The following is a 124,035-nucleotide window of genomic DNA, read 5'->3' on the forward strand; positions in this document are numbered from 1 at the left end:
CTAAGGTGGAAACTCCTGTTGATCTAGTTGATGAATCCGTACCTATGAGGCGCTCTAGTAGAGTTAGTGTTCCACTTGTGTTGTGCGGTTTCCATATAACATCTGAGGGTAATACATTTATCAGTGATAGCACACTGGTAAATTTGGATGAACCTAACAATTACAAGGAAGCCATGGCAGGCCCCGAGTCTGCAAAATGGAAAGAGGCTATGGACAGCGAGATTCAGTCCATGTATGACAATCAAGTTCGGAACTTGGTTGACAATGTACTGGGTCGTAAGACATTCGGGTGAAAATAGATCTTCAAGAAGAAGATCGACATGGATGAGAAGGTACACACTTATAAGGCGTTACTGGTTGCGAAGGGATTTACTCAAACTCACAGAGTTGACTATGATGAGACCTTCTCAACAGTAGCGAAGATCATGGCAGATCCAGGCACATCGACAAGGAATATCACTTCATAAGAAATCGGGTGGAAGAAGGAATCCTCTTGGTAAAGAGGGTATCATCAGATGAGAACCAGCAGATCCCCTCACGAAGGGAATGAGTAGGGTTAAGCATTTACAGCATGTGAGGCGCATTGGGCTGAAGGATAATATTAGTTTTAATGATTAGATAGCTATCTTGAAACATGTAATAGATAAAATGTAATTGGAATTTGATGATTAAATAAAAGGTGTTTTTTATTTATGAGTAAAGTTACTATCTTGTGTCAATTGTTTACTATTGTTTCATTTTGCATGTTTTGACTTCCAGAATAATTATATTATTCAAACTATCCATAGTCGATCATACTTTGGAAGTAGGTATTGAGACAAGACTGTCATGAATTTGGCTTGTAGATTGTATGAAGTGTATTAGACATAGCAAAGTTTGCTGCAACATTCATGAGTGCTCATAAGGTCTGAGTATTGGATTAAACCTGCGCTCACTTGAATCACTTCATGGAATTTATCTTGAATGATTGTGAGACGATAATATCATATAAGTCTTCAAACCAAGATATATGATTTGTTGACTGTGAGTTGGTTGTACATTGATAGTGCGAAAACGCATCGGTAATTTGATGTTATAAAATGCAATGTTATGTATGATTTGATGAATAGTTAGTACAAGCATATAATGTCAAAGTTTATCTGTTCCTTTTAATTCTTGGAGGATTAAAAGCGATATCTTGGGCCCCTCGATGATTTTGTTTTGACTTATGTGTCGGACCCGGTCGAGACTAAATTGATGTGTTCAATTATGTTCTCTGTCAAACAAATCGGAAATCGAGAAACAAACTATTGGACAATAAGTATGACGTTGTTCCATGTATTTGTCTGGCTGATATCTTGAAGAACAGAGGATTATATGATCCCTTATCTAAAGGACGCGTCGCTGACTAGGTTAGAGTTCGACAGCGGCTTTTAAGAGCTATGATTGTTAGTCGGTGTTTTAAGTCGTACTTGTAGTTATAGTTATTAGACTTATCCAAGTGGCAGACTGTTGGATTTAGTGTCTAAGCCCATAACTATAATTTGTATGTACTTGACCCGAGAGTAGCATGGTCCTTTTGGGTTGCCTTCATCAATACAAATTGATAGGATGGACTTTTGAGAATAAGGTTATTTGTGATTTGTTAATATATTATAAGTATAATATATTAATATGAAATCGTATTATTTAATTAGTATTGATCAAGAATTAATTTGGAATTAATTTAGTGATCAAAAGAAACTAATTAAATATACGGGGACTGATTTGGTAAATCAATAATTCTTATAGTGTGGGCCAATGATCCATGGTTATTTGGGTCGGCTAAGCCAACACGGATAGTCCATGGAGGTTAACCCATGGAGCCTAATTAAGTTGAAGAGTCATGTTGCATTAGGGTTTGCATGGATGAAACCCTAGCACTTACCACACTATAAATAGACTCCCCTAGAGCCAAAATTGGTTGCCACAACATTCTTGGAGAGTGTGTATTGATTTTGAGCTAAGTAACTTATTCTCTCAAGCCTCCTTTTGCACTTGGTGTTTGTGACACATTAGAGTCATCACATTTGAGGTGCTAAAGCCTTTGAAGGCCAAGAACTACAAGTCCTATTAAGAGGTAAGTTATCTAACTAGTATTTTTGTTCAATTGTATGCTAGTTAGGATGAATGCTTTGGAAAATCAAATTGCATGTATAATTAGAGAAAACATAGATCCAAAGCATCTAGGGTTGCATGTGCACCAAAAGTTTGTTAGAGTGATCAAAGCGCATCAACTTTATTTGGCGGAGTTTCCCGTAATATTCAGACATTTCGTGACCAATATGTGTGTCTTGTGGAGAAAGTTTCTAAGCTGGAGAAAGTTTCCCCTACTGTTGGTATGGTTTCTAAGGCTAAGGTGGAGAAGATGAGGAATAAGTTGGTCGTGTTGTAGAATGAAAGGGATACCCTTGATAGTAAGTTGGTGGGTTACTGAGATGTGGAGGAAGAGGTTGCTATGTTAAAGGCTACAACAACATCTCTTGAATTGGAGAAAATTAGATTCTTGGATAAAATAGCAATGTTCGGGCATGATCTTCAAAAGTCAAAGAGTGATTTTAATGAATCTAATTTGAAAAACACATATTTATAGGTGAGTATGGTTGGGTTGGAGAATCGCTTACGTAAGGAGAATGAGGATATATCATGGGTTTTATCTAATGGGATGAAAAAGGTGGTGGATAAGCTTATTTCCGACTCTTCCTTTTATGATGCTAATTGGGATCAACAAACTATTTGTTTCGATTATGGTCGAAGACAAGGTTGTGAAATGATGAACGCATAGCATAACTTGGGATTATCTGTTACCGACATACCACTTTATGATCCTACTCGTTTTTATAAGATGGAGGAGGCATTTTCTACTTTGTTTTGTGGTTAATATATATCTGAGCTAGGTTTTCCCTTTAGTGATGTAAAGCAGTTACGGGATTTGGTTGGTGGTTCTGTTGATGACAAGACGTCGACAGGTGCTGGAGGTGGTGGTGGAGCTTGAGTGTTGGTATGCATTCCCTCTCATAGTGGTTTTGTGCACCACTTGACATGTTATTGTAGTATGGTTTGATACAGCTTGTGGTTGTCTCTTGGTACTAAATTTCCTTTCTATTTTCTCCTATTGTTAGTGTAATTTGAGTTGTATGACAACTTGCTATTCCTATATTTCCTTTATGGTTTATCCGAGGTTTTTTGTAAGGATTTCGAGCTTTGTGGTAATTTGTGATGTTGTTTGTCTGAATATTGTGTGTTTGATCCTCGAGTCTGTTTGTATACTTGTCATGACTTTTGAGGAAGTAATGTCCTTTTAATCAGAGTAATTAACCTAGGTCTGAATTTTTTGCTCTATTTCTAGGCAGTCGAATCGCTTGGTTGCACCAATTTATATACTCCTTATCAAGTATACTGGTTAGGACATTGTTGTTGTCACATGCATGATTATTTGTAGCTAACCAAGTGACTTTGTGCAAAAAAAAATGCATTTTTGGGTTAAAAGAATAAAGATGTTCTTAGGCTAAACAGGTAGCCTTGGTCGTAGTGCGATATTCAACCTTTATGAATGTAGTCGGTTGATTTAGCTACAATGTTTTAAAAGAATAAAGATATTCTTAGGCTAAGAAGGTAGCCTTGGTCAGAGTGTAGCACTCGACCTTTATGAATGTAGTCGACTAACTGAGCTACAATGTTTTAAAAGAATAAAGATATTCTTAGGCTAAGAAGGTAGCCTTGGTCGGAGTATGGTACTTGGCCTTTATAAATGTAGTCGGTTGACCGAGCTACAATGCTTTAAAAGAATAAAGATATTCTTAGGCTCAGGTAGCCTTAGTCAGAGTGTGGTACTCGACCTTTATGAATGTAGTCGGATGACCGAGCTATAATGTTTTAAAAGAATAAAGATATTCTTAGGCTAAGCATGTAGCCTTGGTCGGAGTATGGTACTCGACCTTTATGAATGTAGTCGGTTGACCGAGCTACAATGTTTTAAAAGAATAGAAATATTCTTAGGCTAAGCAGGTAGCCTTGGTCGGAGTGTGGTACTTGACTTTTATGAATGTAGTCGGCTGACCGAGCTACAATGTTTTAAAAGAATAAAGATTTTCTTAGGCTAAGAAGGTAGCCTTGGTTGGAGTATGGTACACGACCTTTATGAATGTAGTCGAATGATCGAGCTATAATGGTTTAAAAGAATACAAATATTTATTAGGCTAAGCAAGTATCCTTGGTCGGAGTGTGGTACTCGACCTTTATGAATGTATTCGGCTGACTGAGCTATAATGTTTTAAAAGAATAAAGATATTCTTTGGCTTAGCAGGTAGCCTTGGTCGGAGTATGGTACTCGAACTTTACGAATGTAATCGGCTGACCGAGCTACAATGTTTTAAAAGAATAAAGATATTCTAAAATTTGTTAACTGCCTCTTCTTTGATTTAGTCATGGATAAAGGTGGCGGTAATAACCATTTTCCCTACAACATGCTCTTCGTAGGTTGTTACCTTTGCCTATCCTTCGTTGTGCCTAATAATGTCGAATAAGACTTTCTCCTCTTCCTTCCACGTCTACCCTTATAGGTTCGTCTTGGGTCGTGTTGTTTTCAACCTTTCCATTTGAGCCTTTTTGGTTCCCCATTATGGTAACTCAATTGGTGTCCTCTTCTTCACTCTAGTTTCCTTGTATGTTTTGGATTTTTGTGTCTTACTAGTACCATATATCTCACTCAAGCTTTTCATTTTTACACGACATCATCGCGATCCTTTGTACCCTTTTTCGCTGCCTTTTGCGGGTGAAGTTTCTTCTTCTGTTGGTATCTGGTTTTTCTCTGTCGTTCTTGGGTTTATAGGATGGAATATTGCCTTCTCTCTTATTCCTGCCACCTCGCCTCGCTCTTTGTCTCCTCCCATCTTTAGTTCCTGGGTAATGGTCAGTATAATGCATATTATCCATATGAATTTTTTTAACGACAAAAACCGCACTATCTTTAGTGACATGCCACAAAACTCTATCCATTAATAGTTGTATTGCTTGCTTCAAGCACATGTTTCTGCAGAGCTATCATCACTAGATGCTTGCTCTTCGGGTGATGTGTTTCAGTTTGAATTTTTTCCCTTTATCTTCATTGTCGATCTGTTTTCTTTGAGTGCTTCAAGGTTGCTAAGGTCGTTGTTGGCATTGTGTTCATTTTGAGTTTGTTCCATTTGCCCCAATCTCCTCTTAGTTTGTATTGTACCTATGCCCGACACTGTGTGAAACTTGACTACCACATGAATTGTCGATGCTATTGCTTTGAATTTATGCATTGTCGTTCTTCCAAAGATGATGTCATATGGTGAGGATGCATTTATGAATTATGGCCCGTGAAACTTATTAGGTGATTTTCATGTGGATCTACTTTGTTCTACACATATACTGGTAATTTCTTGAAGAAATGCTTGTACATAACGTCTGTGGAGCTCCCACTGTCAACATAGATTTTGTTCACATAATTCTTCCCATCAATCATTCAATTATGATTGGCTCATCCCCTCTATGGTTATCGTGACTGTAATCCCATTCAGCGAATGTGAACATAAGTTCTCTTATTCACCAATTATTTCATCATGGTCAGCGTTTTGCAGCTTGAATATTTCGTTTTTCCTTGCATTAATTACCTTTGGTTCAGTGGGTGCTATGTTCTCCAAGTGCTTAGATCGAAGACTTTTGATCGGGTCAGTCAATTGTCCTGATTGCATTTTGTTTTCTATTTCCCATTGTCACATAGTACATTTAATGGTGTCATGCCCTGTAGACTCATGAAACTCACAATATCTTCTGTGATCCTTGTTTCCTATCTTCTCTCCATTTCCCCCCCCCCCCTGTGTTCTTTTTTGTTTTAATTTACGGGTTATCTCGTTTCGAGCGTCATGCCTAGCTATTGATGGATTCCAATGCGGGTGTGGGAAACAACCCATATATAAAGACGACGATCACCATGTTATTTTTTTTCTCCTGTGTGTTGAGTGTGGCTTTGTTGAACCTTCGATCGATCACAATATAGCTTGTGCATCTGCCGTGTATCTTCTTTGTTGGACGAAATGTCCCATAAATTCTTACATGGGCTGATTGAAGTCGTGTATGCTTTCCGTTGGTAAACTTTTGTACCATAATCGTGTTGTGTCTGATAAAGTAATTGGGAAGAATATACACCAATATTTTTCATCTAGATAGTAAGCGTCCATTGTTCATCTATAGTTCTCAATATGATCATCTGGATCTCTTGTCTTGTCGTACTTCGTAATTTATGGTATATTCGTTCCGACTAGTAGTTGGTACTCGCATATGATTCTTATCAGAGGTGAGTTATCTGACCTCAAAACCTGTCTAGTGCTTGCATCTCTATTTGTGTTATTTTGGTTATCTCTTTTCGAGCGTGCCTAGCTATTGATGGATTCTAATGCGGGTGTGGGAAACGATTTGAGCGGGTTTGCTTTATACTTTGGTGCCTTGTATTTTCCAATATGTGGCCTCTAGCATAGGGTGTTCGATCAACTTTTCTCCTTGGTTGGTTTTGTATTTCTTGGATGCTGCTTCTTCTTGTTTCATGTACTGATGAACTCTCTCCATAATTTCTTTTCTTGACGACGACTGTTTACCAATTAATTTCTTAAATAGGGTTCCTGGGCGCAACCCATATACAAAGACGACGATCACCATGTTATCTGGTTTCTCCGGTGTGTTGAGTGTGGTTTTGTTGAACCTTTGAACGATCACAATATAGCTTGTGCTTCTGTCGTGTATCTTCTTTGTTGGACGAAATGTCCCACAAATTCTTACCTGGACTGATTGAAGTCGTGTATGCTTTCCGTTGGTAAACATTGTACCATAATTGTGTTGTGCCTAATAAAGTAATTGGGAAGAATATACACCAATATTTTTCATCCAGATAGTAAACATCCATTTTTCATCTATTGTTCTCAATATGGTCATCTGGATCACCCGTCCTGTCATATTTCGTAATTTTTGGTATATTCGTTTCGACTGGTAGTTGGTACTCGCATGTGCTTCTTATCAGAGGTAAGTTGTCTGACCTCAAGACCCGTCTAGTGCTTGCATCTCCATATGTGTTATTTTGTCTATTGTTGTTTGCCAATTGTGTGGTTTGTTGCAGATGAGACATTGATTGTCCTCTTGGTGTGGGTTGTAAAACATATATTGGCTGATGTTGGGGAGGCCAGGATGATTAGTAATGTGTGTATGGGAATGGTAGCGGTAATGGCATGTATGACGGTGTGTTTTGTTGGGTAATTGTGGTATTTGCGAGGTATTGTTGTAGCAAAGGTGGTAATGTCTGCATTGTCGTGTCATTGTTTCTAGGGGTTGGCCTTGTAGGTCTTCCAGACATATTTCTCTCGGACGTGCTCAAACTACTGGTCGTTTCCATTGTCACTGAGATTGCCTGCCTAGCCTTCTTAGTTTTTTTTTGTCGTTTGGTCGTTTGCCTATGTCTTAGGTTGCACGTTTGGCTGAGTGGTAGGTGGTATTTATTGTTGGGATGAGGATGCCATAAGGGGTTCCGGTGGTCAAAGTTGTTGTGATGGTTGGTGTAAAGGCATGGATTATGTTGATTGGGCTAAAAGGTGTATCAGGAAGAGGGCACAAAGTGTTTTACTTGTCTTGCATGTTTGTATATGGATGGCGCCAATGTTGCTACGTGATATCCTGAGTGCGTATATGGCTACCCTTATGTAGGTTTCCTCCACTAAGCATTTCAGATGTCACGTTGCACAGAATTGACAAAGTTAGGTTAGAAAGCCATACCGAGGATGAGACCCTGGTATTGCTCTCTGATGCCTAAGTTAAATGTCATGCTTTGGATTAGGATTTGAGTAAAGTTGCTATAGATTGCTTCGAGGTTCGTTTTATAATTTGGGTTTTACCCGGTTCATAGTCTTTTCTTTCAAACCTTGCTTTGGTCCTAAGGTTGTAATGGTAAGACCCTTATTATAAAATAAGGTTGTCTTTTCTGTGTTTCCTCATATATTGCTTTATATGTTATGTACATGAGATAGGACAATTCTTGGTGTATGTGGTCCGTACATCTTGGCGGGTTGACTACCCGCTCATGTTTATTTGTTGTTTATGGCTTTTCATCGGGTTTCTCAGTTAGCCTGGTTTTACGTGTGCTAGCGTCCATACCCCATTAAGTAACAAACATAAATAAAATATGGACAAAACTGAAAATCTATAATATTACATGATATAACTTGAAACATGTTGTAATACACATGAATTTTATGATTTAAACTTTAAACCAAAACATGCCCAAAACATTATCTGTATTGCATCATGTGGGGTTTTGAGATGGGTTAATCTAAAGCTGGTTAGATGATTTGGTTTATAATTTTTTATTTCTTAAATGATAAAAAGAGATTTAAGAGAATAAAATTGTGATAGGGAAGGATGTGGAGAGGCAATGAGAGAGGAGTAAATGTTCCACACGCTTTTTTCATCTCCAAATCACAACCTTACAAAACGGGATCAATTTTTCCCACTCCTTACCATACACCATCAACCGATTGTGAGGTCACCATTTTCCATGGGTCTTTTCACTTTTTCTATTCATTTTTTTATTATTATTATTTTCTAAATTCCATTACCTGCACATATTTTTCTTTTATTTTGTTCAACTTCAAAATGTATGTTTGCTCCATATTTATATAATACAGCCATTATATGTCAGAAACTATTTGATTGCTAGTTGAATATTTTAAGAACATTATATGCCAAATTAAATTATGTGTTTGTTAATGATTTCTATCAACAAAGATAGAACGACGTATGCAAAATACTATACGAAACCAATAATTTTCTTTAGAATAATAACAGAATAAATATCTAAGAAATCAAATTCGAAGAAAACTATTATTGCACATTAACCCCTCACACTTATACTGGTTTTCATAACGAGTCCAAACTTAACGAAACAATCTCATGTCCTTTAATCAACTAAAATACTCAAATTTGAGATCAATCTCAACGAAAAAACTATGTAATGTCATTTCAAACAAAAAGGTATAAGATGCTAAATTAAAAACGTAACCTTCTGAATTACTGGTCTCGTTTTCAACCGAATACGAATGACAAAATGTGACATCCAAAATTTAGAGTTAAACGGAAGTAGAGGGTGGTAAAGTGCAAAGTAACATCCTTCAAATACTAGTTGTGTTTGTAAGCACAATAGGAGTAGACTCTATTGTTATACTTGTCGGATGGACAAAGAAAACGCAAGACATTCATAGTTTCATATCCAAACTTGTATTCGATTATATTGGAGGGGAGGGAATATATATATATATATATATATATATATATATATATATATATATATATATACAAGTATAAGTAAGATCAAAGAGTGTGCTTCAATGGTACCCGATATAAAAGGTGAGGGAGAACATACATACGTATATATTTGCAATTTGGATTGTTTGTTTTTATGTTGTTTAATTAGTTAATAATGAAATGTTGATGTAGGATCCGTAATGAATGGGGAGATCGAGGGAGAGAAAAGAGGTGAAATGGAAGATGCGAAGAAAAATGATGGTGATGGTGTGGAGGAGGGTGGTTCAGGGAGGCTGCAGCCATGGACAAAGCAGATTACGGTTCGTGGGATTGTGGCGAGTTGTATTATAGGGAGTATTTACAGTATCATAGCAATGAAATTGAATCTGACAACTGGAATGACACCTAATATGAATGTTTCGGCTGCACTTCTTGCTTTTGTGTTCATGAGGACTTGGACAAAGATGCTTCAGAAATCAGGGATTTCATCTGTTCCCTTTACTAGACATGAGAACACCATGATTCAGACATGTTCCGTTGCCTGTTACAGCATTGCTATTGGAGGTGAAATTCAATTCAATTCAATTAAATATCATCCATCATCATCAACATCTTTCTTTTTTTTTTAATGGGTTTTTGATGATTGTGTAGGTGGATATGGATCTTATTTACTGGGATTAAACAAGAAAACATATGAGATGGCTGGAGGTGTGAATTCTCCAGGGACTTATAAAGAGCCTGGTGTTGGTTGGATGATGGGCTACTCTTTCTTGGTCTGTTTTATTGGTCTTTTTGTATTGATCCCACTACGCAAGGTACATCTATCTATCTATCCATCTCTTTTCCTTTCTTCTGATTTTATATATAAATAAATATATATTTCATGACTGCTTAATGGTGTTGCAGGTTTTAATCGTGGACTATAAGTTGGTGTTTCCAAGTGGGATGGCGACTGCGGTTCTTATTAATGGATTTCATACTCAAGGAGATGATATGGCAAAGTATTTTTTTTATTTTTTAAATTAACCCATTTCTTTTCAAACTAGACATATATCATAATAATATGTCAAAAAAACTCATGATTTCATTCTTTGGATTGTAGGAAGCAAGTGAAGGGATTTGCAAAGTACTTTTCTGCAAGCTTTCTATGGGGTTTTTTTCAGTGGTTCTTCACAGGAAAAGAAGAAGATTGCGGATTTGTTCAGTTTCCTACATTCGGTTTAAAAGCTTGGAAGAACACGTATGTCTGTTCTTATTTACTTCAACTTTTTTTTTCCATCGATTCTGATTAATGGGGTGGGTTTGTTTGAATTTGGTTGTAGGTTTTACTTTGACTTTAGTATGACTTATGTGGGAACCGGGATGATTTGTCCTCACATTGTGAACTTGTCATTGCTAATTGGAGCTGTGGTTTCATGGGGTATAATGTGGCCCTTAATTGGAAAAAACAAAGGAGACTGGTATCCTGATGGTTTGCCTGAAAGCAGCATGAAAAGTCTCAATGGCTACAAAGCCTTTATCTCCATTGCTCTGATCCTAGGAGATGGTCTATACAACTTCGTCAAGATACTATACATCACATCCATGAGCGTACACGGAAGATTCAAGAACAAAACCCTCAATCCAGTTAGCGAGAAGAAGGTGAGTGAAATTGAGCTAAAACAAAACGAGGTTTTCTTAAGAGAAAACATACCCATGTCAATAGGAGCAATCGGATACATAACTTTAGCTATAATTGCTGTGATTGCAATCCCATACATGTTTCCCGAAGTTAAATGGTATTATGTCATCATCTCCTACATATTTGCTCCATCTTTAGCCTTTTGTAACGCGTATGGAGCCGGGTTGACCGACATCAACATGGCTTACAATTACGGGAAAATCGGGCTTTTCATGATGGCGGCAATGGCGGGAAAAGAGGACGGGGTGGTGGCGGGAATGGCGGGATGTGGGCTGGTGAAATCGGTGGTTTCGGTTTCTTGCATACTGATGCACGACTTGAAAACCGGTCAACTCACGTTGACTTCTCCAAGAACGATGCTTGTGAGTCAAGCAATCGGGACAGCAATAGGGTGCATGGTGTCACCATTGAGCTTCTTTTTGTTCTACAAAGCGTTTGATATTGGAAACCCTGATGGAGAATACAAAGCACCATACGCGATAATCTACAGAAATTTGGCGATTCTTGGGGTGCAAGGTTTTTCGGCTTTACCTAAACACTGTTTGGACCTTTGTTATGGTTTTTTCGCGTTTGCTGTGTTGATTAATATGATTAAAGATATGTTGCCAAAAAAGATAGGGAAATGGATGCCATTGCCAATATGTATGGCTGTTCCTTTTTTGGTAGGTGGGTATTTTGCTATTGATATGTGTATTGGGAGTTTGATTGTGTTTATGTGGCACAAGGTGAATGCTAAAAAGGCGGATTCAATGGTGCCTGCGGTTGCTTCTGGTTTGATCTGTGGTGAAGGTATGTGGTCCCTACCAGCTTCGGTTCTTGCATTGGCTAAAATTAGGCCTCCTATTTGTATGAAGTTTTTTTCTTCTTAGATTTATAAATTTTGTGATTAGTTTTGGGAAAGATTAGAGGCGGTAGTAGTAAACTAGTAATGTTTGTTGTTAACCATAGTTGATGTGTTGAATAATGCTGAGTTGGAGTTTATTCTATAATGATTGAATTTTTATACAAAGAAAAAAAAAGGCGAAAGAATTAAAGAATATCAAGTGAAATAGGATGATAGGAATAGGATTCTATCCTGTTATTATCCCAGCTAGAACATCGGTTTTACCCCGGGCGAATATTGTGTAGACTAGGCGAATAGCATCGAGCCATGTGTCCATGTATTCGCGTGAGTCTGCAATCTGATGAGAAAAGAAAGAACATATGATTGATTAATTAAACATTTTAAATTGTTGATTAAATTTTGGAAAGAGAGAAGATGGGAAGTACCAAGAAGAATGGTCCATGAATTGTATCAATGGAGAAGGAAGGACCAAGTGGTAAAGTCAAATCTGAGCATTCTTTTACTGAAACAATATTCAGAATTTCAACTCGGATACTTGTTCGATCTCCAGATATTTGTTTTTGTTGATCATCATGAATCTACAATAATTGATTGAAAAGTAAGAATCATTAACACTTAATTAACATCAACAGAAAAAAAAAAAAAAGAATAGAATCATATACCTGTTGAAGTGCTTCATGGTTCAAAACAAACTTAGATCTTTTCCAATCACAATGTGGTGCAACTGGATTCCCCACTGGTGGGGATGTAAGATAACCCACCTTTAAATAAGGTAAAGGAAGCTGCAAAAACAAAATCCAAAAAATGAATTATCATTTTTTTTATGTAAATGTTAATGAATAACATTTACCATAGTCCTGACAAGCTTCAAGGCACTGGAGTAAACCTGAATGCATACAAAAGGACGAAAAGGTCATTTAAACAATTTTGAAATTTCTGCATGAAACAATAGAAGAAGGTATACGGTATACTAACTGAGTAATTTGGTTTCAATGCATGAGCAGCAGCTATATAGATAGCAGATTGACTGTATAATTCATTGAAAGGAATCTCATTTCCAACAACTGGTACTCCAGTTCTTGATGTGTCTTCTGCTAATCCATACTGCAACAAAACAAAGATTATTCATGACAAAAATTTCATAAATAGTATATACGATGATATTATTATATTGGGAAAAAAATTACATAAACTAACTGACCAGAACAGTGCCAAGGTTGTAAATTGCTCTGTGGAAGTCAAATTGCAACTGTATTGCTGCACGAAACTTCATAGGTGGTTATAAATGTGGTTAATAACAATCCATTCATGGTGAAAAATTATATGAAAAAGGTGAAGTTTTTACTTTTTATAATATTTGTTTACCTTACTGATTGCACTTCTTACTATAGTCTGTTTTTCACGTGCAGGAACAATTGCACTTAATTCCTGTGACACACCATTATAGATGTGATGTTAATCAATATACATAAATAAAACATATAAGATGTTTAGGAGTATATTAGAAAGTTTCAAATGAAGCACCTGTAAAGCAAGTCCCCAGTTGTTCAGAGCCTGAATGTAATTTCATCAAAAAGTCATAAACAAGAAGCAGAGAATTTAGAAATGAAATAGAGCTACATTTTTTTTTAAAAAGTTACCTGTGGACTGTTCCAGTTTAGTTTGACAGCTATTTCATAATTCTTTGTTGCTTGTTTCCATAGTTCTTCAGCTTCTTTTGTACGTCCATGGAGTTTGGCTCTATCGGATATGGCAATAGCCCAGTTATAATAAGCCTGTAGTTGGACAACAGGTAGAAATTAGCATATGTTAAGAGGAAAAAATTGTAATCAAAATCAGATTAAGTTTTTTCTCACATCATGAAGGGCAGGGTTTAAATTGGTAGCTTCAGCATACTTTTTGCAGGCTTCTTCAAGTAAAGCATCTTTGGAAGGTGAATTAGTATCTGCATTAACATTATCTGCACTTTCCTGTAATCACATGAAGAACCAGTGCCCAATTACAAACAGCAATATGAACGTTATTTAGCCACACAAGTACACAGAAACAGACCTGAAGAACCAATGCCCAATTATATAGTGCATCATAATCATCTGGATTGCTCTCTATTGCACTTGCGTACCTGAAAATATGACAATCTTTATATGAAAAACGCACATATTCATATAAAGAGGAAGTGGTGAAGTATGGATAACATGGCTACACCTCTTTGCAGCAAACTTAAGCATTCGTTGCCTTGTCCTTCCTTCTTCATCAGAACTCGAGATACTATTGATCAAGGCCATGGCAGCACTATTTCGTCCTTTAGGTTGTTTGTTATCTTGACTGAAGTGAAGCAGGTTGAGTGCATGCAAAAGGGAAAGTAATGAAGAATTAGGTTTTTACATGAGTTGATTTGTTATTATACAGGAATTTCACTGAAATTACATGTAAAAACCAAATTGGGAGAAGCCTGACCTACGAGAAGGCGTGGCAACTGCTGCCGATGGAGAATCTTCATTGACATCGACATTCTTCAGTTCACCCAACAATTCTCTCATAGCGACAGACGGTTTCGCTTCGTCTTTCGGTAGCACAGTAAGCGTTGGTTCTTTTGGGGGTTCCGGTTCCGGATCAACATTGGTGGAATCCATATCAGTATCATTGGACGGAATGATTTGGTCTTTCGGCAGCACAGTAGGTGTTGGTTCTTTTGGGGGTTCCGGTTCCAGTTCCGGTTCGGGATCAACATTGGTCGAATCGATATCAGTATCATTGGACGTAATGATTTGGTCGAGCTTCGAAGGGTGATCCACATCGTTGCCAGGTGATGGTCCGTCCGTCGATTGGATCGCAGGGTCTTCGTGTGGAGGAGATTTGGGATCTGGATTGTGTTCCGAGTCGCCGTTTTGTGATTCCGACCGGTCATGGTTCGTAGACATTGTTGAATCAATGAATCAGCCCTCACACATGACACATCCAATCTCAGAAATCCGTTCGTTTACGATGGTACACCCCCTCTTCTAGGTTTACTGTAGTGTAGCATCTTCCAAAACAAAATCCTGATATACGTTATGGTTTATGAACAATTAGTCATGGACTGGTACCACTAAACCGATGATCAAATGTGTAACGTAGCATGGATTCTCAAGCTTCCAGAACTGCGAATTGCCAAATGCCAATTCCTCTGCATGAATAGTATAGTAGGTTGGTTTGTCATAATTCATAAATATAATATTCCTTTGTCTCTTTTCTGAAAATTGAAGCTAACGTTTATCAAAGTGTTACATTTTTTTAAAACATAGTTATATTTTCTTCTACAAAATGTTACATTTTCTAATAAAATTTTGAGATCTAAATTTTTTGTTTGCATGGTTTTTTTACTTTTACCAATACAGATTTATAGTTTCATTTTTTTTAAAATCATTAGGTTTATTATCTTCTGGCCTTTTGAAGTGGAGATCATTGACTTTTAAGACATGTAAATGATTGTTTTACTATTTATCTAATTATTATTATTATTAAACTCTAAACAGACCACCGTCTCTTGGTCGGGTTTGATTTCATCAACCATGTGTGATAAAGAAAAATCGAGAGATCAAAAGATGATAGGTATGTTAGTTTTTTATTAGCGGATTAACCATATATACAAGAGAGTCAGTGTAGAGGTGATGGTGCATATTGCATAACGGAGACCCGATAGGAGGAGGCGTAATGTGTTGGTGTTAGGCCATACGGAATGGTCACGCGTGTTTGGGATGCCACATAGATATTTCACAATTCCACACCCAACCCACCAGGGTATGGAAATGGTGTTCACCGGTGGTCTGGTGGTGAAGGGGGCAAAAAGAAAGAGAGAGAGAGAGAGAGAGAGAGAGAGAGAGAGAGAGAGAGAGGGAAATTGTGAGGGACCAGGTTCACCACCAATCAGATGCAGCATATTCTTCCGTCTTTCCATTCACGTCACATGCAGCCCACCGGCTTTGGGGGTGGTGTTCACGCGTGGGAGAGGCTGTCACCTCAGCCCAAGACGTGTGAAATGCCTCCCATACCGGGTAGCCTTAGAGGGTCTACAAAATGAGGGAGTGTGCACAAAAAATAAATAAATAAGGGAGGGGAGGGGGGGCATAATTTTCACAAGTTTAATTTTTGACAACCTTAAAGATGAATCCAAATTTTTTTTTTTGAAAGGGAACTTCTTTAACGAGGTTCCGAGCCAATTTTCGTGTGTCAACTAATCTTTTGTTGCAAACATGAGACTATGTCTCATGCTTTGGAGTCACTATAAATGAACCTCCATAGCCACACGAACTGAATAGTATAAGAATTTGAACATGAATCAATAAAACAAAACTTAACTATGGTCATCGTGTAAAAACTTAAAGGAACTCAATTTTCGGCTTATCTACAAAGAAATTATGCTTCTATTTCTAAGATAAGGTCTTCAATGGTTTATTAGTTTTGGAAAAATACGATCCATAAAACAAAAGTTTGTACAACGAGATCCAAGTTACAACAATTGCAATTATATTGTTATCATTTGGAAAATGACCCGTAAATACAAAAATGATGGAAGCAACATTCATCTCTGAATTAAATTTTAAATCTATAAATCTAGTTGATTCTTCCATCAAAATTGAATATATTTTTCAACAGAGTCTTGTCCTTTTGGACAACAATTTACTTTCCGTTGGTATTACTGAATTTGGTTTGGTACTTTACTAGAACCATTATGTCGACTATTTTCGTCAAGCATTACTTTCGTGAACCTGATGATGAAAAATAATATTAACGGAGATTCGATCTAGTTTTACTAGCATTAAAAATGAAACTATTTGACCATATCTATAAAAAAAAACAAATCATGAAATCATCACGATCTAGATCAATTTTGTAGCAAGATCGTAGCTAAAATAGATCGTACAATGATCCAATCCCATATTTTTTTAATTAGGTCTTTAGTGTGTAAAAGTATAAATTCTATAGTTTTGCTAACACTAAAAATTAATCTCTGTTTAATAATCCAACACAGCCTTAAAATTTTGTCCTTTTATTTAGTTTTTCCGGTTTCACTCACCTGGTAAAAGAGCTTTACAATAAAAAGATAACAGTACTATAAAACGGGAAAATAATATCAATAAATCATTTAACATTTATCGTTCTTTTCCCAAACCTTATATAACTTGTCAACAAGTAGATAGCAATATACTTTGATTTGGGGGGATAATTCGATCCCAATCCACTCTTGCAATCACGATCTTACAAAGTAAAACAAATGATCTATACACAACAGATTGATATGTATCTTGGAAAAAACGAAAATTTAGAAGTAATACCTCAATCCAGAAAATAAATGATATGGTATCATATGTTCCTGTCATTGATCCAACTCCAAGACATATTAGTAAAACGAAAAAGCATATAGTTTTCCAAATGCAGAAACAAGGACAACAATACAATAACTTCTCCATGACCATAGTTCTGAATAAAATATCTCAGAATTTTTTTGACAAATACTAATCATTCTCTGAGAACAACAAACATTTTTGAGAATTAGTTTTTAGAAAAAAGCCACCATCACTCGGTTGGGATGAGAGTGCGGGCACAAAAGTTGAGGAATATCCGTAACTTATTCAAAACCAGATACAGACAGACAGACAAGAGACATTTTTTTTTTGTAAATAAAAAGAAGAAGCAAGTTGCTCTAAATCTTGTCATGAAGGGTTACCACCAAATCATGTGCATCATCCAGAAGCTTCCAAACATCCAAATGTCCAGCCATGCTATTACACTCCCTCAATATATCATCCATACTGCTATACTTCTCTATTATCATCTTCCTCTTCTGCAACACACAAGCAGCAATCGCATACAGCAACAAATCATCCGTGGGTGGGGCCCGCAGCCTCATCCTCCCCCACCCGGATTTCGTTATCCCCGCCCGGATCGCCGTCTGATCCGCCCACATCACCTCCCACAGACACAACGTCTGTTCAAAATTCAACTCCCGTCTGAACAAAACCACCACCATCCTATACACAAAGAAACAATCCTCCGCCTGCAGCTCCTCCAAGTGTCTGTACAGATGCGAATCCTTCCCTTTAATAATCTTGGAAACAATATTCAACTGCCGCCGGATCCCCACCTCGTCTAACCGGAAGTTATGGCGCGCTTTTTTCATGAACCCAACAAAGCACCAGAACGCCTCGCTGTCGTCCTCCACCACTGAGATGATCGGAGAAAGAAGGTCGCTCATTCCTTGACAGTAGCCGATTTCTGAGTCGTATAAAGCGTATGCTTCCAGAATTGAAACTAAACGTGCAGCATGGAAGACTCTGCATGTTTCAAGATGAGTGTAGTCTTTTAGGACTACACTTTTTGCTAATTCTTGTGCTTTTGTTACGGACACCGATGCCTGTGATGGAGAGTACACGATCCATTCATCGTTCGCCCGGATGGCATCCAGCCGGATGATTCTTTGCCACGTGGCGAAACTTTCCGATCTGTATGGAAGTGAGGTTTTGCTTTTAACTTCTTCTGTGGTTTTGGGTTTTTGTGGTGTGGCAGGAGAGGGTTCCATGTTGTCGGTTTCTTCAGATGAGTCAGAATCAGATGAACATGTGTCAGTTTTGGTAGTCACTTCGCTTACATCATCACCATCTTTGTTGTCGTTATTGTTGTTGTTGTTGGTGGTGGTGGTGGTGGTGGTGTCACTGATTTCTTCTTTTACTTGGTGGGAATCTGTGTCCACAACTTCACCACTATCATTGTGGTTGCTGACATCATCACTATCATGGTTGCTGTCACTTATGTCGTTAGTGCTGTTATCTCTTCGTATGTAAGTTTGTTGGCACTGTTTTCTAAGATTTTCGTATTCTTTCTTGTTCTTAGTTTTAACAGCATCTCGTTCTTCTTTTGAACTTTTAAGATCATAACTGCAAGAAGGGTTTCATATAACAGAATGAGTTTCCTTTTCAAATGCATTATAAATGGGTTTCAAGAATTCCATGAGTGTAAGGAGATAGGTTTTAGGTGCTTACACTCCAAGAAGGAAGGGCCAAACTTCTGCTCTTAAGCTAGGATGAATACCCTGCGTAAAGATGTATTGCAGAAATGATCAGATAACAGAAGCAAATGCCAAAATGGATATGATAACAGAAAGTTAACTAAAAATTAAAGATCAAACATACTCCACTTCTAACTTTCTTCAAGAACTTCACCCCGCCATCACATAGTCTTCCATCTTCATCAAATAAAGCTTTCCATTGTTTTGGCTGAAGAGCATGTTTTCTTCTCCTTTTTGACCATGGGGATTGAAGGTGACCCCTACATCACAATACATGAGAGTGTACACAGTTATTGTAGGATCAAGAATCAAACAGAATAACAAGGAACTGTAGATGACATAGTAGACTTCAGAAACAACTAGTGTGCAGTTTCTTTAGTTTTCAGAATTAAAAAGTTCACGGTTTACTTTAAAGTTGGGGATATATTTTGTATAAGATTAAATTAACAGAAGATTAATACATCTTTTAACAGTCTATATTAACATGTCTTACACAGAGTGATAGAATTTGAAAAGAGGCATAAAGTATTTCGGAACAAAAACATTGGCATCATCCCCTCCCCTTCATTCTACAAGGCTACAATTATACTGAAGCATTTGATCAACGAAATCTCTATATGCAACAATATGATAAGACATTTGAGGGGGCAGAACTATCGCAACTCCATGGTGGAAGATGACTGTTCCTCTCTAAATTATTTTTTAAGAAAGTCAATAGCACCGAAGCTACAGTGTCGATTAATTCGTTATACATGAGGACAAATGGCAGCCATCTTTATCGTTGGGAGAAAAGAAAAAGGAAATAATTATAGCAGTTTGAACGTTTCTTCCCTTAGAAACTTGAGAAAAAAAGGAGGAATACAATATCTGGTGAAAGGTAGGTGCCTTGAATACAGAAGTAAAAAAACGTAGAACAGATCGAAAGAGCAAGTTGAGAAACAAGAGATCAGTGCATTTTTTTGGAGTAAAAGATAGTAGTTGGAGATCGAGATCTGAAAAGGAGAGGAAAGAGGAATGAGGGAACTGACCTAGTAGTAGAAATTGGTGAGGATGATGATGAAGAAGCAACGACTAATAGGACTGATCGCAAATGAATCCACGATGACGAAGAGGACGACGATGTCGGAGAGGACGAATTCGAAGATGATGGTGACGAAGTGTGATTCCGCCGGAGTGCTCTCAATACATGATGTTTCTGTTGTGAGGCCAACATCTTTCCTTTTTTCTAGTAAATCTATATGTGAAGTAACTATATCTATAATCTATACGAGCCTAGGGAATGAAATTAGGAATTTAGGGTTCCGATTGATCTATTTCGATTAGGACGACTAATTGAAGTAATTGTAAATGTTCTCTTCTTCTTTTACCTATTAGAGTAAACGAGGGTGGCGGCCACGGCGAGGCCAGCCATGACCGTCATGGCGATAGCTATTCCGACATTAGATTGGGAGCCAGAGGCACCACTAGCACCAACACCGCCACCGGTAATCCAGAAAATCGCACCAGAACCTCCATCGCTTTTTCCAACGGCGCCTTCAACAAAACCGTAACCTGTCCGACGACCATCACCACCGGAGAAGACGTCGAACATCAATGAGAAAAGCAACACCAACAGGAATGAAATCAGATTATTAACCTTGTTCCTCCTCCTCGTCGTTGTTTTCCCCAAATTCCTCCACACCATAACCTCTTTGACACCACCCCGGCCCCCCTTACAATGCCTAAGTGCTTTGATTTTTGCCTCGGAGTGTTGTTTCTGTTGTATCCACTGCACAATACTCGAATCTAATTATGTTTGATGATAAACGACGATGATGATGACGACGACGATTGCATCTCTATTTTCTCTCTCTCTCACACACACACACTCCCATCAGCCATCTTTGTGTGTCCTATCGAAGGGCAGTTATCAAAGCTTTTCCTTTTAGCAGGCCCAACCCCACGGCCCAAACTTTTTCTAAACTCCTCTTTTTATAAAGAACAAATCGCATCAAATATTGTTCTTTTTATAGACTTACTTTTATTTTATATTTTTATAATATAGCTGATGATCGTAATTTGATAAAATCACACATTTATTAATTGGCCACATTAAAGAAAATATTAATAGATAAACCTAGTCTATTCATTAATAATTTAATATTGCTCATATTAACAAGTTACATGTGTTGACCGATTAAATGAATTTTGATCAATTATCTTCCCATCTAATTTTGACATTATGGTGAAGTTTTGATAATTTTTATTATTGGAACTTCATTGAATCTATTTTGAGTTCTATATTTAAATATGTAGATGGATTATATTGAATATGTAACTTTATTGTATTTATTTGAGTACTATGAAGGACCATAAATTGCTACAAAGTAAATAAGATTCGCATTCTTGCTTTACCAAAGGAAAATATCGGGTGGATAACTTTTAATAACTCACTTTTGAAACGAGCTGGTTTTTTTTCTTTTTTGAAATTATATATTTAAATTTATACGTAAGATTATTTCCAAAGTTATAGAGATAAGAACATATGTAAGGGCACAAAGATAAATGTAATTCTATTGTTATTATTCAAAAAATAAATTAATTGTTTTTATTTATAAATAAATGTAAATATATTGGTTTATGTGGTTAAATAAAATGTATACGTCGCATTAGAGTTATCTCAAAGCGATTTAGAACCAAATTGTTGTGTTTCCACATAAATAACTATTTAATTTTATCAAATTAAAGAAAAATCATTATGAGCACATTGAATGTCATGATTCTCACAAACTGACTCCACTATTAAAGCTTTCATTATTGATTAACATGAAAAAACCATTATACGTCAGAATATTCACCAAACACCATAACTGAACTTCCCACAATCAAATGAAAAAAAACCAGTACTTTCAATGAACTAATATGTATCAAAAACAAATAAACAATCAACAATGTAAACAGGTATTGTGAATTACGTATATCCCATTCATATTTGTTATTATAAAATAAAATATTGCAAAGGATTCATATTTGTCTATATAAATAAAAACTATATCAAGAATTGAATGGAAACTGTGTTTTTGGATTTTTTTTTTTTCAAAATAATGTATTATTAATTTGATTATTGATTTGGTAAAAGTGGCAAGGAAACTTAGGGAAGAGGGAATTTTTGAATAAAAGGAAAAGGCAAGTTGGATTATAATGTAGGAGAATATAATGAGACTTTGCACATGCGAAAGTTAAGAATGTAATGAGAGGGAGACAAGCACCCATCCACATGTATTTTCAAATATAAATCACATTAAACTTTTAGATTTACGAATATTAAAATATGAAACATATGGATTAATCAACCAAAAGCACGAACATAACCACACGTGCAAGTTTTATTACCATATGAGTTGTCGATCATAATTATAACTTCAATGCTTACACATGCAAGTTTTCCGTATGGTTTGTACTTTGTTTGCGTATTAAAACATTCATGATCCTATGATTTAGGATACAAGCTTCGATTTAATATGATTTCGATGTATGAAGGACTTTACTTAAATGCTATTGATATGATTTTTATTGAGTATTGTAAAGGGTTGTGTCTAACTCGATCAGATTCAAATTGTTTTATATTTACTCGGTACTAACTCCTCTAAAATGTCTCTTACTCAGTCAGATTCACACTTGACTCAATCAGATCTGACTCACGAGTTGTTTGATAATTGATGATTGAGTCAGATCTAACTGAATCGGAGTCTAACTGGGTATGAATTCTCATCGAATCTACATCTGACTAAAACCATGATTTTTAATTATATGTCTGATTGGCTATGTTGAATGATGAAAATGATCATTTTATCATTTTGCTGTGTTTGCAACTCAACATATATTTGTTAAACCGAATGTGGGTCAAACTATATGTTTTATTATCATATGAGTTGCCGATCATAACTATAACTTCAATGCTTACACATGCAAGTTTTCTGTATGGTTTTTACTTTGTTTGTTATTTGTTGTATTTGAACATTTATGATCCTATGATTTAGGATACAACCTTCATTTTAATATGATTTCGTTGTATGAAAGACTTTGCTTAGAGGTTTTTTATATGATTTTTATTAGGCAGGATTTCGTATATATACATTTCCTAAACATCTAAATATCGTATTTGCCCGACTTAAACTTAATTTAAATATCGTACTTGCCCTTCTTAATGATTATTAATATCATATATACTCACATCTATTTTTTAAACAATTTTTATTGATTTGTAATCTTTTTTATCATTTTAAAGTCATTAAAACTAAAAAACATTTGAAATGGACAATTTTACCCTTGCTTCTAAATTCCAATATCAAATCACGTGAATACTTAAATCGCAACATATTTCATGATTGTAATCATTCGCTTCTTCAATCGCAACTGGTGGTTTCTTCCCTATCGCACACGAGCAGGAATACTTTATGAGGAAGAGGCTTATGGGTCGTCTTCCTCACGATCATCGGTAACCGTCGTCGTCTTGCCGGTTTTTTTCATGGCGTCTCTTTCTTTCTGCAATCACCAATACCCATAAGTATTTATACCTTATACCCTATATCCCCTTCCTTATCTGAGACAAAAGGTGGATATTCCATTTAAAGACTTCAAGCTCAACATTGCTTCCCAATTATCAGTCATTTGGTCAAGGGTTTTTCGTTTTCCCATGTATTCCTTCATTAGTCACCAAGTCAAATCAATAATAAGGCAGAGAGATCCAAGAAATAGAAAATCAACAGATTTAGCTTTCCTAATAACAATACTTGAAGTGAAATATGTATATGATTCTCTATTGCCAATGTAAAAGTATTCTCCCAAAGGATTAACAAGGGTGAATAAATCTCTTGTCAACATGTTGTTGACAGGAAAAGATACATAGAACGATTAGAATAGCATGTGACTTTATCCATGTTTGACTTTGGTTTTCTGGTTTAATGAAAGTGGTTATCTTTTTAATACTCTGTAAGTAATACTTCAGTATGAGTCTCGATTATAATCCCTTTAGAGGTAAACAAATTGATCTACAACTCATTTATTTTCTGCTCTTAAGTCTACTAAGTCTGCTGAGGTTGTTTATGGTTTGATTCACTTACATTGTTTTTATACCCAAGTTGGTGGTGGTAGCAGTAGGGGACAAATTGGTCTACAATTCATTTGTGTTTAATTACCTGATGCATGATGCGCATGTGAAACAACTGGATGGAATAGGAGGCTGCTCGTGTGCGATAGGGAAGAAGCAACTAAGTTGCGATCGAAGAAGCAAGGGATTACAATTGATGAAGCAGGATTAAAATAGTCAAATTAATTACAATTGATGAAGCAGGATGTGAGTTAATTATTCACGTCACCTGATGTTGTATTGGAATTTAGAAGCATGGGTAAAATTGTCCATTTCCAATGTTTTCTAGTTTTAATGAATTTAAAATGATAAAAAGATTATAAATCAATAAAAATTGTTTAAAAAATATATTTGGGTATATATGATATTAAAAAACATTAAGAAGGGCAAATACAGTATTTTAAGTTTAGGTCGGGCAAATACGATATTTAGATGTTTAGGAATGGTATATATGAAATTCTGCATTTTTATTAAGTATTGTAAAAGGTTTGGTCTTACTCGATCAAATTCAAACTGTTTGATACTTAGTGTGACATCCTCAAACTTTCAGAACCAATTAAAACTTTTCTTTACGCTTGCATTATCCCTCATGCAGAATTTCCCAGTATATTTGAAACTTTTTAAGTACAAGTGATTGTCTCGATTTAATAAAACCCTAAGGATGTCATAATTAATACAAAAACATAAGTTATAGTGTAAAGACCTAATGGTCTTAAACTCTATTGCATGATGTCTCTTACTCACTCAGCTTCCTAATCAAGTTCCAGTAGCTTAATTCTTGATACCTGTGATGCATATAAATTGAGTGGGTCGGGTTTGGAAACCTGGTGAGATGCATAAGGATTTCAATCCCATAATATTATTATGATAATATTCCTTAATTACCATACCTGCAAAATCAACCATTACCATACAACATCCATATATGCTTATCTATTACTATCGATCCTCAAAGATTATCATGGAGAAATTATCTCTCCTGATGAACGGTTAAAAGCTTGACTACTCAGCTAGGGGCTTCCTTAGTTGGTGCAGTCATAAAAGGCATATGGGTCATCAGAGTATTTGACGAATATGGTATCCCATTTCATCTACGTATGTGAGAAATGAGCTCACACCACCAACGTAATTCAAAAGACTATCTAGAATGATCAAGTGTTGTCACCTACTCTTGGAGTTCACCAAACATACCGTTACAGTTAACTGATTTGTACCCACCATTTTTGGTCATATAAGGGGAATATTATAACCTACTTTCATACAAAGCAACTATACATCGACACCTGAGAGTGTCACAGAACATAACTTTACTCTTTGTGCCTAGCTTGCACACATTCTCCTAACAATACTACCCAATATCAAACTTAATTGAACTATGTATCTTCCATAAGTCTAAGCTTATCCCTAGACTAGATTACAATGTCTGTAACTAACCTCTAATACCAACTCTATTATTAGGTGACATTAACCTATCTTTAGTGTATATATATATATATATATATATATATATATATATTCCATACAGAGTATTATGTATTATTATTCGTTTGTCTTCTCAACAACGTTACTTCTAATACTATTATATAGTATTATCTATTTATCCTAACATAAAATAGAATCATATCTGGTTCCTATATATATATATATATATATATCATTATTATATATAAAAACACTGTTTTTTCCTGCCTCCTATATCAATTTCACGCACTTTATTGAACGCCACGTCAATCGCTTTCCAAACGACGCCATGGCATCAACGTCGATTCACAACGTCTCATGTTCCTATGTGTCGCATGTGTTTGACCTTTCAGTATGTGTGCGACTAGCGCTTCCCTTCCAATCGATATGATGATGTCCCCCAAGAGTTGCCAGAAAATTTTCCGATTCCCCTCCAGAAGACCTCTCCCCTTTTCATCTCATATCGACGCAAAATCAATTTCACTTTGGTGGCTTCAGATATCCTAGCACGTATTCATTCTTGCTTCTCTTGTATGTCATATTGCGATGTTTGTAATTTGCACAAATGTCTCTTAATAGGTGATGAACAGCCTCCATCGAGTCGCTGGAAATTGTTCGCACAATCACTTCAATAAAGGTCTACCAGTGCTCATAATTGATTATACGCTCCTCATTTTCCTTTCATTTAGGTTCCGTTCTAAATCATTTGAGGGTATGTTTCTTCAATTTTGTTTGTTAACCAATATACCACTGATTCTCTTCTCTTATTCTCTAAAGTTCTGTTTTTTTGTTTGGTTGTTTCTCTCCGTGATGAATAATTTATGTCTAATCCATTTCTCTTTCTACTCTCTAACCCTAACTTTGGGCACCAGTTATCCCGCCACCATCCACTGTCGTAGGTTTGATTTCAACTTTTTTTTATTTATTTCATTTTATTGCTTTGAAATGATTCATCGGACATCTTCAATCTTATTATTTTTCTCAATTATGGTATTTATGATATGATGTAGGTTTGTTTTACGTTAGACAATGATGCTAAATTGAAGAAAATGGGTTCCAAAAATTAAGGTTAGTAGCTTTGATTTTAAATAAATTGATTATGTTATTGAATGGATTTGGAGGAAATTAGAAATCTCGTTGGATGTTTGATGTTCTATACGTTCATAAAAGTACATCTATAAAAAAAATCATTGACTAAACAAAACTGAAGCATTTAATGAGATGCAATTACTAACTTTTGTTGGAGATGCAAATGCTAAACAAAGAAAACTAAAGCATTAAATGAGAACCTTTATAATTCGATTTCATTCAGATCTTCAGTAGATATTTAGGGCTAACAAACCTTTCATTATTTGCATTTAATATACACATTTCATATGCAACTATTAACTTTCATTTTGTTCATTGAAAGTGAATGAAAAACTATGAAGATTGCATGATTTATTATGTTTCTGTTTCATTTAGTCTTCATTATGCCCATACCTATGTGATAAAATTTGTCATAATTGCCTGTTCCACTAGAATACAATATTATCATGATGTTCATTTACAAGAATCACCACAAGGAAATCATGTTTATACAAAAAATTGATACAATATGTTTCCATATACATTCTTTGATGTGGGTTTTGTGATGGTTATGCTTATAGCAAAAGGTTTAGTGTATGCTAATCTGCTTATGTAAAGAAGTTGCAAAGCTTTGCCAATGATGGTTTCATATTGGTTTGCAGGTTATTTTCACACATGAATCGTTGGATGAACAGGTGGCAAGTGGCTATAGGTTCTAAAATCGAAGACTCTTAAGAGTTTTTTCATGCTCAGTTATGTCCCAATTCGACTAGGGTAAAATACAAAAAAGGACTCTGCGCTTTCATCATGTAATCCAATAAGGAACTAAACTATTATTAATATAATAATACAAGTTTTTATTGCATTTGGTGCACGTAAAGGTCTAGAACTTATTTTCAATTTACTTCTGGAATTCCCATATATATATATATATATATATATATATATATATATATATATATATATATATATATATAGGTAAAGGTTCAAATGAGAACCATAAAAACCACTATTTTTACCTTATAACTTAAATCATATGATATATTTGATCAATATAATCTCACAAGAAAAATTTTCTCTCACCTCTCTCTCATCTCTCTCTTTCTCTCTCTTACCTTCTACCGCTGTCGACCACCACCACCAACGTCGGCACTGTCGTCGTCGCCGGAATACAACAATCTTCAGATTCGGAGCCGCCTCCTTCAGATCTGAAGCATTTACCTTCAGATCTGGTGCATTCGCCTTCATATCTACAACCCCCGACTTTAGATCTGCCATCACCACCAAGCGCTGCCTCCAGATGTCCAACCACCTCTAGATAAATTCAGATCTGATGTAGATCTGAGAATTTGGTGTTATTATACAAATGTTTTGTTCCAGAACTCTTGAACTTATTTTTTTTCTCTGAAATGTTCCATCACCGGCAAAATGTTTGTCAAATTTGTACCAAATCTGTTATGTGTCACCTCTTTCCCATGTATAACTCATTTACATCTTTGTTTCTCTTATTTTTGGTCAAAACACCAACAAATCGACATATGATCTGATGTTTTTGTCCATTTTCAGGTTAGATCTGGTGTGTGTATGGTATTTACATTGATGGTGTTTACGAAAGGAAGTTCTGAAAAAAAAGATGCACATAAGGTGTTTGATGAAATACCTCAATGAAATTTGGTAAGTTATTAAGCTGTGAATTAAGTTGTGAATGCATATTTTTTTTATATTAAAGTATGAAGTTTGTGTATTTAGCTGTGATATTTGTGTTTAAAATTGCGAATTGAATGCATTAACCTGTGAATTTGTTGTTTAAACTGTAAATTGACTATATTAAGCTGTGAGTTTTGTATATTTAACTATGAATTAATTGTATTAAACTGTGAATTGATTGTATTAAATTTTTTAGTTAAAAATATGCTTTTGAATGCATATATTTTTTGGGTATTAAACAGTGAATTTTCTGTATTTAACTATGAATTAAAAGTTTTAAGTTGATATTATGTTTTTCTACTTGCATTTGTTGTAGATCTCTATTATATTTTAGTTTAGTTTTTTTTTTCTGTTAATGTGTGAATTTGATATTTTAATCTCTCATTTGTCATATAATTTTGTTAATCTTAGTTTTAACTACTATAAACTTGTGAATATATAATTTTTTTTGAATTAAACTTTAAATTTATTATACTGGTTTGTGAATTTTATATATTAAATTGTGTATTAATTGTAATAAGTGTTTTAAGTTGATAATATGGATGTGAATACTACTTTTTGTGTATTAAAATGTGAATTTAGTCTACTAAGCTGTCATTTTTTTATTTTAAAATGTGAATTGATTACACTAAACCTTGAATATTCTTTTTAAACTACGAATTGACTGTATTAAGCTGTGAATTTTTCTGTTTGAATTGTAAATTGACTAGATTAAGTTGCGAATTATGTATATGAAATTATGAAGTTACTTATATTAAGCTATGAATTTTGTGTATAAACTTTGTATTGACTATATACACTACAAGAAAAAGGTGCTTCTGTGACTAAAACGTCAGAGACTAATTAATCAGTCTTGGATACCTTGTATCTGGGACTGATGAATTAGTCTCATACTATATAGGACTGATTTTATTTTGTGAATCATTAAAGACTGATGATACTTATTTGAGACTAAAATCTAGTCCCAAATCTGTTTGCTTTAGTTTATGTTTGGTTGGAACACATTGGGGGTTGAATTTCAGTCTCGAATAGTCTAGTGCCAACTTTTACTTTGGATGGAAAGTTATATGGGACTGAATTTCAGTCCCTGAAATACATGTGTCAGTTTTGATTGTGCATTGAACTTATTAGGGACTAAATTTCAGTTATTGATACAACTGCACCAATTTGTCCTCTAGATGGGAAACTTTCCAAATATTGGATTTCAGTCCCTAATAAATAGGCACCATTTGAAATTTGATTGAACACTTATAACTAAACGAATTTTAGCATCTAAGATTGATTATTTAGTCATAGATGTCATATATAAGAGACTAATAAATCAATCACAAATAATATTCAAAGGAAACTTATTAGGGACTGAAGTTTAGTCTTGGATAGGCTAGCCACTTTTGAATCTGAAGGGAAATATATATATATATATATATATATATATATATATATATTGGAGACTAATGAATCGGTCACAAATACTATTTTGATAAAACATATCACAGACTAAATATATGTCTCAAATAATTTTGCTTACTCACATAATTATTTTAGTTCCTAAATCATATTAAAGATCAAAATATTATATTTTCCCAAACCTAAAATATCCATATTTAACTTTTATAAACTTACAAAATATGATAGTTGCCTAAATATTTTTTTTAAACATTTTGTTATCACTTTAAATCATTATTTTTCTCAAGTGTCTATTATACCCTCCAATAAATATGAGATCATATTATCATCTACCTCTTTTATAAACATTCAAAATATCATATTTACTTGAATTATTATTTTAACTAATTATAATAAATTAAAATATTTAAAAAACCTTATTTCATAGAAAAAAAATTAATCAAAATATTTAAAAACCTCAAAATGTAAAACTTGAAAAGATTTTTGAGAACCGCCTCTTTTTCTTACCTAGCGGGAAAATGAAAAAGCATATCATAAAATCCCGCTTCCGAAATTCATCAATTAAGAAGTTGGAACGAGTCTTCGTGGTTCCCTGTTCCCTGCAAACATGCTCCGCTGCTCAACGGATCTAACCTAGATCGTCCGCCTTGCTTCGCAGCTCCATCTCTCCGCCCTAGTCGTCTCTCTCCAGTCGGCCCTCTTCCCCTGCTTCACTCTCTTCCTCCCTGCATAGCCCTAGATCGTATGCCCTCCTCGTATAACTGTATGTTTCTCTTCGTCTATGTCATTTTGTATTATATTGATTTTTGCTTGTAGTAGTCATATGAATAATTTTATGTTTTGGGGACTATTTGTTTAGAACGATTTGATTTCTTAATTCACAATAGTTTAGCATCTACTATCAGACAATCTTCGTTCGTTACTTGTCTTGTTTGTTTAGTGGTTTGACTGGTTCTTTAGAATGATTTGATTTCTTACTTCATAATAGTTTAGCATCTACCATTAGATACTCTCCTTTAGTCGCTTCTCTTCACTGATTAATTTTAGAATTTATAAAATAGTTTTAAAGTCGGATATATTGATGCTTCAACAACAACTTAAATACTGAAATATGTTTTACTCAAACCCGCTTGTGGTATTTATTTGTTATCATATGATAGATGGAAGGTAAAAATGATAACCAACATTTGTTATCCCATATTTTTGTCTTTCAGCCATAAGCCCATAAATGAGATGTATATATGTCCTAATAATTCTCAGGATGCTGCAATCAACTATTTAAGGGATCATTCAAGTCATTCATTAGCCTTGACTATGGCTAGCGATCTCATTGTCTATCAAATTAATCTTTGTGCCCCTAGCATATCCAATGTTACTACAAAGGTCTGTTTCTATTTTTTTCAACTCTCAATCATGGAATTTCTTTTTGATTTTCATATGTAATTTAATCTATTCATTTAATAACAAGAATGAATAATTAGGGATGAAATGGTGATATGGGGTGAAGCTTTTTGACCAAGCCCCTTAACACCAATGTTGCATGACAACTTGATTGTGTGTAGGAATTTGTCCAATTTATTTTACTATGAACTCTCAAATGAACACTTCCATTTCCTTAACTATGACCAAAAGCATTCTCATTTTGTTTCATACATAGTATCTTGAAGAGTATTTTCATTCCAAGGTTTCACAAATAGGGATGAGCATATGGACTGGGGAACCGGCCGAAACCGGTACCGGAACCCGATGGAATCGGCCGGGCCGGGACCGATACTATAATGTTGTCAATTTTTGGAACCGGAACCGGTAAGAACTGGTCATTGGAACCAGCCCAAAACCCGAAACCGGACCGGACAATCTTAAAAAAAAACCCACGGCTTTTGGACTTTCAAGGGTATATGGGTTGTGATAGTGCTTCCAGTAAAGGTTCATGGTTTTTGCTTGGATCCATGTTTAAACCACGAAATAATCTCCTGAGGGATACGTAATCAGGCTCACATAAACTCAGGTATACGGTGGTCATTTAAGCGATGCTTTATGCGATTATCAACTTAAGTAACCATACATATTAACACAATCGATGTACGATATGTTTACTTATGTGTGTGGTATGTGTTGAGGCTCTTAATTAATTATGTTAAGTAAAAAGCTATTAATGATAAATGGATGAGGCAGGAGGATCACCATGCATGCGATGGGAATGTACATGATGACTTGTGGTGGAATAATGCATCATGCATGGTTACTGCCATGTGTTTGTGGGTTATAATCACTTCCACTTGTGCGTCGAGATACACAAGGTAACCCATTAATATCAATTAGGATTCATAATTGGTTTAAGATTTGTGGAGAATAATAAAACGAAAGTTGCAATACATAACTTTAAAGCAAAAGATGTAGTCACGATTATTCATTTAACTTATATTGCAATATATAGACTAATAATTTTAGATTAAAATGAACAGATTACACGTTAAAAATAATTTAAAAACTAAGTTTAGTAAAATAAGAAACTCATATGTTTGGTCGTATAGGATATGGTTTTGATCCATGAGGATCTCTAGGATCATAATTTTTTCTTCAAAATACGTTGCTATTCCTCGAAGGCCGGTTCTGACATCGAAGACCCGGCAAAAACCGAAACCGGAACCGGAACCGGAACCGATACAACTGGAACTGGTACAACCGGCGGTCTGGTTCGGTTCTTGATTCTGGTCGAAGTCGGTTCCCGGGTCGGGCCGGTTCGGTTCCTTTGCTCATCACTATTCACAAGTTGTTTCTTTTACCATTGTGCTTCTTTTATTTTTAAATGCACATATATTATAGATGGATTCATTTGGAAATGATACACTACTAGCTCGTTTATCATGAGTTTATTGGTAATTTTGATTGTTGCTTTTATGTTGGTTTGTTTTGTGTTATTACACATGTTTATCAACTATTGTAGGTTTGAAAGAGGTACTATAAGTTTGAGCAAACATGGAGATCTTGTTATCATTTTGGAAGGTAATATATCTATCTACTTCAATATTTTATATATTTTATATTAATTTTTGCCTAATTAGTTTGAAAGTTGTGTGGTTATTTTTTTCATTGTTCTTTAATGTGGTTTGATTATTAGTGATATTCTTACATATTTTTATGTGATTTGTTATGGTTATTTTATAGGAAACTGTTCATAAGTTGGATAAAGAAGAGGAGCAATTATGCAAATCAAATCTTCACTTCAACTTTTGTGTTTCTTCTTGAACTAGTATTTAGTTTGATAGTTTAGTGTTTTGTGTAATTACTAGCATAATGTTTAGACTTATTATGTCTTTTGAAAGATATTTTTGTTATTAATATTGAGAATATTATTGTAAGATCATTTAAGTTTTAATTTAAGTAAAACTGATTATTTTAATTGCTTTTTATTCTTTTATAATTCATTTAAGTTTATAAAAAAAATTGGAGCTAATTTTGTAATTTAAGAATGAACTTGAGAATATCAAAGACTAATATTTATTCCTTGAAAGATAGTATAAGAGACTGATATGACACAAGATAGAGATTCCAATGAAAAATATTAGGGTTGACTAATAAATTATAGAAGACTGATATTTAGTACCTAAAAGATAGTATCAGGGACTGATATATAATCAAATTGGGGATTTGTAGAAAATAAATTAGAGACTGAATGAAATATTATCAAAGACTGATTTTAAGTCTTTGATACTTCGATGAATTAAGGACTGATTTTTAGTCCCAAATACATAAAAAATCGACTATCTAAGACTAGGTCTCGGGGACTAGCTGGGGACTAGCTAAATCAGTCCCTGATTATTAGCAAAGACTGATTATTGACCATCGGTCAGTCTTTGATTCCCTTTTTTTCTTGTAGTGATAAAGAGTGTTAAGCTGAAAATATGGTTATGGATGCATACTTTTTGTGTATTAAACTTTGAATTTTATGTATTAAACTATGACTTTTGTGTTTTAACTGTGAATTGACTGCATTAAACTGTATATTTTCTTCCTAGACTATGAATTGACTATATTAAGCTATAAATTTTGTGTATTAAATTATGAGTTGATTGTATAAAGCTGTGAATGAATTATCATTAAGCTGTGATTATTTTATAATTTTTTTGTTTGCTTTTGAAATAATGTAAATTTTATTCACGACTTAATATATTAAATTCACAATTTAAAATATGAATGATTTATGTATAAATTTTTTGTTAATTTTTTTATGAATATATTTATTTGTTGTGTTGTATAAGTATATAAGAATACATTAGTTTTAATAATAATTTTGCATTAAATTCAAAATGAGTGAAATAAATAGTTTTATTAGACTGTGAATGCAGTATTTATGTTATTAATGCATGACTTTGTTTACAGATCTAATTTAGAAGAAAATAATGGTTGCGATGTTGGTATAGGTGGTTGGTGGCAGCGTGTGGTGGTGGTAGTAGTAGAGTTTGAATTTTTGATTTCTTTAAGTTTGTGAATTAGTATAAAATGGTTTGTATTAAATTATGAATTTTGTGAATTAAATTATGAATGGACTGTATAAACTTGTAATTTATGTAAGTTTTGTGTTCAAATATGAGAGCATATAGGAATGAAAATATTATACTGCAAAAATTACAATTTTGCCCTTTTTGTATCGAAAAGAGAGAAAAAAAAGGATTTTCACATGTTTAACAAGAATATCATGTAAATATTTATTAACTAATGGGGTTCTTAGGTTCTTAATCTTTTATGGTTCTCATTTGAACCACTCTCTCTCTCTCTCTCTCTCTCTATATATATATATATATATATATATATATATATATATATATATATATATATATATATATATATAATTATTTTCAAAAAATTATAACTAGGTGATTACACTGTTATATTTATTATATGTCATTTTATGCAAATTACATTACGTTCGTTCAAAGTAACCCCTGCTATGAATACATGTAAGAATTTATTTTTGCTAACCACTTGCTATCAATGTGTTGCTCTCTTATAAAGACGGTTGATATCTAACAACAAAGACCTGATCAGTTTTAAAAGGTTGTAGGTTGAAATTTGTTATTAATATCAATCACATGCGTGGAGTTCGTTTTTGTTGTCCTGCTAACATCTTTTTGTCTAATTTTCTAAAGTTATTTAATTCTTAACATATAATACGTGATTGCTAAGTTATACAACATAACACAAAACCTTATTATAGCTTATTTGGTACATGAAGTTCAAAGAAAACCCAAAAAACAATCGATTCACTATTAACTTTTAATTAAAGTCTCTCTTTCAAAAAAAAAAACTATTAATTAAAGTCTTTAATGTCATTAAGTGGTGATTTCTCCATTAATATTATTACTGCTTGTTAGAATTTATTTATATATAACTAGGCGAATGCCCGCGCGTTGCTCAGAAGCATCTATATAGCTGAAATATTTACCAAAATATGTTTTTTTAAATATAACAATAATGTGGTTATTAAATTTGATATAATAACTCATATACTAAGTTGATATAATATATTGATTAATTTGAATTATATGATAATATATACATCTATGAAAACCGCATAATCTCAATCTTTTGAATGACTTCTACCAGTGGGTTATTCATGAATAAAATTAAATATAATATATGGTTTAATGTTATTTATAGTTGTTGTTATTGTTAATTATTTTTTTAAAAAAATTTATTTGCTTAAAGTTTTAATTTCGATCATTATAATTATTTAAAACATCAAACAAATTTTATTTTATTTTAAAGGTAACAATATAATCATTTATACAAAGTTATTTTTAACTATTATTATTGTAAGTTATTTTAAGCTACTTATTTGAAAACGTTTAACGATTATAAGAATATCTTTAGGAAATATTTTAGTTAAATTGATACTACAATTTAGTTTTTGCATTTAGCACTACACCTTTTCATTTTTAACTATTCACAAAAAATTCTTTGAGTTTTTAAGTGGAACTGAAAATTATATTGAAGTTGACTTTGTAATGTTATATTTAAATTAACAATTTAAGTATTTTGTCCAAACTGTTCAAAAGTTGTAGCTTTAAATTGAGAATGGTTTACATACAACAACATATTAAAACTAATAAATTAATTATAATATGTTAAAAGTTAAAGAAAAAACTTTCTAAGTAAAAGTAAAAATATTATTTTAATATTGAAATTTAGTTTATTTATGATTACACTTTAGGTTTGATACTTATTTAACCTTATTAACCAACTTATAATCATTATTAGAAAGACACTACAATTTATCATTTTTAACTATTTACAAAATATTCTTTAGGTTGTTTAGGTTGAAATAAAATTTATATTTAAGTTGATATTGTAAGGTTATATTTAAAATAACAATTTAAGTATTTTATACAAATTGTTCAAAAGTTGTAGCTTTATAATGATAATAGTTTACATACAACAACATATTAGACCTAATAAATTAAGTATAATATGTTAATTGTTAAAAACATAACTTTATAAGTAGAAAAAAATATATATTCTTTTAATATTGAAATTTAGTTTATATATGATTACACTTTAGGTTTTATATTTATTTAAGCTTATTAACTAACTTATAAATTAGAAAAAAATTGAAAAGTCATGAGAGTTTCAAATGAATGTGGTTAAAGGAAAAATGAATGGGAGTTTCAAATGCATAAGATTCAAGAAAAAATGTTAGCTTTATACGTATACTAGGTGAATCCCCGCGCGTTGCGCGAGAATAGAATTATATAGTTAAAATAATAAGTTTTACCAAATTATTATTTAATATTTCTACTTTGAAACAAAATGTTAGTATTAAAGCAAACATATAGTTACCATATTAGTTTTATTAAACATTATAGTTTAATTTTTAAGTCATTGTGATATATACAACTATTTGATAATTTTATAAAGCGTTTAAAATTGTGTAAATTATATATCAAATGAATGATGATATAACGGGTAACAAAACGTATGAACAAAAATATGAACTGCAACTTTTAAAAACAAAAAAATAGAAAAACATCTATTATAACATTTGTATTAAAAAAGATATATATACAACGAATAATAAAAAATATGAAAAATAAACAGTATAACTTTTAATAACATAAAAACATTAAAACATCTATTATAACATTTATATTAACTCTTCATATTTAAATCATGAATCTCTTCAAATACATTAATGTTTTAATGAGCAAAACTTTACAACCTTATAAAAGAAAGAAAAATAAAAAGTTATTAGTGATTACTAATTAATAATCATAAGTTAAAAACTCTTGAGTTGTAACTAATAAATATATATAAATTAGAAAACTCTTGAGTTGTAGTGTGAGTTTCAAATGAATGCGTTACTTGGAAATATGTATTTATTATTATTATTATTATTATTATTATTATTATTATTATTATTATTGTTATTGTTATATTCGTCTAAATAATTAATTTTGATGCATCATTTTAATCCCTTCAATTATTAAACATAAAGATATTTAATTATAAATTTATAACATACATAGGTGCATATACATGTTAAATAAATCACATATAATATATATATTTTCGTAAATGTCATATGTAATTTTTGTCGTAGTAATATGGATAAATTACTTTCATATGAAGAACATATCATGATAAGTCTATCATAATTACGTATCAAATGTTAAAAATTATGTTATCTTTTAAATATTGTCTTTTAAATATGTTGTGTAGGATAACCCAACAAAAAAATAATAGAAAATAAACACAATAAGAATAGAAAAACTACAATCAAATAAATAAGAGCATTGGGTGGTTGAATATATAAATAAAGATGTTACATAAACATACATTTAAATCAAAAAAAAAAAACCTAATATTCATCAACTTTGCTCAAACAAAAAAAACTATATCCGTTTTCTGAATCTTCTTTCTTCATTTAACACCATTCAACCATAGAAACTTGATGACAATTCTTCACTAACCTGCAATCAAAATATTTTTCTTGAAAAAGAAGAATCAGAAAGATATTCCAAGCAAAACATTGATGTTTGGAGAGTCACATTCAAGATTGAGTAATACATAGAAATCACATATAACAATTAAATGAGAAATTGAATATAAAGAAAGAATATAAAAGCTTCATTTGTTTTGGTTGAAAGATATTCCAAGCAAAACATTGTGTTATGACATCCTTCTTACATGTAAGATTTTATATAACACAAAAGACACAAAAGATTGACCTTTTTATAGTAAACTTTTCACTAAATGCTAAGTAAACATAATATAAGTTATAAAACTTTTGAGTGTTAAATCATAATTAAGAAAACTTTTGAGTTGCATTAGTTAAAAAAGGGGGGTTTCAAATGAATATGGTTTGAGAAAGTTAAAAAATGGGGGTTTCAAATGTATGAGATTCAAGAAAAAAATGCTAGCTTTATAAGTATGTATGATAATGATAACAACATATTTCATTTGTTTACTAATAATAACAACCTACTTATATTTCTTTATCGATAATAAAAATGTATTTTTTTTTCCATATAATAGCCTTTACATTTATGATAAAATCTACCCATTTATAACATTGTATGTCATTTTTTAGAATAGCCAATAACCCCTCCAAAACCCGTGCTAAGCACGGGCCTCAAACTGCCGTGTGTGTGTGTGTGTGTGTATATATATATATATATATATATATATATATAGGGTTAGGTTATTTTGTTTTTACTAACTATTGTGTGCCAGAATGCACTGATCTGGACCACCGGATGGAATAGAATCAAAGGTCATGATCCGAAAGTCTATGATATTACAATAGGCTAACATGCACCATATAATCACATAATTTTCAGCATAAGGGTATTTTGAACAATTTACCTATATTAATAAACGAAATTTTCGGATTTTAAGGGATAATTTATTCCTTTATTTTTAAAAATCTGATTATTTTGAATTAATTCAAATTTAAAAATCCGATTTTCTTTTGTCAGAATGACAGAATGCAAACCATAAACTAGTAAATATATTTTCGATTTTATTCTTGTAGAATACATTTTCAATGCATTAATATTTGATAATTGACTTGATTTAAGAATAAGATATTATTTATATACATCCAACTTGGGTCTATGATTTTATTTTTAATATACATTCGAAATTAAATACAAAATCATACATATTTTTACAGACTAATATCCTTATTCATTTTAATATAGTTATACATATTCTAACAAAATATCATAAAAAATGAATACAATTCTTAGAAAATAACATTCATGAATATACAATTGTTGAATAAAATACACTTAATCATCTTCAATGGTCCATATAATCAACTTGATCTTCACATATATACTTGTTGTTGAACTCGATTCCAAATATTTCTCTTGTATAATCAATATTGAATTCATTCTTCATGCAATTCTGAAAGAACAAGATACATTACTCGTTAGTAGCTTTTACCAGTTAAACAAATATATTTGTTGTTAACAAAAATTCTCAAAGACATTCTAACATAATGCATTTATAAAAATACACTCTAATAGAATACATTACAAAATGCACTAAAATCATAGTCTTTTCTTCTATATGCATAAACATTCTAAAGCATGTATAAATGTATCATGTCAGAATTACTAGTAACGCATGTTTTATGTAATATTTATATTCTAATAAAATGAAATTCGTGAATTACACCAAAACTCATATGTAAAAATTGAAGAAAATGAACAAACTAATAAGTAAGTGCAGAAAAAATTACAAGTTTTAGACATGATAGCTCATACAAAATTCAATGCTTATGTTGAATTAGAACATAAGCATTGGAATCCAAGATTTCATTCTAACAGAATTGGAATTCGAGATTCCATTCTGGCAGAATTTGTGACATCCCCAAAATCTCGGCCAGAAAAGACCGATTTCATTTATGTTTTTTAAAATAATTTCAAAGTAAATCCTTTTGATTTAAAAGTGTTGCGGAATTTGTTCCCAAAACAAAACATGATAAAATAATATTTATCAAAGCATTTCATCAAGAGATGCATTTTCATTATATAATCAAAACTCGGGATGTCATGTTCCGATACAAACCATAAAGCATAAACGATAACATTACAAGTCATTCAACAAATATATATATATATATATATATATATATATATATATATATATATATATATATATATACATACATACTTGTAAACAAAACAACTCGATGATTCATCCATCTTACGCCCTTGCGCCACTTCCTGTAATACAAATAAAACTGAGTGGGTCAGGCTTGGGAGCCTGGTGAGCATATAGGGTTTTCAACCCACAATAAATAAATTATATTTAATTTCACCAACCAATCACTATCCCGATTACCCATTCCCGTTATCCTCACTTTACGTCCCTAAAATAACATCTATCTCCAGGGACCTAATCTAGGATTTTCATCGGGACGGACATTACTGCTAAGGGGTTTCCTCAACAATAGATATCCTAAAGGCAACCATGAGGGGGATAGAGTACACCGGTGAACACATCGTTCACAACACCTACAGGTTATGAACCTGCTAACGTTCCACAAGACTGTCTAGAAAGAGTCTGTGGTCGTTATCCATACTCCGCTGAATAACTAGATCAACAACAACAACAACATCGAGGCCTCTCATCTGTTTATTACACACCAACTATCTACCCATGTTTTACCCAACATATTAGTAGATAAAAATATATATTTTCATACATAGTTTAAAACCTGTATATCATTTTCATTCAATACATATTCCACATAACAGACGAGGCACACCCACATAACACGTATTTCATAGAAAATAAATCAGATCTATGAGATAGAAGAGAGTGAATATACATTCACGCACATAACAACAAAATTATACACATAACACGTATTTCGTATAAAATACTTCATAATTATGCGTTAGAAGAAAGTAAATACACACTCACGCATATAAACAACAATATACTTAATACACTCAAACCATACTTGTATTATTATCGTGTTTATGAAAGGTAGTATACACTCACTTGATCAGAAGACGATCAGACAACACTACGGCTTATAGAAGTAGTATCTCTCCGCAGATCTGGAAGATCTTCACAAAAATCGAACTTCTCGCGGGTAGAGCTTCGGCTCGGGAATCTTACTTCTCGGGATCTTCAGGACCTAGGGACTTGCTTCGGGGATCGGGAATGATACCGGGGCTTCGGGGTACTTCTGGCACGCAAATCGATGCAAAAAGGGAGAGAGAAGAGAGAAAAAGAGCAATTGAGTCGGCTGCCCTCGCATCCTATTTATAGGAGGCTGGAGCCTCGGAGTACGCGGGGCGTACGGCGTTACGCGGGGCGTACTGGTCCGAAATCGTCATTGCTTACGTATCTGAAGAACTCGAGTGCGAGGTGCATCATGCTTCGCGGTACGCGGGGCGTACGCCAGTACGCTGGGTGTACTTTGGATCAGATCGATGACTCATTCGGATATACATCCGAATTAAAGATTAAATTTAAATACAAATTATTTAATAAACTTCGGAAATTCATATCTTCTTCATACGAACTCTGTTTTCGACGTTCTTTATATCCACGCATAGGTGAGACTACTCTCTACAACTTTCGTTTAGACTCCGTCGGCTAATTTTGACTTTATTTTTATTAATTATTTTTAGTAGGCCGGGACAGAAAAACTTCGTTATAAATTCATAACTTCTTCGTTTGATGTCCGTTCTCGCCTAACTTTTCATCGTTTCGATACCAAAAACGAGATCTTCGATTCTCGTTTAGATCGATTCGACTAAAAACCGCTCGATCTCAAATCGAGTATTTCGGGCTACCGCTAAGTCGAAACTTCAATAAATCATAACTTCCTCATACGAAGTCAGATTTGGGCGTTCTTTATATATTCGGAAACCTCGTTTCAACTACTACAACATTATCCAAAGATATCAAGTTTATTTTACACTTAAATTTTGACGCTTATTTTTATTCTTAATTAATCGAACCACATAATTAAGCAATTAAGCACAAAACACATAATACTCAAATAATATACTTCTATTATTTCAAAACGGGTTACAAAGGTTAACCTAGACTATTACATCAAAGATAATGCCTAGCCTGGAAACGCGGGTGTTACAGAATTACCCTCATCATATTAGATACCAAGGTGATTTTTCTACTGCTACTAATTAAAGATTATTCCTTTGGTGCTTGATATGCATGAGGATACACCCATAATAAAAAAAAAATTGTGGTAATTATCCAATCAAAAGAATCAAAATTGCAAAAGGAGAGAGAGGTATAAAGGACTTACAGAACGCATACTACAAGGTTAAATTCTTTAGATTCTCTTTCAGGCATTTCAACAAACACATGTTAGGCATTATCATCAAACAAGCCAAAATCATGTGAAAGGCTTAATGTGATCGGAAGCAAAATAAAAAAAAAAAACGAAAAAACATAGATGGAATGAATATGATAAATGAGGTGATGGAAAAGTTTAAGTAACAAAGTACTTAATTAATTACCTGTAATTACAAGCAATTAAGTTTTTATGTTCCTTGAGAATTTCATAAGAGTTCATGCCAAAAACCCATAAAAGTCTTGCAAACTCAGCTTCTAGTGAATACATTGATGTCACTATGTTATCAGATTCAACCTGTTACATTGTAATCATTATTTATCACCATTTGAAACAATCAAGAAATCATTATTTATCATTATCACCATGTCTGAATTTAGAGAGAAATTAAATGAGTAACAGTACCTTTAATAGAATTATCACCAAGTTCTAATGATACAATGTTTGTGACTACATCTAAGCTACTTCCACGTCGATCTAACAAGAAGCCATATAAAAAAATCAGTGATAAGATAAATTGTTGAAGAAAAGTATGTAAAGAGCCAACAATGTGCCGAGACTTGGAAAAAAATACTTACATGAAGGAAATATCTCCAAAAAGCCGATACTTGGAAATCGAGAATGGTAGGCAAGAACGGAAAGCAAATCATCATCTTCAACCCACTAATAACAGTATTTTGATAATCAGGGACAAGAGAAAATGTGGAGGCGGTAATGGTATTGATTGATGGTGATGCAACCTATGATGTGAATAGAATCGACTGCCGACAAATAATTCCAACTCCGACGTCCTCTCTTTTTCAATCGCAGGAGGGTTATGAATGAGGTCTGACCCTCCTCTCTTCTTCGATCGTCCGAGGGTTAATAAGGGGGAAGAACATTTCTGAAGGACGAACGAATGGAAGAAATCTGAAGGTTTGATTATTAGGTCAACATATTTATTTTGGTGATTTTAAACCAAATCCCCCATTTATCTCAATTACCATAATTTTAGAGTCAATATTTACTAATTTACCCTTATTAATTTATTTAATTAATAAATTATTTGCTAAATTGTGATTGGTGCATTCATGCATACAATACTTGCTGGAAATATTTGAACCTAACTATATATATATATATATATATATATATATATATATATATATATATATATATATATATATATATATGGTTAGGATCAAATGTGAACTATAAATATTGTGTGAATGTATGAGCGAATCTCCTCCATTAGATTAAAAACTTAAAAGGTTGAGATATGAGGGTACATGTTATTAACATGAGGTAGCTAGGGATGTCAAAAACACCAGCGAGACTCCGATTCCGTAGGGGATAAAATTTTTAAAAAAATCGTGGGCGGGGCGGTGCAGGAGTGGGATTTATCCCCGTTTTATTTTCGGGATCGGATTCGGAAGTAGGTATTGTCGTCTCGTAGTCCCGCGGGGGCCCCGTTTTGTATATATAAATATATTATATATTTAATATATAAATATATATACCGTTAATATGACTTTTAGGGTTTTGCTTCCACATTTGCGCAATCACAACTACTCACGCCTCCAACTCCATTCTTGCGACTCACGGCTTCTCCAGTCTCCATTCTTCACTCTTTGTCTTCACTCAATCGAACCATGAGTCGATGCAGCCAGACAAGTTCACAAGACGACGAGATCCACGAACGACTTCTGTCTGCCACCTGACGCTGTCACTTCTCTGAATCGACGACCTGACTTCATCTCCACAAACGATGACCTGTTGCTACTCTCTTTCGATTTTTGGTTTCTGGTTTCTACTTTCTTACTTCTGATTTATGATTCCAATCCCCAAAGGTTGATGTAGTTATCCACTTTTGAGTTTTGATTTCTAATTTCATGGCTATTGTATAAACCGGAGTTGTATAAACATTGTTATTGTTCAACTTCTTAATACTTTATTGTTTTGGTAATATGTTATCTTGTTTTTCGGATAACACATAGTTATCAGATGATATCATTGATATGAGAACGAGGCATGAAATAGTTATGTTATTCTATTTTTTATTTTCAATACTTTGTTGTTTTTGTAATATGTTATCTGGTTTATGAATGAACTAATATTGTAAGTTGTTAAGTTTTCACATTTCCTGTGATTTTGGTATTATGTTATTTCTAGTTGCATCTTAATAATCTAATTTTCGGTTGGTATTTCTCATTTGCGATTTTTTATTTTTTATTTCTTGTTTCTACTTTCTTATTTCTAATTGTTGTTATTATAGCCCAAAATATACCAGTTCTTTTAGCAAAAATAATCAATTTTAAGTCTATAAAACGGGGAAACGGGGGTGGGATCGGAGGCAACGGAGGTATTCGGGGGCGGGATCAGAGGCTTTTGTAAACAGGGGATTCGGGGGCGGGGGAAACAACTGATTTCGGGGGCAGGACCCAATCGTAAATATGACCTTCATTTAATCACATAACCAATGCACCATTGATGTAGTTTACTCAAAACAAAATTAACTCCCATTCAAAGAGGTGTTAATATATATAAGCAAAGCTAATTCTCATACAACAAACAAAAATTAAACTCACCAAACATGCAAGAATTCAATTCCAAGATCTTTGAATCTTTCTTGATACATATCCTCAACTTGCGTCATAACTTCATCAATACTTGGAAAACATAAACCCTCGGGAGGTTTACATATGAAGAAAAACAATTTCAATTCTCCATTACAAGATGAAGCTATGTCAATCTCATTCCCATCCAAATTTTCATCCTTTAAATCCATAGATTGCTAGCTATTTAACAAAGACTCATCATGGCAATGGTTTCCATTATAAAACTCTTATTAGCTAAAGTTTTTGCAATTATTTCAATCTTGGCTGCAACCTCAATTGTTGATCTTGATCGTGAGGCCTCTATAGTCTTCAATTAAGAAAGATTATTGTCACTTGGATGAACACTCAATAAGTTATTGACACAGGTGGGGGCAAACTCATATTAGAATCCAAGTGATTAGCTTCCATTTTCTCTACAACATAATCTCTTTACACATTTTTTTACAATATTTTATCTGTAGATAAAAACACAAGAAATGAAAGCTTTACACATCTTTAAAATTCTATAATTACTCATTTCTATCAATTTTCATCCAATTCAATCATGTTTACTACCTCATTTCAATTCAAGTTTAAATAAACCATATTCAATTCCACACAAACAGAGCAACATTGTATTGATTCAAAGTTGTACATAACAATTGGTTTGATAAGAATCTTACGGTGAATTCGATTAGTAGATAGAATCAACGCTTGTAAGGAGTCTTATTAAAACCAAGAAATATAGGCCCGCTTGCCATCCACACCAAAATAAATAGAGTTTTCCGAAAAAAACTACTAGTTGAGGAAGACCTCCTAGGGATAAGAGAGATAGAGCTAAAGAGTGTAACACCCAAAGTTTTGAAGGCCAAGAAAGGAAAGAAAACCTTAATGTTAAGGGGCGACTCGGCGAGTCCAAGGAGGAACTCGGCGAGTCAGAGCGGGATCTGGGTCGAGGAGTAAGTGACCGACTCGGCGAGTCGGCCAAGGTGACTCAGCGAGTCTGGTCTGTGCGTGGAAAACCCTAAATTCGGGACTTGGAGCCTATATAAACGTCTTAATCTCCTTCCTAGGATTCCTTACTGCCTCTTTAGCCCTGGATACCAAACCCTAGCCGCCATATCCCCTATTTGAGCCTTGGAAGGTGCAAGCTTGGAAAAGGAAGAAGGAACTTGGAGGAGCAAGAAGGGGCTATAGATCTGGGATTGTGAGTTCATTCTGAGCACTTGGAGGTAATAAACTAGTTCCTGGACCCTTTTTGCACCTAGATCTATGTGTGGTTGTTGGGGCTCTTTAGCCATAATGATATTATTTTGAGTTAGAAGTCGGATCTGGAGTTGCTACTTCAGATCCAAGTGTGTTATAGACTGGGGAAGCATAAAGTATCAGCCCTTGAGTCGATTTTGAAGCCCCTTGGCCTTAAACCCTAGTTTATGGTGCTTTTTGCCTAGATCTCCATCTCTACACGTAAAGTTTGCAACTTTACGTGGGGAATATGCTTGGGAAGGGTAGATCTACAGTTTGGAGTCCATGCATGACTCGAAAGTCCTCTGCATGTATGTAGATCTGAATGAACTCGGCGAGTCCTTCGAGTGGACTCGGCGAGTAGCATGAAGATGAGGAGGAAATCGACGAGTGGGATGAACGGCTCGTCGAGTCGGTTGATGATGGGCATGAACTCGACGAGTTGGATGAAGATTGCCTAGCACTCGGCGAGTCTGTTCTTGGACTCGGCGAGTCAGGTCGCGAAGCCCCAAACCCTTCGAGTTGAGACTCGAATCAGTGAGTCGGGTGGAGACTCAGCGAGTTGGTCAGGTCAGGACTCGGTGATCATTGGGCTCGGCGAGTCATGGACTGACTCGGCGAGTCATGTCGCGAATAGAAGGACCCTGAGTATGTGAACTCGGCGAGTCAGTAAGTGGACTCGGCGAGTAGGGTTGACCTGGAAAGTTGAATTTGACCAGGACTTTGTCTTAGACCAGAATTGTCTTGGTTAACTGTCGAGGGTCGATTATACTAAGTGTTGCATTGATATTGATAGCTCGGGAAGCTAGTAGAGCAGGAGTTCAGTGAGTGGTCGGGCAGCAGCTAGTGGGTTCATCAGCCAGTTCATCCAGTGCAGGTGAGTTTCCCTTTGTATGAATGGGTCTACGGCCACAATGCCGGCCCATGTAGTTATGAATAGAAGACTCGGGGGTTAGCCCTAGGCACAATATGCTAGTATGATATTCGGGACGAGGTCCAATGATAAAGGGCGGGTGCCCAAGGAATGGTTTATGTGGTAGTTTATACTTGTTGTCTGTGTGATACTTGTGTGTGCCTGGTAGGGAGGTGAGTGTGGGCAAGGTCCCGTATCTCACCAATAGCAGAGTGTGGATGGTGTTCCACATCTCAGTAGCAGCAGAGCAGGGGCGAGGCCCAAGTTAGGGAAAGAGTGAGGGTGGGCTAGGCCCGTACCTCACTATCATCAGGAGTATGGACGGGGTTCCATGACTCATCAGTAGCAGGACAAGGGCGGGTCCCAGAGATAGGCGAGGCCTTAGAATAAGAGTCGTTAGTATATGTTTAGCTTATGTGATGTTATGTGATATGTGTATGTGCTATTATATGTTAGTGGGCGGGGCCCTGTGACAGGCGAGGCCTAAGTGAAATAGATCTGTATCCGAGCGGGGCTCGAAGCCAGGCGGGGCCTGGGGCGGCGGGGCCGTTGTAGCGGGCGAGGCCCGAGGTAGGGGAGTGGCCCGGTATGTGCAGTATGTGGTTATGCATGGTATGTGGTAGGGTGGAGAACTCACTAAGCTTCGTGCTTACAGTTTTCAGTTTTGTTTTCAGGTACTTCCAGTAGCGGAGGGAAGAGCTCGGGGTGATCGCATGGCACACACCATAGTTTAGACAGCCTGAGAATGTTTACTATGATAACGAATGTGTATTTTGGAAACTAATACTTTGTTTATGTTTTGAAATGATGAATTTGCTTAACGTAATGTTTCAATTAAAAGAAATTTTTAGTCTTGAATTTTGGGACATTACAAAGAGAGAGCCAAAAAAGGATCTTTCGTGTATGATCCTGCATAATCTTGAATGTTCTCAGTTCCGATACATAGACCAAATAAGACAATGCAAGCAAAAGTTCCTAGATTCATGGAGATATATAACAACATATAAGTTATCATGCTTACATATCCATCATTCGAGTCTCCAACAATTATTCCAATAATTACATATCCGATTTGACCTATGGACGTGTTAGTCTATATATTATTAGCCCGCTTGTTTATGGGCCCTTTAGTCTTTAGCCCATTAGGGTTTCTGTCTAGCTTGTATTTATATCCGCTTTATTCTTTGTAGTCTTTATGCTTTTCTTTGAAGACTCTTGTAATCCCTCTTTATCATAATCATATGACAATATTAACATGGTATCAGAGTGGAGGTTCGATACGTTGTTAGAAGTCTTTATGGTTTGATAAGAATCTAGGGTTACTGTAGCATGTTGTCCTCGTTTTCTGCCACTGGTATTCGTTGTTGCTGTTGATTTGTTGCTGATGTTGATTCGTTGCTACTGTTGATTCGTTTGTGCTGTTGATTCGTCATTGTTGTTCATTCGTTATCCGATTGATTGCTTTCGCTGGTTTGTTACTCCTTATTCTCATATTCTTATACTGTCATTGTGGTTATTTATTCATTGTCAACATGGCCGGAAAGGATGATTCCCTTCAGTCAGTCAGTACTCGTTTGGATGGAAAGAATTATACGTATTGGAGTTACGTTATGAAGAACTTCCTTCGTGGAAAGAATATGTGGGGCTATGTCACTGGAAAAAAAGCAAAACCCACAGTGCCTCAAACTGAGAATTATGATTTGTTGCTTGATTCATGGGAGACTGATAACTCCAAGGTCATTACTTGGATCAATAACTCTCTTACTCAGTCCATTGGTATGCAGTTGGCTAAATATGACACAGCAAAAGAAGTTTGGAATCACTTGGAGAGACTGTATACTCAGTCCAACTTTGCTAAACAATATCAGTTGGAACATGATATTCGTTCCCTTCAACAGAATGACCAGAGTATTCAAGATTTCTATGCTGCTATGTCTGATCTGTGGGATCAATTGGCTCTTACTGAATCTAAAGAGTTAAAAGATTTCCAACCTTACATTGCTAGGAGGGAAGAACAACGCTTGGTACAGTTCTTGAAGGCCTTGCGTTCTGATTTTGAAGGGCTACGTGGAACCATTCTTCATAGCTCTCCTCTTCCCTCAGTGGATTCTGTTGTCCATGAGTTAATTGCAGAAGAGACCCGTATCAAGTCTCATGCGGATAAAGGGTTTAAAACAACCTCTATTCCTACTCCCACTCCTGTTGTGCTTGCTGTTTCCTCCAACCAATATCGACAAAGTTCAAGAGTTGCTCATGATGAGTGTGCATTCTGCAAACAGAAAAATCATTGGAAAGCTCAGTGTCCATTGTTAGTCAACAAGGGTAAATCTGGTCAACCTCAGTCAGGGCAACAAAATAGGTCTGGTCAACAGAAGTTTCAGCCACGTTCCTCTGGTACTCCTCTATGGACCTCTCGTCCTCCGCAGTTTGCTGTTGCTGCTGCTGTGCCACCGGTTGACACAGAATCTGTTGGAAACATGCCATCATCTGCATTGGATCCCAAAGTGTTTGAGAGTTTCAGACAATATTTGGCCTCTGATCCCACTGCCATATCTGCATCTATGGCTTATTCTGGACATTCTTCATCTGATACATCAGGTATTCCCTCATCTTTGTGGATTTTAGATTCTGGTGCAACTCATCATATGACTCCTCATTTGTCATCATTTGCTTTTTTGTCGCAAGTGTCATCTATTTCTGTTAAGTCTGCTAGTTATACATCTATGCTAGTTGAGGGTGTTGGGTCTGTCTCTATTTCTCATATCACTCTTCCTAATGTTTATTACATTCCCAAACTTACTTTGAATCTTGCCTCAGTCAGTCAGTTATGTAAGTCTGGTAACTGGGTGTTCTTTTCTGATTATGTCTGTGTTATACAGGATCAACACACCCAGAAGCTGATTGGGATCGGCCGTAGGGTGGGAGAACTATATGTCTTGGAGGTCCTCAAAGTATCTGTTGTTGCTGCTTCCAGCATTGATTTATCTTTTTTTCGTTTGAGTCCTTTGTCGTCTGAGTTTTATCTTTGGCATTCTCGTTTGGGACATGTGTCTGTATCACGTTTGAATTTTTTAGCATCTAGTGGTGTTTTGGGTCATTTAAACTCTTGTGATATTTCTGATTGTAGTGGCTGTAAATTGGCAAAATTCTCTGCTTTACCCTTCAATAAAAGTATGTCTTGTTCTACTGCTCCTTTTGACATTATTCATTCTGATGTGTAGGTTCCTGCACCAGTATCCACAAAGGGTGGGTCAACCTATTATGTATCTTTTATAGATGATTATACTCGATATACATGGGTTTATCTTATGAAACGCAGATCTGATTTCTTTGATATTTACAACAATTTTAGAGGTCTTGTTAAAACTCAACATTCGGCTGTGATTAAGTGCTTCAGGTGTGACTTAGGGGGTGAATACACCTCTAATGATTTCACTCAGTTACTTGCTTCTGATGGTACCATACACCAGTCTTCGTGTACTGACACACCTCAGCAAAATGGTGTTGCAGAACGAAAACACCGTCATATTGTTGAGACTGCCCGCTCATTGCTTCTGTCTGCACAGGTCCCTAGTGCCTTTTGGGGAGAAGCAATCCTAACTGCTGTGTATGTGATTAATCGTATCCCTACTTCATTGAACTCATGAATGTCTCCTTTTGAGAAGTTGTATGGTCATCTACCAGACTACTATTCCTTACGATTTTTTGGATGTACTTGTTTTGTTCTTCGTCCTCATGTTGAAAGGAACAAGTTGGGGCCGAAATCTGCTATTTGTGTATTTTTGGGGTATGGTATTGGATAGAAGGGATACCTTTGCTATGATCCCGTGAGTCCGAAGTTATATGTTTCCCGACATGTTACTTTTTTGGAACATATTCCTTTCTACTCAATCCCTACTACAACCCACAATGTAACACAGTCCGATCTTTTGCATATTGATCCTTTTGATGAAGATATAGAGGCTCGAGATTCATCTATGTCACATGATTCCTCAGCTCATGATACACCCACCTCTTCAGAGGGTGCCTCGTCTCCACCTGTTCCTGAGCCTGATCCTCCGATTATTGAAACCGAGGATCCACCTCCACCACCACCCCTCAGGAGATCTTCTCGTCCTGTCAAATCCACCAAGCTACTAGATTTTTCTTACTCTACATATTCAGGACCGTTTGCTTCATTTATAGCAAGCATTCATCATCTGTCTGAACCTGAATCATATAAAGAAGTTGTTTTAGATCCTCTTTGGCAGAATACTATGGCTGAAGAACTCACTGATCTCCATCAGACTCATACATCGGATTTGGTTTCTCTTCCTCCTAGGAAACATACGATAGGCTGTCGTTAGGTGTACAAGATAAAGACTAAAGCTGATGGTTCTGTTGAACGGTACAAGGCTAGACTTGTAGCAAAAGTGTATTCCCAACAGTATGGTTTTGACTACGAGGAGACATTTGCCCTTATTGCAAAGATGACAACAGTTCGTATTATGATTGCAGTTGCATCCGTCCGACAGTGGAAGATCTTTCAAATGGATGTCAAGAATGCCTTTTTGAATGGTGACCTCCATGAAGAGGTTTATATGACTCCTCCCCCTGGTATTCAACACCGGCCGAGTGAAGTTTGTCGGCTTCGCAAAGCTTTGTATGGGCTCAAGCAAGCCCCTCGTGCTTGGTTTGAGAAATTCTCTACTATGATTACCTCTCTTGGATTTGTCCAGAGTAATCATGATTCTGCTCTGTTTGTTAGATGCTCGAGTGCGGGACGAATTCTTCTGTCCTTATATGTGGATGATATGATTATTATAGGTGATGACCATGGTGGTATTGAGTCTTTGAAGCATGATATCGCTCATCGATTTGCTATGAAGGATTTGGGCTTGTTGCGTTATTTCTTGGGTATTGAGGTTGCTCAGTCTAAGAAAGGGTACCTTCTTTCTCAGACTAAATATATATCTAACTTGTTTACACGGGCGAGCCTCTCTGACAATCGGAATGTTGATACTCCTCTTGAAACCAATGCACGATATTCTCCTACTGATGGTATTCCTTTGTCCGATCCGAATCTTTATCGCACTATTGTGGGAAGTTTGATTTATCTCACAGTTACTCGTCCAGATATTGCTCATGTTGTTCATGTTGTCAGTCAGTTTGTTACTGCTCCTACCTCTGTTCATTGGGGATCTGTTCTTCATATTCTGAGATATCTTCGTGGCACTCAGTGTCAGACTCTCTTGTTTCCCTCGACATCTTCTCTTGAGTTACGTGCCTATAGTGATGCTGATTGGGATGGTGATCGTCATGATCGTAAGTCCACCACTGGATTTTGTGTATTTCTTGGAGAGTCTCTCATTTCATGGAAGAGCAAGAAACAGGATGTTGTCTCTAGATCTTCTACACAAGTTGAATATCATGCTATGGCTGTAACTACATGTGAGATTATCTGGTTACGGTGGCTGCTTGCGGATACGGGAGTTTACATTTCCTCATCTACTCCCTTGCATTGTGATAACAAAAGTGCAATACAAATTGCAAAGAATTTTGTTTTTCATGAGCGGACAAAGCACATTGAGATTAATTGTCACTTTACCCATCATCACTTGCAGCCCGGGACCATTTCCCTTCCATTTGTTTCATCAACATTGCAACTTGCGGATATTTTTACGAAGGCTTTATCGGCTTCTCGATTTCGGTTCTTATGTGACAAACTCTCAATGCTAATTGCTGCGGCACTGTGAGTTTGAGGGGGGATGTTCGTCTATATATTATTAGCCCGCTTGTTTATGGGCCCTTTAGTCTTTAGCCCATTAGGGTTTCTGTCTAGCTTGTATTTATATCCGCTTTATTCTTTGTAGTCTTTATGCTTTTCTTTGAAGACTCTTGTAATCCCTCTTTATCATAATCATATGACAATATTAACAGGACGAATATGCAAATATACGTTTCATGCTTGTTTGAGTAATAGCAATGAGATTCCCCAATATCATGCTAAGAATAGCTAGGATTTCCAGAAGAAGACGTCATTTGTTTGATGAGAAATAAAAAGGAATATAAAAAATTCAAGTGGATGAAGCTGAAGCAGCTACTTTCGAAGTAACAGAAAGAAAAGCAACGACTGGAGTGGGAGAGTTAGAGTCGAAAAGAGGATTCCTCACTTCTTTCTCTCATTCAAAATTGTACATGAGACTCTCATCTCACGCGACTCCTAAGTGATAAAAGAAAGAAGAACTCATCTTCTTTCTTTTTTGATTACCTTCCTCGCGTATGTATAAGACCGGATCCATTCGATTTCTAAAAAATATTACTAATCCTTAACTTTCGAGGAATCCTTCATCAGTGGTTGTGAATGACTGATTTTTTTCAATCTTTTCGATCTTGGTTCCGTAGGAGCAAGTTAGAAAGTAGAACCATCTGATTTGATTTGTTCTCAATAGCCATGAGATGATCATCTTAGGGTGATCCTTTTGTCAACGGATGCTCCTATTACACTCGTAGTCTCTGAAGGATGAGAACCAACTACGTAGCATCTACACCGATAATTCAAGTATTGTATACGTCATTAGTCTGATACTTTGTAGGAACTACCCGTAATAACGAACTTGCAAAACGGATCTATTTATCATAAAGAGATTCGTGATAATGGCATAAATTTATTATATGTAGATGTTTGTTCGCCAAATCCTTAATTTAGTTGAAGAAGAGGATGTAAATCTAAGAAAAGTTGATAAGAAATAAAGAGAAACAACATACGTAATCATGTGTTGTAAACTCTTTGTGTAGTAATAGTTATATGAAGATAATAATATACAATAAGGTATATGAATATACATAATCAAATTGGATTGAAATCAATTAACTTACCATCTAAAGAGATTTAAGGGTATCGACCATGGCAATGTTAGCAAGGATTCCATTGAGCTTGTAGAGAGCTTGACGTTCTATTCTCTTAAGGGCTTGAAATTCCATCACTACTATATTAACGAACTAAGATAAATATAGGGATTGAATTTGATGAAGTTCAATTGGATATGGGCAAGGAACTCAAAATGCAAGGATGAGGCGAAGCAAGCCGATCAAAAGGAAAATGTGTTAAGGGGCACAAATGGGCAAATGAGGAAAATGACTCGGTCAACTACCTTTTCTCCATGGACCGAATCAAAGCTAAACAGACCGAGTGAGAGAGCGCAATGTTGTTATCAAACACTCTGACTATGGACTGATTGAGTCAGCCAAATCCTTTAACCGGACCCAGTGAGAACAAGTCAAACATACCTCAATCAGAATTCAAATCCGACTTAATCAACAATTATCAAACAACTTCTTAGTTATGGACTTACGGTAAAAGTGTCAAAATATTTATATATTAAAAATAAAAATATTGTCAATCCCAAAAATCAAAGGTCGTAATTGTTAGTAATTCCTCACAAATCATGTCATTTGACAATTAATAGATTTTTAAGAGTAAACGTCTGGACAAAACAAAACCTCATAATCTTGTAGCAGAAGTCTGAACCCAATACTAAAAAAATGTTACAAAAATACGTAAGCTAAAATCTTTTAAGGTTGGAGAGAGTGGTATCACACTCCCTCATGAAACTGCAATGTCATGTAGGCGTCACCTCACCATTTACCACAAAAGTGTGGTTTCATACCACACACAAGGAGCGGTGTCACGCTATGTTTTTTTGTTTAATAAATAAAAACCATATTGTTAATTAAAAACATAATACTTCATTAAATAAAAATAACCTACTACATTACATTTAATTGAAAAAAAAAGACATTACATTGACGTTTGTAAAAGATGAGAGAAATTAGAGAGAAATTTGTTAAAAAAATTGATGGTATATAAAGTGGGAAAATGTAAAAAAAGAAAATAAAAAAAAAATAATTTTGAATTTGTGACAGTTTGGAACTGTCAAAAAATCTATCCAATCACAATCAAGGAAGAAACGCTCCCTCCTACTATCGATCTGCAGCCCTAGCCGCACCTTAACCGCACTCAAGGGGCGATGTTCCAGCTGATGTTGCAAGGAGACTACGGTCTTTACCGTAGCCACTCCCTTGGGCCTAATGGTCTTTCACACTTTCTTTTATACTCCTGACATTAGTGCATGTACCGAGATACATTATATGTCAGCTTTATGCTAATGAATTTATGTTTTAATAAAAAAAACATGCATTTCAAGATCATAAAATCTAATGTGAAAATTCTAAATATATAACTTTCACAAAATGACATATCAAAATTTTTTAAATCTAGTACTATGTAAAATAAACATACTTAGGGTTGTTTAATATTTAGATAAAACTGAATTGTCCAATTGGAAAATTTGGATTTGACTATTTGGTTCGGATATTCGAATTTTTAGATTGGTTTTCGACAAAACCAAATTATTATTTTGGATTTCAGATTGGTTGTGGTTATAAAATAAAAACCGAATTGTCAAGAAAAACCGAATAACAATTTATTATTTATTTATTTTTAATATATATATATATAATTTATTTTTTGAAATAGGTCAAAAAGTTTCACCTAATAAAAAATATTAATATGTTTTTTTCTCAAAAGTTTTTTATATATAAAATATTAAAATATAATATACCTTCTTAATAGATGTTTATAAATTTCAAACCGTAACTAAATAATTTGTTTTTTTTCTTGTGTAAAATTCGGTAATAGTATAATTATATGTCTTTTTAAAATGTTTTAGTTTTTAAAAACCAAATTATAAAAATCGATTCAACCGAATTGTAATTGAATCGGATCAGATTGGATTTGAATTTAGTTTGGACTAATCGGATACATGTTTTGAAAACCGAAATCAATTTGGATTCACTTGATTGGAATGTATCAAACCGATCCATCCAAACGAACATCCTCTAAACATACTACATACTACAAACAATTAATAATATTTTATAACTGGATACTACGTTGGATCATTATCTATCATATTGCAACTTGACTAAGGGATGTTATTCGGGCCGAAAATTTGTAACGTCCCAAAATTCAAGACTAAAAATTTCATTTAATAAAACATTACGTTAAGCAAATTCATCGTTTTCAAGTATAAACAAAGTATTAGTTTCCAAAATACATATTCGTTATCAGAGTAAACATTCCCAGGCTGTCTAAGCTATGGTGTGTGCCATGCGATCATCCCGAGCTCCATCATCCGCTACCGGAAGTACCTGAAACCAAAACTGAAAACCGTAAGCACGAAGCTTAGTGAGTTCCCCACCATACCACATACCATGCATAACCACATACTGCACATACTGGGCCGCGCCTGCTATCTTGGGCCTCGCCCCCTACCTCGGGCCTCGCCCGCTACAACGGCCCCGCCGCTCCAAGCCCCGCCTGGCTTCGAGCCCCGCTCGGATACAGATATGTTTCACGTAGGCCTCACCTATCACAGGGCCTCGCCCACTAACATATAATAGCACATAAACATCTCACATAAGCTAAACACATACTAACGGATCTTGTCCTAAGGCCTCGCCTATCTCTGGGCCCCGCCCCTGACCTGCTACTGATGAGTCACGGAACCCCGTCCATGCTCCTACTGGTAGTGAGATACGGGCCCAGCCCACACTCACTCCTTTCCTGACTTGGGCCTCTCCCCTGCTCTGCTGCTACTGAGATGTGGAACACCATCCACACTCTGCTATTGGTGAGATACGGGACCTCGCCCACACTCACCTCCCTACCAGACACATACAAGTATCAAACAGACAACAATTATAAACTATCACATAAACCATTCCTTGGGCACCTGCCCTCTATCATTGGACCTCGTCTCGAATATCATACTAGCATACTGGGCCTAGGGCTAACCCCTGGGTCTTCTATTCATAACTACATGGGCCGGCATTGTGGCCGTAGATCCATTCATACAAAGGGAAACTCACCTGATACTGCTGAACTGCTGCTGCTAATTCCTTTGACCGCTACCTGACCACTATCTCCGGACTGCTGCTCCACTAGCTCCCCGAGCTACCAATATCAACATAACACTTAGTCTAACTGACCTTCAAAGGTCAACTAAGTCAACTCTTATCAAAGTCAAAGTCCTGGTCAAAGTCAACCTTCCAGGTCAACCCTACTCGCCGAGTCCACTTACTGACTCGCCGAGTTCTTATGCTCAAAGTCCTTCCAATCGCGACTTGACTCGCCGAGTCAGCCCCTAACTCGCCGAGTCTACAGATTCCCGAATCCTGTCCTGACCAACTCACTGAGTCCTTGCTCGACTCGCTGACTCGAGTCTTAACTCGAAGGGTTTGGGACTACGCGACCTGACTCGCCGAGTCTAAGAACTGACTCGCCGAGCACACGACAATCTTCATCCAACTCGCCGAGTTCATGCTTATCTTCATCCGACTCGACGAGCTGTTCATCCCACTCGTCGAGTTCCTCCTCATCTTCAAGCTACTCACCGAGTCCACTCGAAGGACTCGCCGAGTCCATTCAGATCTACATACATGCAGAGGACTTTCGAGTCATGCATGGACTCCAAACTGTAGATCTACCCTTCCCAAGCCTATCCCCCACGTAAAGTTCCAAACTTTACGTGTAGAGAGGGAGATCTAGGCAAAAAGCACCATAAACTAGGGTTTAAGGCCAAGGGGCTTCAAAATCGACTCAAGGGCTGATACTTTATGCTTCCCCAGCTCATAACACACTTGGATCTGAAGTAGCAACTCCAGATTCGGCTCCTAACTCAACATAATATCATTATGGCTAAAGAGCCCCAACAACCACACATAAATCTAGATGCAAAAAAGGGTCCAGGAACTAGTTTATACCTCCAAAAGCTCAGAAATGTCTTCCCAATCCCGGATCTACAGCCCCCTTCTTGCACTCTCAAGATTCTTCTTCTTCCTCCAAGCTAAATGCACTCTTGAAGGCAATAAATGGTTCAAATAGAGGATATGGCGGCTAGGGTTTGATATCCAGGGCTTAAGAGGCAGTAAGGAGCCCTAGGAAGAAGATTAAGACGTTTATATTGGCTCCAAGTCCCGAATTTAGGGTTTTCCACGCACAGACCAGACTCGCCGAGTCCACTTGGCCGACTCGCCGAGTCGGTCACTTACTCCTCGACTCGGATCCCGCTCGGACTCGCCGAGTCCCTCCTTGGACTCGCCGAGTCGACCCCTAAACTTAGGGTTTTCTTTCCTTTCTTGGCCTTCAAAACTTTGGGTGTTACAAAATTGCCAGGATCCGAATAAACGAAAACCGAATAAAATTAATTGGAGGAACCGAAACCAGACTGATTAAACCAATATGGGTCTGATTAGGTCCAAATATTAATTAGTCTGGTTCGGTTATTACCCGTATAAACCAAATAACATTTCAATATGACTACAGACCAAACATAACCAAATAAAACCATAAAGACCCGAATAAAACTAAAAAGAAATGAATAAAGCATACTGTATACTACCTTTTTTAAAAAAACTTAGGGAACTGTTTTTCTGATTATTTAAGGTATTAAAAATGCAATAAAATATATTTTCGGATGTATTAAACTATTTCTATCGTTGGGTTTCACAAGTTTAAAATAACAATTTTATTTTATCTTTTTAACATGCCATGATGTCACGGTTAAATATTAACTCATATCAATTCATTTATAAGAAAATAATCACGATTGATTATATGTTACTATAAACTATGTGCATCCAAATTTTGAGATATAGATACAAAAACAATATATTAAACACTAAACATTAAACATCCAAAAGTTTATATATAATTATAGAAGTTAAACATAAGCATTAAACACCCAAACTAAAATAAGAATAAGCCCATAAGATAGACCCGAGAATTGAACCAAATAGATTATTCGGTCTAGTTTTTATAGAGCCGATTAAGCAATTATTCCGGTAATCAAGACCGAAATACCCGAGAACCGAACCAAATAACTTATTCAGTCCTAATTCGGTTCGGTTCGAGTTCAAGTTCAAGTTCTGATTCGAGTATTCGGTCTAAACACGCATCCTTACGTGATTGATAAATTGAAATATTATCGGCTCTTTCGATAATATGGGATTGAACACATTGCCTAAACACTATCGTTACGTGGGTTTTTGCATGCATCCCGACGTGATTGATAAACTTATTATATTTTGTGTTTTTTTCGGATTGAACCTTAAATATATTTTTTGCCTGAAAAAACCTTGTATTTTTTTTTCTCAGTTTGGCCTTTTTGTCATTTTTTCCAAAAAAATTGTAAAGTATGAGGGATTTTTTGAGAAAAACTAAAGATTTGAGGGTTTATTTGGAAACATTTAAAAAATTGAATGTTTATTTTGAAAAAAATACAAAGTTGAGGGCCTTTTCGCAAAAAAAAAACGAGGTCTTTTTCAAATAAAAAATAAATTTGAGGTTTAATCTGGAAATAACACAAAATATAAGTTTTTTTTTTTTTTTTAAAGATTAATCCAAGTTTTAAAATCATTTACCTACTGAGCTTAAAAATAAATTGAGGTTTAATGTGCAATTAAAAACAGTATGAAAATATACAACATAATGTTTAATTTACAAAATTTAGTGTGTGTCTAAGAATATATGTGTTCAATAGTTTTAAACAATAATTGAAAACCATTTTTACACAATTAATCTAAAATAATATTAGATTTTACCAAGTCTGCTTGATGCCTTGATGCACCTGGATTCATGAATAACAGTGACAAATCTGTCCAGAAAAGCCCACTTTCTTTTTCTTTAAATGAGCCGTAAAGCTGATTTTAGGAGCCCAAAAAAATTCTATGAATTCCAGCAGCCTAATGTTGTTTAAAACACACACCCATCGGTTTTCTCTTCTTTGACGTATGGCGGAGAAAAAAAAAGAGGATGAAAACTTGATATTTAATCGATACCAAATTTAAAAATTTAGCGACTTACAATGCAAAAAAAAAAAAAAAAAAGAGAGAAAAGAAAAACGAATAGTTTGTTAGCCCATTAACCAAACTTTCTTTTATTATGAATTTTAATTGTTATATAGTGATTTCTAAATCTCATTGTTATTATTTATTTTCCTTCTTACATATATATGTGTAAGCCGTTTTAGAAAAAAAAAATTGCGTTACTAATATTTTTTAGTAACTAAATGTGATTGAATTAATAATATTACATTATGTCAAATATTTTTTTATTTAAATAATTAATAAGTCTAAAACTTTTTTCTTCCTTAGGAATTTCCACAACAACGTTTATCAACCAAACATTTTATATAGTAATTACTTTTGTCCTTTCAAATTGCTCATTCCTTCAACATACATTGCTCGCTCTTTCAACTTTACAAACAAACATATTTTGTTACCTAAAAGAAATAGATGTCAACTGCATAAAAATGTTTACAACATGATATATAACTGGATGCAATCAAGCTAGCCACGCCACCCCACTTTAAGTATTTCTTTTTTCAGTTAGACGACCAACCAAATCGATGCAATAGGCCATATCCATCCAATTAGGTGAACCAACCCTTTCAAGTTTCAAAATGATTCCATTTGTAGCTCATCTACTCCTTTCTCCTAACAAAACTATATATGCATATTAAACCTTCATTCTTCACTCCAAAACTCTAAGCTCACAACATCACAAAATAAAAGAAAAAAACTTCATACCAATTTCTTCGAGGAAATGGAAGCACAGAGAGCCGGAGCCGAGATCGTATATGGGTCCGAAGAGTGCTACAGTCACTCAATCGAGCTCCTCAAGGAGCTTGGTTTCCCTAGAGGCGTTCTTCCACTTAAAGACCTCCAAGAATGTGGTCGGGTTCGAGAGACTGGGTTTGTTTGGATGAAGCTAAAGGCTCCGTACGAACACTTCTTTGAGCAGACTAATACACGTGTCAGTTATGATACAGAGGTGACTGCGTACGTTGAAAAATGTAAGATGAAGAAAATGACTGGGATCAAAAGTAAACAACTCTTAATGTGGGTGCCTATTGTTGAGATGAGTATGGAAGATGCTAATAGTCACAAAATATATTTCAAGATTCCGGTTGGGATTGGAAAATCCTTTCCTGTTACAGCGTTTATGACCGAAGAGGAGAAAAAAAAGTACATCGAGGAAGGGATATGATATATCTTCTTTACGATACATTTTGTGTTGTTATATTTCTTATTGGTTGTGAAAGAATATAAATTATATTTATGTTGGTTATTAAAAACATTTATGTTATGAATCTAAAGCATCGAGGAAGTGATATGAGATATTTTCTTTACAACACATTTTGTCTTGTTATATTCTTTTATGGTATGAATCTAGTCATTTTGTCTATTATCTATTATGGAAACACGAAAAAGGTTTATGTGGCTGTTCAAATATAACTTAAGTTTGTATTTTGTACCACGTTTATCATATACCGTATATTATAATATGATAAGTCTGGTCACTTCGTGAGCTATGATGGACACATGATTTCTAGGAATCCTCCAATAATGGCGATAGTAGCTCCAAATCTCATCACCCAGTCGCTATTCGCCAATTCTCTAAAGCTCCGGCAATCGCGCGTTAGACGACTACCTGCAACCATGGCGACTCCCGTCGCTGTTACAGGAACGACGGCGGATCAATTCAAAGACCATCACCCGTCGCTGGAAGTTCTGGGCGGAGCTTGTGACTCCTTCTGTCCAATTATCAAGACTCATTTGGACCGTCCGTACAATTCCTTTCCGGTATTCGGGTCAAACTGCCACCTCGAGACCATATTCGCCGCTTTCTTCCGAAAAATCCCCGATGTGAAGTTGAAGCGCGAGTGCCTCAGGACCCAAGACGACGGAACTGTCACCCTCGATTGGGTCTCCGGCGATACCCGCAACTTGCCGGAAACCTCCCCTATCCTACTCTTACTCGTCAGTCCACATTTCCCCTCTTCAAATTCAACTTTCTAAATGCAAACCCACCATTCATTGAGTACTAATTTTGCAGCCTGGTTTGTCGGGAGGAAGTCAAGATGCATATGTACGGCATATGCTGGTGAGAGCAAGAAATAGAGGGTGGCGCGTGGTGGTATTCAACAGCCGTGGCTGTGCTGATAGCCCTGTTACCACACCTCAGGCATGTTTATGTTTATGTTGAACTTGAACAGTTTGAAGTACTTGATCTATTGAAAAATGGTTATCGCCATTTATACAAGGACTCTATATTCCCATTTATCCTTATGCAGATGTATTCGGCTTCATTTTTAGGAGATCTTGATGAAGTGGTAGGACACATTACTACCAGGTACCCTAAAGCCAATTTATACGGCACTGGTTGGTCCATGGGAGCAAACATTCTTGTTCAATATTTGGGGAAGGTAGAAATTCATTCTACCATTTCTGTTTCTTTGAATTTACAGATCGAAGAAGCTACTGTAATACAAAAAAAATGTGTGTTCTTACTTCTTACATTGCAGGAGTCTGGTGCAAGGAGATTTTCTGGTGCAGTTTCCATGTGTAATCCTTTCAATTTGGTTATGTCGGATGAGGATATATGCCAAGGGTTTAGCAGAATTTATAACAGATCTCTTGGAAAGGCTTTGGGTGGCATTTTAAAGAAGTATTCATATTTCATGTTCCATCCTTTCGTTATTGTTCTTGAATGTTTATAAATTGGTGTTCATGTGTTTAGAGATTTTATGTCTTTCTTTGTAGGCATCTTCCTCTGTTTGAAGACATTGGAGGCGATTACAATATCCCTTTGGCTGCAAATGCAGAAACTATCCGGGAGTATGATGAAGGACTGACTCGAAGTATACATATATAAATGTTGAATTACCCATTTTACCCTTTATGAGTTTTTCGTTTTAAATCCCTTGAACACCATGCAGTTTCGTTTGGGTTCAAGTCAGTGGATGAGTATTTGCAGAAGTCATGCAGCGCAGATCACATAAAGAACGTTCAAACACCTTTGCTTTGCATACAGGCAATCTTTCTTTTTATCCTGATATTTTCTTTTATCGTTTTTATCGAAAAAAAAATGTGATCTTTGATCTATACTAAGAACTTAAAAGATTTGTGTGATTTACAGGCAAGAAATGATCCAATAGCACCTGATAGAGCAATACCTCGTGAAGATATAAAGGTACGATTAAACAAACAAACAAAAAAAACATGTTGATGTTGCAAACTTGTTGTTCATCATATGTTAATTAACAGGTGTTGTTGTATATGTTGTTCAGATGAACCCTAATTGTTTGCTGATAGTTACACCTAAAGGAGGTCATTTAGGGTGGGTTGCAGGTGAAGATGCTCCTTTAGGATGCCCATGGACTGATCCCATGGTCATGGATTTCCTGCAACATCTTGAAAATGAAAAATCAGGCATACAAGAAGCTACTAATAGCCTGCTACAGCCACTAGAGGCATAGATTTGATTCATTGGCCACAATTTGTACTTAGTTGATTTAGATGTTCTTTTTTAATGTTACAATGTAATTAATACATTGGTGTGTATGTAATACATAACTACTTTTGATTGAGGTTATATATTTTGGATACAAGAAGTCAAGAAGATGCAATATCATAAGATGGCGATAAATATTGTGTGTTTTATGCATCAAGGGGCCGATGATACCATTTTGTCACACCTTCTTGGATTATGTCATAGACTCATAGCTATATTGGGTTTTTGTTTTTTGAAAATATCTTCTAGAAAACAGATCCATTTAGCTAGTTATGTATCATTAATCATTTAGTTTATTACAAGTCACTTGCTTATTTGTGAGTTTGATTTTTATTCCCGTCTGGTTTGGTTATTTCGTATTATTGTGGTATATTTATCTTTCATTTAAGGAATTTTTCCATTGTTTTGTAAAAGCGAAAATAAAAAGAAAGTGTTTTGGTTTATTGGTTTGTTGTATTTGACAAAAGGTTCTAAATAACGTTTGACAACAAGGTTAAAGTTAAGTCATTATGAGTGTGACGACCCAGAATTTCTATCTTGTAAAATCAATCAATTCAATCAAAAGTCAGACTTGTTTCTGTTACCTTTTTGCTTTGTTAAGGGTATATTTGAGAGTTTTTAAGCCTAGTACACTTAATGATTGTGTGTTAGGAAGTGTTAACTCGAGTTCTTAGAGTTGCAATCAAGCCGGAAACTTAATCAAAAAGGAGTTCATGACCGTGAACATCCTCCATATATATATGAAATGGCTCATTTTCTTCACTTATTCAACTCTATCTGTGAATCCACCCCATTCTCTCTCAACTTTCTTCAACCGAGAACACTCCAAAGGCTTCCAAAAAGTAAGTATCTCATCCCTTACTTGTTCATACCTAGAAACACTTGGTTCCTCACATGAAACAAGCACCAAAATGCAAGATCTTCAAGAGTTCACGGCCGTGAACCCTTCATGTAGCCGTGAACCCTTTAAAGATGCATGATAGGACCGTGAACTCTCTTTTGGCCGTAAACCCTTCATAAGATCATGCTTGAGCCGTGAACACATCATGTGTTCTATGGCCGTGAACCCTCCCAAGGCCGTGAACACATCCTTGTGTGGTCGTGAACTCCTTTCAATCAATCATATGTGATTGTAACACTTCATTGCAAGTGTTTCCTAGTCCTTAAGGATGTTTCCCTTACATGATTAGTTGTTATATACACTAATTGTATACATATATGTGTCATTATATGCTTAATAGGATCCGTTTGTGCTCAAGACTTCACTTGGCATACTTAGCATCCTATATCGATCTTTCATTTGAATCACTCACTACAGGTAAGTTCATACCCCCACAACTACGCTTTTAAATACTTTTAAATGATTTTAGGGGGGGGGGGATACAAGTATAACACAATGAAATTGTGTTAATCATTTACATGTGAAAACAACATTCAAAAGGATTTCTTATACTCAAACTTATTGAAAACTCTTTTTTTAAAGCTTTTATAAACTTCTTTTATATCAAATCATATCCGTTTACCTATTTACGTATAAGTATGCTTTAATGGACTTAGGACTATTGCTAGATACCTTAACTCCTGTCCCTTATTTGGTTGTGGGCTTAGGGTAGGATTACTAGTCCGAATGTTGGCTAAATCATAGTTATACTTATTAAATACATATATGAATATTAAACCCATTTTTAAGGATTATACTTAACTTAGTTGCTTGGTAAGTAATTGAGTCTTTTCTAAACACCAGTAACATTCAAACAATCATACTAGTAAACTATAATAGGTATGGTTTAGAGGATTACTACTTACTATTTCTAGAACAATGAAACTTACATGAATCAGTTCAAACATACTATAACTAGAATAAGAAGGAACATACTATAACAAGAACAAAAATGAACATATTATAAACTAAAACAAGAAGGAATATAATAATACAAGAACAAGATAACATTAACGTGAGTCACTACTTCATGGCATAACAATATACTGTTGTGTCACGTTTTGTAACCAGAGTCTCCTGGAGGGAGAGCGTGAGTTTGTGTATAGATCTATACATGATTGACCATCATACACCTTGCTATTAGCTGCAGTGGGACATGCAGGTCTACGAGTGACAAATGTCATACCATTTCGATGTCTTTGGAACGTCGTGTTTTATACCAGTCAATGAAACATGGTTATAACCTCATCACATTTTACCTTAATTAAACAAATTAGTTTTAAGGTAGTTAGTACTTCAGTAGTCACTTTATACAATACTACTATACATCCTAATTTTCCCATTACATTCATATAGTGATCTTCTCACATAAAAGATAATGTAAACTATTTTCTAGTAATGATAGTCATATACTTGGGAAAACATTCATTTATACTATTACAAGTACAAACATACATTACATCAAATTTTAAAGATAAACAAACATACAAAACAGTTGAGTCTTGGTAAAAGACTACTTTTAGTAGAAAATATAGGACTTTCTAGGAAATATACAAACATTTACATCAAAACACTTACAAACATTTTTATCAAACTAATGCAAACATTTGACACAAAAATACTTATGAACTCACCAACTTAAATGCTGATCTACGCTTTCAAAATAACTTGTATTCTCAGGTCACCAGTAGACAGGTACAGATGACCAAGTTTTGAGAAGATGGAGCACTTTCAGACTCATCTTTTATTTTTGATATATATATATATATATATATATATATATATATATATATATATATAATTTGGTGTCTTGCAAATACATTCAGAACATACTTGTATTAATTATATTATTAATGCAATGGATGATATTGTTGCTTGTTTTACTATTATGCATTGTTATGATATTGAACATGACGTCCTACGCCCCCGAACGTTTTCACCATTCTGGTTTGGGGGTGTGACAGCGAGCCTTGGCTCGCCATGACATTTTTTCAAGACATGACTATTTTATATACATTAAATAAGATAAATCATATAATTATTGAATTTTATCAAATATATCAAGTTTTTAGAAGTGTTATATTAATATTTAATATACAAAGTTAACAAAAACTCAATTATTTTAGGTCAAATTAAAAAAACAAAAACAAAACGCGCCTTGAAAAAACTTGTGCCATAATGTGATAAGGCGCGCATTGACATGTTATTTAGGTGTCACACTTATCAAACCCGATTTAGCCGTTTTCGTAACGGTTACACCACGCTTCGTGCCATGACACGCCTTAAGGTGCGCTATGACACGTTTTTTAGAACCATGATTTGACATGTTATAGACAAGATATATGGGCTTTTAGTTGTTGTGATATGATCAAAACTTATATTTTGATTTTTTATTAAAATATTATGTACAAGAGTATCAAGACCTTGAACAGTTTTGGTTAAAATATGTTTTTAATGTATTTTTCTTTTGCTCTTAATGTAATAAGAAAATTTGAAATATAAAAAAAGATCTCTATTAAGAGACATTAATATAGTAATCTTTATTTTGTAGATTTTATAGTTAGTTTTGACATCATCTATGTAGGGAGATTGTTAGGATTGAACATTGATGATGTTTAAGACTACTACACTTAAGTTGCCATGTCGAGTAAGCAGTTGACTAAATTTTGTCTTAATGATAGAATCAATATAGATTGTCTAGCCAGTTTGGGTTAAGTTGACAGGGTTGCCTAACAATGGACAAATTATTTACATTTAAATACAAGTTAATTTAGACGTTATTTTAATAACTTGAAAGGATAAAAACTATACTTTGTGTAAACATTTGATATTTTTTATATACAATTTACAATTAATAAAATAACATATTTTGTCTAAAAAACACTATTAAAGATTTAAAATGATATATTTGATTCGAAACGTACACCATTTACCCATAAAAGAATCAATATATGATGTATCAACATATAAGAAAAGTATATGATATGAGAAGGTGGAATTACTTTTTTCTATGCCGTATATTATTATTATTTTCATGATTAATTGTATGTAATAAATAAAAACAATAAATAAAAACACATGAAACAAATTATAAAAATTAAAAAAAAAAATCAAAACTATGTTATCTTTCAAATCAAGGATCATTTTTGCCATTACAAAAAAAAAAAAATACATATGTTAATCCTTACTAACAGAATCATACAATAAATTCAATTTATCAAGCTATCCTCATGTCTAAGAAATTCAATCCAAAATGATTAAATTTTGAAAAAGACATACACTACTATTACTCTAATTATTCATCAACCAAGTGTATTCCAACTGAATTTCCGTAATATAATTTATTCTTCATTCTATTTTACAATATTCTGTTCTTTAAGTCACTGGAAAAGTATCATATTTCAATCTGGTAAAACTTGTAAATAAATTTTATAAATTTATGTGTTTTAGCTTTAAACTCGTTCTAGAATTTTTTTTTTTTTAATTTTTTTTTTGTTTGTTTTTTTGTGATGAGCTAGATGTAATTATAAATTTTGAATAGTTAGATGCCCATATGTAGCTGGTAAGAAATATTTGAAGTAAAAGGTCTAACCAATCGATTTTTTCATGAATAATGTAGTAAATGTGTGGTGAGAACATTTCCTCACTCCTAATCACAATAATCAATTGCTATTATCCGGCTAATACTCAAATGAATTAACGTGAAAAATGTTTTTTTATTACGAAATGTGTCGTTTACTAGTGTTTTTCTTAACAAAAACGACAACTTTTGTAACGTTCCAAAAATAAGACCCAAAATTTTTATTTTAAAATTCATAAAAGAGTAATCTAAAACATTGTAATACAACCAAGATGGATCAAAATGTATCACTACATCATAAAATATCAGAGTAAATCACAAAATGCGGAATGAGGTGGTGTGTGCTTTGCAGTCGTCCCAGACTCTTCCATTTCTAATCAGAAGTACCTGAAACATAAACTAAAAACCATAAGCACAAAACTTAATGAGTTCCTCAAAATACAACATACCATACATAATAAACACATACTGGGCCCCGCCCTTCATCAAGCCTCGCCCGACATCGAGTCCCACCCGGCCTCGGGCCCCGCCCCGCATCGAGCCCCACTCGTTTTACAGATCTATCAATCATTAGGCCTCGTCTGGTACACATATAAACATATAATCATACTAACACATGCGATAATCACAAAGACAATAGCATACAATGCAGTCATCGAGCCTCGCCCGACATCGAACCCCGCTCGGTATACATATCAATACATACACATGCAAAAGTCACACAAACATCTAGCATCCTAACATAATAAACCATAGGTCGGCATTGGTGCCTTCGACCCGCTAAACACAGTGATGAAACTCACCTCAAGCTACTAAGCCACTCAGATAAATCTGTCTGGTGGTCCGATAAAATCCTTGCACTATCATCATAAAATAACATCCAATTAATAATTGGATTCCAACCCATAACTAAGAGACTAAAATAGGGTAAAAGACCATTTTACTCTTTACCTAACTTGGCCCAAGACCAAGGCCCAAACCAACTACTCAAAGGCCTAATTCCAAATGGTCACCCAAATCCCAATTATGGCCTAATCTTCCAAATTAGGCCCAAATCCCTTCGTGGTCCTTCAACCAAAAGAACCCAATATAATAACATCAGCCCAAAGATAGAAATCTGATGGCCAAACAAGATTCTAATCTCCTAAGGTCCAAACATGGGCCCACAATCGAGAAGCCCAAATCTGAAGCCCATCTACCGAGTACGTAGGGGCGTACTTAGTTCGTACGCTTAGCGTACACCCTTTAGGGCTAGTACTCGCATCATACCAACTTGGTATGCCCAACGTACTCCTCGGTTATCCAACCTACTTCATTAAGCACTTAATCCATTGAGACTTCAAGCCAAACTCTTAGATCTGATTCTATAAGACAACTTATCACGTAAGGTTGGCAACTTTACACATATGTGTGGCTTAATGGGGCTCAAGAGCTCAAATATAGCTTAACAAAGGTCTTAACACATGCATGGTTCAAGATACACCATAAAGCTTGCATTTTTATGAACAAGGGGACCAAAAGAAGCCTAGATCTAACACCAATACTTCTGGAGTGAGTCAAGAAGCTCATCAATCACTCCAAGGACTCAAAATGCATAAAATAACTGTAACAACCCAAAAATACGACCCAAAAATTTCATTTTTCAATATAACCAAAAACTATAATCTGAGTGTCATATCATAAAACCATACGTGATGTATCCCAAACATGATAAAAGCACTATGCGGAAAAACTGTATCATATCTATGTCATACCAAAATCAAAGAAATTAAATCAACTCCCAGGATAAAAGCTGAAGCTATGGTGTGTGCGATGCCATCATCCCGAGCTCTTCCCTCTGCTTGCGGAAGTACCTGAAACCAAAACTGAAACTGTAAGCACGAAGCTTAGTGAGCTCCCCCAAACTACCACATACCATACAATACATATATAAAGCACATACTGGGCCTTGCCCACTGCATCAGACCAAAGTCTGGAACTAGCTGCATCGGACCGAAGTCCGGAACTGTCTGGGACCTTGTCCCCTGCATCGGACCAGAGTCCGAAACTAACTGCATCGGACCGAAGTCCGGAACTGACTGCATCGGACCGAAGTCCGGAACTGACTGCATCGGACCGAAGTCCGGAACTGACTGATCATGGCATAGCATAAAACATAACAACTATTATAAACACATAAACTGCATACTGCATCGGAACAGAGTCCGGAACACATAACACAAACATGCTTGTATCACAAAGACATCAAGCACTCTAACTACTGCATCAGACCAAAGTCCGGAACTACTGATAATTACACGGGCCGGCATTGTGGCCGTAGACCCGCTCATACTGAAAGGAAACTCACCTCGTGAACTGGCTGCTGAGTGTATGGCTCTGGAACCTAACTGCTACTGCTCCGGTATCTCCCCGGCTACAAGTTCATAAACACACTCAATCAAATACTAAACACTGAACTGGGTAAAATGACTCTTTTCCCTTGGTCAAAGTCAACTCTCGGTCAAGGTCAACTCTCGGTCAAAGTCAACTCTCAGTTGACCTGACTCGCCGAGTTGGGCCGCCAACTCGCCGAGTCCCTATTCTCACTCCTCGACCCTACTCGCTGCTACTCGTCGAGTATGGCATCGACTCGACGAGTACCCTCTCGATCCAAGAACTCAGACAATCTTCATCCGACTCGCCGAGTCATATGAACAACTCGACGAGTTGTTCTTGAGTCTAAGGAGATTGCCTTGGACTCGCCGAGTTGTATGAACAACTCGCCGAGTCCCTCCATTACTGAGTCTACCCTCAAACTCGCTGAGTCCACTCCACTACTCACTGGTCCCACTCGACACCGCGCAAAAGGAAGAAATCAGGGACTCGCGACTCGACTCGCCGAGTCGTTCTTCCGACTCGCCGAGTCACCGCCATGCAACTATTCCACACTCGATTCTGCTCGAATCCAATACATACAAATGATAGATCTGAGTCCAATAAGCTGATTTACCACGTAAAGTTTCCAACTTTACGTGTACAAACACATGAACAAGGGAATAAAGGCTAAAAGATGCTTAAAAGGGGTAGATCTAGGGTTAATATGCAAAATAGCTCCATAAAGGCAGTAGATCTGGGTTCTACAACTCCTAAATGAACAGATCTAAGGATATCTCGGCATAATAGAGCTTCCATAACAACATAAGGCTTGAGAAAGGCATTAACAAGATCTAGAAAGGGTTTTAAAAACATAAAAGGGAAGGAAATCTGAAGAATACCTCAAAGAGCTCTTGCTTTTCCCTTGAATCTCTGCTCTACAACTCTTCTCTTTGCTCCTTTCTTCTTCTCCTTCTTCAAGCCTTCACAAATGTACACAAAATCACTTAAAATCACTCAAGAACGAATTAGGGTTTTCTCACAGCTTTTGAGGGTGAAGGAGGCGAGGTTGGGGGCTATAAGGTGGCTTAAATAGTGGGCAACCCGGGGATTTAGGGTTTCTCCCAGACGGACAGACTCGCCGAGTTGCCAACTAACACGTGCTCGAAATCCCGCCCCTACTCGGCGAGTCAGGCTATGAACTCGCCGAGTCCCTTTAACAAAACTTCAAAATAAATACCAAGGAATCATCATACCGGAAACGGGTCGTTACAATTCTCCCCCACTTATCTCAGACTTCGTCCTCGAAGTCTGCTATGGCTGAATCTGCAAATATCTCTGGGTAGTTCTCTCTCATCTCCTCCTCAGCCTCCCACGTCCATTCCGATCCCTTCCGGTGCTGCCATTGCACCTTTACTAACTGAATTTCCTTGTTCCTCAAGGTCTTGGTCTTCCGGTCTAGAATCGCGACCGACCTCTCAATATAATTCAGGCTGCTATCAACCTGAATATCCTCTAGGGGAACGACTGCCGATTCATCAACCAAACACTTCCTCAACTGAGACACATGGAAAGTGTTGTGGATCTGACTAAGCTCCTCAGGAAGATCTAACCGATAAGCAACCCGACCCACCCGAGCCAAAACCCTGAAAGGACCAATAAATCTGGCGCCCAACTTGCCCCTCTTCCGGAATCTGATGACACCCTTCCAAGGTGAGACCTTCAGAAGGACCATATCTCCCACCTGGAACTCCAAGTCCGAACGCCTCCTGTCGGCGTAGCTCCTCTGCCGACTCTGCGCAGTCTGCAGTCTGCTACGGACCTGCTGGATCAACTCAGTCGTCTTGAGCACCACTTCTGTGCTCCCGATGACTCGCTGACCGACCTCGCCCCAACAAATCGGGGTCTTACACTTCCTCCCATACAACATCTCAAAAGGAGGTCGGTCAATGCTCGCATGATAACTGTTGTTATACGAGAATTCCGCTAACGGAAGATACGTATCCCAACTGCCACCGAAATCTAGAACACATGCCCTAAGCATGTCCTCGAGAGTCTGAATCGTCCTCTCGCTCTGCCCGTCCGTCTGAGGGTGGAAAGCGGTGCTGAAATGGAGACGAGTACCCATCTCGTCGTGAAACCGCTTCCAGAATCTGGATGTGAAACGGACATCTCGGTCTGACACCACCGATACCGGCACTCCATGACGTGCCACAATCTCTCGCACATAGATATCGGCTAACTTCTCCGCCGATATACTCTCCTGGATCGGGATAAAATGGGCACTCTTCGTCAACCGATCCACTACTACCCATATCGAATCCACTCCTCGTGCGGTCCTGGGGAGCTTGGTGACAAAATCCATGGTGATGTCCTCCCATTTCCACACGGGAATGTCTAACGGCTGCATCTTGCCGTGAGGTCTCTGGTGCTCCGCCTTGACCTTCCGGCAGGTCAGGCATCTCTTAACGTACCAGGCGACGTCCCGCTTCATGCAGGGCCACCAATAATCAGGTCGAAGATCTCGATACATCTTCGTCGCCCCTGGGTGAATAGAAAACCGAGACTTATGAGCCTCATCCATCAACACTTGCCGTACTCCACCCCAGTACGGTACCCATACCCTCCCGTGAAGCGTCAGCAATCCCCGACTATCATAATCAAACGAGGCTACTCGGCCCACGATCCTCTCACACTTCTGTCTCTCCTCCTTGAGGCCCTCCACCTGAGCCTCCTTGATCCACTCCAACAACGGAGTGATCACTGTCATTCTCAAACACAGATCTCTGATAGGGGCCGCCGACACTTTGCGGCTTAGGGCATCGGCCACCACGTTGGCCTTCCCTGGGTGGTAAAGGATCTCACAATCATAATCCTTTAGCACATCCAACCACCTCCTCTGCCTCATGTTCAGACTCGGCTGATCCATAAGGTACCTCAAACTCTTGTGATCCGTGTAAATAGTACAACGGACCCCATAAAGGTAATGCCTCCAAATCTTGAGGGCAAACACAACCGCCCCCAGTTCCAAATCATGGGTAGGATAATTAGCCTCGTGAGGCTTCAACTGTCTCGAGGCATAGGCTATCACATGGCCTCGCTGCATCAATACTGCTCCCATACCTGTGATCGAGGCATCACAGTAGACTACGAAGTCCTCTACTCCCTCTGGCAAGGTAAGGATCGGAGCCTCGCACAATCTCTGTCTGAGGGTCTCGAACGCTGCCTGCTGCTCAGGCCCCCAACGAAATACCACCGACTTCTTGGTCAGTCGGGTGAGTGGCACTGCTATCTTGGAGAAGTCCTGAATAAATCTCCGATAATACCCTGCCAACCCTAGGAAGCTCCGAATCTCAGATGGAGACTTCGGGACCTCCCACTGCATCACGGTCTCTATCTTGGCCGGATCCACCAAAATACCCTTCTGGTTGACGAGGTGACCAAGAAACTGCACCTCGCGCAACCAGAACTCACATTTGGAGAACTTTGCGAAAAGTCTCTCCCTCCTCAAAACCTCCAGCACCTCCCGCAGGTGCTCCTCATGCTGCTCCTGCGTCTTGGAATATACCAAGATATCATCGATGAATACTATCACTAACCGATCCAGCATCGGCCTGCACACGCGGTTCATGAGATCCATGAACGCGGCTGGAGCATTGGTGAGCCCAAATGGCATCACCACAAACTCATAATGACCATACCTGGTCCTGAAAGCAGTCTTCTGTACATCCTCATCTCTAACCCTCATCTGATGATAACCGGAGCGTAGATCGATCTTGGAGAACCAAGACGCTCCCTGAAGCTGATCAAACAAATCATCTATCCTCGGAAGTGGGTAACGGTTCTTCACCGTTACCTTATTCAACTCCCGATAATCTATACACATACGATGCGACCCATCCTTCTTCCTCACAAACAGGATCGACGCTCCCCAAGGCGAACTGCTCGGCCGAATGAAACCCTTGTCTAACAGCTCCTGCAGCTGTGTAGACAACTCCTGCATCTCAGGGGGAGCTAGTCGATACGGTGCCTTGGCTATCGGAGCTGCACCAGGAATTAGGTCGATCCTGAACTCAACCTGTCTCTCAGGAGGTATCCCTGGCAAATCCTCGGGAAACACGTCTGGGTAGTCTCGAAAAATAGGAACATCATCAACTGTCATCTTGCCCTTCTCCCGGGTATCCAAGACGTAAGCTACAAAACCGGCGCAACCCTGCTGAACATAGCGCCTCGCCCTTGCGGCGGAACAAAAGGCCGGTCCTCGCTGTGGCCTCTCGCCCTGAATCACTAACTCTCCCCCACTGGGAGTGCGAACCCTCACTAGCTGAAGCTCACAATCAATCACCGCCCCATTGGGGCTTAGCCAATCCATGCCCACAATAACCTTATTCCCTCGCAGGGGAATAGGTACCAGATCCACTGAAAACTGCTCATCAAATAACTGAAGAGAACACCCTCTATGCACTCTGCCGACCCTCACGGTCCTATCATCTGCTATCTCAACCTCTAATGGACAATCCAGCTCCCTGGAGCTCTACTAAATCTCTTGCTAAGCGCAAGCGATACGAATGATCGGGTAGCCCCCGAATCGAATAATACCATAGCAGAAATGCCGTTCACAGAGAACGACCCTGAATAAAACATACAATCATAAGCAATATTCAATCAATAATAATAAAGAGATAAAGGGAAGATACATACCCGTCACCACATCAGGAGTCGCTCGTGCCTCCTCTGCTGTCATCTGAAACGCCCTACTCTTCGCCACTGGCGCATCAGCTCGGCCCTGCCGGCCATCTGTAATCCTCAAGGTAGCAGGGGCAGGTGCAGCCACCTTCCCTGCTGCAGCTAAACCCGGACACTGGGACTTTTTATGTCCCCTCTGATTGCACTGAAAGAAAATCAGATCTGATGCTGCAACAGCAGTAGCAGGGGCCGTATAATCCCTACTCAAATGCCCAATCCGACCGCACTTGTAGCAGCCGGAACTCCCTGCTTTGCACGCTCCCTCGTGCAATCTCCCACACTTGCCACATCGACCGTGGCTCTGCTGACTCCTAAATCTGTGATCTGAAACCTTGGGCTTTTTGCCCGAACCGCCCGTACCCGAAACCGCCTCCGGTTTCCTCTTCTTCTCCATCTCGAGATCAATCTCCCTCTCCCGAGCCCTAGCAATCATATCTTCCAGCGTTTTACAGCTGGACCGGCTCACAAACTGGCGGATATCGCTCCGCAACATCTCATGATAACGGGCCTTCTTCATTTCCTCATCAGCTACGTACTGAGGAACGAGAAGAGCCCTCTCCCTGAACTTGGCGGTGATCTCCGCCACTGTCTCTGTAGTCTGGGTGAGGTCCTGAAACTCCCTAGCTAACTGCTGCACCTCAATGACCGGTGCAAACTCCGCCCTGAACCTGGTAGAGAAATCAGCCCAAGTCATGGCGTCCAATGCTGCATCATCCCCAATGGCATGTCCGACCTCCTCCCACCAATCTCGTGCCCTGTCCTTCAGAAGACAGGACGCCAATCTGACCTTGTCCTCCTCGGGACATCTGCTAGTGCAGAAAGCGTTGGCCACATCCGCCAACCATCTGGTACTCGCTATGGGGTCTCGCGCCCCATGATAGTTCGGAGCTCCACATGCCCTGAACTCCCTGAAAGTAAGGGTGCGCGACCCCATCATGGCCGCCATCTCGGCACGGAAGTTGCCCAATCTCTCATCCATCAGCTCTAGAATCCCCTCCTTGATCGAACCGAAGATCACAGGAGTCTGCTCTATAATGATGTGCGTAATCTCCGAAGAAAGAAACTCTCGGGTCTGCTCATCCATGCGCTCATCCCCCGAGCCTGAACCTGATCCCTCCCCGACACCTCCACTGTCGGCTGCTGATCTCGAACGCAAAACCACCATTCTGAAACACATCACAACTACATCAGAAACTGAAATATCACAAGGGATCATTGATACTACAACTAGCTCCCTGGTCTTGTCTCAGCCTTTCTTGATTCGAGTACGGATCCTCTGCTTTCAGTAGTACGGGCCCATACTACCTTCCACATATATCCGTACTTTCTTCAAGAACTGCCTTGACTCCACCAAGTCACTTCTACTACTACTGATCTCTGCTACTCTCATCCTAGGCTTTCCCTAGGGAAACCTCAGACTCAACTCAACTAGTCCTCAACTGCTGAAGGTCTCCTTATAATGCTAATTAGCCACCACCTGAACACCATCACATGTGACGAGGATCAGATAATCCTTCAAGTAAAAGACCCGTCCCTATAACGGTTGGACTCAAACAAGAGCTGCGCAATAGGGCCAGTTCCAGCACTCTGGGATTATTCAACCCTGATCACATGTGGTGTGACGTGTTCACCTAATGGCTAACTCCCATCACTCAGAACCCCACATAGCACGAAGCAAGCAACATTCGGATACAGGAAACATACTCAGGCAAAACTATTCTCATAACGAGAAACTGTACTAGCATACAATGCTAAGCTCATATTATCAGGCATAACCTATACAGGCTATCCTACTGCTGTCTACTCAATACTAACATGCAATTCTCATAAAGCTGTAACACATATAGCAGGCACATAAGGCATCCTCCTAGATCCTTAGTCCTATACTAGCATGTTGTTCTACTGAAACTAGAACAATTAATCTTAATAATAAAACTTGTATTGGTAATTTGGGAGTACTTACTTGAGCTCGGCTGATCACATGCACCACACCCTTATCTTGTTTAAAAATTTCTTTCTTTCAAAGTGCTTTCAAAATTCTTTTAGAAAACATTTTCCTTTTTAAAAATCTTTTTATTTCCCCTTAGTTTGAGTTCAGATACACCCGGAAGTGTATCCGAATCCCTCAAACCAGGGCTCTGATACCAACTTGTAACAACCCAAAAATACGACCCAAAAATTTCATTTTTCAATATAACCAAAAACTATAATCTGAGTGTCATATCATAAAACCATACGTGATGTATCCCAAACATGATAAAAGCACTATGCGGAAAAACTGTATCATATCTATGTCATATCAAAATCAAAGAAATTAAATCAACTCCCAGGATAAAAGCTGAAGCTATGGTGTGTGCGATGCCATCATCCCGAGCTCTTCCCTCTGCTTGCGGAAGTACCTGAAACCAAAACTGAAACTGTAAGCACAAAGCTTAGTGAGCTCCCCCAAACTACCACATACCATACAATACATATATAAAGCACATACTGGGCCTTTCCCACTGTATCAGACCAAAGTCTGGAACTAGCTGCATCGGACCGAAGTCCGGAACTGTCTGGGACCTTGTCCCCTGCATCGGACCAGAGTCCGAAATTAACTGCATCGGACCGAAGTCCGGAACTGACTGCATCGGACCGAAGTCCGGAACTGACTGATCATGGCATAGCATAAAACATAACAACTATTATAAACACATAAACTGCATACTGCATCGGAACAGAGTCCGGAACACATAACACAAACATGCTTGTATCACAAAGACATCAAGCACTCTAACTACTGCATCAGACCAAAGTCCGGAACTACTGGTAATTACACGGGCCGGCATTGTGGCCGTAGACCCGCTCCTACTGAAAGGAAACTCACCTCGTGAACTGGCTGCTGAGTGTATGGCTCTGGAAGCTAACTGCTACTGCTCCGGTATCTCCCCGGCTACAAGTTCATAAACACACTCAATCAAATACTAAACACTGAACTGGGTAAAATGACTCTTTTACCCTTGGTCAAAGTCAACTCTCGGTCAAGGTCAACTCTCGGTCAAAGTCAACTCTCAGTTGACCTGACTCGCCGAGTTGGGCCGCCAACTCGCCGAGTCCCTATTCTCACTCCTCGACCCTACTCGCTGCTACTCGTCGAGTATGGCATCGACTCGACGAGTACCCTCTCGATCCAAGAACTCAGACAATCTTCATCCGACTCGCCGAGTCATATGAACAACTCGACGAGTTGTTCTTGAGTCTAAGGAGATTGCCTTGGACTCGCCGAGTTGTATGAACAACTCGCCGAGTCCCTCCATTACTGAGTCTACCCTCAAACTCGCTGAGTCCACTCCACTACTCACTGGTCCCACTCGACACCGCGCAAAAGGAAGAAATCGGGGACTCGCGACTCGACTCGCCGAGTCACCGCCATGCAACTATTCCCCACTCGATTCTGCTCGAATCCAATACATACAAATGATAGATCTGAGTCCAATAAGCTGATTTACCACGTAAAGTTTCCAACTTTACGTGTACAAACACATGAACAAGGGAATAAAGGCTAAAAGATGCTTAAAAGGGGTAGATCTAGGGTTAATATGCAAAATAGCTCCATAAAGGCAGTAGATCTGAGTTCTACAACTCCTAAATGAACAGATCTAAGGATATCTCGGCATAATAGAGCTTCCATAACAACATAAGGCTTGAGAAAGGCATTAACAAGATCTAGAAAGGGTTTTAAAAACATAAAAGGGAAGGAAATCTGAAGAATACCTCAAAGAGCTCTTGCTTTTCCCTTGAATCTCTGCTCTACAACTCTTCTCCTTGCTCCTTTCTTCTTCTCCTTCTTCAAGCCTTCACAAATGTACACAAAATCACTTAAAATCACTCAAGAACGAATTAGGGTTTTCTCACAGCTTTTGAGGGTGAAGGAGGCGAGGTTGGGGGCTATAAGGTGGCTTAAATAGTGGGCAACCCGGGGATTTAGGGTTTCTCCCAGACGGACAGACTCGCCGAGTCCAAAATATGGACTCGCCGAGTCGCCAACTAACACGTGCTCGAAATCCCGCCCCTACTCGGCGAGTCAGGCTATGAACTCGCCGAGTCCCTTTAACAAAACTTCAAAATAAATACCAAGGAATCATCATACCGGAAACGGGTCGTTACAATAACAACATAACTAGATCTAGCATCATGTATCATAAAGGTGTGATATTTTCACATCAAAAGCTTGCAAATGATGAGTTATCCCCAGATCTTCAAGCTCAAGACACCACTGCAAATTGTCTTCTTCTTCTTCTTCTTCTTCTTCTTCTTCTCCTTTACAAACCACCAACAAACACTCTTTAAGTCTCAAAACTCTCAAAACCACACTATGGTTTCGATTTCAGGACAAAGGAAGGTGGAGGCTAGCTAAACATGACAAAATGAGGCTATCATAAGGTTTAAATATGGTGCAAACCCTAAAAATTAGTGTTTCACTCAAGCTCACGTACACCATGCATATTCCATGTACGCCCAACATACGTGGATAGGATCCGTGATCATGATGTCAGGCTAGTACACTAAGCGTACCACATAGTACGCCCCGCGTAGTAGCTTAAGGACCAAAATGCAAAGTTTTTGATTAACAAGGGTTAAATGTGAAACTTACCATAGTCGACTGTTACAACTTTGATATTGTTTTTTGAGTGGACATGATCACATATCATTTTAATAGTGTTTTTGAACAAAATATGTCACTTTTAATAACAAACGTATTAAATGTAACTTGAGCATTTGGAGCATTCACATGAAACATTTGAGTTCAATGGAGCACTTGGAACTCAATGGAGCACTTGAGATCCATATAGCATGTAATAATGGAATAGATCATCTGAGAAATGAATGAATCTCCTTACAAAGGAATCGAACTCCTGAAAAAGGACATGATATGCCAAAGTGACAAGAGATGTCATGAAGTTACTGTTGGGTTTTGAGCAATCTAACACTTCCTAAGTGTGCATGCAACCCTAATAAACCTTGGATCTATGTTTGTCTAAATACATGCAAAATAATAATTTTCCAAGGTTCATAACCTATCTAACATGGCATGGGGTACTTTTAAACATAAAAGAATTAGATGAGATTACATACCTTTTGATGATGAGTTCAATTCCTAAGGAGTTTGAGGGCCAAGCACCAATAGTGTGAATGCCTCAAATGGAATCACAAATCACCACAAACTCTTGGAAAACTTTGAGAGAGTGTACACACACTTGTAACTTTCGGCCACACACAAAGCACACACACTAGTGTCACTAGTGGCTATTTCATGCAACATAAGCATGCTTATATAGTGTGCATGATTAGGGTGAAACCCTAATAACCCATGACCTTTCCTTTTCCAAGGATCCATGGGTTAAAAGCTCCATGGATCATCCATGGACTTCCATATAAGCCTAGCCCATTAACAAATGAGTGTTAGCCCACACCATATAAAACCAATAGCCCATAATCTAATTAGTATTCCTTTTAATCTCTAAATTAATTCATAATTAATTTAAGACTAAGACTAATTAAATAACATGACTTCATATTACTATATTATAACTTATAATATATTAATAATCATATATGTATAACTCTCATAAAATTATCCATAAATAGTTTGGATGAAATGCAACCCAAATGGACCATGCCGGGTCGGGTCAAGTATATACCAAATAAGTTATGGACTTAGACACCTTATCCAACAGACTCCAACTTGGATAAATCTAATAACTATATTTGCGTATGTTACTTCAGGAACCAACCAGCAATCGTAGCTCTCGAAAACTCTGTTGAACTATGAAGTGCCATTTTAGATAAGTGATCATATAATCCTCTGTTCTCATGATATCAGCCGGACAAATACATGGAACAACGTCGTACTTATTGTCCAGCAGTTTGTTTCCCGATTTCCGATTTGTTTGACAAAGAACTTAATCGAACACATCAATTTAGTTCTGACCGGCCGGTACATAGGTCACAACAAAATCATCGAGGGGCCCAGATATCGCTTCTATTTCTAGAAGGAACAGATAAACTTTGACTCATATGCTTGTTCTACTATTGTTGAATTGTACACAAAGGCACGTTTTATAACATCAAGTTACTGATGCGTTTACGTGCAATCAATGCACAACCAACTCATAGGTAACAACTCATATCTCTAGGTTTGAAGATTTATGTGATATTACCGTCTCACGCTCACTCGAGATAAATTCCATGAAGTGATACAAGTGAGCGTGGGTTTAATCCAATACTCATAACTTATGAGCACTCATGAATGTTGTAGCAACCATTGCTATGACTAAGCCCATTTAGCCATCTACAAACTCGATTCATGACAGTCTTGATTCATACCTACTTCCAACATATGAACGACTGTGGAGTGTTTAAATAACTTAGTCATTCGGAAAGAATAACCTAGCTATTCTAGAAGTCAAAACATGCAAAGTGAAACACAATAATAATCGAATCCAATATGGTCTCAGAACCCTTTTGAATATAAATAGAACCACCTTTTATTTATCACCATATTGATTACACATTATTCATTGTATAATGTTTCAAACAATCAACTTAAGACTTGAATAAAAAACAACAGTCGTCCCATGCTCCTAGCATGTACACTTTGTTTTCTAAACAATAGTTATGCCATACTCCAAGTATGCACACTATGTTTGTCTATGATCCTTACATTGTGATGTAGATCAATTGAACATGATTCCATTGATACTCATTTCACAATCCCAAATCCTTATTGTAAATGTGAGAATCCCCGATTCCTATCATTTACCAAAAAATCTGTTAGATTTTTAAACTTTTATGCAATGTTCCTCTAGTAATGATTATGCACAAAGTCACCAAAACCTTGTCACCAGTCATTACAGAGTATTCCAAAGAAGGTCAACCTCTATGGAACGGAAGTCTCATATTCAAAGTACATTGCTTTGAACATCCTTCTTGCATTAAGGTTTTCTAATCTTATATAGATTGAATAACTTCTTCCATCTATGGAGACATTTCCATAGTCCCATTTTGACTATCACTTCCGAACAAGAGTTACTTCTTTTCAGAACATGTCAATACGGTCCTTTCTGACAACTCACATCATACTTCCAACTTTCCCTGAACAACCAATCTTTGGCGAACCTCAGATTTGTCCTCGACAATTGCTTAATCACTTTAGTCATATCCAGTTCTAGACTTTTCCCTTCTCAATGCCTTAAGCATTTGGAAAATTTAGAAAAGATGAATATTATAGCACATGCAATCGATCCTATATCCGAAGCATATGGGACACGATTCATGATGTTTGACATAAAGACATGATACTAGACCAGTCTTTTGCTACAATATTTTTTTATTTGCCATGTTTTTAAAATTTAACTATGAAGAGGGATGCCGTAATCATAATCGAATTTTGAAAACGCAATATATATAGAATTCCCTTAAGTCGAACCATTCAGACATAAAATTCATATATATGTCCTTGACTAAAGATGATTAAAATCTCAATCTAAGCTTTAGAATTGAAATAAAGTATAATTTCCTCTCCCTTAATTATAGCAAAACAACTTTTCAATCCCTGCAACTTCACGAATTGGAACTTTGTTTTCTATAATTAACATTGCTAACTTGCAACACTAAACGTAATAATCATGCTCCCACTAACATGATGATTATTAGCATAACACTTATGCTCCCACTAGCTCTGACATATTTCCAGAAATCTGCTAGACTTCTGAAATTTAGATTCATACACCCTTTCTTAGATAGCTCACATGTGTGTCTAAGCAATTTCAAGAACTATGAAAAGGGATGCCGTAATCATAGTCTCAATTTCTTAGACCTTTTCCATTTCTCACAAGTCCATGTTAGTGTGCCGGTTAACCACACGCGCTCCACTAACGACTTTTGAAAATGCAAATAACACAATTGATATCTGTGTAAAATCTACTTAGTGAAAGCGTTTCCTCACCATCATTTTCATGAATCAGATAGAAACCTTATGACACTTAGATTTTATAGTGTATGAGTTCCTATCCATATGAATTTGTCAAAACCATAATCACAAGATAAGATTAGTGACAAATTCAGCCTTACATGGATTAAACTTGTTCAATTTTAGTTTCTTGTCACCTTGGTAGCACAAGGCCCACCAATGCTTCCAAGTTGAACTCTGATAACTCACATGCAAATTCAACTTATTTGAAGTAGGTACAGAAATAAGAATTATGTTAACACGATAGATTGCAAACCTTAAGCCGTGTGCTAGTGATAAATTACAGGTTTTACTCTTGATTAAATCTTGAAACTCTTTCAGGATCTTTAAGGCTCCCACTGTCCCCTTGACATATAAGTTTCCCCAGTCAAGAACCATTCCTTGACAAAACAAATATTCAAGGGACAATGCGGATTCTTATCAAGACTAACACTTCACACAATTGGTCTTAGTTGGTCTTTGTCTCATCCAAGACATCACAACTTACCAATCTCAAATGTACAAGAGTAGAAAACATTTTACTCTTACATTTGACTAGTGTTAATAAATCTTCCTTTATGTCACTCAAAGTTACAATCTTGGAGTATGACTCTAAGAATTGTTTTGGAACGAAGTATGACTCATCTTCTTGATTTTAACCAATCCAACAATTCATGACCTCTCTTCTTAGCCATAACAATGCACTAAGACGTCTTTAGAGTATGAATTTGTGATATGGTTTCATAATCATTAAGATGATCATGAAATACGATACTAAAGTACTCTCCCATCCTTTCAGATTTGAGAAACTTTTATCTTTCTGCCTAATTTGATTCTTCTCATTTGTTCTGTGATACATTGTAACCTTTCCAATGTTACAGAATTATACTTAGCCTCATAAGTATAATCATATTTACTAATCTTTAGTAAATCATGACAACTCAATCTTTGTGGTGGACCTTGACCAGCGCACACCCAGTGTACCTAATTCCTTAGTCCTTCAATTGACTCACATATACACGTGATCAAAGAATTAGTCTTAATTTTCAAATATGAAAATTCTCATTCATCATACAATACAACTTGTATGATTCCAAGTTTCTGTCCAATTGAAACTTGGGTGATGAAAAACTTTCTTCATTTGGTAAATTCAGACACTACCACAAATGAAAGAATCAAATCCACTTTCCAATATTGCTATTACTGGAAACATATAAGCAACAATTTTCCACAGATGCCATTGTAAGGATATTTTTAAAATAAATAAAATTAAAACCCTTTTTTTCTTTTATTTTAAAACTTTGCGGAAAAACTTATCCTTACAATCCACATGAAAACCTTGTTGTTATCTATTCATAAGCAATATATTATAACTCTTAAGCAACAGCTCAAAATTCAGATTACCGAACCATGCGATCGAAACCCACCTTCGCAATCAGAATCAACATATACTTACTTTAAGTTTCCTATCTTTTCTTTGATTCTTAAAAACATCAGCATGTGACCCATTCACATTATGTAATAAGAATCTCCAAATAGGAACTTAATAGAGTTAGACAGTGGACTTTACCCGAAGTAGAGTCAAACCTCTTGACTTGATCAACCTTATGACCTTTCAGGTGAATAGGGCAGCTTCGCAACCAATGCCCCTTCCTTTGGCAACAAAACACATGGACCCTTTGGTAATGGCACATGAGACTATCTCAGAATTTGCATTTCTCTTTACTATTTGGTCAACCGAGTTGACTATAACCGATCCCTTTCCATTGGGAAGAGAAATCCTTTTCTAGATATCCAATGCTACCATTGTCAATGTCCATTTAAGATTTGGGAAGTTGTTCTTTTAATCAAATTTGCTTTACTGGTGTTCCAAATCATTGCTGATTCCACAACACCAAGCAAATAGATAACATCATTAAGGGTCATGTCATAGTCCGTATCATAGTAGTCCCAAAGAGACTCACTATGTTACTAAGAAAGTGATTGAACATCCAACTTTCACGGGACTTTGACACCCAACTCTCCCGGCTTGTCAATATGTGACTTTATCTCCAAGATGTGAGCACACATAGACTATGCTTGCCAATAGGGATTGAGTGACTTTAAACTTTTCAAGAACTTGTGGGTGAGGGAGAATAATTGGAGGAGGTGGAGGAAGTGAAGCATGATGTTGAGGGACACCATCTTTAAGAGATTTGGGAAGATCATAGTTTTCTGAACCAGACATCTATAATGGGAGAAAATCAAGTTAGTTGATTCAAAGTCCTTAATATAACACCCAATATGAAATATTAAGGCTAGGACCCAACACAATATTTTATATTTTGGAAGAGGGATGCCGTAATCCAAGCTATAAAATATTTGAAGGTAGGCGAATGACGATTCACCAATTTCCACCATGAAAAACGAAATAATTTATTAGGTTTTAATTGGATTTGAAATTCCTAGATCTTTTGAGATTCATTGAACTTTTCAATGGCATGTTTCAATCTCGAGTGTGCCCTCTCAAATTTTGTGACTGGGATGCCGAGGATCACAAAACAAGGTGTGAATAACCATACCAATTCACTTGGTACCCTTAATATTATCACCCAATCAATGTGCCGGTTAACCACACACGCTCCATTGATCTATGACAAACATTAAGTCACCCTTCGTGATCCTTACTAGTCCAAGTTAGTGTGCCGGTTAACCACACACGCTCCACCAACGACTTGGTAAGGTACAAAGTGTGAATTCCATGGGCTAGCACCAAATTCACATTTTTCCTAAAGTAACTAAGATTGGGAATTAAATAAAACATATTTAGTTACTTTATAATATTCATTATACTTTTAATGAGAATTTGAAGTCATTGTCTTACCCGTTCGGCTAACGACCCTCCACCGATCAAGCAAGCGGTGGGTGAGAGTGGACACCCATTAAGTCGTCATTTTATAGGCAACAACCTTATACCCACCTTATAGACCGGCTTCGTGAATGAGGCCTACTAACGGTAAAACGACTTGTTCTTATACATATATATAATAATTAACCATTAATCTTATAATAGTATAAGGGTAGAATTTTAACTTTTAAAACTTCTAGGGTATGGAATTAAAGTTTGTGTGAGACTTTACAAATTCCAAAACTTGAGGGCAAGTTTTGAACAATTCATAAAATTTTGGATATTCATAACTTATGAGTTTTAATTAAGTGTTTAAAACTTTTAATGAAGAGTCTCTTGGAAATCCATAACTTGAGGACAAGTTATGGAGTCCATAAAACATTTATGGGAAAAACTCTTCATGAAAATGTAACCTACAACTTCTTAAAAAAAATTTAAAAGAAAAAACTCTTGGAATTCCATAACTTGAGGACAAATTAAGAATTCCATTAAAACACATTAAGATCAAGAATTAACTAACAAACAATTTGAAAATAATTCCTATGATCTAACAAAACTCATATGAACATGAACATCCACATCAACAATTTCAAGAATCATATGAACACATATAAACTTGAAATTTTGATTATAACTTTGAAATTGGTCCACCATCATCATTACCACATCAAAAACAGGTTTTATGAGTCCAAAACAGTTTAAGGTAATGATTCTAGACCAATTCCAACACCTAAACCCGAAGATATGCTGTCTGGGGGTCCAACTCATCGAGTGCATGAACTAACTCGCCGAGTTGGATGAATTTTGTCTTGGACTCGTCGAGTCCCTTCATGGACTCGGCGAGTCTGCTGTGCAGACAACACATAAACTTCGATTTTCAGCAATTTGCATCAAGTATTCAAGAAAACAAGCCTAGGCTCTGATACCACTGTTGGGTTTTGAGCAATCTAACACTTCCTAAGTGTGCATGCAACCCTAATAAACCTTGGATCTATGTTTGTCTAAATACATGCAAAATAATAATTTTCCAAGGTTCATAACCTATCTAACATGGCATGGGGTACTTTTAAACATAAAAGAATTAGATGAGATTACATACCTTTTGATGATGAGTTCAATTCCTAAGGAGTTTGAGGGCCAAGCACCAATAGTGTGAATGCCTCAAATGGAATCACAAATCACCACAAACTCTTGGAAAACTTTGAGAGAGTGTACACACACTTGTAACTTTCGGCCACACACAAAGCACACACACTAGTGTCACTAGTGGCTATTTCATGCAACATAAGCATGCTTATATAGTGTGCATGATTAGGGTGAAACCCTAATAACCCATGACCTTTCCTTTTCCAAGGATCCATGGGTTAAAAGCTCCATGGATCATCCATGGACTTCCATATAAGCCTAGCCCATTAACAAATAAGTGTTAGCCCACACCATATAAAACCAATAGCCCATAATCTAATTAGTCTTCCTTTTAATCTCTAAATTAATTCATAATTAATTTAAGACTAAGACTAATTAAATAACATGACTTCATATTACTATATTATAACTTATAATATATTAATAATCATATGTGTATAACTCTCATAAAATTATCCATAAATAGTTTGGATGAAATGCAACCCAAATGGACCATGCCGGGTCGGGTCAAGTATATACCAAATAAGTTATGGACTTAGACACCTTATCCAACAGTTACTTGATATGCCACTAAGTGACTTGGTATGCCACCAAGTGATAGGATATGTCACAAAGTGATATGATATGTCGCTTTGAAGGTGGATGCGCCACTACTGAAGCATGATACGCCATCTAGGAGTGAATGTGCCATTCATGAGGAGGATGCACCAGTCTAGGAGATGATGCGCCATCCCTTGATAAAGATATGCCGTCCATATGCTTGATGCACCATCTAAATGCAAGGATGCGCCACTTGGTTTCTTGACATGCCATGGTATCCCTGGTATCCCTTGATGAGCCGTATGCTATGAAGTCCTGTATGATGCTCAAGATTGTCCAAGGGTACCCTGAAGTTGAAGATGCTCAAGGAATACACCTTGAAGCATCATCATGATGGATGAAGTGCCACTAGTGTTCATGATGCGCCATTATGGCTCGTGATGCTTCATCATGTGTGTTGTTGATGCTCATGGGTTTTATGACATGGATGAATGTTCCAAAAGATGTTGCATGACGAATTGTGATTGGTTGACACCTTTCAGGGCCTATGGGCCAATAGGCTTGGCTCATTAGGGTTTTAGGTCTGATCCCTCAAGTATAAATAGGGATGCATGCTAAGTCATTTGAAACATCTTGAAATTCTAGAGTGATAAATGAATCTCTATGAAATGGTACTTGTAACCTCTGTTTGAGAACTCAAAAATAAAGAATACTCCCCTCTTGCACATGAACGTAGGTCATCTTGACCGAACCATGTAAATACTGTGTCTTGTGCTTTTGGTTTTGCAAGTTATCTGCTTTACTTCTTAACAAATCGTCTACCAAAAAAAAAAAAGGAAAATTATGTATCCAAAATGAAGAGTGACCAAATATATAGGCATTATAGTATTTTACCATTAACGAGTTGGACTTCCTGTTAATAACCAAAATGATGTTTGTTTAACATAAGATTAATGATAAAGATGTGCCGTCCATATGCTTGATGCACCATCTAAATGCAAGGATGCGTCACTTGGTTCCTTGATATGCCATTGTATCCCTTGATGAGCCGTATGCTATGAAGTCCTGTATGATGCTCAAGATTGTCCAAGGGTACCCTGAAGTTGAAGATGCTCAAGGAATACACCTTGAAGCATCATCATGATGGATGAAGTGCCACTAGTGTTCATGATGCGCCATTATGGCTCGTGATGCTTCATCATGTGTGTTGTTGATGCTCATGGGTTTTATGACATGGATGAATGTTCCAAAAGATGTTGCATGACGGATTGTGATTGGTTGACACCTTTCAGGGCCTATGGGCCAATAGGCTTGGCTCATTAGGGTTTTAGGTCTGATCCCTCAAGTATAAATAGGGATGCATGCTAAGTCATTTGAAACATCTTGAAATTCTAGAGTGATAAATGAATCTCTATGAAATGGTACTTGTAACCTCTGTTTGAGAACTCAAAAATAAAGAATACTCCCCTCTTGCACATGAACGTAGGTCATCTTGACCGAACCATGTAAATACTGTGTCTTGTGCTTTTGGTTTTGCAAGTTATCTGCTTTACTTCTTAACAAATCGTCTACCAAAAAAAAAAGGAAAATTATGTATCCAAAATGAAGAGTGACCAAATATATAGGCATTATAGTATTTTACCATTAACGAGTTGGACTTCCTGTTAATAACCAAAATGATGTTTGTTTAACATAAGATTAATGATAAAGATGTGCCGTCCATATGCTTGATGCACCATCTAAATGCAAGGATGCGTCACTTGGTTCCTTGATATGCCATTGTATCCCTTGATGAGCCGTATGCTATGAAGTCCTGTATGATGCTCAAGATTGTCCAAGGGTACCCTGAAGTTGAAGATGCTCAAGGAATACACCTTGAAGCATCATCATGATGGATGAAGTGCCACTAGTGTTCATGATGCGCCATTATGGCTCGTGATGCTTCATCATGTGTGTTGTTGATGCTCATGGGTTTTATGACATGGATGAATGTTCCAAAAGATGTTGCATGACGGATTGTGATTGGTTGACACCTTTCAGGGTCTATGGGCAAATAGACTTGGCTCATTAGGGTTTTATGTGTGATCCCTCAAGTATAAATAGGGATGCATGCTAAGTCATTTGAAGCGTCTTGAAATTCTAGAGTGATAAACGAATCTCTGTGAAATGGTACTTGTAACCTCTGTTTGAGAACTCAAAAAATAAAGAATACTCCCCTCTTGCACATGAACGTAAGTCATCTTGACCGAACCATGTAAATACTGTGTCTTGTGCTTTTAGTTTTGCAAGTTATCCGCTTTACTTCTTAACAAATCGTCTACCAAAAAATGAAAATTATGTATCCAAAATGAAGAGTGACCAAATATATAGGCATTATAGTATTTTACCATTAACGAGTTGGACTTCCTGTTAATAACCAAAATGATGTTTGTTTAACATAAGATTAATGATAAATCATCTAAAGCTAAAATGGCCAAATATATACACGAAACATAAATTCTTATACTTAGTAAATGTGTAAGTCATTTCCCCACTAGATATCTTACAAATATTCTTTAGGTCTCGCTTATAACTTTTCTAAAATTTACAAAATGGGCAAACTACATAAACATCATTAAATTTTCATAAAAGATCAAAGTTTGACATTTTTTTTTTGTTTCATATTGGTCACATTTTCACCTTATTTTATTTTATTTTTTTAATTTAATCATTTAACCGGCCAATCAATTTATCAACTGACATAATATGCTGGCATGATTTGATAATGTGACACTATTTTGTGAGTTTATATTATATGTGTCATATATATATATATATATATATATATATATATATATATATATATATATATATATATATATATAATTTTTATGGAGTTTTCATGATATTTATCCAAAATATAGTCTTTTTGAAGTTTCTATAGATTATACTCATGTTGATAAATTAATTATGTTTTAAATTAACTTAGTTTTGTTTAACAACTTAATAAAATTAATAAATATTTAGATTAAATAATATTTATGTATTGGTTAGGATGCCACGTTTGAATAAATATTTGACTGATAATATAAACATTTTCAGAATTCAACTTGTATAGAAACGATAACATGTATAAATAGTTGTCGATAACTAAATTATAAGTTTTGAATACTTGATTAATCGTTAACATTAGCTCACAAGAGTAAATACCTTTTAGATTTTGTTTTTAATTTTAGGCATTATCATACAACGAATGATAGTTAAATTGTCACGTCTTTAAATCATGTCATTATGTCACATCATCAAAACTGACACGATAGTATATTACATCAGCAGACATAGTTGAGAGTTAAATTGTGACAATTATAAGAAATGGATAAAAAAATATAATTTAAAAAAGAAAAAAAGCGTGATATAAAACTGATTTTTTGTTAAATTGTTTTTGTGAGTTCCAAAATAAAATTAATATGTGCTGTGATCTCATATTTGTTAATCCTTCATTGGAGACCATGTGACAGTGATAAGGTTGTCGTCGTTGGTTAGAAGTTTTGATGTCCGTTTGTACAAGACAAAATCAGTAGAGAAGGAAGGGGAGGGCGGTCGATCTATCTATCGGAATGGATTGGGTCGCCGGTTACGGCGTCGCCTGAGTATCCATAGCCGTTCAGTGGATCCTACGTATTATACTTTATACTTACTTTATACCCATGGCCATATTCTCCATCGCCGCCCTCGCTTCCAAATATTTTGTCTTCACACCGTCTATTCCGGCCATCCACTCTTTAAAAGCCAGCAGCTACCCCTTTTCCTCAACCATAACTCGCAATACCACCACCATCACTGCAACCATGTCTGCCAATCCCCTCAACCCTCGACCTCACCCTTCTCTCGAGGTCAGCGGCGGAGCTTTGGATTCATTCCTTCCGGCTTTCACCACTCTCGACCGCCCATACGATCCCTATCCCCTCGTTTGTTCCAACACCCACCTCGAAACTGTATTTGCCCATTTTTTCCGATCAAAACCAGATGTCAGGTATCGACGTGAATGTCTCAGGACCAAAGACAACGGTGCCGTCGCCCTTGATTGGGTCGCCGGCGACGATCGCAACTTATCCCCAAATTCTCCTACCCTCATTTTATTGGTAAAATCAAATATATTCCCTCTCCAGATTCCCCCATCTTTTTCAAACGAACATTACCATTATTATATCTTCTTCTTTTTGATAATTTTCAGCCGGGGTTGACCGGAGGGAGTGGAGATGGATACGTAAGACATATGCTGGTGAGAGCAAGAAAGAAGGGGTGGCGCGTGGTGGTTTTCAACAGCCGTGGTTGTGGTCATAGCCCTGTTACCACTCCTCAGGTATCAAAAATCACAACCCAACATCATATTTTGCTTGCATATCTCCAAGATTGAAGAACACGACATGATTACTTTTCTGCATTGTAAAACTGTTGACAGTTCTATTCGGCGTCATTTTTGGGAGATATGAATGAAGTAGTAGCTCATGTCTCCTCTCGATTCCCAGAAGCAAATTTATATGCTGCTGGTTGGTCTCTTGGCGCCAACATTCTTGTTAATTACATGGGTCAGGTAAATTAGTTAATTGATTCCTAGTATTTTCTTAATTCTTGCTTATCATGAATTAAACTTATATAATCCTTTTGATTACATTTACAGGAATCTGGTAGCTGTCCCCTTTCTGGTGGTGTGTCCTTGTGTAATCCTTTTGATTTGGTTATTGCAGACGAGGATTTCCAAAAGGGATTTAACAAAGTTTATGACAAAGCTCTTTCTTCTTCTCTTCAGGAAATCTTCAAGAGGTAACTTACTAACTGTTTTTTCTTTTAAGAAAAATTAGAAACAATTCAGTTCATTACTTGTATTCTGTATATAGGCATGCTCTTCTATTTGAAGAATTGGAGGGCGATTATAATATCCCAGCAGCTGCAAGTTGTAGGTCAATGAGGGAATTTGATGAATCTTTGACACGTGGTATGTAACACAAATTTTCTATAATTAATTTGAAGTTTTGAACACCTTGATGATGATTCATTTGATTATGGAAAAACACAATTACTCTTTGCATTTGCAGTCTCTTTCGGTTTTAAGTCAGTCCATGACTACTACTCTAAATCAGGAAGCTCAGGGTCTATAAAGGATGTCGCCAAGCCTTTACTTTGCATCCAGGCTGAAAATGACCCCATTGCCCCTGCTAGAGGAATCCCACGTCAAGCTATCAAAGTATGTGTCTCTCACTCTCTCTTTCCAACATAATAATAATAATAATAATAGATTCATAAGTTATAAAAAGAAAAGAAGTAATTTTAATTTTTACATGTTGTTACTTGATGTAATTGGTTCAGGAGAATTCAAAGTGTATGCTGATAGTTACACCTCAAGGTGGGCACTTAGGGTGGATTGGAGGTGATGAAGCTCCCTTTGGAGCTCCATGGACTGATCCTATTGTCATGGATTTTCTACAATATTTAGAAAGAACAAAATCAACATCTGTTCCCATATCCAAATCAGACCAAAATACCCACACAGTAGAAGCAACTGTAAAGTAAAAGAAGCCATTTTTGTCAAGCAAATACATACATTCTTGACTAGGATTTTTGTCATTCATGACACAATCTCGTATAATAAAATCATCTTTTTCATCCTGGAATATGCTTTATGACATCATATGTTGAGGAAATAGTATGCTCTCGTTACGTTTGCCAATGTGGTCTTTTAGCGAAAGTATGCAACCACTTTGAAGAATATGTATGACATGAAAGAACTATAGTATATGACCAAAAGATTGCTCACACATGACACACATACTCTACTCATAAATCTACATTCTTTTGTCTCAAATGAAACTTGAACCCATGGCTGAGGCATGAGGGAAACCAATCCAACAACACCTGTTTGATTTGGTAGAAATTTACCTAAAGATTTTAAATTTCTAATTTCATCATGGACATTGACATCATCACCTAAAGTAACCCTATTCTTATGATTCAGTGTTTTAAGTTGACACATGGATTCTTATGTTTTAAGTTGACATATAAAGCTCAAACGTAGGTATATAAAGTGCACCTATATTTAGGGTTGTAAACGAACCGAACAAACATAAACAAAGTTTGGTTATGTTCGTTCATTTAAGTTAGCCAAACAAACGAATAAGTTTTCTTGTTCATGTTCGTTCGTATAACAAAGTACCTTGTTCATGTTTGTTTGTTTATGTTCGTAAACATGTTAAACGAACATAAACTTATGAACGAAGATAAACAAACACAATTAAACATATATAAACATAAACGAACATATAATATAGTAATGTAATATAAAAATAATTGAACGTATATGAACATAAATAAAATTAAACGAACATAAATGAACGAACGATACTGTTATTCATGTTTGTTCATTTATTAAATAAACGAACCTAAATAAACTTTCTGCCGAACGTTTCGTTGATTGTTCGGTTCGTTTACAACCCTATCTATACTACTCTGGGGCTGTTTGTTTACCTTTTATTGCCTCTTAATAAAAGATAACTCTGAATCTGAATCTATCGAGGGGTCGTTTCTTTCTTTTTGACATAATAGACTTAATGTTTAGAAAAATTTAATAAGTTCAACTATATAGGATCGTTTTTTACTTAATGTTAATTAATTATCTTAGTGGATTAAGTTGGAAAATAGATGTCCTTAACATTAAGTGGTAATCTTATTTTTGTTTTTCCAAAATTACCCTCCACGCCACTCACGATTTCCTCCAAATTAAATAGGTATGCCCATGGTTTTAGAATTTTTTTTATTACTCATAAATTAGTCTATTTTTATAGGGCACATTCGTGATTTTCAAATTCAAAACAAAGGATAACAATATGAAAAAAAAAAATCTTAAAAGAATACATTTAATAAAAAGAGAATAAAAAGCAACATGTTTCACGTATATCTTTTAGTGTCATATCTTTTAGTGTCATGTAAGTTTCAATTCTATAAACATAGGAACATTTTTTAAACATACGATCTAATTTTCTTCATAAAACTATTAGTTCACTATAATGAATATGTTAGATTTATTTTTATTATAATTAGGGGTGTCAAAAAAACTCGAACCCGATCAACCCGACCCAACCCGAACCCGAATAAGGTAATTAGGGTCGGGTTTAATAGGGTTAGAACTCTTAATCGGGTTATTCGTGTTAACCCGACTAACCCGAATTATTATTAGGGTCGGGTTTAGGGTTGATTTTTTCAAAACAATTCGGGTTTCGGGTCAACCCGAATAACCCGATTAAAAATTTATTATCAAATTTTTTTTTACTGCGTTGAATGACATGAATTCAAGATCCTATGAGATTTTACAACTAATACATATTTCTTATTTAAACAAACCAGATAGTAAAATTACTATGTATAGAGATGTATAAAATGACATAACTTTCCTCTCTTCTTAATGCAGTACGGTTGTGTTGTAACAGTTTTACGAATTTTATTCACTGTTTACATTACTAATATGGTAAAAGAAACTCCAAAAATTCATATCGTATACCAACTTTACAATTTAAGTCCCTATACATGTGGATTATGTATTAAAATAACACAACATAAATTCATCTTACATTTCAACCTCAACCCGACTAACCCGATTAACCCGACAAACCCGAAACCCGATTAACCCGAACCCGACTAACCCGTACCTTATTAGGGTCGGGTTTCGGGTGAATGTTTTTTCTAAAAAAACCCGACTAACCCGACCCGTTTAACCCGAAACCCGATCGGGTTAACCCGATTAACAGCCCTAATTATAATGTATTAGTTAAGTATCACGTTATTTTTAAATTATTTAAAAAATTTAAAATTTATTTAATGTGATAGTATATATACTTTTAATTTATAATGGTTCTTAAATAAAAGATAATTTTTTTTATATTTTATAACAAGTATTATAAAAAATGGTAATTTATTAAACCAACGGGAGTGGGCTACGGTTTGGCTGCACCAAGTGCCATATAGGTAGGGGAACACCGCCCCCTTATGCGGTCTTAGGTGTGGTTTATCGCACCTCTTCCCCTTTCTATCGTGATCTTTGATTGGCTAAAATGTGTTGACAGTTGGCAACGGTCGGAAATTGATATATATATATATATATATATATATATATATATATATATATATATATATATATATATATATATATATATATATCTTATATTTGTTGTGTGCTAGAATACACCAATAAGATTTAGTAAAAGTAAATAATTATTAATTAAATAAAGATAAATATTAAATGATTTTCATAATTGTATGTATATAAAATAATATCCATAATTATAATTCTCTTTTTATGTAAACAAATTAAATTCGTCATTAATGTCAGCAATAACATTCTTTCAGAATGAATTCACATCTATGTTTTTATCTATGGGTTCATGTTTTGTTTCAGAACCTACTCACTTAAAATACAATAAAGTTGCATGGAATATAAAGAACGAGAATGTATTCTACTAGAATATACTATCATTCTGTTAGAATATACTACCATTCTTCTAGATACGAATTTTTTTTGAAAGAATATTATTGATTACATTTATGACAAATTTAATTAGTTTCCATAAAAAAGAATTATAATTATGGATATCATTTAATATACATATAATTATGAAAATCATTTAATATCTATATTTATTTGATTAAATAATAATTTAATTTTTACTAGATTCTTATTGGTGGATTCTAGCACACAATAGATGTGAGAAACATTTGAACCTACATTTTCTCTCTCTCTCTCTCTCTCTCTCTCTCTCTCTCTATATATATATATATATATATATATATATATATATATATATATATATATATAACCTAAACTTTGTAAATGTCTCCTTCCAATAACCCAAACAACCAAAAAACATCCGTTAGAAACACCACAACCACAATATCTATGTTGGGTCAACCGATTTATTCACTCCCGTTTCAAGTTTGTTGAAGTTTGGAATGTCGTCAAAGACAACAATAAATGACAATTAAACAAACCATCCGACGACAATATCGTGACTGGTCCAAAACGGTCAAGAACATCCGAATTTGAGCACACTACATTCGATGCTCGTGTTGGTTTCGACCTCAATAAAGATGAGCCGGTTCAAATTTCACCACCTTCCCAACCAATGGAAAAAACAAATGCAAAAGCAAAACATCGGATTCAGATGATTTGAAAAACATCGAGAACGATATGAAGGGTATACAAGATAGACCAGACAAAATTTTGCAAATTGCTTTCGAAAAAGAGGTTTGGAAACAAAGAGAAAACAACTTGAAAATACTAATGATGAACACATCATAGATAGTCGGGGAAGAACTTGAAATTGCTTTGACGATGAAAGCACATGTCAAAAAATGTTATGCTAAGTAGATTTAAAAAAAAATCGTTTGGAGTTTTTTTTTTTTTTTTTGTAGGTTTAAGTTCTGTAGGTTTTTTTCTTAGTTTTTACGATTTTTTTAATGTGATGTTATTTTTTTTTAATTAATGAAATATTATGTTTTTAATTAAAACTAAAATTTTTATATATTAAAAAAAAACACAAGTGTGACACAATTCTTTGGGTGTGACAATAAACCATACTTTTATGGTAAAATGTGATGTGACGCTTACGTGACAGTGTGGTAAAATGAAGTGTGACATCATTCTTTCCGGTCTTATGTTAAACAGGAGGGTAAAATAGTCAGATTCAATAAATACATAAGTCCAAAAAAGAAACAACATTTATATTAAAAAGTAGAAACACTTTATAGATATCATTAGCAATTCAGCCCTTTTAAAAATTCAAAGGCTTAACAAAAGAAAATAAGGCTAGTGTTTGCTTACCTCATATTTTGATATATGAATATGAAACACCGCCTAGTGTTTGTTTATCACATACATGTATTTGAAAGAAAAAAATAACACGCGCTTTCCCTCATTGCCCCCAACAGGCCAAAACGTGTTTTCCTTCTTCCTCCATCAAACACAGACGCCGACCTTGCCTCCTTTCAGCTCTCCTTCGACGTCACTGCCCTTTCCGACCTCCCTTAGCGCCGACGCCGCTCATAAGAGATCGTCGTTGATTTTAGGGTTTGTGTAATTTCCTTAATTTTGTTGAGTTTTAAGGTTTATTTCTGTAATCTTTGTGTCGAATGAAATTGGGTTCTTGATCCAGCCGAATCTTTTCTTGAACTGGGTATGTCGATTTTGGAAGTAATCACACTTTTTTTTTTGTAAGATTTGAATCATTTATTTATTTTCATTGCTAATCAATTATCGTGTTTATCACATGGAAATTCAACACATTCGTTCTTTGAAATTCTTTTTCTTTTAGATGATCTTGTGATGTGGTTGATGAAAAGATAGGTAGGTTCATTGAACTGTGGTTTCAAGCCTTTATGCATATTACCATATTTAAAAGAATTATAAAACTGTGATCCTTGGGTTTTTTGCTATGAAAAGGTATCATCCTTGTAATTGTTGATCTATCGCTTCAAATACCATCTTAATTTCATCCGTTAAAAAAAATAAATAAATACAATCTTAATTTCATTTTTTAATTTGAATAAGTAATGTTAAAGATTCAAAGACCATTAAATGTTTGATGAAATATGTTGTTATTTGATGTCCTTGAAGAATAAACCTTAGAAGGATATAATAGTTATTTTTATCATTTTGCACAAAAATTCAAATGCTCCAACCAAACAATATGTTATAAATTTAGATCTTAAAAATTAATAGCCTCTTAAAAATTCAGAACTCTTAAAAAATTTAGATCATGCAAAACAACCATAAAAACATATAAAGTTAGAATATAAGCATATAAAATGCACCTATATTATCTAAGCTAGTACTCTTGATATCAACTTGTAACATCTTCGATTTCTACCTTCAGTATACCATATATTGCCCCATACTTCGGAAATGATACACAACTTTACAAAAGTTAACCCCTTATAACATAATTCATTACTAAGTTCATCAATCTAAGTAATTGCTATACATATCGATGTCACTATAAAAACAAAGTATACCCTTGTATCGAGGGTTCTACAAAACATTATGCGTTCATGATACATGATAGATATCCTGAGATGATTATTTTGTTTTCTAGATATTTCAACATTTATTCTATGACTAAAACATTTTTTAAGTGACACGAGTCTTTAAAGGGAGTCCTTAAAATGTCTAGACAATCGCCAAAAGCAGTAATGAGTACGCTTTCAGTGGGTATGACAAAAATACTCGAACCCAACGGGAGAAACACACTTTTGTGGCCTGGATTTTGGCCTGGTATATGGTTACAAGAACAAACATAATATTTTTTTTATAAAAGTTTGTGCAAGTTTGGGATACTTGTAGGATTACGGTTATACCCGTCCGATTACCTGACCAATCCCATTTATGGCCCCAAACCATTTATATTTTTATAATACTTGTTATGTAACGACTATTTAGATTAATTTATCATGAAATTGAAATATTTTAAATTTTGTATGTTTATAATTATATGTAGACAAAACTGCAAAAATGGTCCATATGGTTGTCAAAAAACTGTAGTTTTAGTCCAAAAAGTTTTGATAGTGCATCAGTTGTCCAATTTTGGATATTTTTAGTAATTTTGGTCCCTACACACTTAAAATTAATTTAATGCCCTCATAATTTATTTTTGACAAAATTGAAATAATGGTCCCTGTGTTATGTCACAACTCGCAAGTTTGGTCCCAAAAGTAGGGATGTCAACAGAACCAAACGGGAGCGGAAATAGCTGCCCCCGCCCCCTCGTTCCCCCGATTTATAGGCTTTAAATTGGATTTTTTTGCTAAAAAAAACTATGTTTTAGGCTAATAAGAATATTTTTAATAACTTGAAAAGCTTAAAACCTAATCTTTTAGAAACTAAAAAATTAAAAATCCAACATTACACATCCAACATTACAAAATGACAATTCCACCAAACTTACAAATATAAAATATGACAAATCCAAAATTACAAATGTAAAATACGACAAATTCAATATTACAAATATAAAATACTGACATGTCCAAAAATATATGATCAATTTACCACATCTTCAATGTCCAATTATCCATTAATTTTCTTCAACTCTTCATTCATTGACATTTGAATATCCTTCCTAAATAAATAATAAAAATAATAATAAAATAAATTGTTTTATTAGTTTATTTAATACTAAACGATAAATTGAACAATCTTACATTAATGCACTCGTCGTCTTCATCGGAATGTAAAACATCACCATCAATAACACAACCTAACAAAGAAAAAAAAGGTAATAAGCAAAATATATTAAAATGAATAAAACAAATAATTGTTCAAGCAAAATCATACATATCTTTTTTACCCGCCCATAGCCAATTTTGAGTGCATATGATAACTCCGGCTCTACTGAAGACATGTTTACAAAAATCTGAAAATGGTTCACACAAATATGAAAATCAACATTATTTTTTCATAGGAATAACAAAATCTGTCAACAACTACAGTAAGATCCCACAATCTGTCAACATTAAACTTATAGACTTATGGTCAAGTAGAATAAGCAAAGGAAACTGGTGTGAAAACACAACAACAAATAGTGAGATAACACAGTGACAATAATGGAAAAAGAAACATGAGTATATCAATTGTAGCCTAACCACTATAAAATCTAATCATCCTTCAACCAATGTAACACTCCGTTTATTAAATAAATAAATAAACAAATTATTTAATGAATAGTAGCCCTAAAATCAAGAATTATATAGCAGGGTATTGGTCTCGAGGAGCTAATTGTCACAATTTTAGAAGTTGGGGGTTAAAAGTGTAAGTTTCGGATTGGTTTTGTAAATATTTATGAAGGCAGAGACTACTTGGTAAATTATCGGGACTTAATGTGAAAGGATTTATGGAAGCAGAGGCTAAAGCGTAAATTCTGGACCAAATTTGAAAAGGATTTGTAGAGGGAGGGGCTGTTTTGTAAAATTCAGACTTAATTTGTAAAGGGTTTTAGGAGGTAGGGTTTAAATGGTAAATATTGGATCTATTTTGAAAATATTCTTATAGGGAGGGCTGGAAGTGTAAAAATGAAACAAGACTTGAAAGTTACGGGCATAACCCGCCACCCTCTCATGCAGCCTCCATATAAATATGTCCTAACCCTAACCCTAACCCTAACCATAGGAAAGAATGCAGCCGCCACCACCACCCTTATGCCTCCCACACCCGGCGCCGCCACCCATTCCGATCAGCCAGCAGCTACCAAGCGAGCACCAAACCTCCACCAATTTTCTTCTTCTTCTCCTTCTTCAACCGTCGATATCACACAAGGGCCGTCGATCATCGTCGCTGTTTTGTTGTCGGCGAAACCACAAGCTACGAAGCCGATACCCAGTCATGGGCAGTGGAGTGTTGTGATAGCATGGACCGTTGCTGCTGTTCCAGATGACGGATAACCGCCACCTCTTTGCCGTATTCTTCCTCTCCTTCTCTGCTTATGTCCGGTGCTACGACGCTGCTGGGGTTCCGATGAATATTTGTTCGCTGCTTTTCAGTTCAACTGCCGTACGCCACCACAAGGGTGGTCGAGTTGGTGCATTGTTAGCGATGTATATGCATATCATGGGGTTTTTGTTCATTGTGTGGGTGTATCTCGACCTGGAAATCAAGAAAAGGCATCACCATGCCGTGAGGCGGAGGTTTTCACCTCCTGCCACCACGTGCCACCGACGACCACCACTAGGGTGGTTGTGCATGTGTTTGTATTAGTGTGTGTGTGTTATTTGGGGTTTTGGATTGCTTTTGGAGTGGTTGGACTCGATTGACCACCCACTACCAACTCAGGTAGTGGTGGTCAATGGCGGCTCACAGCGGCGGCGGTCAACGGCGGCGGTTTCGATAGTTGGAAAGAAACTCATTAATAGGGTAGTCACTATCAAATTCATAAGTCTATGTTGCATAAACCCCTGTTATGAATTACTTTCGACGTTAGAGCATGAAACACCCAGAACTAAGATAACTTCGATTCAGAATACACTCGATTTGTAACCACTAAGGACTTACCCTCGTGTTGTCTTTTAAATCTTATGGCAGAAGGATGCCACCGAAAAAGTCGAACAAAACAAGAACAACCCACCCCTGCCACCGCCTCCTCAGTATGACCCAGTTGTCTTCCAGGCAGCAGTAACAGCCGCAGTGACAACGGTCATGACTCAAATCAATGCAAGTGGTACCAGTGGATCGGGTAGTTGTACCAGCAACACTAACCACGAACGCAAAAGGGAGTGATCATACAAGGACTTCATGATCTGTGGACCCAAGTCCTTCGATGGAAGTGGGGGAGTTATCGCCCTGATGCGATGGTTCGAGAAGACAGATTCGATTTTTGAGTTATGCGCGTGCCCAGAAGGGAGCAAAGTGAAGTTTGCTGCCTGCACCTTCTTTGGCAGGGCCCTTACATGGTGGAATAACCATGTCAAGTCATTGACTCTTCTAATAGAAAACGTAATGGGCTGGGAAAATCTAAAAGAGATGATGCTGGAAGAGTACTGCCCGAGGGGCGAAGTACAGAAACTAGAGCATGAGTTGTGGAATCTTACCATGGCAGGCTCAGACATAGAAGCTTACACCGACAGATTCAGCGACTTAGCCGCACTATGCCCGGGAATGGTTACCCCGGAGAGCAGGAAGGTAGAGAGATACATTTGGGGACTGCCTTCTCCAATCCAAGGAAACGTATTGGCAGCAAAACCTCTTACGTTCGACAGTGCCAAACGCTTGGCTCGAACATTGGTGGACTACGGGATCCGCCAAGGCATTATGGACCCCGTTACCGAGTCAACCAAAGGAGATGATGATATACAAAAGTCCGGGAGCGAGAAGAAGAGACGATCGACACAAGAACCCTCCGAGGGACAACAGGCGGGTGCGACTTATGCTGCCACGACACCAACCACACTAGCACCCGACAAGCATTACGCTGGAACCCTTCCTAAATGCAATAAGTGCAAATTCCATCATATCAGCAGGTGTCGGAAGTTGTATTGCAAGAACTGCCTCAGAAGGGGACACACCATCCGCTTCTGTAAGGCACCGACGCGACCTATCTCTTAGTTCCATTTGAGGAAGTAAGTCAAACTTGCCATGGATGTGGTGAATCAGGACACTACAGGAAAGATTGTCCAGTGGCCAGGAACTCCAGTGATGAAGGATGAATGCTAATGATCACTGCAAGACAGTCTACCCCGGAAACCTCCGAGAACATCGGTGCGTTTTCCAACTCGAATCATTTCCCAAACCTACACTTTCAAGGAAACTGTCTCACAATCTAATTCTGTCTATAATATTTTCTTCCTCGTCTAAACAAAGCACATAAGTTACGTAGGACTAAATACTCTTTTCCGGTAGGCTATAATAACTTGGTGTAAACAGTAGGGCCATATATAATTAAGGACCAATAGACTTAGAGTGCGTGATTCCGCCTTATTTCTTGTTCCTTGTCTGCTTGTGGATATAGGGTAGAGTCACTCAGTCGACCGTCTCATCCATCTTAATTATATATGACTTGTAGACACCCAACGATTATAGAGGGACTTGATACAGACCATAATACCAAGTATCATTCACTGGAACAATTTCTCGGTTAGTGCACTTAATTCAGTACAAAACATTCACAGTAGTAATAACAAGGTCATCAACACAGAGAGCACTAGAAACGTTCACACACACAAAGGCACTGACGCTATAACGAAACACTCCTTCTGAACTAACTTAACACGTGATCCTACGATGTCATCCCACTTAGTCTGACTAAGTCTGTGTTATACCAAACCCGCGTGTCACCGAGGAGACCCTTTGCCTTAAACTGACCGAATAACAAACTCTCGTCATTCATAACGACAAACTAGGTGTGAGCCTCAGAATTTTCTCTCGCTCCAGACCCCCACAAATACTCGCGAGGAGTATGGTATCCACCTGTAACCTTTCTTAAGCACCCTCAACAGGTCATTTTGGAAACACCACTCATACAACAAGTCAAGTTCAAGCACAGAGGCTAGGGACAAATACGGTTAGTCTATCAATGTTAAATGTACACGTGAGAGTGGTATATAATTAAGATTCTATGGACTTAGGATGTGTGTTTCCGCCCTATCTCATGTTCCTTGTCTGGTTGTGGACCTGGGGCAGAGTCACCCATCCGACTGTCTTATCAATCTTAATTATATACGACTTGTATACATGAGACAATGATAGATGAACCAGGTATGATTTGGGTTATAAAAATCAACTAAGGTGATAATTCTAACTCTATTTGAGTTGGAAAAACCAAAAATCAGTCGAAAAACCTTTATTTTCTCGAAAATCGACATGTTCACGGCCTGGACGAGTTTACGGCCGTAAACTCGTGTACGGCCGTAAACCCGTTTACGGTCGGTGCCAGGTGGACCCCACCACCGACCGTACCCCTAGCCTATAAATACTGGACCCCACCCTCATTTGAACCTTCTTGGCCATAAACACCCACTTTTCTCTTTAAACCTCTGGACCGTAAACACCAACCGTACCCTTGTTCTTGATTTTACGGCCGTAATCCTTCAGATCTTCATAAGCCGCAAACTCAGTTCACGGCCGTAAACATATTTCATGCACGTAGACTCCATTCACGACCGCACACCCAGTTCACGGCCATAAACCCCCTTTACGGCCGTAAACAGCTCCTTAGTGGTGAAAAGCCTGTTTCTTCGGTTTAACCAACTCCCGGTAACATTCCTTAACCGAAACCGAGTGTTTATCTAACACTTTAACTAATGAAATCGCTAATTTAGATACATATATGTATTTATTTGATATTAGGATTCCGTTAAATTCCACGTGCGTCGACTCAAGGATCTTCCAGTTCAATCCCTTGCAACCAACAAACTGTGAGTTTATACCCCTATATTTTCCAAGTTTTTTAATGTTTTCAGGGGGGGGGGGGGATACAAGCAATCTTGTGTTTAAAAATATGATTTGATTTATTATATTTTCCTATCATGGCTATACAACGAACATAGAACTTACTAAACATGTTAAGATACAAACTTTGGCAACACAGTTTTCAGAACAAAGGAACAAACTTATGAATTATAAAATAAAAGATATTATTTTATAGAGATTCATGTTAATAACAAAAAGGGTTTTCATAGTATTATTAGTGAATTCGTTGAGAGAACTACAGTGTGAGACGCCTTGTAACCAGAGTCTCCTGGGGGGAGAGCGTGAGTTTGCATATAGATCTATACGGGAGTGAAAATCCCACACCTTAACTGCTAGCTACAGTTAGGCAGGCATGCTTGGGGTGACAAACGTCATTTTCACGACGTCCGAGTACGTCATAATGTTAATCGTCCATAGTATGGTTATAAGCAGTGTTATAAAAATCGCGATTAGGCCCTGATTAATATGCGATTAATCCCTAGGCACTACTTGACTGATTAGAGAGCGCCTAACGATTAATCCATGCGTATAAAATGACTGAAATAGTAGAACCCGATAAAATTTTAACACTTTGAAGAAAATATATCTCAATAGAAACTAATTGAGGTATGATTAGTGTTGTATTAATCATATTAACCTATTTTGTTATGATATTAGTGGTATTTATGAACTTTTATATGATATTAGTCATATTTATTTTTTTAAAATCTAACAAATTAGCAATTAATGGTCCCCGATTAATCTCCGCCTAGTCGATTAATCCTTAGACCCTAGTCCACCGACTAGCTAACGTCGAACGATTTTTACAACCATGGTTATAAGAATCCACATGTGAAACAACGACTCGTTCACGTAATAATATGCCAAACAAACAGTCAACAGAGTTAGTAACTATGTGATTACTTAGTATGTACATTAGAGTAATATGAAATTAACATCCGACTTACAGTAGGATGTGTGATTTCCGCCTCATTCCCTGTTCCTTGGTTGGTTGTGGGCTTAGGGCAGAATCACTCAATCGAATGTTTGTTCGATCTAGATTTCTATAACTCGTATGTACTAAGTGATCACAGGAGGGTATTAACATCACTTTCAGGAAACATAACCACACGTTATCATCTCGTTTTATTTATGTAATAAGACTACTACACAACGGTTTTCATACAAAGTTTTTCACACAGAACAATGCTTAAACAACATAAGTATGGTAGATACTGGTACACCACGATTCGGAACAGATAATTCAATTAACGTACACTTAAGGAAATTATAGGATTTTCCAGTGTAAACATCGGTATTTTACAAATAGTTGGTTCATTATTCAACTAACGAGCATTCAATAATAATTCCATGACTGCTTAGTTTATGCATCTAGGTTACATATGACGAATACCTGATAGACTGTGGAATGTGTGGTTTCCGCCTTATTCCCTGTTCCTTGTTTGGTTGTAGGTTTAGGGCAGATCCGCACAATTAACTGTCTATCCGATATTGGTTTATACATAACTAGTATGAACTAAGAAGTCATAGAAGGAATGGATCAATCATACTTTACATAAGAAAATATTGGATTTTCTTGAGAAACACTTTCAACAAACATCAAAGAACCAGTTTGACTTAACATTCACTACATCAGAAAATATAAGGATTTTCAGGAGAAATATAACGTACTTTTCGAAAGAACAAAGAATAGTTTCCAAAAACATAACGCTTATGAACTCACAAGCTTTATGCTGATACTCTTTCAAAGCCTACTTGTATTCTCAGGACACTAGTAGACAGGTACATGCACCGGGTTCAAGAAGATGGAGCATAGTAGCTTCGAGTCTTTACTTGTTATTTACTTTTGGTGTCAATCATGTATAATTCATATGCAATGGAAACATATTACTATTAATACAATGATTGTTGTTGCTTTGATTACTATTATGAAATTGTTGTGATACTACGCATGACGTCCTCCACCCCCGAACGTTTCCGCCGCTTCGGTTTAGGGGTGTGGCAGGCGGTGACAGGAAACAAATGCAGGTCGTCGGTCGTGTCTTGAATGGGAGTGGGAGAAGTCGCAATCGGATTCGGTCTCTATCGTATCTCGTCATTCTCTAGTCGAATCTTGAAAGTCGTATGCGAATATCAGAATATGCGATTGTGATTTGTGAAGACTGAAGAGTGAAACTGAAGACTGAAGAAAGCTGAAGGCCTAGAATTAAAATTAGATTCTTTATTTCCCATTTGCATTTTACATTAAATATATATTTTTTATATAAATATAACCCCCCCCCCCCCCCCCGCGGGAGTACGACACGAAAATACTCACTCCCGACCCTGATCCCAAAGATACACGGGGGTTCCCCCGCCACGCCCAGCTCCCGATGTTTTTTAAAAATTAGTCCCGTACGGTATCGTGGTCCCATGGGAACAGGGTCCCATGAAGATTTTTGACATCCCTACCCAAAAGGTTTGGACTCACATCAGTGGTCAAAAAGTTTAATTTTGTTGCGAGTTTGGTCCAAAGTGTTTTAAACTTTTTTATAATGATAAATTTGTCCTTGGTATTTTCCCTTTTTTTTAATTATTTTATTACACAAATAAAAATAGAAAATGAAAATATTCACACACACACACACAGATATATATATATATATATATATATATATATATATATATATATATATATATATATATATAGGTTTGTGTTTGATGAACATATTCATAGATTCAAGAACTCTCAAGAACATCATCCGCAACCACCATCATTCGACCATCGTCCGCCACCACCACCGTCTGCCACATCCATTTCCACCTAAACTTATTTTTGTAATTCATCTCCACCAAATCTGATGAACATACACACACATATAAAATCATATCAGATGATACATACATATACACACAAATTCAGAAGAACACCTACACCCATGAAATCAGATAAACACACACACACACACACAAAATTAGATGAACACACACACACACACATATAGAGTCTAATGAACACAAAAACCAAAATGTAAGGGTGAGGGTAGCGATGCTGGAGAAGAAGGGCAAACTGACGAAGAAAGAGAGATGATGGATCCTTGAGCCACATATCTAAAAATCGAGCCACAGATATGAAGCCGACGAGCTGAGTATGGTGAACATATCTATTTTGTCTTCCAATACCAAATCGTAACTCGACGCCTTCGTCAGAGAAGGAAGGAAAGGAAGTTGTCGCCGTCGACGAGGTCGAGTTCAACATCGCCACATAGTTGTGTGGAAGGGAGGATGACAGATCGTCAACGTCTTCGGAGAAGGATTAAGAAGAAGTCGACGGTGTTCCAAATCTCCGACGGTGGTGACTCCGATAGTGGTGACAGCTTCGGCGATGTCCCGATTTTTCCAGTGATGCTTTAGAGAGTGAGGAAGATAAACATAGAAATGGAGTTGGGTGGGGTAGGGTTATATATATATATATATATATATATATATATATATATATATATATATATATATATATATATATATATATATATATATATATATACTGTTTAATTATCAATTATAAATGTACAAAATTAATAAAAAAAAAGAGAAACCAAATAGAGAGAGCAAAAAGGTCATTTCACACACTTCCACTTATGAGACGAACAAAACTCGCAACAAAATCAAACAATTGAAACACTAGCGCACAAATCTTTTTAGACCAAACTTGCGAGTATTGACATAACATAGGGACCATTCTTGATATTTTGTCTTTATTTTTTTCATATTTTTTAATTGTTATATACTTAAATTATTTAAAAAATAAAATGTAAAAATTATCCCACTGAAAGACCCTAACTTTCATAATTGAAACAGTTGTTATTCCAAAACATGCTACATGCATATTTATAAAATAATATTTTACATTGATAAAGTGATTACATAAGATTGGATACAAACCGACTAAGTTTTAGTATATTGCATAACTACCCAGGATATTGTAATTTTATACATACTTAAACCAAAGTACAAAAGTAATAGACAATATATAACTGTACTGGTTACTTATCTCCTGCAATTGTTAAACATTGAGAGGGTAAGTGGTGACGCTTAGTGAGTTCAATAATAGATACAATATAACTTTATGCCATATATATACTTCAATATGGCAGAAGCAAAGAAGAACAAGAAACAACAAAGACTGATGAGTATCATATGACATGCTTTCCATATCAACGAATAATCTGATTCAAAGATATACGATCAATGAGACATGACAATTTCTATACTTGATATACATCAATAAAGCTTCGGTCCAAATGGCACATAAGACATACACTTTCTGATTTAAACATTTCGGTAGATTTCAGGCTTATAGCCCTGTCTAACCATCTGCCAATACCATAGAATAGAAGTCATTCTCTTACGGAGACATGCTCTACATGACCAGAGGCTACATACCAGTACCAATGTGAATCTAAGTCCTTTGACTGATCACATGGTCAAAGGTATTTCTTTGCTATTAAAATAACGAATAAAAAATAACACGGGAAAATAACCTGGAATAATAACGTTGAAAAGCACATAACACATATAACACATAACATACAATTGTTCCTATATATTAAACTCACCTTGAAATAACCGGGGGTTAGAAATTTAATTTGAGCAATACTTCGGCTCTAAATATGACTTTTTGTGACCCAACTGGGGATTTTAGTTGAAAACCGGCATTACTCGGACATAGTTTCGACTTGAAAACATAATTTTCTTGGGAACTTCGGGGCGTCGGGACTTGCTTCGGGTGTTGGGATTGATACCGGGACTTCAGGGGTCAATACAGTAAATTTAGAGAGAGTATAAGGTGTAAGAGTGTGAAATTTCTAACATAAATTCGGAGACCCTCGACCTCTATTTATAGCATGCGAAGCTGTTGACTACACTGGGCATACACCGAGGCGGCCATCTACGCGGGGCGTACGTGCGAGGAGTCATCTGATCGGAACCCGGGCTCGGACGTGGCTGATACGTGGCTCGCCTACGAAGACCGGCGACGTGGCTAACTTTGGGTCGCATATGTGCGAAGTACGCTAGGCGTAGTTCGTGTACGCGGGGCGTACCCCCCTTCGGATAAGGCTTTGAATTTTCATTTATTTTTATTCAAAAACTTTTAAAATTCATATCTTTTGCATACAAACTCCGTTTTTGACGTTCTTTATTTCCACGCGTAGGTGAAATTATGCTCTACAACTTTCATTTAGACTCCGTTGGCTAATTTTGACTTTATTTTTATTATTATATTTTTAAAAGACCGTGACATGATAAGACCGTTAAAAATTCATAACTTTTTCATTTGACGTCCGTTTCCTTCTGTCTTTTTACCATTGTACTACTATTGATGAGACCTTCGATTCTCATTTAGGTTGCTTGGGCTAAAAATCACTCGATCTTTATTTCGAGTTTTTAGCTGTCTTCTACTATACCGAAACTTAGAAAAATCATAATTTCCGCATACGAAGTCAGATTTTGACGTTCTTTTTATGAAAGTTCTCGGTTTAATGAATACTACAACTTTCATTTAGATCATATAGGCTAAAAAGTAGTTTATCGAAAACTCACTTTTTACGTCATTCGACGTTGTGCCAGTTTTGTCGCGAATCTTCGATTGGTCATAACTTCTTCGTTATAACTCGGATTTCGATGAGGTTTTCGCCTAAATGTTTCAAACGAGATTATCTACAAATTCTACTAATAATATTTTACTTATTTCAAATTTTATATTTTCGTTAAATTTCACTATTTGCCTTTTGATTGGAATCTTATAAGACTTCCAATACTTTCTAAATGATTGTTGCTGTCGGCTTTCATCGAATTTTGTGAAAAATTGCATTTGATTTTTGCATCAAGACAAATCTAATGGAAGACAGGAAGGTTCTTTAAGTCAATAATCAGTTTGAAACTCGAAATCGAGAAAAGATTAGGGAATAAAGAAGGTAATCAGACTTGTGATTACATGAGTAACTTAGGAAGCGACCCCATGGAAAGCAGGAAGGTAGTAATTGAGGCTCACAGAAGCCACAATTCAATAGTGATGAAGATTTTAAAAAAAGTTGCACCCTTCCTCTTCGAGATCTGTTGGTTTAGGCGGAGATGAAACATAGTTGGTGGATATTACAAAGACAAGGAGACAAGAGGGAGAATAAGAGGAGAGACAAGCTAAACTTCCCTCAATCCATTATCGTCGCCGCCAAACTTCGGTTTTGGGGAAACCGATCTAACCTTCTTTACCATTGTCGAGTATGCATTCATCCCAAGCCTTAGGTTCCGATTTTGGAGAAATCAATCTAAACTTCACTACCAGTCGCACTGGTATGTGATGGAGATGATGATGAAGCATGAAGATGGTAAACAATCGCATTAGTTTAGATCTCGATTGCTGAGATGGTGTAGCGAGGTTGATGATTATGGGTTTTGGGGTAAGGTTAGGGTGGGGAAGACGGTGATTTAAGAAGGGAGTGGAAATTGGATTTTCTTTTTTGGTCTTTTAATTAAAAAAATATGAAAATAAATAAAAGGAAATTAAAATAACTATTTTAGGGGCATATTGTTTCGGGTTGGGTATGGATCAAAATCACACAAAAACTCAACCAAGAGTTTGTTAATAGTCACTTTGTTCGACGATTTGTATATCAAATCATCACTTTTTGTTTTGATGCTTATTAAACTTTATGATTGATATAAAGAGAATCTGATTATGGAATATGGTTTTGATCACTTATTAAACTTGATTTTCTTTTGTATAAGTTGAGTTTATTATGTTGATAGGTTGGGGATGAGTTGGAGAAAAACCCAAAATAAACTGGGGAGGGGAATTGATTCCCACATCTGTCGGGGGATGGGGATGAGAATTTGGACGAGGTTAGACACTCGGAGATGGGGACATGGATGGTTAACCCCGTCCCAAACCCGCTCCGTTTTTATCACTAACCAAAATCATACAAGGTATCCACAATTAGACGAATGATGTACCACCAAAATTTTTAAGACCAAAACTATATATTTTTAATAACCACATGGACTATCTTTGCAATTTGGTCTTATATATTTAATGTATTTGTTAGATATTAAACTTGTTGATGTTTCTAGAAATTTTTATCATAAAAAAAATAACTAATTATTTGGATGCTAGTGTGATTGAGTTAATCTTCATGGCCAATAGACAAAGCACATGGAACAAATATACTTTTGAAATTAAGTATCTTTATTGACGATCTTCAACCAAATAACTAAACATGAATCGAATATAAAAATCCTAGCTGAAATGATAAAACTTGAGACTACACCTAAGTCTTTAACATCGAAATGATTGTTTAAGAGGTTCTAGACGTCTATGTTTAATTAAAACATGTGCCTATAACATCACAATATTATTTCATTAATAATAATCATGTGTTGAAAGAGAGAATCAAAACAAACAATTACTTTCTTTCATACTTATAAAGTCAACCATGTTTGTTATTCGACATCAATTTTTTAATCCTTCAAATATAAACATGAAAAATTAACAAACATATTACACAATTTGCGTGTTAACTTTTATATATATTGCAACAATTCAGCAGGTAATATTAATAAAATGCAAGTGCATCTTAGGTTTTATGTCGTTCTTTTTTTAATCAAGATAGGATAAGCAGCACAATTCAAGTGTAACCTATCTAAAACATACATTATGTTTATTAAAGATTCATATTGGCAAACTAATGAAAAGAGTCTCAACTACAGAATCAAAAGTTGTATCCGTTTCTGCTTGTTTGTATCAACGACCATGGAGTTTCAAAAGCACCAAAACACCCACTAAGTGGTCATCACAATTAGTCGATTGTGGGGAATTTTCTTTCTCGTCTGCTGGATTGATTTATAGTTAGGGGGCAATACATACCAAGGCTAGCTAGTTGATATTGTTAATATCCAAATTATTCATTGAAAAAAATCTTATATTTAAAACAAATCAAAAGCTACATATATTATTTGATTCTTAATTAAACGCTGCTTTGATTAAAAAAGGTGATATTTGTCATTATGAATAAAAATATATCATTACATAATAATATTATTAAGGCATGTGAATCAAAAACTTAAAAAACATGGTAATGCTATAACTGAATAAACTAATCATCCCATAGGAACTCTTCAACAGAATTTGCGTAGAGTGTTTCTTGAATGCTAACACATTAATAGTAATATATAGATGTATATAGTCAAATGTATTTTTCATTAAACTACATATATTTCTAGAATAAAAATATACGTAATGTTTATACTCATGTGCCATCCTTAATCCTTTCACACCAAACAACCATGTTTGTGAGAAAATATTTCTTTTTTTTTTTTTTTTTTTTTTTTTTTTTTTTTTAAAATGCCCCTATAAAAGCAGTCACTCATTCCTACATTTCCTTCATCTACTGCTCTCTTGCAACTGGTTTCAATTCCCTTCCTACAAAATTTCCTTCAATGGCAGGCACTATTCAAAACACCCATGTTTTCTCCTCCTCATCCTCCTCCTCAAAGAAGAGGATGACTCCCGATGACTTTAACAGGGACGATGATATCATCACCAAGAAACTACCAGCAGCAACATTTGAAGACCCTGTATCAGCTTTGGCTAATGCTCGACATGAATTTGGAGAGCATGGTGGAGTTAACATGTCCATTGAGGCCTCCGCCACCTTCACCGTCATGGAACCTGAAACCCTCAGCCGCATGTTCACCGGAGAGCTAGGCCCTGATCGGGATTTCTTCATCTACAGCCGCCATTTCAACCCCACAGTCCTCGCTCTTGGCCGTCAGATGGCAGCTCTCGAGGGGACTGAGGCGGCATACTGCACCTCTAGCGGCATGTCCGCCATCTCATCGGTTCTGTTGCAGCTGGTTAGCAGCGGGGAGCACATAGTGGCGTCTCCGACGTTATACGGTGGGACACATGCATTTCTCACACACTTTCTTCCGAGGTCATCCAATATAAAAACGACGTTTGTTGACATAAGGGATTTGAAGAAGGTGGGGGAGGCAATCGTGGAAGGGTACACCAAGGTTTTGTTTTTTGAGTCCATGTCTAACCCGACGTTGACTGTGGCCAACATTCCGGAGCTTTCAAGGATAGCACATGAGAAGGGTGTTACGGTGGTGGTTGACAATACCTTTGCTCCGATGGTGGTTTCTCCGGCGAGGCTCGGTGCCGACGTTGTAGTCCATAGTATTTCCAAGTATATTAGTGGCGGAGCAGACATAATTGCTGGTACGTTCCAAACGATCTTTTGACAATATCCATGTCTCTTTCTTATGCATGTCATGCAATCATGCAACTACAAATTTTCATTTCTTTACAATTTTTGACTATATTATTAGAAAAATGCCAATAACTAAAAAATATATAAAAATAAACACGAGAAATCTTCTTCACTTCTTGTCTATATTTAATATTTTGGATGATTAATTTCATACCAAAATATTGAAATACGAAAACTAAGATATGTTTTAAACAATTTATCCTTAAAGATTGTTGCATATGTTTTTATTAAAGTATAATTTCTTCTCGATAACCAAAGGCCAAGTTAAATAATTCACATGTTTAGAGTTCTGTTAGAAAAAATTCATATTAATGTAATAACACTTTTAGTTCCACCCCCTTATATTCTATTTTACAATTTACACCCTTAGTTTTAATATATTACAGTTATATAACATCAGATATGTACTAATTATATTTTTCAGAGTTACTCGAGAACTTTTTTTTTTTTTTTTCATTATATAAAAATACATTTTGTTTTTATTTTAACTTTATCAGGTAAATACTATTGTTATTTGATTTAATACGAATAGTTTTATATTTCATTTCACAAAGCTAACTATAAATTTCGAAAGTTTCATTTACACCAATTTTATCAACATAATAGCTTATTTGTTGTAGTCTTTGTTTTTTATATTGTTTCTTACTCTTAATATTTAAATGTACTGCTTTTATTTATAAAAGTATAAACTGAAAAATGTATACATTTTCTAACATATTATATCATTAAAACCATATCATGAATATATATATATATATATATATATATATATATATATATATATATATATATATATATATATATATATATATATATATAAAAGGATACTAATATTAAATTATTGATATTTAGATTGTTTTAACTTACCACCTTGTTAATGTATTATTTGATTATCTAAAAAAACTGTAAGTTAAATAAGTAAATAAGTTAAATAGTGGGTTTATAAATATAAAAATATTATGAATTTGAGACAATTTGTGTCATTATGGTAGACATATTGCTGTTATTATATTTTTTTTTGTTGATTATGTGACACGATGTAAAAAAATTACTCTTGGTGTATCTATTATGCATGAAGTGCATCATCCTCATTTTATATGTCTTGTAATTTACAGGAGCGGTATGTGGAGCTGCAAGTTTGGTGAACTCAATGATGAACCTTCACCAAGGGACATTGATGTTGCTAGGTCCAACCATGAATGCCAAGGTTGCATTTGAGCTATCACAAAGAATCCCTCACTTGGGTCTTCGGATGAAAGAGCATTCTCATAGGACTCTCATATATGCCCGAAGGATGGACAAAATGGGACTCAAGGTCACCTACCCAGGCCTTGAAGACCACCCTGATCACCATCTTGCCAAGTCTATCTTCAACAAGGAGTATGGATATGGTGGGATGTTGTGCTTAGACATGGAGACTGAAGTAAGGGCCAATAAGCTGATGAATGGGTTGCAAAACAACACTCGGTTTGGGCTCATGGGTGTTAGTTTGGGCTACCATGAGACTCTTATGTCTTGTTCGGGTAATAGCACAAGCAGTGAATTGGATGAAAAGGAGCAGGCGTTGGCTGGAATTTCACCTGGCCTAGTCAGGATGTCGATCGGCTACACCGGGACACTTGAACAAAGATGGGGCCAGTTTCAAAAGGTGTTTCTCGCTTAATTTAGTGTCTTAAATGACAAAGTCAACTTCATTCGTTTTTATACAACCTTTGGGATATGCTATATATATGTTGAATTAGTTTATATGCTATTTGTACATGTTATACATGTAACCACTATTTTGTTTCATTTTTGGTTACTTAGTTGTAGCCAATTCTATTATGGTGAATAAAAGGTGAGCAACCGTCAATAAAAACTGAACAACGAATGTTGGTTGTTTCTACATTGCTTGCTTTAATAAATGTCCGATCAAAAAGATATATTAAATTGACATTTATTTTTGGTAGACTATTTGAAAAGCAAAGTTGATAACTATATAATATGTTTATATAAAATTGTAATCTTCATGGATTACTAACTTCTATATGGCAATTCAAATTTCTCATGGAATATTTCAAATCATCTTTGTTTCCACCGCGGAAATGATAACTTCTTTGAATTTCAAAAAGACAGCCTATGTGCTTTACTAGCACCAAAATTCTGGTGATACATCATACATCTAATATACAATAATCTAATTACGGGTGGAAGCGATTGTCATGATTATGTCGTGACTGCTTTGGAATTTTAGGAACAATATTATTTTTATTGATCAGAAGATAAAAAAGAGTATGTTGATTGATAGTTTGAGCAGTTACTCTTATAGTTGGTTTGTTTGTAGAAATAAAAAGGTTTCTATTAGTCGGTTTGTGTGGTTTTAAACCCCTATTCTTTCCAGTCCTCTTGTAATTATATGTTAGCTTTTTGCTAACTTTCTAATAAAATATTCAGTTGTTCAGAAAAATCTCATTACGGGTGGCAGTCTTGAGATACTCGAATATGAAAAATTTCGAAAACCTTTAAAGTAAAATTGTCGTACTTTTAGATCATACCGACTATTGGAGGAATGTCGGCATATATTGAAAATCAAACAAAGAATTGAGAAAGAAATGAACATTTTCTCATTAGATTCAACATCTGAAGAATACATTGCTTATATACATCTTATTAAGCTGCACCATCTATTCTAACATACGCCTAACTAATATTAACTAACTCTGAACAAAAAATAAAATGACGTAGCTTCACATAACAGAATGAATAACTAATTAAACAACCCTCACACTTCTTAATAGTCCCAATATGCCCCCTCAAGATGGACATTTAAAAATATTTTTAATCGCCATCTTGGATAAAATTGGAATCATCTTTGAATAAGGTACGGGTTTTGTGAATATGTCTGCAAGCCGGTTAGAAGTATGAATAGGCATTCGTTTGATGTTGCCTTCTGCGATTTTATCTCGAATGAAATGGCAGTCAATTTCAATGTGTTTGGTGCGTTCGTGAAAAATGGGATTGGTGGCAAGTTTTATGGCTGAATCGTTATCACAAAAGATGAGTGTTGGTTGTTCCAATTGAATATTAAAATCATGAAGTAATTGTCTCAGCCAAATGATTTCACTTGTAACGGACCTAAGTGCTCTATACTCTGCTTCAGTAGAACTTCGTGATACAGTGCTCTGTTTCTTTGATTTCCATGAAATCAAAGAATCTCCAAGAAATACACAAAATCTAGTCGCCGATCTTCTAGTATCAATACATCCAGCCTAATCCGAGTCATTAAAAGCTTCGAGTTGAAGAGATTGTTTAGCTGAGATGAAAAGACCTTGACTTGGATTTCCTTTTAAAAATCTGAGCAAATGATTAGCAGCTTGAAGATGAGAACTTTTTGGATCTGAAATAAACTGACTTAATATGTGTACAGTATATGCAATGTCTGGTCATGTAATTGTAAGATACAATAGACGACCAACTAATCGGCGATATTGGGAAGGATTTTCAAAAGGCTCTCCTTCAAATTTTGATGATTTTTGATGAGGATCCATTGGGAAAGAAACTGGTTTAGATGCTAACATACCATTATCCTGTAGCAAGTCTAACACATATTGTCTTTGAGAAATAACAATTCCTTCAGGAGATCTAGCAATTTCCAATCCTAGAAAATGTTTCAATTTTCCCAAATCGCGTAGTCGAATTTTTTCACTCAATCTTTGTTTTATTTCATTAATGGCATCAATAGAAGAGCTAGTAATGATTATGTCATCAACATAAACCAAAAGAGATACAAATTTCTTATCTTTTCCTTTGACAAATAATGAAAAATCAGCTTGTGATTAAGTGAATCCTTCCAAAATTAGAAAACTTGAGAATTTTGCATACCATTGCCTTGAAGCTTGTAGAAGCCCATATAGAGATTTCTCAAGTTTACAAACTAATTTTGTTGTTGAATTAGTTGAAGCAGAATGATTATATCCTTAAGGGATCTGCATATACACTTATTCTTCTAATTCTCCATTTAAAAAAGCATTGTTCACATCAAGTTGAACAAGAGGCCAGGAATTTTGAGCAACAATTGTGAACAACAATTTTACTGTGACTAATTTCACAACTAGAGAAAAAGTGTCCAAAAAATCAACCCCTTCTTGTTGATTGTATCCTTTTGCTACTAATCGTGCCTTATATCTCTCTATTGTACCATCAGCCTTCCTTTTAAGTTTGTAAACACATTTGCATCCCAAAGGCTTTCGACCAGGAGGGAGGGGTACAATAGTCCACATATTGTTTAGTTCCAATGCATGTAATTCCTCATGCATTTCCTGTTTCCATTCAGAATGTTGAATAGATTCTTTAAAAGATGAAGGTTCTTGTTGAGTGGCTATGATATAGATGTATGCTTGAAAAAAAGGAGACAACTGTGAATATGATAAAACATCGGATAAAGGGTATTTTGGGGATTTTGATGTTTTATTAACTTGAACATAATTGATTAGTTGACAATGATAATCATGAAGATAGGAAGGAGGATTTATGTGTCTTTTGGGTCTTGATATGTGTTGATCTGATTGTGGAATGGGATCAGGGGTAGTTTGGGTATTTTGGGTATTCTGTGAGTGTATGGGTGAATTTGTGGGTGGATCAAATGTGGAAATGGATGGTAAAGGATTTGGAAGAGTATGAGAAACGAAAAGGTTTGTATGTATAAGGTTTGAAGCATTTTTGAAGGGAAATATATCTTCATGAAAAACAACATCTCGTGAATTAAAGATTTGTTTTGTTTCCAAATCCATTAACTTGTAGGCTTTCATCCCATATGGATATCCAATAAAGACACATGCTCTTGATCTTTGATCAAATTTATTTCTTTGGGAAAATAATGTGGATGCGAAAACCAAACAAGCAAAAGTTCTAAGTTGTGAATACTTTGGTTGTTCTTTGTATAGCTTGAAAAATGGTGAAACATTACCCAAATACTTTGAAGGAGTTCTGTTTATCAAGAAAGTAGCTGTGGATATGCAATCAGACCAATATTCAGATGGCATATTAGCTTGATAATACAATGCTCTTGCAAAATTTAATGAATGTTGGTGTTTTATTTCTACAGTACATTTCTGTTGTGGTGTTTCGACACAAGAAAATTGGTGAACAACTCCTTTTTCTTTGAAAAAATCTTTATATTGTAACTCCTTTGCATTGTCTGATCTGAAAATCTTAATATGTATCTGAAATTGTTTCAAGATCATTTGAAAAAATTGAGGTATAACAACTTGTGCTTCAGATTTGCATCTTATCAAATAGATCCATGTAAATCTAGTACTATCATCCACAATTTTAATGAAAAATCGATGCCCTTGATGAGAATTGATATGATATGGACCCCATATATCACAGTGAATCAATTCAATAGGATTTACAAATATATTATTTGTAGAAGCAAAAGGCAAACGTTTTTGTTTTTCCAATGGACATATACAACAACTATCTGAATTGGGGAATCTTATTCAAAGCTAAAACACTATCAAGATTCTTGATTTTATTTGAAGAAGGATGACCTAATCTTTCATGCCACCTTTGAAAAGTAATAGAATTAGCTCGAATTTGTGATTAGCCCCCTTGTAAAATGTATAATCCAGCTTGAACATCACCCTTGCCAATCACATTCTTGGTCTTGATCTGTCGAATCATAACATGATTATAGTATAGTTCTACCATTAACTCCTTATTGTTATCAGTTAACATTGTGATAGAGATCAAATTTAGCTCAATTACGGAACGAATAATACCTCCTTAAGCAAAAAATGCTCATTTATTTTGATATCTCCCATTTGATTTGTTGGTATTAAAGAGTGATTCGGTAATCTAATTCTAGTATTAGTAATGTCCTTAATATTTGTAAATAACTCTTTGTTATTACATACATGTCTTGTAGCTCCTGAATCCAATATCCATACATTTGATTGGAAATAACCAGAATTAAGAATCATGATGTAATGATTACCTGTTTGAATCGAATGAGAGGTAGAAACAGTATTAACAGAAGACAATTTCCCAGATAATAGAGCAATGATTTGTTGACATTGATCATTTGTCAAACCAGTTACAACATCTTGCACCATTTGAGGAGAATCATTTGATAAATTTGCTTGTGAAATTGAATTGTTATCCATAACAACATTGACACAAGAATCATTTGAAGAATCGTTTTGTGACCTATATCCAGGTGGAAAACCATGAAGTCGATAACACTTTATGACCAGCTCTTTTGCAATGAGTACAGTATGGAGATTCCTTCTTGTTATTTTTGTAATTGTTCTGATAGTTGCGATTCTTGTTCAGATAATTGTTCTGTTGATTGTTAGCACGAAAATTAAAAGCAAGAACAGGATCATTTGTTGAAGGAATACCTATGTCTCGCTGCCTTTCTTCTTGAATGATCAATGAAAAGATCTTGTTAACAGAAGGTAATGGCTCCATAAGCAGTATCTGACCTCAAATATGAGAATAACTATCATTTAATCCCATGAGAAAACTCATAGTTTGTTCAGCTTCTTTTGCACCTCCACATGTACATTTACCACAAGTGCAATGATGATTATAATTTGCCAATTCCTCCCATAGAACTTTCAATTTTGTGTAATAATTGCTGACTGAATCTTGACCTTGCATAAGATTCATAAGAGTTCTCTTGATCTAAAAGATTCTCGGACCATTGCCTTGTTGAAATCTCTGCTGAAGTTCTTTCCATATGTCTGAAGCAGTTTCGAGATAGATGATTGAAGCATAAATTTCTTTTGAGACTACATTTAGAATCCATGAAATAACGATGTTATTATTTATGAGCCACGAATTTAATCGCTCTACATCTGCTTCATTAGGTTTAGGCAAGGAATTGTCAACAAATTCAAACTTGTTCTTTGCTAACAGCGCAATCTTCAAGGACCGACTCCAAGAAGCGTAATTATCTCTAGTTAAAATTTGTGATACAAGTATGGTTCCAGGATTATCATTGTGATGAATGAAGTATGGATCATTCGAGAATTGACCAGAATTGCTTGAATTAACAACTTCTTCAGCCATTCGATCAATTTTAACAAAACAAAGTATGATGAAAAGAGAAGAAAAAAAATTATGAGAAAAGAATGAATTGTAAGAATCAAAGAATCACAGTAATCAAAGCATAATTTCTCTCTAATACCATATTGCAAATAATTGAGAAAGAAAGGAACATTTTCTCATTAGATTCAACATTTGAAGAATACATTGCTTATATACATCTTATTAAGCTGCACCATCTATTCTAACATACGCCTAACTAATATTAAGTAACTCTGAACAAAAATAAAATGACGTTGCTTCACATCATAGAATGAATAACTAACTAAACAGCCCTCACACTTCTTAATAGTCCGAATAGCATAACCCTAAAGCTTGTCGTTATGCGTTTTGTTTTTGTCATGAGGTTGACTCAACAAGAAAGAGAGTCTTAAAAGATTTAGGTGTTTCTCTGATTTAGAACAACCGGGTGTCAGTCTATCAAATGACTATGACAAGTACAACACAAATATCAATTATGATATTGTGTTTATACTAGTCTATCAAATGACTATGACAAGTACAACACAAATATCAATTATGATCTTCTGTTTATATTGACTTCTATTTTTGGGATCTTGAGCAAATTTCATTTTACGATAAACTTTGTCTAATACATATATGTGTATAGCACTTATATCACTTGTTTGTTAATTTTGCATATTATAATAATAATAATTTAACTTAATAAAATAATATTTGTATCAAATTATCAACATATGTTCATAGATTTCCTTTTATATAAAATCAACACATTTTAAAGTATGAGAATTTCATTGTCTTTTTAATTGTAACTATATTAAAAAAATATATTTCATAAATATTCCGTAGACATTAGACGATAATGCAAAATCATTAAAAATGACATTTTCACAGCCAAAAATGTCATTTGCAGCTGCCATCTACGAAAATCATCTGAATTAATAAAAATTGATATTTGTCGGGTTACTTTCAGAATTTTCTTAATTTGTGTTTAACTCTTTGAAAAAGATTATTTGATTATGCTAATCTCTCTTTGTTTTTTTCTCTCTCTCTCTCTCACACACACACACACACACACTCACAGAGATTCAATGATTGGACTTCACTTCTTTTTTAGCCCATGTTGTAGAATGAGACCTCACACACTAAATATAATATGAACATGAATTTTAAGAGTTTAATTATAATCCTTTTCTCTTTAGCGTAGATCCTAAATATATTAAATAAGAAAAAATTACAAAAATCGTCCATATTAAAATTTCGTGCTTGGCCCCTAACATTTTCTTTTGCACGGAGACCGTCCATTAGTTTTTATTTTATTTTTATTTTTATTTTTTAATTACATATTTTGTCTCTAACAAACATGAAAAGACTATCATGCCCTTAAAAAAATTATCTACCATTTTTATAATACTTTAAAAAACTTTTTATTTATTTTAATTCTTAAAATAAAAATGTGGGTCACATGCATCCCCACATTATTGAGAACTCATCATACATATATTCAACATCACCACCAATTTTTTTTTTTGAAATTGACCATTTATTCCGGAACGAGGCATTTCAGAACATATTTCAGACAAATTTTCGGGTGGGCCGGCCCATTATCGTGGGTCCAGAATAAGGATTCCGGACTACTAGTTCGAGTTATGGATTGACAAATTTGAATTCAAATTTTGGAATATAATTTGAAAAATTCTGAACCTTCGCCTTTATTTCGGATCTTGCTCCAACTGTCGATTCTGATTCCGACACACTATTCCAGATCTTTCGACTTTCCATTACGATTGTCATTCCTATCTCTGACACGCAAGTATGATCTCCATCACACTATTCCAATATGAAAGAAGAGCACTACGACCCCGTTATTTTACGGGTATGTTTTTCATTTTCTCTTTACATAGTTTTCTATTGTTACTGTTCCGGAAATCATAGAAGACCTCCGGAATGAACTGAAAATGTTTCGTAGTTTAACTTAAAGATGTCATTTTTGTAATACCAACTAAAAGATAGTTTAGATGTTTAGGTATTGTTGATTTACATCAAAATGTAGTGTTCTAGATCTTAAGAGTTCATTTTGGACCTCCGGAACGCGAGGATCTAGTCCGGACACGATGAACTCGTCCGGAACATGAGGAACTGCTCCGGAACTAGTCCGAAATATTGGTCATTTCCGTTTCATAATGAAGTGATAACACCTTTTTTATTTGTGCAACATGACATGGGTTTTGATGCATCAATTACACTCTCATGTAAACCCAAAATCGGCGGGCAAATTCTATCGACTTTCATAGACATACTAGAATGCGAGACTATGTTATGGAATATACGTTTTGGGAGGTGGTTAAATGTTCCTAATGTTTAGGTATTGTTGATTTACATCAAAATGTAGTGTTCCAGATCTTAAGAGTTCATTTTGGAAGCCTCCGAAACGCGAGGATCTCGTCCGGACACGATGAACTCGTCCGAAACATGAGGAACTGCTCCAGAACTAGTCCGAAATATTGGTCATTTCCGTTTCATAATGAAGTGATAACACCTTTTTTATTTGTGCAACACGACATGGTTTTTGATGCATCAATTACACTCTCATGTAAACCCAAAATCGGCGGGCAAATTCTATCGACTTTCAGAGACATACTAGAATGCGAGACTATGTTATGAAATACACGTTTTGGGAGGTGGTTAAATGTTCCTAATGTAGAAGGGGATCCTTTGCTTCTACATTACGTCTTTTGCCAAGAACTTGTCACCGACCTCGAAGCCAAGTGAAGGAAATGGTTTTTGAGATTGGGGGTTACGAGTTGTCTGTCGAGAAGAAAGAATTTTGTTTCATCACCGACTTCCGGTTTGGTGACTATTTTCCTATTTCTGCATCTGACGCCACCTTCCATTCCCGTGTCTTTCCTAGTTTCCTATGGTCCCAAGGAATATCTAGGTCAAATTAGACGATGTTATGAAGGTGTTTAAACATTCACTTAATGAGTTATCCGACAAGGATGCAGTCTGTGTATGTCTTTTATACCTGTTAAAGATGAGTTTTAATAGGCAGTTGCCTAAACAGCCTGTTACACAAGAGTATTTCATTTTGCTATCCAACCTTGATTAATTTAACATGTACAATGTCGTCTATTTTATAATTACTATAGCTACCGATATTCTTTTATAAATTTAATTGTCAACTAATTTTTTATGTGGCAGATATCTATGGGGGATGATAATTTGGGATCAATTGTACAAACACATATTTACTGTATTCAATAAGGTTGACAAGCTTATACATCTACAAGATCCGAAAGAGAACCAACCTCAAAAAATGGCGTACACCCTGCAGAGGTTTTTATACCGTTTTAAGGTAAGTATAT

General features: G+C 35.9%; 9 protein-coding genes across 12 annotated transcripts; 6 read left to right on the forward strand and 3 right to left on the reverse strand.

Moving 5' to 3' along the window:
• The first annotated feature begins 9,207 nt into the window (after positions 1-9,207).
• Positions 9,208-11,997, forward strand: YSL1 (YELLOW STRIPE like 1). Of its 2 annotated transcripts, none has more exons than XM_079029364.1 (7): positions 9,208-9,327; positions 9,366-9,429; positions 9,520-9,891; positions 9,979-10,142; positions 10,234-10,328; positions 10,430-10,567; positions 10,650-11,997. In XM_079029364.1, exons 2-7 carry the CDS (start codon positions 9,411-9,413, stop codon positions 11,875-11,877), a joined length of 2,016 nt encoding a protein of 671 aa, XP_078885490.1. In that variant the 5' UTR covers positions 9,208-9,327; positions 9,366-9,410; the 3' UTR covers positions 11,878-11,997. The 2 variants fall into 2 exon arrangements, with proteins under 2 accessions (XP_078885490.1, XP_078885491.1); XM_079029365.1 differs by having other exon boundaries at positions 9,219-9,327; positions 9,360-9,429.
• Positions 11,963-15,128, reverse strand: LOC145091612 (protein HLB1-like). Its single transcript, XM_079029366.1, has 13 exons — positions 14,310-15,128; positions 14,058-14,177; positions 13,905-13,974; positions 13,709-13,822; positions 13,493-13,627; positions 13,377-13,406; positions 13,218-13,280; positions 13,054-13,119; positions 12,828-12,956; positions 12,703-12,738; positions 12,515-12,634; positions 12,278-12,430; positions 11,963-12,189 (listed from the first exon to the last, which is right to left on the reverse strand). Exons 1-13 carry the CDS (start codon positions 14,771-14,773, stop codon positions 12,079-12,081), a joined length of 1,611 nt encoding a protein of 536 aa, XP_078885492.1. The 5' UTR covers positions 14,774-15,128; the 3' UTR covers positions 11,963-12,078.
• A 2,108-nt stretch (positions 15,129-17,236) lies between these two features.
• Positions 17,237-20,809, reverse strand: LOC145091613 (rab GTPase-activating protein 22-like). Of its 2 annotated transcripts, none has more exons than XM_079029368.1 (4): positions 19,926-20,809; positions 19,022-19,157; positions 18,872-18,921; positions 17,237-18,766 (listed from the first exon to the last, which is right to left on the reverse strand). In XM_079029368.1, the coding sequence occupies exons 1-4, from the start codon at positions 20,108-20,110 to the stop codon at positions 17,536-17,538; spliced, it is 1,602 nt and encodes a 533-aa protein (XP_078885494.1). In that variant the 5' UTR covers positions 20,111-20,809; the 3' UTR covers positions 17,237-17,535. The 2 variants fall into 2 exon arrangements, with proteins under 2 accessions (XP_078885494.1, XP_078885493.1); XM_079029367.1 differs by having other exon boundaries at positions 20,265-20,808.
• A 9,408-nt stretch (positions 20,810-30,217) lies between these two features.
• Positions 30,218-33,071, forward strand: LOC145091614 (uncharacterized). 2 transcript variants are annotated; one of them, XM_079029369.1, is made up of 5 exons: positions 30,218-30,431; positions 30,883-31,051; positions 31,844-31,968; positions 32,616-32,674; positions 32,837-33,071. In XM_079029369.1, exons 2-5 carry the CDS (start codon positions 30,902-30,904, stop codon positions 32,848-32,850), a joined length of 348 nt encoding a protein of 115 aa, XP_078885495.1. In that variant the 5' UTR covers positions 30,218-30,431; positions 30,883-30,901; the 3' UTR covers positions 32,851-33,071. The 2 variants fall into 2 exon arrangements, with proteins under 2 accessions (XP_078885495.1, XP_078885497.1); XM_079029371.1 differs by having other exon boundaries at positions 30,929-31,051.
• Positions 33,072-60,322: 27,251 nt separating this feature from the next.
• Positions 60,323-60,988, forward strand: LOC145091616 (uncharacterized). The gene has a single exon (XM_079029373.1). It carries the CDS (start codon positions 60,400-60,402, stop codon positions 60,841-60,843), a length of 444 nt encoding a protein of 147 aa, XP_078885499.1. The 5' UTR covers positions 60,323-60,399; the 3' UTR covers positions 60,844-60,988.
• Positions 60,989-61,140: 152 nt separating this feature from the next.
• On the forward strand, positions 61,141-63,250 carry LOC145091615 (embryogenesis-associated protein EMB8-like). Its single transcript, XM_079029372.1, has 8 exons — positions 61,141-61,616; positions 61,693-61,821; positions 61,931-62,062; positions 62,162-62,304; positions 62,400-62,497; positions 62,576-62,670; positions 62,776-62,829; positions 62,927-63,250. Exons 1-8 carry the CDS (start codon positions 61,179-61,181, stop codon positions 63,113-63,115), a joined length of 1,278 nt encoding a protein of 425 aa, XP_078885498.1. The 5' UTR covers positions 61,141-61,178; the 3' UTR covers positions 63,116-63,250.
• Positions 63,251-90,784: 27,534 nt separating this feature from the next.
• LOC145091617 (embryogenesis-associated protein EMB8-like) lies at positions 90,785-92,977 on the forward strand. The gene is made up of 7 exons (XM_079029374.1): positions 90,785-91,452; positions 91,545-91,673; positions 91,773-91,904; positions 91,992-92,134; positions 92,209-92,306; positions 92,407-92,555; positions 92,678-92,977. Exons 1-7 carry the CDS (start codon positions 91,018-91,020, stop codon positions 92,879-92,881), a joined length of 1,290 nt encoding a protein of 429 aa, XP_078885500.1. The 5' UTR covers positions 90,785-91,017; the 3' UTR covers positions 92,882-92,977.
• Positions 92,978-112,755: 19,778 nt separating this feature from the next.
• On the forward strand, positions 112,756-115,301 carry LOC145094287 (methionine gamma-lyase-like). The gene is made up of 2 exons (XM_079032562.1): positions 112,756-113,565; positions 114,733-115,301. The coding sequence occupies exons 1-2, from the start codon at positions 112,782-112,784 to the stop codon at positions 115,278-115,280; spliced, it is 1,332 nt and encodes a 443-aa protein (XP_078888688.1). The 5' UTR covers positions 112,756-112,781; the 3' UTR covers positions 115,281-115,301.
• Positions 115,302-119,806: 4,505 nt separating this feature from the next.
• On the reverse strand, positions 119,807-120,673 carry LOC145095065 (uncharacterized). Its single transcript, XM_079033007.1, has 3 exons — positions 120,310-120,673; positions 120,200-120,255; positions 119,807-120,079 (listed from the first exon to the last, which is right to left on the reverse strand). The coding sequence occupies exons 1-3, from the start codon at positions 120,671-120,673 to the stop codon at positions 119,807-119,809; spliced, it is 693 nt and encodes a 230-aa protein (XP_078889133.1).
• Positions 120,674-124,035: the final 3,362 nt, after the last annotated feature.

This window comes from Lactuca serriola, chromosome 3, assembly GCF_051521515.1.
Source record: "Lactuca serriola cultivar US96UC23 chromosome 3, Lser_US96UC23_V15, whole genome shotgun sequence".
Taxonomy (NCBI): domain Eukaryota; kingdom Viridiplantae; phylum Streptophyta; class Magnoliopsida; order Asterales; family Asteraceae; genus Lactuca; species Lactuca serriola.

What these genes read in the sequence shown, in the direction of transcription:
- YSL1 (XM_079029364.1), top strand. An exon ending in TATTGATCCCACTACGCAAG is followed by an intron (nt 10,143 to 10,233) that starts GTACATCTATCT and finishes ATGGTGTTGCAG; the next exon opens with GTTTTAATCGTGGACTATAA. An exon ending in TTAAAAGCTTGGAAGAACAC is followed by an intron (nt 10,568 to 10,649) that starts GTATGTCTGTTC and finishes ATTTGGTTGTAG; the next exon opens with GTTTTACTTTGACTTTAGTA.
- LOC145091612 (XM_079029366.1), bottom strand. Translation starts at nt 14,773, where the DNA reads ATGTCTACGAACCATGACCGGTCGGAATCACAAAACGGCGACTCGGAA. An exon ending in TAAGAAGTGCAATCAGTAAG is followed by an intron (nt 13,120 to 13,217) that starts GTAAACAAATAT and finishes CCACCTATGAAG; the next exon opens with TTTCGTGCAGCAATACAGTT. An exon ending in CATTGAAACCAAATTACTCA is followed by an intron (nt 12,739 to 12,827) that starts GTTAGTATACCG and finishes GTATGCATTCAG; the next exon opens with GTTTACTCCAGTGCCTTGAA.
- LOC145091613 (XM_079029367.1), bottom strand. Translation starts at nt 20,581, where the DNA reads ATGGTGTGGAGGAATTTGGGGAAAACAACGACGAGGAGGAGGAACAAG. An exon ending in ACCCTCGTTTACTCTAATAG is followed by an intron (nt 19,158 to 20,264) that starts GTAAAAGAAGAA and finishes ATTGTGATGTAG; the next exon opens with GGGTCACCTTCAATCCCCAT. An exon ending in TGGCCCTTCCTTCTTGGAGT is followed by an intron (nt 18,767 to 18,871) that starts GTAAGCACCTAA and finishes CCCTTCTTGCAG; the next exon opens with TTATGATCTTAAAAGTTCAA.
- LOC145091614 (XM_079029369.1), top strand. Translation starts at nt 30,902, where the DNA reads ATGTATATATGTCCTAATAATTCTCAGGATGCTGCAATCAACTATTTA. An exon ending in TATCCAATGTTACTACAAAG is followed by an intron (nt 31,052 to 31,843) that starts GTCTGTTTCTAT and finishes TGGATGAGGCAG; the next exon opens with GAGGATCACCATGCATGCGA. An exon ending in TGTGCGTCGAGATACACAAG is followed by an intron (nt 31,969 to 32,615) that starts GTAACCCATTAA and finishes CAACTATTGTAG; the next exon opens with GTTTGAAAGAGGTACTATAA.
- LOC145091616 (XM_079029373.1), top strand. Translation starts at nt 60,400, where the DNA reads ATGGAAGCACAGAGAGCCGGAGCCGAGATCGTATATGGGTCCGAAGAG.
- LOC145091615 (XM_079029372.1), top strand. Translation starts at nt 61,179, where the DNA reads ATGATTTCTAGGAATCCTCCAATAATGGCGATAGTAGCTCCAAATCTC. An exon ending in CCCCTATCCTACTCTTACTC is followed by an intron (nt 61,617 to 61,692) that starts GTCAGTCCACAT and finishes CTAATTTTGCAG; the next exon opens with CCTGGTTTGTCGGGAGGAAG. An exon ending in TTGGGTGGCATTTTAAAGAA is followed by an intron (nt 62,305 to 62,399) that starts GTATTCATATTT and finishes CTTTCTTTGTAG; the next exon opens with GCATCTTCCTCTGTTTGAAG.
- LOC145091617 (XM_079029374.1), top strand. Translation starts at nt 91,018, where the DNA reads ATGGCCATATTCTCCATCGCCGCCCTCGCTTCCAAATATTTTGTCTTC. An exon ending in TTGTTAATTACATGGGTCAG is followed by an intron (nt 91,905 to 91,991) that starts GTAAATTAGTTA and finishes TTACATTTACAG; the next exon opens with GAATCTGGTAGCTGTCCCCT. An exon ending in TCCCACGTCAAGCTATCAAA is followed by an intron (nt 92,556 to 92,677) that starts GTATGTGTCTCT and finishes TAATTGGTTCAG; the next exon opens with GAGAATTCAAAGTGTATGCT.
- LOC145094287 (XM_079032562.1), top strand. Translation starts at nt 112,782, where the DNA reads ATGGCAGGCACTATTCAAAACACCCATGTTTTCTCCTCCTCATCCTCC. An exon ending in CGGAGCAGACATAATTGCTG is followed by an intron (nt 113,566 to 114,732) that starts GTACGTTCCAAA and finishes TGTAATTTACAG; the next exon opens with GAGCGGTATGTGGAGCTGCA.
- LOC145095065 (XM_079033007.1), bottom strand. Translation starts at nt 120,673, where the DNA reads ATGGCTGAAGAAGTTGTTAATTCAAGCAATTCTGGTCAATTCTCGAAT. An exon ending in TCAGCAGAGATTTCAACAAG is followed by an intron (nt 120,256 to 120,309) that starts GCAATGGTCCGA and finishes ATCTTATGCAAG; the next exon opens with GTCAAGATTCAGTCAGCAAT. An exon ending in AAGTTCTATGGGAGGAATTG is followed by an intron (nt 120,080 to 120,199) that starts GCAAATTATAAT and finishes ATTTGAGGTCAG; the next exon opens with ATACTGCTTATGGAGCCATT.